Here is a 144179-nt window from a genome sequence, read left to right on the forward strand (position 1 = left end):
GTGGTGGAGATGGGTTGCCTCACATCTTTTAAAAAGTACCTGGATGAGCACTTGGCACGTCATAACATTCAAAGCTATGGGCCAAGTGCTGGTAAATGGGATTAGGTAGGTAGGTCAGGTGTTTCTCATGTGTCGGTGCAGACTCAATGGGCCTTTTCTGTACTGTGTGATTCTGTGAATATAATATTGTTGCTATCACAGAGACATGGTTGAGGGAAGGGCAGGACTGGCAGCTCAATATTCCAGGGTATAGAATCTTCAGGCGTGATGGCGGTGGGGGGGGGGTGTAAAAGAGGAGGTGGCATTGCACTATTGCCAAGGAGTCAATTACTGCAGTAAGGAGGGATGGTATCTTAGTAGGTTCCTCAAATGAGGCCATATGGGTAGAACTTAAAAACAAAAAAGGGGAAATCATTTTGCTGGGAGTGTACTTTAGACCTCCAAACAGTCAGAGGGAGATAGAGGAGCAGATATGTCGGCAAATTTCAGATAAGTGTAAAAATAATAGGGTAATAATAGTAGGTGATTTCAACTTCCCCAATATTAACTGGGATAGTCTTAGTGTGAAATGCTTAGAGGGGGCGGAATTCTTAAAGTGCATCTAGGAGAGTTTTTGGAGCCATCACATAGAAAGTCCTACAAGAGAAAGGGCAGTAGTGGACCTAATTTTAGGGAATGAAGCCGGGCAAGTGGTAGAAGTGTCAGTGGGGGAGCATTTCGGGGATAGTGACCATAACTCTGTAAGAATTAAGGTAGTTATGGGAAAGGGCAAAGACGGGCCGGAAATAAAGGTCCTGAATTGAGGGAAGGCCGATTTCAATATGATAAGACAGGATCTGGCCAAAGTGGACTGGGAGCAGCTACTTGTAGGAAAGTCTACATCAGACCAGTGGGGGTCATTCAAAAAGGAAATAGTGAGAGTTCAGGGCCAACATGTTCCCGTAAAGGTGAAGGGTAGGACCAACAAGTCCAGGGAATCCTGGATGTCAAGGGTAGAGGATTGGATAAGGGAAAGAAAGGAGGCTTATGGCAGATACAGGGGGCTGAAAGCAGCGGAAGTCCTAGAGGTGTATAGAAAGTGTAGGGGGCAACTTAAAAAAGTAATTAGGAGAGCAAAGAGGGGGCATGAAAATACACTGGCGGGCAAGATAAAGGAAAATCCCAAGGCATTTTATGAATATAGTAAGGGCAAGAAGATAACCAAGGAAAGAGTAGGGCCCATTAGGAACCAAACAGGCAATCTGTGTGTGGAGCCGGAGGATGTAGGTGAGGTTTTCAATGATTACTTTTCATCTGTGTTCACTATGGAGAAGGACGATGTAGGTATAGAAATCAGGGAGGGAGACTGTGATACACTTGAACAAATTAACACTGAAAGGGAGGAAGTATTAGCAGTTTTAGCAGGCTTAAAAGTGGATAAATCCCCAGGCCCAGATGAGATGTATCCCAGGCTGTTATGTGAGGCAAGGGAGGAGATTGCAGGGACTCTGACACTAATTTTCAAATCCTCTCTGGTCACAGGAGAGGTGCCAGAGGACTGGAGGACAGCGAATGTGATACCTTTATTCAAGAAGAGTAGTAGGGATAAACCAGGTAATTACAGGCCAGTGAGCCTAACATCAATGATAGGGAAACTATTGGAAAATATTCTGAGGGACTGAATTAATCCTCACTTGGAGAGGCAGGGATTAATCAGGGATAGTCAGCATGGCTTTGTCAGCTGGGGGGGAATCATGTCTAACAAATTTTATTGAATTTTTCGAGGAGGTGACCTGTTGTGTAGATGAGGGTAGTGAAGTTGGTGTAGTCTTCATGGACTTCAGTAAGGCTTTTGATAAGGTCCCACATGGGAGAATGGTCAAGGTGGTAAGAGCCCATGGGATCCAGGGCAATTTGGCAAATTGGATCCAAAATTGGCTTCGTGATAGGAAGCAGATGGTGATGGTCAAAAGTTGTTTTTGTGATTGGAAGCCTGTGACGAGTGGTGTACCACAGGGATCGGTGCTGGGACCCTTGCTGTTTGTAGTGTACATTAATGATTTAGACATGAATATAGGAGGTATGATCAGTAAGTTCGCAGATGACATGAAAATTGGCGGTGTCGTAAATAGTGAGGAGGAAAGTCCTGTAAGAGTGTGATATAGATGGGCTGGTAAGATGGGCAGAGCAGTGGCAAATGGAATTTAATCCTGAAGTGTGAGGTGATGCATTTTGGGAGGACTAACAAGGCAAGGGAATACACAATGAATGATAGGACCCTAGGAAGTACAGAGGATCAGAGGGACCTGATGTCCATAGCTCCTTGAAGGCAGCAGCACAGGTAGATAAGGTGGTTAAGAAGGCATATGGGATACTTGCCTTTATTCACCAAGGCATAGAATATAAGAGCAGGGAGGTTATGTTGGAGCTGTATAAAACGCTAGTTAGGCCACAGCTGGAGTACTGTGTGCAGTTCTGGTCACCACATTATAGGAAGGATTGATTGCACTGGAGAGGGTGCAGAGGAGATTCACCAGGATGTTGCCTGGGCTGGAGCGTTTCAGCTATGAAGAGAGACTGGATAGGCTAGGGTTGTTTTCCTGAAAGCAGAGCAGGCCAGGGGGGGATCTGATAGAGGTATACAAAATTATGAGGGGCATAGATAGAGTAGATAGGAAGAAACTTTTCCCCTTAGCGGAGGTGTCAATAACCAGGGGGCATAGATTTAAGGTAAGGGGCAGGAGATTTAAAGGGGATTTGAGGAAAAAAAATTTCACCCAGAGGTTGGTTGGAATCTGGAACTGAGGGAGTGGTAGAGGCAGGAAACGTCACAACATTTAAGAAGTATTTAGATGAGCACTTAAAACACCCTAGCATACAGGGCTACGGGCCAAGTGCTGGAAAATGGGATTAGAATAGGTAGGTGCTTGATGGCCGGCATGAACACGATGGGCCAAAGGGTCTGTTTCTGTGCTGTATGACTCTATGACTCTATAAATCTATCTATTTCCTTCTTAATCATATTTAGTGACGGCCTCCACAGCCCTCTGTGGTAGAGAATTCCACAGGTTCACCACCCTCTGAGTGAAGAAGTTTCTACTCATCTCAGTCCTAAATGGTCTACACCGTATCCTGAGACTGTGGCCCATTGTTCTCGACCCCCCCAGCCAGAGGAAATATTATTCCTGCATCCAGTCTGTCCAGCCCTGTCAGAATTTTATATGTTTCAACGAGATCCCCTCTCATTCTTCTAAACTCCAGTGAATACAGGCTTAGTCAGCCCAATCTCTCCTGATATGACATTCCTGCCATCCCAGGAATCAGTCTGGTGAACCTTCGCTGCACTCCCTCTATGGCAAGTATATCCTTTCTTAGGTAAGGAGACCAAAACTGCAGACAGTACTCCAGGTGTGGTCTCACCAAGGTCCTGTATAAAATCAATATTGGCAGAGGGAAAAATGTGATAATTTGAAGAGAGAGGACAAGGAATGAGAACAGAGTAGCCATCAGGGAAATATTAATCAGACTGTGGCAGAAAGGGACAGAGCATGCAAACTTTAGAGTGTGCCAGCACAGAAGGCTAAACATTGTGAAAATAGTAAAAAGAACTAAAGGCTCTGTAGCTGAGCTGAAGGAGGATCATACGGACTCGAAATGTTAACTTTATTAACAGATGCTGTCAGACCTGCTGAGTTTATCCAGCATTTTTTGTTTTTGTGTCAGATTTCCAGCATCCACAGTATTTTGCTTTTAGCTCTGTTGCTGAATTGTGCACAGCATTTGCAACAAAACGGATGAATTGATGGCTCAAATAGAGATAAATATGTATGATCTGATAGCCATGACTGAGACATGGCTGCAAGATGACAAAGAATATTCAAGGGTACATGACATTTCAGACAAGAAGCTAGGAAAAGGTGGTGGGGTAGCTCTGTTAATTAAGGATGACATCTGTACATTAGACAGAAATGCCCTTAGTTCTTAAGGTCAAGACGTAGAATCAGTTTGTGTAGAAATAAGCAACTATAAAGGTAGGAAGTCACTTGTGGGAGTAGTTTATTGGCCCTCTAACAGTAACCACACTGCAGGACAGGATATATAGGAAGAAATAATGGGGCCTTGTGAGAAATACGGAGGCAATCGTGGGTGATTTTAATCTATGTATAGATTGGACAAATCAGATTGGCAAAGGTAGCGTGGAGAATGAGCTCAGAGTTTTTCAGGACAATTTCTTAGAACAACATATCCCAGAGCCAACCAGAGAGCAGACTGTTGCAGATCTGGTAATGTGCGACAAGGCAGGATTAATTCAAGACCTCCGATATGAAAGGTGCCCCTAGGTAGCAGTGATCATAATGTGATTGAATTTCACATTTGGTTTTAGGGAGGGAAGAGTGGATCTAAGGCTAATGTTTTAACCTTAAATAAGGGCAATTCTGTGGATATGAAGACCAAGCTGGCTAAAGTGAACTTGGACATAAGGTTAAAGGATAGGTGAGCAGAGATGCAGTGGCAGACATTGAAGGAGATATTTCATAACACTCAGGAAAGATACATTCCAGTGAGAAAGAGTGGCTCTAAATGAAGGACACATCATCCGTGGCTAACTAAGGAAATCGAATCTAGTATCAAATTCAAAGAAAAAGCATACATTTCCACCAAGATTAGTGGCAGGTTAGAACATTGGACAGAATATAGAAAACAGCAAAGAATAACAAAAAGATTAATAAGGGGAGAGAAAGTGCGAGAGAAAGCTATCTAGAAATGTAAAAACAGAAACTAAGAGTTTCTAAACCGTGGGGAGGGGGTGGCATAGAGGTAATATCACTGGACCAGGAATCCAGAGGCCCAGGATAATACCATGGGGACATGGGTTCAAATCCCACCATGGCAGCTGGTGGAATTTGAATTCTATTAATAAAAATCTGGAATTTTTATAAAAAGCTGGTCTCAGTAATGGTGGCCATGAAACCATTGTCGATTGTAAAAACACATCTCGTTCACTAAGGAAGGAAATCTGTTGTTCTCAGCTGTCTGGCCTACAAATGTCTCCAGACCCACAGCAATGTGGTTGACTCTTAAATGCCCTCTGGAATGGCCTAGCAAGCCACTCAGTTGTTTCAAACCGCTATGAAGTCTAAAAGGAATGAAACCGGACGGATCACCCGGCATCAATCTAGGCACCAGAAACAATGACAAACCTAGCCCTGTCAACCCTGCAAAGTCCTTATTACCAACATCTGTGGGCTCATGGCAAAACTGAGACAGCTGTTTCACAGACCAGTCAAGCAACAGCCTGACATAGTCATACTCACGGAATTATACCTTACAATGTCCCATCAGACACCACCATCACCATCCCTGGATATGTCCTGTCCCACTGGCAAAGGTGGCGGCACAGTGGTATACAGTCGGGAGGGAGTTGCCCGGGGAGTCCTCAACATCGACTCCGGACCCCGTGAAGTCACATGGCATCAGGTCAAACACGGGCAAGCAAGCTTCCTGCTGATTACCACCTACCGCGCCCCCTTCAGTGGATGAATCAGTACTCCTCCACGTTAAGCACCACTTAGAAGAAGCACTGACAGTGCAAGGGTACAGAATGTATTCCGGGTGGGGGACTATAATATCCATTACCAACAGTGGCTCATAGCAGCATTACTGATTGAGCTGGCATGAATCCTCAAGGACATAGCTGCTGGACTGGGTCTGCGGCCGCTGGTGAGGGAACCAACAAGAGGAAAACATCTACTTGACCTCATCCTTACCAATGTACTGTTGCAGATGCATCTGTCCATGACAATATTGGTAGGAGTGACCACCGCACAGTCATTGAGGTCTTGAAGTCCTGTCTTCACATTGAAGATATCCTCCATCATGTTATGTGGCACTACCACCACTATGCTAAATGGGATAGATTTCAAACAGTTTGAGCAGCTCAAAATGGGGCATCCATGAGGCGATGTGGGCCATCAGCAGCAGCAGAATTGTATTCGACCACAATCTGTAACCTCATGACCCAGCATATCCCCCACTCTACCATTAGCATCAAGCCACGGGATCAACCCTGGTTCAATGGAGAGTGCAGGAGGGCATGCCAGGAGCAGCACCAGGCAGACCGAAAAATGAGGTGTTAACCTGGTGAAGCTACAACACAGGACTACTTGAATGCCAAACAGTGTAAGCAGCAAGTGATAGACGGAGCTAAGCAATCACACAACCAATGGATCAGATCTAAGCTCTGCATTCCTGCTGCATTCAGTTGTGAATGGTGCTGGACAATTAAACAACCCAACTGGAGAAGGAGGCTCCAGTAATATCCCCATCCTCAATGATGGAGGAGCCCAGCACATCGGTGCAAAAGACAAAGCTGAAGCATCCGCAACCATCTTCAGCCAGAAGTGCCAAGTGGATTATCTCAGCCTCCTCCGGTGGTCCCCAGAATCAAGCAATAGATGCCAGTCTTCAGCCAATTCAATTCACTCCATGTGATATCAAGAAATAGTTGAAGGCACTGAATACTGCAAAGGCTATCTGCTCTGACAATATTCCGAAAATAGTACTAAGGGCTTGTGCTCCAGAACTAACCATGCCCTGAGCCAAGCTGTTCCAGTACAGCTACAGCACTGGCATCTACCCGGCAATGTGGAAATTTGCCCAGGTATGTCTTGTACACAAAAAGCAGGATAGATCCAACCTGGCCATCAGTCTACTCTCGCTCATCAGCAAAGTGATGGAAGGGGTCATCGACAGTGCCTTCAAGCAGCACTTGCTTAACAATAACCTGCTCACTGACGCTCAGTTTGGGTTCTGCCAGGGCCACTCAGCTCCTGACCTCATTACAGCCTTGGTCCAAACATGGACAGTAGAGGTGAACTCCAGAGGTGACAGGAGAGTGACTTCCCTTGACATCAAGGCCACATTTGACCATCTCTGGCATCAAGGAGCCCTGAAAAACTGAAATCAATAGGAATCAGGGGAAAAACTCTCTGCTAGTTGGAGTCATACCTAGCACAAAGTCAGATGGTTGTGGTTGTTGGAGGTCAATCATCTCAGTTCCAGGACATGACTGCAGGAGTTCCTGAGGGTAGTGTCCTAGGATCAACCACTTCAGCTGCTTCATCAATGACCTTCTCTCCATTATAAGGTCAGAAGCGGGGACGCTCGCAGACGATTGCACAATGTTCAGTATTTGCAACTCCTCCGATACTGAAGCAGTCCCCATCCATATGTAGCAAGACCTGGACAATGTTCAAGCTTGGGCTGATAGTGGCAACTTACATTCACACCACACAATCTACCCATCTCCCATTGACATTCAATGGCATTACCATCGCTGACTCTCACACAATCAGCATCCTGGGGGTTAACATTGACCAGAAACTGAATGGACCAGCCATATAAATTCTGTGGCTGCAAGAGCAGGTTAGAGGATGGGAATTCTGCAGTGAGTAACTCACCTCCCAACTCCCCAAAGCCTGTCCACCATGTACAAGGCACAATTCAGGAGTGTGATGGATGAGTGCAGGTCCAAAAACACTCTAGAAGCTTGACACCATGCAGGACAAAGCAGTTGTTTCACTGGCACCCCATCCACCACCTTCAACATTCACTCCCTCCATCACTGATGCACATTGGCTGCAGAGTGTACAATCTCCAAGGTGCACTGTAGCAACTTCGACAGCACCTTACTAACCCATGGCCTCTACCACCTAGAAGGACAAGGGCAGCAGACAAGTGGGAACACCACCACCTGAAAGTTCCCCGCCAAGCCACACACCACCCTGACCTGGAAATATACCACTGTTCTTTCACTGTCGCTGGGTCAAAATCCTGGAACTCCCTCCCTAACAGCACTGTGCATGTACCTACACCCCATGGACTGCAGCGGTTCAAGAAGACAGCTCACCACCACCTTCTCAAGGGCAATAAGTGCTGGCCCACCAGTGATGCCCACATTCCATGAACTAATTTAATAAAATTGGTATTTAAAAAGTCAAAGAGTAAGTAAAGTGAGGGTTGGTCCTCTAGAGAGATAGTCTGGAGAATTTAATAATGGAAAATAAGGAAATAGCGGATGATTGAACTGGTATTTTGTCAGTCTTCACTGTGGAGGATATAAATAACATGCCAGAAATAATTGTGAATCCAGAGGTGAAAGGGAGGGAGGAACATGAAACGATTCTAATCACCAGGGAAAGGGTGCTGAGAAAACCATTAGAACTAAGTTCACAAGTCCCCAGTTGATGAGCGATCCATAGCATCTGTTTGCAGTGGCATCTGTCACTTGGTTTCAGAAAGTGGTGTGCCTGACTACAGGAATGTGTACTTACTGTGAACATTAGAGTATACGACAGCTTTTGTAACTTGTGTTATCCATACAAATCTTTATATATCTGTAAAGGTGTAGTTGTGGGTGACAGAGTATTGAAATATCATTCATCTTTTCTTGTTTCACAAATGTTTTATTCCTTTGTTAAGAGTTCATCAGCTCTCTCCTGTGGCTCTGTTCAGTAGCCACCCTCCACCTATCTAAACAAAAAATAAAAGTTAGGATCTATCAACCCGGGTTCCACCCTGGGATCAGGCTTGTCCAGCAGTAACGTCAGCTGGGATCATCACAGTATGCAGGCACAGCAAGTGATTTGGGAGACAAAGGGAATGTATATATAAAGTGCATGAGAAGAAGTTCAGAGGAGATTCATTTGACTGATTCCTTGGGGTGGGTGATTAGGGGGTTATCTTATGAGGAATGGTTGGGCCTGGAAACACTGGAGTTTAAAAAAAGTGATCTTATTGAAACATCTAAGATCCTGAGCAGGCTTGACAGAATGGGTGCTGAAAAGATAGTTTCCCTTGTGTGAGACACCAGAACTGGAGGACACGGTTTAATAAGGGGTCTTCCATTTAAGGCAGAGATTAGGAGAATTTTTTCTGAGTTGAGAGTCTGTGGAACTCTCCCCCAGAGAGCAGTGGAGGCAGGGTCATTGAATATTATAGTAACTGTCACTTGAAGGAATGTACTGCCTGTAGCTTTAAGACTTATTGTACAAACACGTGACAGCATGAACGAATCAGCACCAAGCGTGGGGAACCTTAGGGGTGGAGTTTGTGTCGAGTTGTGGTTCTTGATGGAAGCATGTAACTGCTGCTGAAGCCCTGTAAATAAAGTTCACTGTTTCTTATGAGAAACCTGTCTGGAAAATCAGGTCCAGAACAACTATATTTTTAAGGGAGAGGTAGATTGACACACTTGTTCGTTAAGGAGTATAGAAGGTAAACATGAAAGTGGAATTGCGGCCACAATCTGATCAGCCATGATCTGATCTTGCGGAGCAGGCTCCAGTGGTCAAATAGCCTGATCCTGCTCCTGCTCCTGATCCTGCTCATCCTGCTCCTGATCCTGATCCTGCTCATCCTGCTCCTGCTCCTGATCCTGATCCTGCTCATCCTGCTCCTGCTCCTGATCCTGCTCATCCTGCTCCTGCTCCTGATCCTGCTCATCCTGCTCCTGCTCCTGATCCTGATCCTGCTCCTGATCCTGCTCATCCTGCTCCTGCTCCTGATCCTGCTCCTAATGTCTGTTGTTCCCCTGCATGACTTCAGGAGAGTGCCTGATGCTGCCTGTGCGCATGCGCACAGCTGCTCCTCCTGGTGTTGCTGCACAAAATCTAACCGCAGCCGAATCGAATCACCACATTGAATTCAGGAACAAACATAGCTGGGAAAGCTCAGGAGGTCTGACAGCCCCTGCGGAGAGGGAGAGGGTTAACGGTTCCAGACCTGCTGAGCTTTTCCAGGTGTTTTTTGCTTTGGATTTCCAGCATCCGCAGTTTTTTTGCTTTCACCGCATTGAATTGTCTGGGAGAATGACTGTGGAAATAGAAGCTACATAAAGAAAGGGGGTTGAGAAAGGAATAATACATGAAGCTCAGTATAAAGAAAGGCACCCGCTTCCCTCCAGGGAGAAACTCTTAGACATTGAGACAGAGGGAAGATGCTCCACTTGCCTGGACCACACCACCAGGACCAAAGAGCCGATTCATCGGCAAACCCGCATCAGCTGCGATAAAAGGTCCGCTGGAACACTGCATTCTTCACCCCGGAGTCCCAAACCTCCCTCCCGCAAACCCGAGGCCGAGGCCTGACGAACGGCATCCAAGGGGCGGGGCCTGTGGCGCATGACGCAATCTAAGGGGCGGGACTTGGAGCGTGTGACGCAATCCAAGGAGCGGGACCTGGCGCGCGTGACGCTATCCAAGGAGGCGGGGCCGGTGGCGCGTGACGCAATCCAAGGGGCGGGACCTGGTTGGAGAGCGGAAGATGGCAGCGCGAACAGCAATGGCGGCCGGAGCCCGTGCGATGCAAACGGCCTGGCGGCTGACGGCTATTCGAGGTCCTGGTCCAGTTTTTCGTGTCAACCGTGTCCCCTGCAGGGCGCTGGCGTCTGGCGGTGAGTAAAGCGGGAGCAGGGACCGGGACCGGGTGAGTGCCCGACTGAAGCTGAAGGTCATGGAGCGGAAGCGAGGAGCATTTCACCCCGAGCTCCTGGTTACTGGGGCTGGACAGGAGATTTCAGGCCCTCGGCCTGGCCCTGGCCCTGGGGTGATTTCAGGCCCTGGGCCTGGGGTGGTTTCAGGCCCTGGGCCTGGGGTGGTTTCAGGCCCTGGTCCTGGGGTGGTTTCAGGCCCTGGTCCTGGGGTGATTTCAGGCCCTGGGGTGGTTTCAGGCCCTGGTCCTGGACAGGTGATTTCAGGCCCTGGTCCTGGACAGGTGATTTCAGGCCCTGGTCCTGGACAGGTGATTTCAGGCCCTGGTCCTGGACAGGTGATTTCAGGCCCTGGTCCTGGACAGGTGATTTCAGGCCCTGGTCCTGGACAGGTGATTTCAGGTCCTGGTCCTGGACAGGTGATTTCAGGTCCTGGTCCTGGACAGGTGATTTCAGGTCCTGGTCCTGGACAGGTGATTTCAGGTCCTGGTCCTGGACAGGTGATTTCAGGCCCTGGTCCTGGACAGGTGATTTCAGGCCCTGGTCCTGGACAGGTGATTTCAGGCCCTGGTCCTGGACAGGTGATTTCAGGTCCTGGTCCTGGACAGGTGATTTCAGGTCCTGGTCCTGGACAGGTGATTTCAGGTCCTGGTCCTGGACAGGTGATTTCAGGTCCTGGTCCTGGACAGGTGATTTCAGGTCCTGGTCCTGGACAGGTGATTTCAGGCCCTGGGCCGATTTCAGGCCCTGGGCCTTGTCCTGGTCCTGGGGATGTGGTTCAGATACAGCAGATGGAATTTAATACGAAATGATGTAATTTGGGAGACACATTGAGAAGATGCGGGGATCAGGGCAGACACATTTTTTAAAGTTAAATAGTATGAGAGACTTTGTTAAGAAACGTATTGAGTACAAAAACAAAGTCACCTTGAACTAGGACATCATGAGTTACGCCCCTGCCGACATGTGGCGTCAAACCTCAACTGGGTGCAGAGGGGATTTGAGAATCGTACCAGAGATACTTACCTTCAGATAAAATCCTGCGGATGCTGGAAACCTGAAACAAAAATAACTGGAGAAACTCAGCATGTCTGACAGCATCTGCGGAGAGAGGCACAGTTAACGTTTCTCTTCACTTCTGATGAGTCATTCGGACTCGAAATGTTAACTCTTGTCTTCCTCTCCACAGATGCTATCAGACATGCTGAGTTTTTCCAGATACTTACCTTCAGTATGTGCAGAGCCTGGAAAACTTGGCATTGTTCTCCTTGGAGCAGAGGAGAGTGATGATGCATAATTTCCACTGGCCGGAGGATTGGTAACCAGAGGAAACAGACTAAAAATAATTGGCACAAAAATCTTAGGCGACATATGACATTTTCTTACATCCCAAGTTGCTGTGATTTGGAATGTGCCGCCATCAATGGGGGAAGGTGAAATTGGAATTTTCAAATGGGAATTTGATAAATGCTTGAAACAGGGTGCCTGCCCTTAAATGGTTTATTTCTGTTGTCATTACATATAGTGGCATTTTTGGGGAGCCTGCCATAAAGTACACCAGTGCAGCCAACCCACTTCTACAATTGACAAGACGCTGGGTGCATTAATGAGTAATCTGTTGATGGGACATTGCACCAATGGACCTTTGGAGTTGAAACTGAATGAGAGGAATAAGGTCAGTGGGATCGAAGGCTTGGCATTGGCAGCTGATCTCACTACTTTAACCATCATGCTTGGCTGTAGACTCTGTTGATCAATGTTGTACCTCATTTTCTAACACAGATGGGCCGATGGCAAGCATGCAATTGTGTTTGAGAATAGTGTGGTGTGGTGTGCTTGGTTCTGCAGCTGACATGTGCCTGACTTGTCAACATCCTGGGGGTTACCACTAAACAGAAACTGAACTGGACCAGCCATATAAATATTGTGGCTACAAGAGCAGATCAGAGGCGAGGAATCCTGCGGCGAGTAACTCACCTCCTGACTCCCTAAAGCCCATCCACCATCTACAAGGCACAGGACAGGATAGGAGTGTGATGGAATACTCCCCACTTGCCTGGATGAGTGCAGCTCCCACAACACTCAAGAAGTTTGATGCTGCCCAGGACAAAGCAGCCCCACTTGATTGACAGCCCATCAATAAACATTCACTCCCTCCACCACCAACGCACAGTAGCAGCAGTGTGTATCAACTACAAGATACACTGCAGGAACTCACCAAGGTTCCTGAGACAGCACCTTCCAAATCCACAACTGCTACCATCTAGGAGGACAAGGGCAGAAGACACATAGAACACCACCACCTGGAAGTTCCCCTCCAAGTCACTCACCATCCTGTCTTGGAAATATATCGACGTTCCTTCACTGTTGTTGGGTCAAAATGAATGAATAAAAGAAAAACAAAGCTCCCTTGTGCCCAGGAGCCAAAAGCAGCTCCTGGCAGCTAGCAGGCACAGGTGAGGAAAGGCTGTGATCTTGCCCTCTGAACTGGTAGCTTGCTTCAATGTCCATTGTTAGGGGGAAAATTGATTAAGATCAATATTTGGACAAAAAGGAACTGAATGGAGCAGTGTGGGAAGCCAAAACCGAAGCAAGCCCAAGAAAAACCCATATGTTCACCCTGCCTGTCCATGTCTAATCAAAATTCTTTCCCCTTTGAACTGCAGGTATTCCGACTGATGAAGAGCAAGCAACTGGGATGGAAAAGATGGTCATGCAGGCTATGAAAACTGGGAAGGTACTTAAACTGTTTGCCAGTTCCCAATTTGAAGAGACTGGTAATCTCAAATGTTCAGGAGACATGAGGTGTCTCAGGGCTGTTTGAATGTGTATTCCTCTGCTTCAATGGAGGCCTGTCCTTTAAATGTCCCTCTCTAATCGGCAAGTTTGAGGTGGGTGGGGCAGATTGAACCCGAGAACCTACTCTAATCTCTTGCCCCTCACTGGTCAAATGTACTTAGAGGCCCTAATCCAAGCTGATTGTGTGAGGGTCATCTGATGTCAGAACTGTGGCCAGGCCATTTCTTTTAGCAGGTGTCTGGGCCTTTGCCCGGTGAAGCTTGGGTGTTTCATTGTGGCCAGACCTGCTCTGCTGTTTCCTAATAACAGCTTGTGCGTGACTGAGTATGAGGGTGCCCTGTCGAGAGCATATGTTGCCCTGCTTGAGGCTGAACCGAAGTTTTCACAACCTTGCCATCCTATTCCACGGAATGCTAAGTGGAAGATCGTAAAGCTGTGATATATTGTATAAATATTGAGCAGGGCTCCTTCGTTCAACTGGATCTGATATTTCCTTTAGGATCCCTTTAATATGCTGAAGCCTAAGGAGTATGCTGGGACCAAAGACGATCCTCACATTGTACCATCTGTCACCAACAAGAGACTTGTAGGCTGCGTTTGTAAGTAAAATATTCACTGCCTGTACACACAATGAAGGGCAAAGTATTGTTGTAATTTTCTTCAACTGAATGTCTGCTTTCACCTACTTCTGCCAGTTAGCTGTACAAATGGTGGCTGAAAACCAATGGCAAGTGAAAAGACCCTTCATCCAGATGTTGTTCTGTTTTATGGGAAGGATTTTTGACGAATTACAAAGCCCAGGATGAGTTAGTGAATGTGGCAAGTGGTGACCAAGAGTAGGTTGAGGTAACACATAGGTGGCAGTGCCTTGTTGCAGCCTGTAGCTGTGATCCCCATGTGCTGGGGAAAGGATTATATGTTACCATTAATGAGGCACTTTGCTTTGTAGGTGAAGAGGACAATACTGCAGTCATCTGGTTCTGGCTTCATGAGGGAGATGCACAGCGCTGCCCCTCCTGTGGGGCTCATTACCAGCTCGTACCCCACCATCATTGAATGTTGACAATACTGGGTACATTCCATTCACTCATCTGTATTTGATGGATCTTGCTTCGTGTTTGTGGTTCGGGACCCAACATGTAACACTCCAGGCTGTGTGCCACTGTATTCTTACAGAAGTATAAAATATTAAAAATGAAGTTTACATCTACCATTGTTGTTTCCTGGACTTTATTGTAAGTCAGAATTTTCAAAGGGTTTTTCTGAAGAATGCTATAGCTTGGGGTCTGTGACTGGTTAGCCAGTTATAAGAGATGCTGCTTCAATTGGCCTGGGTTCAACATAGATTCTGTCTTTGCACCCCCCCACCCCCACAACAATACTGGAGGGGGGAAATCTGACTTCTAGGCCATGAAGCAAGGAAGAAAAAAGTGGAGTAAATACCTCAAAAGCAAGACAATAATAGAATACAAGGAGCATTTACAAGAATCAAAACATTACAAAAGTAAACAACCACACCAAAATGGCACTGTACAAATTTCCCAGTGCCTCAAATTGAGCAATGAATACCCTCATAGAGGGGTTATTTGCCGTTTGGATTGAACTAGTAGCAGTGGGAGGGCAAGGAAGGGTGGGTTACTTTAGGTCAAGGGTCCTTGCTGTGCACTAGGTGACGGTGTACCTGTGGGGTGGGGAATCTCTGTGGTATGGATTATGGTGCTGCCTTGGTCCATCACAGAGGGCATCTTTCCCAGGGTCTCACTGCTGCTGGGCCTTGTGCCTGGGGTTTTGGAAATGGGTGAAGCAAGGCCAAATCTTTCCCCTGCTCCAGCAGGTTGTACTTCACTCTTAGTGGTGAGAATCACTGTCTTTGAAGAGCTCTGAAGAACAGGCCCCACTTTGGAAAGCATCACGGTGCAGGTAGAGCTGGTGATGGTAGGAGCCAGTACAGGACCAGCTGTGTTTGAGGGCGGGGTTCCTAGCAACTTAGGAGTGGAGGCTTCGAGTGGACTGACTATAGACTTTGTGAGAGCTGACATCTTCGCATCAGACATCACGTAAAGGGTTTTTGTTGGACTTGTAGTAACTGCAAAAGAATGAAAGAAGGGTTAGTGATCAAACTATCACTTTAGTAAAGTTCAATACAGCTGCAGCTCCTCACTAACACTCAACTGGCTGTGTAACAATTCCCCTGATGTGCTGCATCCCCCATATTCAGAGACACTTAATTATTTCAACCTTGGAATAAGCTGAATGCCTAAGAACTGAGTATTGGTGCTGTTTGCACTCAGCACCACCATTCTCCCACCCCTTCAAAAATAGTTGGGAGTAAATGCACTGCCTGGTCTGTTGGCTTTGTTGTTTCTCCCCCTCCTCTTCTACACGACTACTCAGAGAACACAGTGATTCTGGAGTTTGATGCTTGGTCTTTGCCATTATTGTACAGGAAGGTGGGGATCCTGGGAAAATGGTGGATGTCAGATTGTGACTCATTTTGCACATACTCAAGTGGTGAGGGCTTACTGGATCCCATTCCTGTCACATTCAGTAAACAGAGAGTCATAACTGATCAGAGAAACAGCTACCTGATTCAAAAAGCATCGAATATATAACATTTAAACAGGCCCTTCAGCCAAACATGTCTATACTCCACGGGCTTTCTCCCACCCCTCCCTCTCGTCCTGTCAACATATCCTTCTATTCCTTCCTCCCACATCTAATTATCTAGCTTTCTCTGAAATGTATCTATTCTCTTCACCTCAACCACTCCACGTAGGAGCAAATTACACATTCTCACTGCTCTCATAGTAAAAAGAAGTTTCTCCTAAATTCCCTGTGGGAATCAACAAAATAAAGTTCTTGAGGACCCAGCCCCCAGTAGAAACATTTTCTTCACGACTATCCTATCAAACCCCTTCATTGTTTTAAACACCTCAGCATTCTTTCCTGAGGAAAGAGCCCCAGCCTGTTTCTGATGGGTATAACCTCTGAGTGCGCTTCCTGCAGTGTTTCTTGGTCACTTCAGGGAATCTTAAATCTCTTTCTAAAAATCTAATATTATATAGAGTTAACATTTAACTGCAAGTGTTGTTTAAATTCTCATCCAAGGGACCGAAACAGGGAGATAGAAGTGATCCATTGGCAGCAGCTGAAATGTCAAACTGGTTTCTTCTGTACCTGGGCTCGGTCCCTCAGTTTCAGACATTCTCAGTGTGACTTTAACAGAGTGAGAGGGTTTGGTGAGGGGAAGGAGGTATCCCCTTTGTTTTTATCACCTTGCAGGAGCTGCTGTTTGGTAAGTATCTGGTAAGTGGATAAGTTTAATCTATTGATAAGGCTCAAAATAATACAGGAATTTGTGGTAAGATTTGTAAAATACATAAAAGAAAATAAATAATTGAAGCACATAAACATGGCACACCACCTGTCCTGCCATGGCTGCAGCCTGGGGGAGCTCCAGTGTGTCAGTGTGATCCAGGGCAAACATGTCTGCACCTTGAGGAGCTTCGGCTCAGTCATTGAGCTGGAGGCTAAGCTGCAGACACTGTATCACATCAGAGAGGGGGAGAGTTACCTGGACACTTTGCACCAGGTGATGGTCACACCCCTTAGGATCAGGTGTTCTGATTTGGAAGGTGGGCAGGGAAAGGAGGCAGTGACTGTGAGTGAGACACATAAGGGGACCCAGAGGCCAGGAGTTTGAGCCTGTGCTATTGTCCAACAGGTTTGAGGTTCTCTCACTTGTTTGGATGGGAGTGAAGGCTGCAAGGTGGATGAGCTGACTGACTATGGCAATGTGGTACAGGAAGCCATTCAAGTGAGAGAAGCAAAAAGGAATGTAGTGGTCGTCGGGGACAGTATAATGAGGGGGCTGACACTGTTCTCAGTACTAAAGAGCCAGAGTCTAGGTAGCTGTGCCAGGGTTTAGGACAATGAGGTGTGGAGAGGAACTTAAAATGGGAGGGGGAGGATCAAGTTGTCGTGGTCACACGTAGGTACCAACAACATAGGCAGGACAAGGAAGGAGGTTCTGCATAGGCAGTATGAGGAGCTAGGCACCAAATTAAACAGCTGAACCTCAAAGGTAACTCTCTGGATTATCACCTGAGCTACATGCAAATTGGCATAGGGCAAAAAAAATACATGGTGTCACAAAACTGCCATTTTTAAAATCATTTTCTTGGGTACTGTAAAGTAGGCTTACGTTTGTGTGTGTGTGTGTGTGGATGGTTCTGTGTGTGTGTGTGTGGATGGTTCTGTGTGTGTGTGGATGGTTTGTGTGTGTGTGTGGATGGTTCTGTGTGTGTGTGTGGATGGTTCTGTGTGTGTGTGTGTGGATGGTTCTGTGTGTGCGTGTGTGTGTGTGTGTGTGGATGGTTCTGTGTGTGTGTGTGTGGATGGTTCTGTGTGTGTGTGTGTGGATGGTTGTGTGTGTGTGTGTGTGTGTGTGTGTGTGGATGGTTCTGTGTGTGTGTGTGTGTGTGTGTGGATGGTTCTGTGTGTGTGTGTGTGTGTGGATGGTTCTGTGTGTGTGTGTGGATGGTTCTGTGTGTGTGTGTGGATGGTTCTGTGTGTGTGTGTGTGGATGGTTCTGTGTGTGTGTGTGTGGATGGTTCTGTGTGTGCGTGTGTGGATGGTTCTGTGTGTGTGTGTGGATGGTTCTGTGTGTGTGTGTGGATGGTTCTGTATGTGTGTGTGGATGGTTCTGTGTGTGTGTGTGGATGGTTCTGTGTGTGTGTGTGTGGATGGTTCTGTGTGTGTGTGTGGATGGTTCTGTGTGTGTGTGTGGATGGTTCTGTGTGTGTGTGTGGATGGTTCTGTGTGTGTGTGTGTGGATGGTTCTGTGTGTGTGTGTGTGTGTGGATGGTTCTGTGTGTGTGTGTGTGGATGGTTCTGTGTGTGTGTGTGTGGATGGTTGTGTGTGTGTGTGTGTGTGGATGGTTCTGTGTGTGTGTGTGTGTGTGTGGATGGTTCTGTGTGTGTGTGTGTGTGTGTGGATGGTTCTGTGTGTGTGTGTGTGGATGGTTCTGTCTGTGTGGTATTGTAAAGTAGGCTTACGTTTGTGTGTGTGTGTGGGGGGATGGTTCTGTCTGTGTGTGTGTGGATGGTTCTGTGTGTGTGGTATTGTAAAGTAGGCTTACGTTTGTGTGTGTGTGGGGGATGGTTCTGTCGGTGTGTGTGTGGTATTGTAAAGTAGGCTTACGTTTGTGTGTGTGTGGGGGGATGGTTCTGTCTGTGGCTGATTTCATTGAATTTGAGTCAGACAGACTGCAAGGTTGAAATTAGCAAAAGAGTTAGGTGTAAAAAGGGTATTTGAAATGCTAATGAGTGACTAGGGTAAAGTCCGTAGATGGCGTGCGAATGAAATTTGCATTTCAAGATGGGTGAAAAGTTGTTGGATTTTCAAAGAAACATGATAAAGTTTTACGACTGACGAGATAAATAGGGCAAGGTTATTACATTTATTTTTCCCAAAAGGAAAAGGCCGTATTGACAACATAAAAGATTTTATTATGGGATAAGTAAATTCCAAAGACATATGGGAACAATGGGATTTACAGATTAAAGAGGAAGAAATATATTTAAAGAAGGATGGAGGGTTGCATCAGGGGTGGCTGTGTAAGACCTCATTGACACACCATGGAAAACAGCCTCTAGCCACTTTGCAGAAGTCTGCTGGTCCAGTAAGCAAAGTTGTGTTAAAAACCTTTAAAATTCCAATGTCGAGTGGGTGCCTGTGGTAACCTTGCTGGATTGTCTTATCTACATTTAAAATCTATTTTGTCCTGTTGCCTTAAAGGATATGTGAAGTTAGGAGTCAGGTTAATTAGGAATTTTGGGATTTATTGTAATATCAAGTAATGGCGTAGCTGTAATCTTGTGTTTTATTCCTTTGTTTTGTTAATAAATGTTTTAATTTAATGCTCAAAAGTGTTAGTGGACTCTACTTCTAAATTCAGTGCGCAAACCTTCTCGTAATAAATACAAATTGCAAAAGCGCTGTGAATAACATGGCCAGGTTTCCCTTGAGGATTTGGTCAGCCTGGCAAATACCACCTGCCGTATCATGACAGTGGCTCAAAGACTTATTGTGGGAGAAGAGTGTTCTAGTTTGTGGGGCACTAGCACCAGTACTGGGCAAAGTTGGGACAGTCTACGCTGATCCGTGCTGGGACTGATGTTGCAGCAAGCCGCAAACTAGGGAAGTGGAAAGGGCTTTAAATTAAATAGTGCAGGCAAGGGATCAAATTTGGGAAGATGTCACAAACAATAGAATAGAGACAAGGCAAGAGAAAAAGGTACTAATATGGGAAATGATAAACAGACATGACAAAGTTAAAGACTCTGTAGCATTCGAAACAAAACAGATGAACTGATAACACAAACAGAAATAAATAAGTACGATCTGATGGCCATTACAGAGACATGGCTGCATGATGACATAGATTGGGACCGGAATGTTGAAGGGCATGTCACATTTAGGAAGGAGAGGAAAAGGTGGAGGGGTGGCTCTGTTAATTCGTGATGGTATTAGTGCATTAGAAGGGATGACCTAAGTTCAGGGAACCAGAACGTAGAAACAGTTTGAGATGAGATGAATAAAGGCAAAAATTCATTTGTGGGAGTGGTGTAAAGGTCCCCTAATGGTAACTACATGGTAGGTCAGAGTATAAAGGAAGAGATAATGGGAGCTTGTCAGAAAGGTACAGCAATAATCATGGCAATTTTAATCTAAAGATGACTGGAAAAATCAGATGGGTAAAGGTAACCTAGATGAAGAGTTCAAAGAAAGTTTTGGCAATAGTTTCTTGGAACAGCACGTTCTGGAGCCAACCAGAGAGCAGGCAATACTGGACCTGGAACTGTGCAACGAGATAGAATTAATTGATAACCTCATAGTGAAAGCACCCCAAGGTAGCAGCGATCATATGATGATTGAATTTTACATTCAATTTGAGGGACAGAAGACTGGGTCCAGGATTAGTATTTTAAACTTAAATAAGGACAATTATGACGACATGAAAGCAGAGCTAGCTCGAGTGAACTGGCAAATGAGGTTAAGGGATAGATAAATCGCGATGCAGTGGTAGACTTTTAAAGGGATATTTCAGAATACACAGAATAGATACATTCCAGTGAGAAAGAAGACTTCCCAAGGGAGAACCCACCATCCGTGGTGAATGAAAAAAGTTAAAGACAGTATCAAACTTAAAAAAGCATATAATTGTGCAAAGATGGGTGGCAGGTCAGAAGATTGGACAGAATATAAAGAACAGCAAAGAATGACAAAACAGATTAATGAGAGTATGAGAGAAAGCTAGCTGGAAATATAAAGATGGATAGTAAGAGTTTCTACAGATATTTAAATAAGAAAAGGGTTAACAAAGTGAGCGTTGGTCCTATAGAAAGTGAATCTGGGTAATTAATAATGGAAAATAAGGACATGGCAGATGAATTGAACAGGTATTTTGCAATGGTTTTCATTATAAAGGATACGAATACCATCCCAGAAATAGCTGTAAATCACAAATGGAAATGGGAGGAACTCAGTAAAATTATAACCACCAAAGAAGTGGGATTTAGCAAATTGTTGGAGCTGCGGGCTAACAAATCCCCAGATCTTGATGGAATTCATCCTCAAGTCTTGATGTATTGGTTTTAATTTTCCAAAATTCCTTATATTTGGGGAAGGTTCCATTAGATTGGCAAATAGCGAATTTAACTCCTTCAAAATAGGAGGGAGACAGAAAGCAGGAAACTGCAGGCCAGTTAGCCTAACATCTGTCATACGGAAAATGTGAGAAGCTAATATTAAAGATGTTATGACGGTGCATTTAGGAACGTTTAAGGCAATCAGGCAGAGTCAAGATGGTTTTGTGACAGGGAAATCATGTTTAACCAATTCATTGGAGCTCTTTGAAGGAGTCACATGTGCTGTGGATAAAGGGGAACCGGTGGATGTACTGTATTTAGATTCCAGAAGGTATTTGACAAAGTGCCACATCCAAGGTTATTGCAGAAAATAAAAGTTCACGGGTGTAGGGGGTAAGATGTTGGCATGGATAGAAGATTGGCTTGCTAACAGGCAACAGAGAACAAAGAAAAGTACAGCACAGGAACAGGCCCTTCGGCCCTCCAAGCCTGCACCGATCATGTTGCCCGTCAACTAAAACATTTTGCACTTCCGGGGTTCATATCCCTCTATTCCCATCCTATTCATGTATTTGTCAAGCTGCCTCTTAAACACCACTATCGTACCTGCTTCCACCACCACCTCTGGCAGTGAATTCCAGACACTCACTACCCTCTGCGTAAAAAAACTTGCACCGCACATCTCCTCTATAGTTTTCTCCTCTCACCTTAAATCTATGTCCCCTAGTAATTGACTCTTCCACCCTGGGAAAAAGCTTCTGACTATCTACTCTGTCCATGCCACTCATAATTTTGTAAACTTCTATCAAGTCGCCCCTCAATCTCCGTCGCTCTAGTGAGAACAATCCGAGTTTCTCCAACCTCTCCTCATAGCTAATAGACCAGGCAGCATCCTGGTAAACCTCCTCTGTACCCTCTCCAACGCCTCCATATCCTTCTGGTAATGTGGCGACCAGAATTGCACGCAATATTCCAAGTGTGGCCTAACCAAGGTTCTATACAGCTGCAGCATGACTTCCCAGCTTTTATACTCAATACCCCTGCCAATGAAGGCAAGCATGCCATATGCCTTCCTGACTACCTTATCCACCTGCGTTGCCACTTTCAGTGACCTGTGGACCTGTACACCCAGATCCCTCTGCCCGTCGATGCACTTAAGGGTTCTGCCATTTACTGTATAATTCCTGCCTGTATTAGACCTTCCAAAATGCATTACTTCGCATTTGTCCGGATTAAACTCCATCTGCCATTTCTCCGCCCAAGTCTCCAACCGATCTATATCCTGTTGTATCCTTTGACAATCCTCTTCACTATCTGCAACTCCTCCAACCTTAGTGTCGTCTGCAAACTTACTAATTAGCCCAGTTACGTTTTCCCCCAAATCATTTATGTATACTACAAACAGCAGAGGTCCCAGCACTGATCCCTGTGGAACTCCACTAGTCACAGCTCTCCATTCAGAAAAGCACCCTTTCACTGCTACCCTCTGTCTTCTATGACCAAGCCAATTCTGTATCCATCTTGCCAGCTCACCTCTGATCCCGTGCGACTTTACCTTCTAAGGGTAGCCATAAATGGGTCTTTTTCTGGTTGGCAAGATGTAACAAGTGGTGTGCCACAGAGATCAGTGCTGGGGCCCTCAACTGTTTGCAATTTATATAAATGACTTGGATGAAGGGACAGATGGTATGGTTGCTAAATTTGCTGATGACACAAAGACAGGTAGGAAAGTAAGTTGTGAGGAGGATGTAAGGAGGCTACAAAGTGACATTGATAGGTTAAGTGAATGGATAAAGACCTGGCAAATGTGAAATTGTCCATTTTGGCAGGAAGAATAAAAATGAAGCATATTATCTAAATGGTGAGAGATTGCAAAGCTCTCAGATTCAGAGGGATCTGGGTGTCCTAGTACATGAATCACTAAAGGCTCATGTGCAGGTACAGCAAGTAATTAGGAAAGCTAATGGAATGTTATCATTTATTTCAAGAGGAATTGAATACAAAAGTAGAGAGGTTATGCTTCAATTGTGCAGGACACTACGGAGACCACATCTGGAGTCCTGTGTACAGTACAGGTCTCCTTATTTAAGGAAAGATGTAAATGCGTTAGCAGTTCAGAGAAGGTTTACTAGACTAATATCAAGAATGGGCGGGTTGTCTTATGAGGAAAGATTGGACAGGTTAGGCTTGTATCCACTGGAGTTTAGGAGAATAAGAGGTGACTTGATCAAAACCTTTAAGATCCTGAGGGGTCTTGACAGAATGGATGTGGAGAAGATGTTTCCTCTTGTGAGAGAATCTAGAACTAAGGGTCACTGTTTAAAAATAAGGGGTCACTTATATAAGACAGAGATGAGGAGAAATTGTTTTCTCTCAGAGGGTTGTGAATCTTTGGGACTCTCTTCCTCAAAAGGCAGTGGAATCAGGGTCTTTGAATATTTTTAAGGCAGATCTAGATAGATTCTTGATTAACAACGGGGTGAAAGGTTATCGGGGGCAGGCAGGAGGCTAAAATCAGATCAGCTATGATCTTATTCAATGGCAGAGCAGGCTTGAAGGGCTGACTGGCCTACTCCTGTTCCTAGTCCATATGTTTTTATTATTTACCAAAGGTTCGAGATCATTTTACTCCAATGTGCATTAACATCCTTAACAATCTCCAAGACAATTTATAACCTCAACAGTTACTGTGGAATGAAGATCCATATTCACAACCGAAGTTCAATACCACGATCTACCAGCTCTTTTGATGTGGCCTCACCTACAACTGCAGATGAAGACTGGGGAGTTGGAACCTTTTCTCCGGAAGGTAGTTCCACAGGGGATTGGCCTTTGCTGATGTCTCCTGGTGCATTTGTCTGTTTGACTGTGGTGTTGCCTTGGGAGCTCAAGACTGACAGTAGAGAATCACAGCACTGCAGAGAGAGAGAGAGAGAGAGAGAAATATGAAAGGTCAAAGGCAATGTTTCCTTTAAAGTTCATCAGCTGTGTGTGGGGCTCTCTAAATTTCTATGTGCAGTCTCACACAGGTGTCATCCCAGAAGAAAGCTGTGCAGTTTAGCAGGACCATTGATTAGAGGTGGAGAAATACCACCAAAGGTGACAGGCGTGTTATTACTTGTACAACATGAGAGGCTATCTCATCTGATAACCCCAATAACACAGTTCCAGTAGATATAGGTAAGGAACCTTGCAACTCCATGGACTTGTTACATGAAGCTTTATTCTGTATCCAATCTAGGCTGTATCAGCCCTGGGTAGATGCAAAGCAATGCAACCTCAACAGAGTCCAATTAAATGTTCCCGGGGCAGGTACAGCACCAGGTTAGATTAAGAAATCTTAATTTTCTCTCTCTGGAAGTCAGGACCAACACCAGACTGTGAAGTCTCAATCCTCCTGAACTTGTTGCATTCAGCCCCTCTATCTGGTTCCACCATAGCATCAGATCATGGCTGTGCCATATCTTAACATCACCTACCCGATTTTGCTCCATAACCACGGGTACCCTTACTTAACAAGAATCTTATCATTCTCAACCTTAAACATTTCAATGGTCCAAGAGCATCCAAACCCTCTTAGAGCACGGGAAGATCCAGAATTCCACAAGCCTGTGTGTGAAAAGAGCGTTCTTAACATAACCTCTGAAGGGCTTTGCTCCCCTACCAGAGGAAAGAATTTCTCTCTATCGAGCCTATGAATTCCTTTAATTATCTTAAACACTTCAATTATATTCCCCTGAACACTATTTTTCTCATTTACGGCATATGGGCATCACTGGCTGGGCCTGCATCTATGGCCCATCCCAAAATGCCCTTGAGAAGGTGGTGGTGAGCTGCCTTCTTGAGCCGCTGCAGTCCCTGTGGTGTAGGTACATCCACAGTGCTGTTAGGGAGGGAGTTCCAGGATTTTGACCCAGCGACAGTGAAGGAACGGCCGATATATTTCCAAGTCAGGATGGTGTGGGGCTTGGAGGGGAACTTCCAGGTGATTGTGTTCCCATCTATCTGCTGCCCTTTTCCTTCTAGCCGGTACTGGTTGTGGGTTTGGAAGGTGCTGCCTAAGGAGCCTTGGTGAGTTTCTACATTGCATCTTGTAGATGGCACACACTGCTGCCACTGTTCGTCAGTGGTGGTGGGGGTTTGTGGATGGGGTGCCAGTCAAGCGGGCTGCTTTGTCCTGGATGGTGTCAAGCTTCTTGAGTGTTGTGGGAGCTGCACTCATCTAGGCAAATGGAGAGTACTCCATCACACTCCTGACTTGTGCCTTGTAGATGGTGGATAGTCTGTGGGGAGTCAGGAGGTGAATTACTCTCTGCAGGATTCCCAGCCTCTGACCTGCTCTTGTAGCCACAGTATTTAAATGACTAGTCCAGTTCAGTTTCTGGTCAATGGTAACCCCTAGGATGTTGATAGTGGGGGAGTCAGTGACGATGCCATTGAATGTCAATAGGCAATGGTTAGAGTCTCCCTTGTTGAAGATGGTCATTGCCTGGCACTTGTGTAGTGCGAATGATACTTGCCACTTGTCAGCCCAAGCCTGGATATTGCCCAGGTCTTGCTGCATTTAGCCATGGACTGCTTCAGTATCTGAGGAGTGATGAATGGTGCTGAACATTGTGCAATCATCAGCGAACATCCCCACTTCTGACCTTATGATGAAAGGAAGGTCATTGGTGAAGCAGCTGAAGATGGTTGGGCCTATGACACTACCCTGAGGAACTCCTGGGACTGAGATGACTGACCTCCAACAACCACAACCATCTTCCTTTGTGCTAGGTATGACTCCAACCAGCAGACAGCTTTCCCCTGATTCCCATTGACTCCAGTTTTGCTAGGGCTCCTTGATGCCACACTCAGTGAAATGCTGCCTTGATGTCAAGGGCAGTCACTCTCACCTCACCTCGGGAGTTCAGCTCTTTTGTCCATGTTTGAACCAAGGCTGTAATGAGGTCAGGAGCTGAGTGACCCTGGCGGATACCAAACTGAGCGTCAGTAAGCAGATTATTAATAAGCAAGTGCCGCTTGACAGCACTGTTGATGACCCCTTCCATCGCTTCACTGATGATGGAGAGTATACTGATGGGGCGGTAATAGGCCAGGTTGGATTTGTCCTGCTTTTTGTGTACAGGATATACCTGGGCAATTTTCCACATTGCCGGGTAGATGCCAGTGCTGTAGCAGTACTGGTACATCTTGGCTGGGTGCGTGCGAAGTTCTGGAGCACAAGCCTTCGGTACTGTTTCCGGAATATTGTCAGGGCCCATAGCCTTTGCAGTATCCAATGCCTTAAGCCGTTTCTTGATATCTCATTAAGTGAATCAAATTGGCTGAGGACTGGCATCTGTGATGCTGGGGTCCTCCGGAGGAGGCCAAGATGGATCATCCACTCAACACTTCTAGCTGAAGATTGTTGCAAATGCTTCAACCTTATCTTTTGCACTAATGTGCTGGGCTCCCCCATCACTGAGGATGGGGATATCTGTGGAGCCTCTTCCTCCAGTGAGTTGTTTAATTGTCCACCACCATTCACGACTGGATGTGGCAGGACTGCAGAGCTTAGATCTGATCTGTTGGTTGTGGGATCGCTTAGCTCTGATTTTCATTTGCTGCTTCAGCTGTTCGGCACGCAAGTCGTCCTGTTTAAAGAGTCATACGGGCTCAAAACGTTAACTGTGTTCCTCTCCGCAGATGCTGTCAGACCTGCTGAGTTTTTCCAGGTATTTTTATTTTTGTTTTGGATTTCCAGCATCCACAGTTTTTTGCTTTTGTTCTGTTTTATAGCTTCACCTGGTTAACACCTCATTTTTAGGTATGCCTGGTGCTGCTCCTGGCATGCCCTCCTGCACTCTTCCCTGAACCAGGGTTGATCCCCTGGCTTGGTGGTAATGGTAGCATGGGGGATATGCCAGGCCATGAGGTTACAGATTCTGGTTGAGACCTATTCTGCTGCTGCTGCTGATGGCCCACAGTGCCTCATGGTTGCCCAGTCTTGAATTGCTAGATCTTTTCAAAATCTATCCCATTTAGCACGGTGGTATTGCCACACCACACGATGGAGGGTATCCTCAATGCGAAGACAGGCCTTTGTCTCCATAAGGACTGTGTGGTGGTCACTCCTACCAACACTGTCATGAACAGATGCATCTGCAGCAGGCAGGTTGGTGAGGATGAGGTCAAGTACGTTTTTCCCTCTTGTTGGTTCCCTCACCACCTGCCGCAGAGCCAGTCTAGCAGCTATGTCCTTTAGGACTCAGCCAGCTCGGTCTGTGGTGGTGCTACCGAGCCACTCTTGGTGATGGACAACAAACATTCCATTGGCTTTTAAAATTATTTTCTGTACCTTTCCACAAGCCGTTAGTGAATTGTACTCCTCTCAGCCCCACCAAACAGGTGAATCATGAGCTTTCCTCATTTGTTAAAGGGTAACAGACATAGTACAAATCTCCAGTATCTCACTTGCTCTAAAAGCAAGCATTTGATGCACAGTAAAAATTTCACATTCCCACTTTGCCTTTTAAACCAGCTTGATGTTAAAAATGACATTTCTCAACTGTCTTTGGAAAACATGAGACTCACGGAGACTCACCTGCTGACTCTGGGACGCCTGCACTTTGACCTCTTGATCCATCTCCTCAAGGTTAAGACCCAGGCTACCCACCGTGCTACATAAGCTGGGCATAGCACTGACTGTACTAGGTTGGCTCAGGGTGGGCACTCGGCTGCCCTGGGTCCTCAGAGTCACAGTGATAGTGGTTGGAGGCTTCGCACCTGGAGAACATGAAGGATAAATGTACAAAGGTCAACAAATGGCCACAGAGCACAGACTGGAGGACAGAGTTAATTTTATAAAAGAATTCCAGGGAGGAGGTGTCACCTCTGGCTGAGTGTCTGGCATTCTCAATTTGGAATAAAAGGTCATGGATTCAAAGCCCCATCCCAGACGCTTTAGCCCATAATTCAGGCTGCAATTCCCGTGCAGTACCATGGGAGTGCTGCACTTTTGGAGGTCCAGTGCCTAGAGCATGCTGCACTGTTGAAGGGGAATTACTGAGGGTGTGTTGTGCTGCACGGCCAGAGGGGCATTACTGAGGGTGCGCTGCCAGAGGGGCATTACTGAGGGTGCGCTGCACTGCCAGAGGGGCATTACTGAGGGTGCGCTGCACTGCCAGAGGGGCATTACTGAGGGTGTGTTGTGCTGCACTGCCAGAGGGGCACTACTGAAGGTGCGCTGCACTGCCAGAGGGGCGTTACTGAAGGTGCGCTGCACTGCCAGAGGGACGTTACTGAAGGTGCGCTGCACTGCCAGAGGGGCACTACTGAAGGTGCGCTGCACTGCCAGAGGGGCGTTACTGAAGGTGCGCTGCACTGCCAGAGGGACACTACTGAGGGTGCGCTGCACTGCCAGAGGGACACTACTGAGGGTGCGCTGCACTGCCAGAGGGACACTACTGAGGGTGCGCTGCACTGCCAGAGGGACACTACTGAGGATGCGTTGCACTGCCAGAGGGGCATTACTGAAGGTGTGCTGCACTGCCAGGGGGGCATTACTGAGGGTGCGCTGCACTTCCAGGGGGGCATTACTGAGGGTGCGAGGCACTGCCAGGGGGGCATTACTGAGGGTGCGCTGCACTACCAGGGGAGCATTACATTTATCCCCCAGCCAGCATCAATAAAAATTGGAAGCTCATCAACCTGAAACATGAACACTGTTTCTCTGTCCATAAAGGCTGCCTGACCTACTGGGTATAACAGAATTTTATGTTTTTATTTCAATAAAAAACAGATTATCTGGTCACAATCACATTGTTGTCTCCTTCACCCTCATATTCAACAGTAAGTGTAAGGAGTTCATGGATTTCTTTGTCACTGAGATCAGCTGCCTCTATCATGTCCCTTCCTTCCACAGGCCCCCAGCCAAACTTACTCTAAATCTTCCCACTGCCTAGCCCTGAAATCGCACCTTTCTCAGCTTTCTCTCCTCCTTCCCCTGATGACCCCTCTGAATGCTTCTTGTCCACAAGATTCACCTCTAGTTCCCTTTGATCCTATTCTCACTAAACTGCTAACCACCCAATTTCCTGTCCTAACCCCCACGTTATCCCATCTGTCTCTCTTCCAGTGTTCTCCCTCCCGCCTTTAAACCTGCTATCAACACCCCTTCCTCTTCAAAAAACAAACCCTTGACCCCTTCATCCTTGCAAACTACCAGCCCATCCACAATCTCCCTTTCCTCTCCAAAGCCATTGTACATGTGGTCACTTCCCAAATTGATTCCCATTTTTCCTGGAACTCCATGTTTGAATCCCTCCAATCAAGTTTCCACTCCTGTCACAGTATTGCAACACCTCTTATCGATGTCACTGTGACAGAAGAAAACCTTTTCTCCTCATTCCTCTCACTGTGCCTGCAGTCTTGAATATGGTTGACCATACCATGTCACCCTTGTGCTTGCTGACCTACACTAGCTCCTGGTCAAGTAGCATCTTGATTTTAAAATTCTCGTCCTTGTTTTAAAATTCCTCCATGGCCTCCCCTCCCAATCTCTGTAATTTGCTCCAGCCTGCACAAACCTCCAAGATTTCTACAGTCCTTTAATTCTGGCCTCTTGTGCATCCCTGATTCCAATCGCTCCACCATTGGTGAATGTGTCTTCAGTTGGCTTGGCCTTAGCTCTGGAATTCCCTCCCTACAGCTTGCCATCTCACCATCTCACTTTCTTCCTTTAAGACACTCCTTAAAACATTAATCTTTGACTGAACTTTTGGTCATCTGTATGAATATTTTTTATATGGCTCGGTGTTTTAATTCTCCAGTGAAGCATTCCAGAATTGTGTTACTTTTAAGGCACCATCTAGGTTGTTGCTGTTTGTGGGATCGTGCAAATTGGCTGCCACGTTTCCTGCATTACAACAATGACATAGGTACCAGAGCAGTGAAAGGATCTGTAGAAACTCTTTACTTACTTGCAGTGGACAAGCTACTGGTCAGTTTGGACAGTCCTCCGTTGGTCAGCAGCTGGTGGATGGTGGTGGATTTGCTGCTCCCGTTACCGCCCAGGAACCCCGGTGCAGGCGACGCACTGACTGTGCGGACAACAGGATTTGCTGCCATGGTAACGTGGCCCAGCGTGGAGGCTGAACTCTTCACATTTGGAGTCTGTGGACGACATGGTTGCTGAAACATCAAGGTAAACACAGGGACCAAACACACCAGGCACGGCCATACAGGCCTGAAAACATGGCAGCACCAGAATGGGTAAGCCCAGGTTATTGAGGGGGCCAACTAGAGCCCATCTAATTTCTAGACCACCACTCGCTGCCCCACTCCACTTATTCCCCACCCCATTCCCAATTAGCTCCACGCTCCACCATCTCCACGCTCCTCCAGCTTCCCACCCCTAGGAGCAGAGGAATTGATAGACAAAGAAAATTCAAGATCCATCTTGTGTACCTTCTAACATCCTGGTAGCCGTATTAAATGAAAATGGAATTGTCGACTAATCAGAGCAATCAAACTCTATCAATTAGTCTACAACAGACCCTAACATGAATGGAAAAAAAAATGCCCAATGTTGGGCTGCTTTTGAAATGGTGGTTGAAAATCAAACTCACCGCCTCCCAAACTCACTGCCTCCCAAACCCACTGCCTCCCAAACTCTCTGCCTCCCAAACCCACTGCCTCCCAAACCCACTGCCTCCCAAACTCACTGCCTCCCAAACCCACTGCCTCCCAAACCCTCTGCCTCCAAAACTCTCTGCCTCCAAAACTCTCTGCCTCCAAAACTCTCTGCCTCCAAAACTCTCTGCCTCCCAAGCCCACTGCCTCCCAAGCCCACCGCCTCCCAAACCCACCGCCTCCCAAACCCACCGCCTCCCAAACCCACCGCCTCCCAAACCCACCGCCTCCCAAACCCACCGCCTCCCAAACCCACCGCCTCCCAAACCCACCGCCTCCCAAACCCACCGCCTCCCAAACCCACCGCCTCCCAAACCCACCGCCTCCCAAACCCACCGCCTCCCAAACCCACCGCCTCCCAAACCCACCGCCTCCCAAACCCACCACCTCCCAAACCCACCGCCTCCCAAACTCACCGCCTCCCAAACCCACCGCCTCCCAAACCCACTGCCTCCCAAACTCACCGCCTCCCAAACTCTCTGCATGCACACATGCCATGTCTCAAACTACTCATATCCTGGATTCAGAAAATTACATTTTTAAAAGATATCTATCTAATTTACATTTGAATAAATAAATACCAACTGTTCCCACCACACCTCCTGGGCAGTCTATTCCAGAGATTCATCACTCACTCAATGAGTTATTATTTCCACAGATCAGTTTTAAATTTACACCCTTTCAAGCACATGCCCTGTCCTTTGGTTTAACTCTTTTGACCAAGGTGAAATAGCTGGCCATGGTGGACATTGTCCAGTCCTTTAGAATGTGAAAAAGCAGCAATCTGTTGTCAACCTTCTCTCAATGCAATGGTCTAAAAGGTATGAGGTTCTGTGCAGGTGAATTGTACTGTACCTGGCCTGGGCTGGCAGATGTCAGGCTGGAGGCCTTCGTTCCAATCTCTTGCAGACTAAAGCTCAGTCCCTGGAGCAGGCTACTGGCAGATGGAGTCCCTAAACACAAACCAAGATGTCAGTAACCAGGATCCGCAACAACTGGGCGAGACCACTCATATTATTTCAAAGCTAAAACACAACCATGTTTACACAGCCCCGGGGTTCTTTCCTGACCGATGTGGGCTGAAATAGCAGCTTGGGAGCAGGAAGCAGCACTATTAACCTCACTATGTCAAGGTGGAAAAGGAGCCACAATTCTTCACCTGATTATTAAGTGCTGCCTCCCATCAAGATCCAACCATGATAACAAAGAACATGATCAGGCTCAGTGGCAATGCTGAATTGCCCAAAACTCATGAATCTAGCCTAATACCAGAATGGCCAACGTGAGCAAGAAAAGTGGGACAGAAAATTATGATGTTTTGACCATTTTATGAGCGCTTGGATCTTGAGTCAGAATAAGTGCCCAACGTATAAATTAAGATATGCTCTTAAGGGCGGTGTCAACTTCTTGGTACATTCAAACCATATTAAACTGTAGCCTTTTAAAAAATTATTTCCTGGGATGGGAGTGTCACTGGCAAGGCCAGTATTTGATGCTCATACCGAATTGCCCTTGAGAAGATGATGGTGAGTCACCTTAAACCACTTCTCAAAGATGATATAGTTCCAAGTAAGGATGGTGTGTGACTTAGAGAAAAACTTGCAGGTGGTGGTGTTCCCATGCATTAGCTGCCCTTGTTCTTCTCGGTGGTAGAGGTCGTGGGTTTGGAAGGTGCTGTCGAAGGAGCCTTGGTGAGTTGCTGCAGTGCATCTTGTAGATGGTACACACTGCTGCCTCTGAGCATCGATGGTAGAGGGAGTGAATGTTGGAGGTGATGGATCAGATGCCAATCAAGCGAGCTGCTTTGTCCTGGATGATGTTGAGCTTCTAGAGTGTTGTTGGAGCTGCACTCAGCCAGGCAAGTGAAGAGTATTCCATCACACTCCTGACTTGTGCCTTCTGGATGGTGGACAGGCTTTGGGGAGTCAGGGGGTGAGTTACTTGCTGTATAATTCCCTGCCTCTGGCCTGATCGTGTAGCCTCAATATTTATAGGGCTGGTCCAGTTAAATTCCAGTTCTCCAAGACAGCGATCTTGCAGAGTGCCCCTGTGCTTCAAGTCTCCTCTTACCCACAAATTAACAGCATCTCTGCAGCAGCAGTTCTCCACACATCCTGGACCCAATCTATACTGCTCATCAGCTAACACAGGGAAACAGATTAAAGGCAGATGATCATTTCTGTGGTTACATTCTTCAGGGTCGATCTTGCATACACAAGGAAATCTGCTCACTGACAAGCCCAGCACTTCTCACTGAACTCAGCGCTCAGAGTTTGGGGCAGGGGGAGAGTGGAGATCTTAACCAAACAGAATCATTCAGTTGTCCACACCAGAGGGTAGCGTTTCTTTCCGTTAACTAGGCCCAAGATGGTCCGCATTGCTGTGTTCAACAGCCCATACAAGAGGCCCCGATGGCTTGGCCACATTCAGGATTATGCTGGTCTGTAATATTCCCCGCATAGTAAAATAGCCAGCCAACATTCAGTGGGGAGTCGGGAGGTATGGGCTAGTGTCAAGCCCCAGTGGCACCGAATTCCAGAGAGAAGATAGTGTTAACAGGAAATCAAAATCTTACTGAAGCAGCCATTCAGCCTAATGTGCATGTGCAAGCTCTTTGAAAGAATTATCCATTTCCTGCGCTTTCCACAGAGACCCTGCAATTGAAAACATTTTTTTTTTGTACAACTTCCTTTTAAAAGTTGCTAATCAATATGTTTCTGATGCCTTTTCAGGAAGCACATTCCAGATCACTACATAAGCAGAATTCTCTCTTTTGCCAAATATCATTAATTTGCGTCTTCTAGTTACCAATCCTCCTGCCACTGGCAATAGTTTCTCCTGATTTACTCCAAGAGAAGGTAATGGATTAAGGAACATACAGAGCGTTAAGTACCTGAAGTTGTGATAGGAGCAGAATGAGGTTGCTGTGAAGCGCTGGAGCCCGGTGCAGCAACCAGTCTGGCCTGAATGGTATGGAAGGCACTGGCTGTTGTGCTCATGGCTGGAGCAGGTGAGGTTACTGGACTTGGGCAACTGGCGAATGTGTCCACAGAGACTGACCTGAGAGAAGCAGAGAGAATATGAGCAGATAAAGTCATCTTCATATTAAGAGAAGAACAATTGCATTTCACAAAGTTAAGACATGCCAAAGTGCTCTTGACTCAATGAAGTATTTCTGAAGTGTTATCATTGTTATAAAGTATGAAACGCAATACAAATTTGGAGACAGCAAGATCCCACAAATGGCAAGGAGATAATTGTTGTATTATTTGTTCATGGGGTGTAAGCATTGTTGGCTAGAACAGCTTTTTTATTGCCCATCCCTAATTGCCCTTGAGAAGGCGGTGGTAAGCTGCCTCCTTGACCCACTGCAGACCATGTGGTATAGGTACACCCACAGTGCTGTTAGGAAGGGAGTTCCAGCATTTTGACCCAGTGACAGTGGAGGAACGGCAATGTAGTTCCAAGTCAGGATGCTGTGTGGCTTGGAGGGGAATTTTTAGTTGGTGGTGTTTGCATGTGTCTGCTGCCCTTGTCCTTCTCGGTGGTAGCAGTCATGGGTTTGTAAGGTGCTGTCTCAGGAGACTTGGTGAATTCCTGCAGTGCATCTCGTTTATGGTACACACTGCGGCCACTGTGTGTCGGTGGTGGAGGGAGTGAATGTTGAAGGTGGTGGATGGGGTGCCATTCAAGCGGGGTTGCTTTGTGCTGGATGATGTCCAGCTTGAGTGTTGTTGGAGCTGCACTCATCCAGGCAAGTGGACAGTATTCCATCACACTCCTGACTTGTGCCTTGCAAATGGTGGACAGGCTTTGGGGTGTCGAGGTGAGCTACTTGCCGCAGAAATCCAAGCTTCTGACCTGCTGTTGCAGCCACAGTATTTATATGGCTAGTCCGGTTCAGTTTCTGGTCAATGGTAACCCCAGGAAGTCGATAGTGGGGGTTCAGCGACAGTAATGCCATCAAATGTCAAGGGGAGATGGTTAGATACTCTCTTGTTGGAGACGGGGATTGCCTGGCACTTGTGTGGCACGAATGTTACTCGCCATTTATCAGCCCAAGCCTGAATATTGTCCAGGTCTTCAATTATCAAACCATCTGCTTCAGTGATGTTGACTGTGACATATATATTGGCCTGGACACCAGAAAGAACCCTCCTGTTCTGCTGTGAAATAGTGGGATCTTTTACATCATCAAAGCTCTTGAACTTTTTTGGCTGAACAGCTCCTTTCTAAATGGATTAGTAATCATGGACACCCCAACCGAAATTATAATACTATACAATAGGAAAGTACTGCATGTTAAAAAAAAGTTTCAATGATGCTTTCAAGGTATTCACTTAGTTATCAGTGAGATGGGTGTGCTTGCTTGATCCTTACACAGTCCCCTGTTAGGTGAAACAGCCAGTTCACTGTGTGGCAGCTGCACATGACTCTTGGTACCTGGCTCACATTTCACATTATTTTGCAAACCTCCGAAAAGTCTCTGATCCCAATTTGAGAACAAGTGTTTTTATGTGACTTGAGAGACAAACGGAGACTCACAATTTAACACTGCCTCAGAAAAATGACACCTCAGGCAGTGCAGCACTCCCTCAGAACTGCATTGAGTGGCAGCCTGGATTATGGGGCCCAATTCTCTGCAACCTGAACTCATGATCTCCTGACTCAGAGACAACAGTACTGTCCCCTGAGCCATGGCATCATTTCTATATCTACTGCTTGGTTTTGTCTCTGTCCATGTCCTTGAGTTAGCTGAGTGACTGCTGCCCAGCTTGTCCTATTGGAAAGTGTATGTGGTGAAGGGACAACGCGGCGTGAGTCACTGCATTTAGTCCTTCACTATAAGGTTTGCAGCAGGGATGGCCATTAATGGAAACTTTGACCATGATATCCACTTATCAAAAACAAACCAAGCATCTAGCCTGGCGTAACTATAGCCCCTTTCACAGTGACCTCTGTTCTTCAGGCTCCCAGCTGAGGGTCACTAGGAACTGTAGTTTGTAGGACTGCCTGTTCCCTGCACAGAGCCCAACTCTTGTAAATTGATGCAGCCCTCAGACTTATGCAACTGAGCTAACCAATCTGAACTACCATCACCTGCAGTTCAACCTTTACCAGCACCAAGTGGCTCCTCAGTGAAGCGGGGTTGAAGGCCAGGTATTCAGCCTGGATTAACACCCTTCCTCTCCAGTTTCATCCAGCCCGAGCCTGTGTCAATGCTCCAGGGAGTAAATTTTGCAAATGAAATCGTTCATAAAATTTTGCTGCACAGGAGGCTGCCAATCGCTCTATCTTGTTTGTGCTGCTTTTTGAATGGGTTACTAATAAATCCCATTCACCTGTTCTTTCCCCATATTTCTGCATATTTCTTCCATCACGGGTGGATGCAGAATATAATCCCAGTCACAGGCCTTCAAACATCCTGATTCTTGGATTCATGGAAAATCTTATACTCTCTGTTCCAATTTTACAAGTAATTTACAGAGGCACCAGAGAGGGCTGATGAGATGTACATGGACTTCCAAAAGGGATTCAATAAAATGCAACATAACAGGCTTGGCAGCAAAGTTAGAGCCCATGGAATAAAAGGGAGACAGTAGCAATACGAGTACAAAATTGGCTGAGTGACAGGAAGGAGGGTAGAGGTGAATGGTTGTTCTTCGACTGGAGGAAGGTTCCCACGAGGTTGGTGTTAGGACCCCTGCTTTTCTTAATGTATATTAAAGGCCTAGACTTCAATGTACAGGGCACAATTTCAAAATTTGCAAATGACAGAAAATTTGGAAGTTTGTCAACTGCTAGGAGGATAGTATTCAATTTCTGAAGAACATTGGCAGGCTGATGGAATGCACAGACAAGTGGTAGATGAAATTTAATCCAGAAAGTGTGAAGCGACCATTTTGGTAAGAATAAAGAAAGGCACTAAAAACTAAATGGTATAACTCTAATGCAGGAACAGAAGAACGTGGGGTTATTTCTGCACAAATTATTGAATGCGGCAGAGCAGGTTGAGAAAGTGGTTAAGATGATATATGCGATCCTGGGCTTTATAAATAAGGACAGAGTATAGAACAAAGGAAGTTATGATAAACCTGTCTAAAACACCAGTTCAGACTCAACTACAGTATTATGTCTGGTTCTGGGCACCACACTTTAGGAAGGAAGTGATGGCATTAGAGAAGGGGAAAGAAAGATTCATAACAATGTCTCCAAGGGTGAGCGACGTCAATTATTGGATAGATTGGAGAAGCTGGGGATGTTCTCCTTGGAGAAGAATGAGAAGAGATTTGATGAAGGCTTTCAAAATCATGAGAGACCTGGACAGAGGAGATGGGGAGGAACCTTTCCCCTTTGTGGAAGCATTGAGAACCAGAGGACACTGATTTAAGATAACTGGCACAATAAGCAATAGCAACACGACGAAAATCTTTTTTACCTAGCAAGTGGTTAGGATCTGGAAGGCACTAGCTGAGAGCGTGCAAGAGGCAGATTCAATCTTGGCCATCAAAGAGGAATTAGATCATTATCTAAAGAGATTATTTTTAGAGCGATGGGGAAAAGGTAAGGGAGTGGGACTAGGTGAGCTGCACTCGTCAAAGTCAGCACAGACACAATAGACCGAATGGCCTCCTTCTGTGCTGTAACCATTTTATCGTTCTCTGATCCAGTCACGAGAGACAGTGCTTCTGAGCTCCAGGAGTGTGACTGGTGGACATGTATGAGCCAGATCAATGGGTACAGCCAGTGATGAGATTCAGGATCGATAGCCAGGCCACAGTGCATGGTAATTACTCAAGATTGGAACACAATCCACAGTACAAAGGGTGCCCTAGCACTGGGACACTAATCACATTGCAGCCAGTAACCAGGCACTGACCAAAGTGCAGCCAGTGTCCAGACACTGGGACACTGATTACACTGCAGCCAGTGCTTTAACACCAAAACATTGATCAAATACAATCAGTGATGAGCTGGTGTAGTTTTTTATCCATACTGCAGCACGTTGCTTTGTATTAACACAATTCAAGGAGAGGTGGAATTACAAAGTAACTGAATGTCGTGAAGCTATAAATGTATATATTATTGGAAAATATTTTTCTTTTAAAATAGAGGTTTAGTCTGTGGGTGTGTCTTGGATTAAAGCCAGCTAGTCTGGGTGCCTTGATGTGTACTAGTTTTGAGATGTAAGAGAGGTAGGGTGCATTTGCATTTTTTGAATAGAGCATTCAAGAAGGGGGGTGAATTCTGGCACCTAGCCAGCAGAGACCAAGCAATATGTTTACGTTACTAATAAAATTGGTGCTATGAAAAGGGGTTTTATTGTTTGAGATGGAGTTCAAAGTGGCTGGTGATACAATAAGAATTTACATTCAATAGGCTGTGCTAGGTATAACAAGACAACCGTGTTGTGTGTGTAGAGGAGAGATAATGTGAGATCAAAAGCAGCTGTAAACCTCCAACTGTCTCCACAGGAACCAAAGTGAAAAGAACCTCATTTGGAATTCTTAAAGTTAAAATACTTTGCCTGGTGTTTGGTTAAGTCTAAGGGTTGCTGTTGTCTTAATGGAGATTAGTTTGGGAATTTGTTAAAAGTTATGATCGTAGTAATTTGTAGCATGTGTATATATTTAATTTGTATAAATTAATAAAATGTTTCATTTAGCTCAATACAAAACTTCTGGAAAACTGATGGTCTGATTTCTGAATTTAGAGTTGCATCTCAAACATAACACTTAAAATTATAGGTTATGACAATTGTTTAAAGTTTCCCTCTGGGATTTTTTTAAATAACTCAGCTTTACCAAAAGACTGTCTCGTAACACTGAACAACAGCTCCTTACGAAGAAATCAAGACTGGAGGAAGCATTTTTGAATTCATTGACAGAACCAGTCCGAAGCCCAGAGGTCAATAAATATTAAAAGCTCACCTTCCAACAATTATTCAACAAGCTCACTCTTAAACCAGATGAAGTATTACAAGGCCAGCTTTCGAAGGGGCTTGAAGTACGGCCACTGTCACCCTCACTGCCCTCTCAGGAGAGGGGTATTGTATATCTCAGAACCCTGAGTGTCATGGCACTTTCTGTCCCTAGGCCCCAAATCTGGTTATGTCATGTTCCATGTGCAGCTTGACCCTACACCAGTGCAACGCCTTCGTCTCAGAAAGCTGGCACTATGGCTTTTTGCAGGTAAACATCTCTACAATTCCACACTATGAAAATTTCCTGGGATTTAGGCTGCTGCGTGAGACTGCACTCACCTTTGACCTGTGAGAGATCCAGTCAGTTCCTTGCTGCCAGATCCTGGTTGACTCACTGACAACGTTAAGGATTTCCCTGCCCCACCTGTCAAGTAGGAAAAATATATCAAGTTGTCTCCATCAGCCTGACTCAGAGTCAACACTCACCATGATCAGATGACATTTCTGCTTCAACTTGGTTAAAAACTCTTTACAATTTTACTAAAACATCTAACTGCAGCCTCCACTCCCCTTGGTCTGGCAGTTACCCCACTCTCTGGACCAGAGTCCTCTGGCCTTTCAGTGCCCAGCACAACATCCACAAATTTCTCAAGGGAACAGACAGGCTGACCCCAGGTACAAAAGTTAAATACTGCAGAAAGCTGGAGATTTGCAATTAAAACAGGAAATGTTGAGGATACTCAGCAGCTCTGGCAACAACTGTGGAAAGAGGAACAGAGTTAATGTTTCAGGTCAATGACCTTTCACCAGAAACCAGTCATCAACCTGAAACGTGAACTTTTGTGCCTCTCTCCAGAGATGCTGCCAGACCTGCTGAGTATTTCCAACATGATTTTTAGAACACCCAAACGCAACTACATTCAGAATTGCTTTGGAACTCCAGGCTGGGGCAACAAAGGACCTGCCTTCAGAAAGAGATGCCCAATTTACATTCAACTTTGCAACATCCCTTCTACCCCTAGACTGCTTTAAGGCATTTAGTTAGAGAATTTTTCCTTGGATTCAAAGCTATCCCCCCTACTGACCACAATCATCAACACTGAGCGCAAAAGAAGAGACAAGCAGCCAGATATTTAAGATGTGACCTGCTGCACAAATGGGAAGTGCACCAACAGCAGGTTAAAATTATTTGAGTGAGATACTGGTGGGTACAGCACCACTCCTACCTGAGCAGCTGTGTCAGCTGCCATCGGTTGCCATCTCAAGGCCATGTGCTTCACCAGAGCAATCATCCTTGAACTGCTCCTCATCTGGCTCAAGTCTAACTTACTTGTGCATCTTTAGGATTTACAGTTAGCTTTCTTATGCTCAGCCTCCCAGATCACTGTGTAATATGGACCTACAACCCAAAATGTGAGCCCTGCACTCAATCTGGTGAGGTTGCACGAAAAGGGCAAAGAGACATGCTAGGCACTATATTCAGCTTACCGCATACAACAACCCTGATTCCCTAGACCAAGGACAATGAAAAAAAATAATCTACAATCAGACTGTGATAAATATGCTACAAGCACTAGAACAGAGTAGCTTAGAGTAACAGGTGAGCAGGACAGGAGGCAGTGCAGCACTTGACATTCATTGTGACTACATTGCCTCTACAACTAGAAGATCCGACTTGCTTCTTCCCCAAGGTTCCCCCTCACAAATCCTGTTAATTTCATTTTGGGTTTCCCTCATGGCTGCCATAGCTGCTCGTAACGTCCAACACAAGTGCAGCATTGATGGTGCTTCAACCAAGTTTTCCAAATTTGGAACATGGTTTATGAACTCCCCAGCTATCTAAGCGCACGTGTGAGAGATATCCAGCAGAATATGTTAAACAGTTTCTACTTGTTTTGCAATTGGATTTATTTGCTCAGCTTGATGCTGATTGCCCATTCCCTACATCGGCACCCAACAGAGCTCTCACGTAACAATTTCTGGAACATCAGCTCCCAAAGCAATGGAGTGGCAGGGAATTGCAGTAGGAAGGAAATGGGACAACGACTGGTTCCCCTCTCCTTCAAGGGCCAGTTGCTTTTCTGCTCATAGAGGGCAATGAAGCCTAATGGTGTGATACCTGCTTACCCTCCTTGGCACCTGTGTAAGGCATGGTAGCAGCTGACGTCTCTCCTTGGGAGAGAATGGTTACTTTGATCTTGGCTCTTTTTGCGGGCTTGGAGACCACTTGAGTTGGGCTGGATGTTTGCCGTCTTTTCAGCTGGCTCTTCATGTCCTCCTTCTCCACCAGCTCTTGCTGCTCCGAGGACAGTGGAACTGAAATTCAGCAATGTACATTGTAACTGATGGGAGCAGTCCAGTAAAACAACAATAAAAGCTGCAGCATTCAAAACACTCCTCATTTAATTGCTGATGGACAATTAGCAATGGTTGAGAGTTAAGCTTCTGAACATAAATCAGAGACTCCAGTGCAGTACTGAAGTAGTAATGCACTGTCAGAGGTGCCATTTTTCACATGAGACATTGAATCAAGGCTCTGTCTGCCCGCTCAGGTGGATGTAAAAGATCCCGTTTCACTTATCAAATAAGAGGGAGGGTGTTCCCGCTCATGCTAGGGTTTGACAGGATAGATGCTGAGAGGCTATTTCCACTGGCTGAAAAGTCTATAATTACTGGTCATAGTCTCAGGAAAAGGGGTTGACCATTTTTAATCGAGGAGTAACTGCTTCACTCACTGGGTTCCAGATCTTTGGAATTCTTGAACCCAGAGAGGTGCGGCTGCTCAGTTATTGAGGATATTCAAGGCTATGATTGATAGATTTCTGGGTGCTAAGTGAATGAAGGGATATGGGATAGTGCAGGAATCTGCAGGTAAGGTTGATGATGAGTTGTGACCATACTGAATGGTGCAGCGAGCTCAAAGAGCCAAATGGTTTATTTCTGGTCCTATTTTTAATGATCTGATGGGAATTCAAATCCAACCATAATCCTTTGAGAATTGGAATTCATTTGGAAAAACAACCAGGAAACTGCCAGTTTTTAACCAGTAAAAGTGGCCATGAAGCTCTGGATTGCCATTAAATCCCAACTAATTCAATGGTGTCCTTGAAAGAAAGAAAGCTGCCCTCCTGTGCTTATACACCACCCCAGGCCCACATCAATAGCATGGATTTTTAACGGCCCTCTTGAGCATCCACACAGTTCTATCAACCGTGAGCTTTTTAAAATTGTGGAGGAGGCATGAGATGGCTTTTTTTTTTATGTTCTTATTCCTTGGCCAATATTTATCCCGCAACCAACTTGATTGAATCATTAGGCCAAGCTTCTTTTAGTAAGAAAGGAAGGTGACAGATTGGTGAGTATTAACACTGTAATTTTTTTTCACTCCAAGTTAGGACAGTGGGTTAAATTAAGTTAGTTAGTGGGTTTATAAATTAAGTAGATTTAAATGGTAGATTTGGATGACAAAAAATGGGAGGAGGCTCAAGTGGAACATAAACACCAGCATGGACTGCTTGTGCCCAATGGTCTGGTTCCTGTGCTGTATATTTTGTGTAAACATCAGAAACGTTGCACACAGATCGCATACAAATTGGCACCTTGAAATTGCCATGTGTATCCAGCCACAGAAAAAAAATTTTAATCGCCTACACACTTAAACAAATTGTCCGGGCGCTCGAAAAAAAATTACAGCCTATGTTGGTGGCAGGAACAGAAACCCTCATCTCATTTAAAAACGCTTGACCATCCACTTGAAATGCTGTGAGCTACAGGGCTACGGATCAAGAGCTAGGAGTGAGATAACTTTTTTTTTGAGTAGCACCGACATGATGGGATGAATGGCCGGCTTCCGTCTCATAAATTTTTCTGTACTTTTAAAACATGTTACTTTATCATGATCACATTGCCAGTTTGTGGGAGCTTGCTGTATACAAATTGGGTGCTGTATTCTCTACATTTCAGAAGTGAGCACATGTCAAAAAAAGTACTTGTGACTGTAAAGCACTTTGGCAGGTCCTGGGATTGTGAAAAGCACGAAAGGCTGGTTAGGGTTTAGAAGAATGAGAGATGATCTCACTCAAACATATAAGGTTCTCAGGTTGACAGAATGGATGCTGAGAGGCTGTTTCCCCTGTCTGGATGGAGGGTCTGGAATTCAGGGGTTCCATCTCAGGATAGGGAGTGGGCCATTTCGATTAAAATCAGGAGAAATTTCTTCACTCACAGTGGTGAATCTCTGGAGTTCTCGATATTGAGGACCCTGGTTGCTCAATATATTCAAGACTGGAAAGATTTTTGGTGAATGAGGAAACTGAGGGATATGGGAAATGGGGGTGGGGGAGTGGAATGATTCGTCATTTATATAAACGACATAGATGACTATGTAGGGGGGAGTTTGCAGATGATACAAAGATTGGCCGGGTGGTTAACAGTGAGGGTGAGTGTCCTGGGCTACAGGAAGATATAGACGGGATGGTCAAATGGGCAGATAAGTGGCAGATGGAATTTAACCCTGAAAAGTGTGAGGTGATACACTTTGGAAAGAGTAATTTGACAAGGAAGTATTCAATGAACGGCATGACACTAGGAAGTTCTGAGGAACAAAGGGTCCTTGGCGTGTGTGTCCATAGATCTCTGAAGGCAGAGGGGCATGTTAGTGGGGTGGTGAAAAAGGCATATGGGACACTTGCCTTTATCAATCGAGGCATAGATTACAAAAGTAGGGAAGTCATGTTGGAGTTGTACAGAACCTTGGTGAGGCCACAGCTGGAGTACTGTGTGCAGTTCTGGTCACCACATTATAGGAAAGATGTGATTGCACTGGAGGGGGTGCAGAGGAGATTCACCAGAATGTTGCCTGGGATGAAACATTTAAATTATGAAGAGAAGATGGATAGACTTGGGTTGTTTTCGTTGGAGCAGAGAAGACTGAGGGGCGACCTGATCGAGGTGTACAAGATTATGAGGGGCATGGACAGGGTGGATAGGGAGCAGCTGTTCCCCTTAGTTGAAGGGTCAGTCACAAGGGGGCATAAGTTCAAGGTGAGGGGCAGGAGATTTAGGGGGGATGTGAGGAAAAACTTTTTTACCCAGAGGGTGGTGACAGTCTGGAATGCGCTGCCTGGGAGGTTGGTGGAGGTGGGTTTCCTCACATCTTTTAAAAAGTACCTGGATGAGCACTTGGCACGTCATAACATTCAAGGCTATGGGCCAAGTGCTGGTAAATGGGATTAGGTAGGCAGGTCAGGTGTTTCTCACATGTTGGTGCAGACTCGATGGGCCGAAGGGCCTCTTCTGCACTGTATGATTCTGTGAAAGTGGGGCAGCTGTCGAAGTTCAGCCTTGATTTTATTGAATGGGGGAGTAGGTTCCAAGGGTTGTATGGCCTACTTGTGCTCATTTCTTTAGACGGTCACATTAAATTTAGCTCTTTCTTTCTCTATCTACAAGAATCAGTATCACGGGTCAAGATCTTCAGTTTTAATCATTAATATGCACCAAGTTCCTTGGTCTCAGCCTTAAAGCTCCGAGAGTTTTGGAAAGGAGGAAAAACAATATCAGGATGATGGGCACCAACAGAAGTTTAATTGTGGTCATTTCAATGGTCCAACAGTCTAAGCTTCAATGTTCCCTCTAATTTTTTTTGGTGTACTGTCTGTTCATTTAAGCACATAGACCCTTGAAATTATTTTGCACAGCCGCAGATACGCAGTAACTGAAAGGGACCAACTTATGCTTGGCCAGCACGGGAGCTCCAGATTCAATCAGATAACCTCTCATTCTTATAACCTCAATTTTACTCAATATCTCCTCATCTGACAACTCTCTCATCCCAGGAATCAATTTAGTGAACTGTTGTTGCACCCTGTCTAAGGAAAGTGCATCATTCCTTGTGTACGGAGACCAAAACTGTACACAGTACTCCAGCTGTGGTCTCACAAAAGCTCTGTATAACTGCAGCAAGACTTCCTAACTGTTATACCCCAAACCCATTGTAATAAAGGTCAACATACCATTTGCCTTCAAAATTGCTTGCTGTACCTGCAATTTAAGTTTGTGTTTTGTATACAACAGACGTCAATCCCTCAGAGAAGCAATATTTTGTCATTTCCCACCATTTAAAAAAAAAAATCAGGTTTTCTAATCTTCCTACCAAAGTGAATCTCTGCATATTGGCTGCTTGTACAAAGACTACGTGGTACAGATTTAAGGTTTTGGGCAAGAGATACAGGTAGCATGTGAGTAAGATCATTGCGGTCAGGATCTGGAACCTGCTCTCTGCGAGGGTGATGGAAGAGTGCAGACGATTGATGATTTCAAAAGAAAACTGGATGGGCAGGCAAGGGATATAAGCTTGCAAGGCTGGGGGATAGAGTAGGAGAATGGGATTGACTGCATTGCTCTACAGAGAGCTGGCATGGACCCAATTGGTCGATGGACCCTCTTCTGTGCCTTAAATGACTAGACATAATAATTCAGCTGTTACCTTCTTACCCATTTCATGCATTGAATTCAATCGCAATAAATCCCTAACTTCTATACTCCATTTAAAATGCACTCTGTGCATCAGCAGACACTGTTTACTTTAATAGCCCTTTTCCAATCACCAGTGCTCAGTCAGCTTCCTGGTCAGCCCTATTCAGGCAATCATTTACAGCTGATCAATTGTTAACTGCCACAGCCAGTTTCTGTCAAGTGTTCACTACCTTGTAGTTCCTTCTACAGTTTTTAAAGTTTAAGCTTAATTAAAAACGAAATTTAAGTTTGAGACTACTCAATCACTAAATATCAGAGACTTCTCACTGTCACCAAATTTCCAACTTCTATATTCTCTACGTGATGCACTCCATGTATCATCACTTTGTAACTACTCTCTTGACATTATACTCGAGTTACCTAGCTGATCCCTCCTTCTGTAAATAACAGGAATGTCATTTACAACTTTCCAATTCCCAAGGAACAATACCTGAATCCAGGGAACTTCAGAAAATTATGGGCAAAACATATGCAACTTTCTCACTTTTTTAATATCCCAGAGTGGAAGCCTCAGCTCCTAAACATTTGTTTGGCTTAAATCTTATTATTTTTTCCATGACATTTTTTCCAAATGGTAATAACTTAGATTTATATAGTGCCTTTAATGTAATAAAATGCCTCAAGGCACTACATGCAAGTGTTATAAAATAAAATTTGATACCGTACCACATTAAGAGATGCGAGGACAGATGAACAAAAGTTATGCTTTAAGGAACATCTTAGAGGTGGAAAGAGAAGTAGAGAGACAGATTGGTGTAGGGAGGGAATTACAGAGCTTGGGGCCCAGGCCACCAGCAAGGGAGTGTTAAAATTGGGGCTGCAGAAGAAGCTAGAATTAGAGGAGTGCAAATAGCTAGTAGGATTTTAAGGCTGGAGGAGATTATTGAGAGGGAGGAACCGAAAACAGGAATGAAGTTTTAAAACTAAGGCATTGCTTAACCAGGAGCCAATGTAGGTTGTCAGTTCGCACAGAGGTGATAGGTAAATGGGATTTGGTGTGAGCTTGGAGGTAGAACATGGTGCTCAATCAGCAATGAATTGGAATAGTCAAGCCTCAAACTAACAAAGGCATGGATGAGGGTTACGGTAGCAGATAAGCAGAGGCAGGGGCAGGGTCCAAGTCCGGCAATGTTATGGGGGTGGAAATATGCGGATACCTAGACAAATATGACACCGTGGTTGAGAACAATCTAGGTCAGCGTCAGATAGGTGCTTGGTGGGGTTGCCAACCCTCCAGGATTATCCTGCAATCTCCAAGCACTGAAGATCAACCTTCAGGACACTGCTGTGTGCAACCCTGGAGAAATATCACAGGGATATTAAAAAAGAATGTTTTTTCCTCATTTTCTTTGAGCATTTCTCTTTACCAGATATAAAAATATTGTAAATGGGAAAAAGGCTGTTTGGCTGACAGTCAAGCATCATCCAATTGGGTAACGCGTCTTTTTGCTTTCCAGCTGGTGAGGAAGGCAGTGTGCCACAGGGATTGATGTGGTGGCCGACTAGCGGCAGGAGCCTGGGGAAAGTCATGTGATTAAAAACGCCAAATTGCAGTTAGCAACCCCGGTGCTTGGGAGAGGGACAGGGTTGGTGGCTGGTGCGAGGATTTCGGATGGGGATCAAAGACAATGGCTTTGGTCTTCCAAAAACTTAGTTGAATGAAATTTCTGTTCATCCAGTACTGATCATCAGAGAAGTTGTCTGATAATTTAGAGAGAGTGCAGGGGTTGAGAGAGATGGTGGTAGGCTAAGAGCTGGGGGTTGTCAGCACGCATGCATCTGGAAACTGACGTAGTCAGTTAAATCCAGTAAGCTCCTCCTTGAACTTACTTTCGGTTTCTGCTGCACTGAAAATCAACGCTGCTGAAATCCAGCTCTAGTAACAAGCAACCAGTGTAGATGGAACCAAACGTGCACTCACACAACACGATACTGAAGCATGGGATTCAGCATCAGTGTGTCAAGTCCTGACTTGAGCTAGGATGCCCGAGAGGAGACAGACTTACCAAAGACACAGGATGAGCTGGCTGGATTCAAATTCTTCCTCACCAGCATGTTTTGTTTCAGAAAAGCAGCAAACTGAGCTGGAATCAATCATAGGACAATTAGCAAATCACAAGATCTCCAGTCCCATCTGTAAGATTCTCAGAAATGCACACTGATTCATTCAAAGTTAAACTTAGGATCCACAGACAGTGGACTGTCCAGATCTGGTGCAGCCTTGCTGCTCAGTGATTGGCGTGGAACTCAAAGAATCACAGAATACTACAGTAAAGTTAGATGAGGAAATAAGCAGTGAGGAGAATACAAAAGGCCTGCAAAGGGATATAGACAGCTTAAGTGAGTGGTCAACAACATGGCGGATGGAATATAATGTGGGAAATGTGAAGTTATCCACTTTGAGAACAAAAACAGAAAATCGCATTTTCTTTTACATGGTAAGCAACTGGGAAACTGATTTTCAGGAGGGTCGTTGTACGTGAATCTCACAAAATTAACATGCAGGTACAGCAAACAATTAGGAAAGCAAATCATAAGTTGCTCTTTATTCCTAAGAGATCGGAGATTAAGAGTGAAAAAGTCTTACTGAAATAGTATAGGGGTTTGATGAGACTACATCTGGAGTACCATACAGTATGGCCTCCCCTACCCAAAGAGGCATATACTTGCCTTGGAAGGGGTGCACAAAATTTTACTGTATCAATTCCTGGGATGAGGAAATCGCCCTATCAGGAGAGATTGAGTAGACTTTGTCTATATTCCCAAGAATTTAGGAGAATCGGAGATAATCTCATTGAAACAGACATATAAAATTCTTTAGGTGCTCAACAAAGTGGAGGCTAAGAAGCTGTTTCCCATGGCTGCTAAGTCTAGAACGAGGGGTCATATTCTCAGGATCAGGGGCTGGCCATTTAGGACAGAGATAGGGAGAAATATCTTCAATCAAAGGGTTGAGGCCCTTTGGAATTCTTGAACCCCAATGTGGATGCTCAGTAACTGAGCATTTTCAAGGCAGAAGCTGATAGATTTTTGGAAATGAAGGGAATTAAAGGGAATGGGGGTTGTGTGGGACAGCAGAGTTGAGGTCAAGGATCAGCCAAGTTCTTATTTAATAACAGAGCTGGTGCAAAGGGCCAAATGGTCTACTCCTGCTCCTATTTCTATACATTCTTATATCAGAAGGCCATTTGGACCATCATGCCTGTGTGAGCTCTTTGCTGGAGCTATCCAATTAATCACAATCCACTGCTCTTTCCTTATAGCCCTGTCAATTTTCCCCTTTCATGTATTTATCCAATTCCCTTTTGAAAGTTATCACACAAGCTACTTTCTCTGCCTTTTGAGAGTGTCTTTCAGTTCACAACAACTTGCTGCATGAAAAAATTCTCAGTACTAAATATGGGATTAAGAGTATCTCAACTAAGTTAACATATCATGATTCCAACCAAAGCCTAAGCAGATTCTGTCCATTCAAGATGAATCCTTGGATATTCAGCACTGGTGGAGCTCAAGACAAACAACTAACACTGTAAAGCACAAAAGTTACAAGAACAGAGCACATGGCGCAAGGATGGAGATGGGGGGGGTGCACACGGTGGGAGAGAGGTTGCGCCAGCGCCGGGGGTTGTGGAGAAGAGGTCAGAGGGATACAGCTCACAGTATGGAGGATTACACTGTGACACAGTTTGGATAGGCTTTGCTGAAACAACCTGCATGCAGAATTGGGAGATTTAGTTCTAGCTGTACCACACTGCGCACCCCTCCCTGGAACCTCCTCAGCATCTCACCAGCCAAGTGTTGGTATAATTTGTGCAACATGTGCCCTTAACTGCTCTGAGTTACCTTGAGCTTGTTTCTGGGTCAGCACCGTGCCAGTCCTCTGCATGTGCTGTTTGAGAATGTGGGTGAACTGAGCGGAGAGGCTGGGCGACTGGCTGGCAGCAGTGGCAGTGGCTGTGATCAGGCTGGCCTTCTGGGCAGGTGACAAGGTTGAACTCTTGGTCTTCGGGCTGGAATTGGGGCTGCTTGACACACTGGATGTGCCCTGTGAAGACAGATGGAACGTCAGAACATATGAAATAGAAGTAACAGTAGGCCATATGGTCTGTTGAGACTGCTCCAACATTCAATAAGATCACAGCTGATCCAATTTTCAACTCAACTCCATTTTCCTGCCTGTACACCTTAACCCTCGGCTCCCCTCTGGTCCAAAAATCTTTCTCAGCCTTGAATATATTCAATCACATCTCAACCGCCCAGCTCTCTGAGTAACATTTACCCAATCTTCTGGTCTACTACACATCTTCACAATATTATATGCCTTTCTTTCAATTTGATACCATCCTTAACTTCTTTAGTTTGCCAAAGATGACTGATACTTCTCGTTGAGTTTTAGGAACATAGGACTTAGGAGTAGGTTATTCAGTCCTTCTGGTTGTGCTCTCAACTCCACTTTCCTCTCTTCACCACCTAACCCCCCCCAACCCCCATTAACCCCTGACTCCCTTGTCTATCAAAAATCTGTCTAATTCTGCCTTGGATAAATTCAATGACCACTCTCCAATACTTTCTGGGGAAGAGTGTTCCACATTATCATGACCCTTGGGGAGAAACAATTTCTCCTCATCTCCGTGTTAAACGGGAGACCTCTTATTCTTAAACTGTGCCCCCTGGGATCTAGTCTCTCCCACAAGTGCTATCTACCCTATCAAATCCCCTCAAGATCTTATATGTTTTGATATAATCATCTCTCATTCTTCTAAACTCCAGTGTTAAACCTTTTTTCAGAGGATAAGCCCTTCATCCCAGTCATGAGTCAAGTGAACCTTCTCTGAACTCTTCTAATGCAATTATGTCTTTTTTTCAAATAAGACAACCAATACTGTACAGGGTATTCTAGGGGTGGTCTCACCAATGCCCTGTACAGCTGCAGTAAAACTTCTTGACTTTTATATTCCAATCCCCTTGTAATAAATGCCAACATTCCATTTTCCTTCGTAAGCACTTGCTGTACCTGCAAAATAACTTTTTGTGATTGATGTACCAGGACACCCAGATCCCTCTGTACTACCGAGTTCTGTAATCTCTCTCCGTTTAAATAGCTTACTGCTTTTCTATTCTTCCTGCCAAAGTGGACAAGTTCACAATTTCCCACATTCCACTCCATCTGACAATTTTTTTACCCACTCACTTAACCTATATCCTTTTGCAGACTCCTCTTCCTCCTCTTGACAACTTACGTTCCTACCTATTTTGATGTCATTGACAAATTTGGCTACAATACATTCGGTCCCTTCATCCAAATCACTGATGTAGATTGTAAATGGTTGAGGCCCCAGCACTGATCCCTATAGCACTCCACTTATTGCAGCTTGCCAACCCAAAAAGACCCATTTCTGATCGCGAACCAATCCTATATCCATGCTAATATGTTATCCCCTGCACCATGTTGTAACCTTTAATGTGACACCCTATCAAATGCCTTCTGGAAATTCAAGTACACCACATCTACAAGTTCCTCTTGATCCTCCTTGCCTGTTATTCCTCAGAAAACTCTTTAAAAAATATTAGTTAAACATGATTCCCTTTTACAAAGCCATGTTGACTCTGACTGATCATATTATGATTTTCTAAGTATCCTGCTATAACATCTGCAATAATGGATTCTAGCAATTTCCCTATAACAGATGTGAGGCTAACTGGCCTGTAGTTTCCTAATTTCTGAGCCATCCCCTCTTGAATAAAGGTGTTAGCTATTTTCCAATCCACTGGGACCCTTCCAGAACCTAAGGAGTTTTGAAAGATTGTAACCAATGCATCCATCTCTGCAACCGCTTCTTTTAAGACCTGAGGATGCAGGCTATCAGGTCCTGGGAGCTTAATCGTTTTCCCAGTACCTTTTCCCTGGTGTTGGTGATTGTTTTCAGTTCCTCCCTCCCTTTCACCTCTTGATTTTCAACTGTTTGGGAAGTTTTCCAAATCTTCTACAGAGAAGACAGACACAAAATACCTGTTCAACGCCTGTCATTTCCTTGTCTCCATTATCAATTCCCCAGACTCTCTCTCTAGAGGACCAACACTTACTTTAGTTACTCTTTCATTATTTAAATACTTGTAGAAACTTTTAGTATCTGTTTTTATATTACGAGCTAGCTTTCTCTCATATTCTTTTAATACTCTTTCTCAATGGAAGTTATCTTTGTTGAGAATTATAAAATATCCCCTTAAATACTTGCGACTTTTTATCTCCCATTTTACATTAAAATCTATTTTCCCAGTCCACTTGAGCAAATTCTGTCTTCGTACCTTTATTTAAACTCATAAAAAGTGGCCTTCATGAGGTTTTAATCTCCTCATTCTGACAGTGCAGAGCTCCCTCAGCACCATCCCTCCGACAGTGCTCAGCTCGCTCAGTACCACACCTTCTGGCAGTCTGGGACTCCATCGCTACTGAAATCAGAGTGTCGGCTGAATTATCCACTCAAGTCTCTTGAACGGTTTTTGAACCCGTGATCAGCTGTCCTCGAGGTGAGAGGGTTACGCAATGAGCCAGTGTTGGCACTGATGTGTCCATACACATGCGGCTAGAAGGCAGTGAATCCAGTGAATCTGTCTGAAAGGTAGTGCAGCAGACCAACACTGGGGCTAAGCTCAACCATCATAGCGCAGATCAGGAAATCAAACCTCAGATCTTCCTGTTCGGTATAGGACTATGAGGTAACCAGCAAATCTTCAGCTGTGGAAGTAACTTATTGCTTGTACTGAAGTCCCTGCACCACAATACTTGATATACAAAGTCTAATTCACAGGTTCTGCCTACCCCATGCACTGTGTACCACTTCCTCAACTCTCACCTCCTTTATCAAGTGCTGTTCCACACTGATAGGTTGCAGCAACACCAAGTTCCCGGAGTTAAAATGCTTGATTCCACAGAACAACAACAACTTGTCCTGAACGAGGTTCCTAAAACCTTCATCAAAGAGGTAGGTTTTAGGGATTGTCTTAAAGGAGAAGAGATTCTAGGAGAGGATTCCAGTGCCCAGGCAGCTGAAGGCAAGGCCACCTCTGGTGGAGTGATGAAATTTGAGAATGCACAAAAGGCCAGAACTGGAGGAGTGCAGAGATCTTGGAAGGTTGTTGGACTGCAGGATGTTGGAGATAGGGAGAAGCAATGCCATTGGGCTTTCAATTTTAAAATGGAGATGTTACCGGACCAGAAGCCAATTCAGGTAAGCAAATAGATGGGGGGGGCGCTAGTGAGATGAATCTTGTGCCTTGCAAAAGCCTGGATTTATGTTTTGACTTTTTATTTTCTTTATTCTTTCATGGGATGTGGACATTGCTGGCAAGGCCTGCATTTGTTGCCATCCCTAATTGCCCTTGAACTGACTGGCCTTCTAGGCCATTTCAGAGAGCAGTTAAGAGTCAACCACATAGCTGTGGATCTGAAGTCACATCAGCCAGACCAAGGAAGGACAGCAGATTTCCTTCCCTTAAGGCCATTAGTGCATCAGATAGGTTTTTACAAAAAATTATGACAGTTTCATGATCACCAGCTTTCAATTCCAGATCTTATTAATTCAATTCAAACTTCCACCAGCTGCCATGGCGGGATTTGAACCCATGTGCCCAGAGCATGAGCATGGACCTTGGGATTACTAGTCCAGTGACATTACCATGACAACACCCCTTTAAATCCAAAGTGAAGCCAAGCTAACTTTGGAAAAGGAGGGATTAATTTGATTTCTTGGGCATAACATCACTGCTGAGAAGTTCAACTCTGGCTGAGGTTGCTATAGGAATGCAAGGTAAGAATATCAAGTTACAGCCGGTCTGAGCTGGTGAAGAAGCAGGGAGAATTCTCTGAGAATAAGACAGGATTGTGAAACTGTGGCTGTGAGGCAGCTGGGGACGGAAGTTGTGACAGAGCAAGCAAAGGAGACCATAAAGGTCAATTCTGGGAATCAAGCAATCAAGCTTGGGAAGGACGTGCCTTTTGGGGATCTGTGGAAATCAGGTATGGTGAGGCTGCTGCCTGAAAGGGCTTCTGGCCTACCTCCTGTCTGAGTAAAAGAACTGAATCTCCACCTGGGAAATACAGGAGGCTGTGGGACTCAGTACCTGCCATGTATGCTGAGATGGGCGTGTTTGTAAATTCGTATGGCGTACCTTTCTTGTATTAAGTGTAAATTACTTCTCTGAATTACTTTGTGAAATCTTGTCCATGGTCCACAAAGTCATTTGGGAAACACTTATTTTACTAAGTTATTAGACTCTACTAGGATGAGAACAATAGAGTCATTCACCTCAGACCCAGAGGGAGAAGCCGGTACTCGGCTGAACGGAGATGTGGGGCGGCTACTTCGTTCCGGCAGCTCAAAGGCCAAGTCCCTGCGAGCATCCCGGCATCTCTTCTTCTTCTCCGCATCCACGTCTTTGGCCTCAGCCCCTGAGTGTGATTCAGTCTTGGTCAGGACACCAGTAAGGAAATCGCCAATTTCATCCTGAGGTTAAAAAAATCCAAAGGACTTGTCAACTTTTCATTACATCAAACTGGGAGGGAGATGAAAGATAAAACCTCTGGGGAGTGTCAGGGTGGGGGATGGAACCAGAATGGCTTTATTTTTCCATAATGTCATGGGCTGCACAAGAAACAAAGTTGTGTGGGGAGCAAGGGGATGTGAGTAAGGGTGTGTGTGATGAACATCAATGCACAGTGTGTGATTGTAATACAATAAGTGTCTGAGTCGACCTGTAAGTGAGTTTGTCAGAATTCACATGCGAGTGAGAGTGTCAAGAAATTACATGTGACAGCCCGAGTGTGTCAATCTACTTGTGAGTGAGAGTGAATGTGTGTTAAGAGTCTATGTGAGTGTGTCAACACTATATTAGTGACAGAAAACTTGTCAGTCTAAATGACTAACAGTGAGAGAGTGAGTGTTCCAAAATCCTTTGGTTAGTGAGAGTACCTGGATACACCTGTCCACCATGCTCTGCGTGAGACCCTCCACCTTCTTCTTTGCTTTGCTGATCCTGTAGTGAAACATGATGAGATTTATACACAGTCCAAATTCACCTTCCAGGCCCTTCATTCCTCTCCCATCAACCACCACCCTCGGGCACACCTTCCTCTTTGAAGGCTGCTCTTCACCTGGGTTCGTGATGGCAGGAACAGAGAATGGTCCGTTCGTGCTCAATGTGGGACTCATTGCGTCAGAGAATTCTGACGCCAAATTTAAATTGCTTGGCTCTTGAGGAGTGACAGGAGAATGTGAACATGAGTGATGTGCCACAGCTTGCAAAGGGAACACTCTGGCAATAGGCCCTCCCATAGTTCTGTACAAATTAGCATGAGTTACACAACAATTTATTTTAATGAGCAGTAGCCAGAATCCCTGCCACTCCATTTCAAGCCTAGCAGCACAAGAAATTGAGTTGTCCGTTCAGTAAAGCCCTGCAGCACCTGTGAAACCAGGCTACAGCAAGGAGAGGGGAAGGGAGAGTGACTTGAATATATACAGCACCTTTCCAATCTGAGGATGTCCCAAAGCACTTTACATCAAAATGAACTATGTTTAAGGTGTTGTCACTGATGTGATATAGGAAATATCACAAATTGTGACTGGCAAGCTGATAAATTACCGTCTGGGATCTTTTACAGCCACCTGAGAACAGATGGCATCTCGGTCTCACCCAAAAGATGGTACATGCTACAGTGTGGCGCTCCCTCAGTATTCAGCCTCTGACAGTGGTGTTCCCGCAGTACTGACCCTCCCACAACTAGGCACTCCCTCAGTGTTCACCTTCTGACAGTGCAGCACTCCCTCAGTACTGAACCTCCAGCAGTGCAGCACTCCCTCAGAAATAATCCTCCGACAGTGCAGCACTCCCAGTATTGACCCTCTAACACTGCAGCACTTTCACAGCACTAATACTCCAATAGGACAACGCTCCAACTGCTCTGGCCCTCCAATAGGGCAGTGCTCCATCAGTACTGACCCTCAGCAGCACAGCACTCCCTCAGTACCGACCAACCGACAAAGCAGCACTCCCTCAGTACTGACCTTCCGACAGTGTAGCACCCCCTCAGTACTGACCCTCTGACAGTGCAGCACTCCCTCAGTACTGACCCTCTGACAGTGCAGCACTCCCTCAGTACTGATCTTCCGACAGTGCAGCACTCCCTCAGTACTGAGCCTTTGGCAGTGCAGCACTCCCTCAGTACTGACCCTCCGACAGTGCAGCACTCCCTCAGTACTGACCCTCCGACAGTGCAGCACTCCCTCAGTATTGAGCCTCTGACAGTGCAGCACTCCCTCAGTACTGACCCTCCGATAGTGCAGCATTCCCTCAGTATTGACCCTCCGACAGTGCAGCACTCCCTCAGTACTGATCTTCCGACAGTGCAGCACACCCTCAGTACTGATCTTCCGACAGTGCAGCACTCCCTCAGTACTGACCCTCCGACAGTGCAGCACTCCCTCAGTATTGACCCTCCGACAGTGCAGCACTCCCTCAGTACTGACCCTCCGACAGTGCAGCACTCCCTCAGTATTGACCCTCCGATAGTGCAGCACTCCCTCAGTACTGATCTTCCGACAGTGCAGCACACCCTCAGTACTGATCTTCCGACAGTGCAGCACTCCCTCAGTACTGACCCTCCGACAGTGCAGCACTCCCTCAGTATTGACCCTCCGACAGTGCAGCACTCCCTCAGTACTGACCCTCCAACAGTGCAGCACTCCCTCGGTATTGACCCTCCGACAGTGCAGCACTCCCTCAGTACTGATCTTCCGACAGTGCAGCACACCCTCAGTACTGAGCCTCTGACAGTGCAGCACTCCCTCAGTATTGACCCTCCGACAGTGCAGCATTCCCTCAGTACTGATCTTCCGACAGTGCAGCACACCCTCAGTACTGAGCCTCTGACAGTGCAGCACTCCCTCAGTACTGACCCTCCGACAGTGCAGCACTCCCTCAGTATTGACCCTCCGACAGTGCAGCACTCCCTCAGTACTGATCTTCTGACAGTGCAGCACACCCTCAGCACTGAGCCTCTGACAGTGCAGCACTCCCTCAGTACTAAGCCTCTGACAGTGCAGCACTCCCTCAGTACTGAGCCTCCGACAGTGCAGCACTCCCTCAGTACTGACCCTCTGACAGTGCAGCACTCCCTCAGTACTGACCTTCTATGACAGTGCAACACCACACTGGGAACATCAATTTTAATGTGCTCAAATTTTTGGTGTGGGACTTCAACCCACAAACCTCTGACTCAGGGGACAAGTGCTACAACTGAGCTACAGAAGGAAAAAAGGGATGAGGGGTCAAGTTGCACAAATACCTCAGATTGTCGTCTGCGCCTCCAATGATCACCATACTGTTTTCAGCACGAAGTTTCTCCCGGAAATCCTCAATGGTGTCAGCGTTGCACTGTACTGAGTTCTGCCCGATCACAAATAAGACAGGGGTCTTCATATCCAGCAACGGGTCATCAACATCCTGAAGGGAAAAGTCCAGACATTTAACATCACAGTAACAAACTGGAGCATGGGCCTCAGACATTCCACGCATCATTAAGTATAGCTCCCCTTAGGCGAATTGTGGGACCAATGTGCCCACAGCCACCTAGTCCCCAATCTCTAGAATCCATAGGAACACAGGAACAGGGGTAAAATACTCAGCACCTGAAGTCTGTTCCACCAATGAGGTCATAATGTCATGAACACATTATTATGATATTACAGATTTTAAAGACAACTGTTTTCAAAGCACATTCCTGTTCTCAAACATTTACACTGAGTTCAAAAAGCTTTTTTCCAAACGGAATATGGGCAGACAACATGGCACCTTCTGATGTTTAAACACTATCAAACTCATAACTCTACATCTGGCTACAAAGAGTCACTAAAACATGCAAAGACTCCTCCAGGGATACCCAGTGATGTCCAAAGGTTTTAAAGAGCATTTTACTTCTGAGAGAACAGGAGACAGGAAGGACTTCTTCAAAAGACTGCAATTTAATCGACTTCTTTGCTCTGTGGAACAATGACTCACCGAAATTAACACAGCAGCCATTTTGTGTTTTTGAATGATAAAAAGGGCTGCAAGAAGCCATTTTAGTGTCGCAGTTTTGAGACACATGATCAGCAGACAGCTCTCAGCTAAAACACATATAAGAGCTGGGTTCCTTGCCACCTGGGCCTACAAAGGAAGGTACCCACAAGAAAAACATCACATTTCTGCTAAAAAAGGAAACCAGGCAATCTTCAAACGTCCGACTGGCAGGACCCATAAAGGAAAGGGACCTTCACTTGCTCCTCAAAGCTGCTGACCTGCTCAGTCCACCGGTACAGGCAACCTCTCAACAGTCGACTATTCAGGCCATCGCAGGCTACAGAATCTGACTTCAAGTTTCAAACCCTTCACTTCGGGAGGAAGGAATTCAAAGCAACAGGCCCACAATGATGGTTCACAGAGACTGATTTGAAATCTCATCTTTAAGTATTCTTTTTACTTCTTTTTGCATTTTAATCTTTGTATCTGTATTTCCGTTTCTAACTTTATTACTTTTTACCTAAGTAACTTTCAGCAGTCGTCTTGTAATAAACTAACCTTTATTTTGTTTAAGACTAAAGCTTGTCTGCTGGTTTATTTTTAATTGAGTCATAAATTAAAAGGGGCTATATACACACACACACAAATTCTGTTTAAGGAAATGCCTTTTACGTGATTGTGACAATAGTGATCTGTGACCTAACTCCAAGTACCAACCTTTGTCCCATAGCCCTAAATAGCTTGGCGTTCCAAAAATTCATCACTGATTGAAAAATTCACAATTGATCTAGCATTAATTGCCATTTTCAGAAGAGAGTTCCACATTACGACCGCCCTTTCTGTGTTACATGTTTTCTGTTTACACTTGTAAAAGATTTAACTCTAATAGTGCATGAGTGCACCCATGAATCTGACATTTCTCAACCAACAGAAAAAGTTTCTATCTAATCCATCTGTTCCCATTAATAGCTTCAAAAAGTTGATTAAATCATCCCCCATCCTTATGCATTCCAGATAACAGAACCATAGTTTGTGCAAACTCTCCTCCTCATGAAAGCCGTGGAGACCAGGTATCATTTTGATCAACCTACTCTGCACTCCTTTCAAGGCCAATATATCCATCCCACGGTGTGGTGCCCTGAGCTACTTATAGTGCTGCATGTTTGGTCTAACCAGGTGTTGGGCCTGGGGCATGAAAAGGAATCCAGAATTTTATTCTTATTGCTACTTTTTTCAAATGGACTTTCTGCTGAACCAAAAAAAATGGCTGCTACACGTCACATGACCACAGGGTTGTCCCTTTGTCCTGGGGGCTGCAACGAGTTACAAGAAAAACAGAATTCTTTTCTTGGCCGGTGGTGTCTCATACCTCATTGTACAGACCCCTTGTAATCACAAAAACCAAGAGAATCACACGTCGAAACTCGTTATGCCTGCAGAGCTGCTAAGACTCATATCACAACTGGGGCAGTCCAGGTCCATTTCAAAAGGGAACCAAAGGGATGTCATTTGCATCTGACAAGCTCACCTTGCTAGCGGAGTCAGTGAATCCGCCTAAACAATGCCTTTCCGACACCTCAATATGGATGGTAACTCTTCCAACAACTAATGGCTGGGACATTATCAGTCCTGAATTCAAAGCCACTTCCAGATACTGGATACACATCCCTTTTGGATGTCATTGTGGAAAAAGAAGTTCACATGACTTGAGTGACCACTTTGAAATCTCTATATGCCTTTGAGAACTGAGAAATCCTCAACCTGCTGTTTTAACATCAACCAGAAAGCAATTCAGCCGCCTGGTTGAGCAAGCAGTTGGTTACCGTCTCAGCTCCTCCAAGCCTGTCTCTGCTGGGAGTTTCCTACCATCGCCTGCAGAACCAACCCAGCCTCTGTGTACCGACTTCATCTACGGTATCCACACCAGCTGTAAACTCCTGCCTTTAGTCAGCTGAACTTGAATTCCTACGTGAAAGAATTCCTCACTGGACTCTGATTCATGAAATCAGGTGAACTACTATTCATTTCTACGGTCCTTGTACTAGTCATATCGATAGTTGTAAAACTCCTTTTCCTATCCCTTTGCCGAGTATGTGTGTGTCACTCAGCCAAGCTCTGAACCAGCTCAATAATTTACCTTTAATTTCGTGTGTTTCAACAAACAATCTCTCGAGAGGGATTTTATCAAATGCCTTCTGAGAGTCCATATAAAAAACATTCATTGACGTTCCCCTGTCCATTACTTAAGTCACTTCTTCAAAAAATTCAAACAAATTTGTCAGGCATGACCAACCGTTTTCAAATCCATGCTAGCTCTTTCAAAGTGTTGTCACCCCATCTTTAATTATAGACTGTAGTAATTTCCCAAAGACAGGTATTAGGCTAACTGGTCTACAACTCCCTGGTTTTATTTTCTCATCTTTCTTAAATAGTCGAGTGACATGAGTATCTTTCCAACTTAAAGGGATGGTTCATTGAATAAAGAGAACTTGGGAAATTTCTAGGGCTCTGAAGAAGAGTCATATGGCCTCGAAACATTAACTCTGTCTTTCTCTCCACAGATGCTGTCAGACATGCTGAGTTTTTCCAGCATTTTCTGTTTTTGTTTCAAATTTCCACCAACCACAGTATTTTGCTTTTATCTTGGGAAATTTCTAGTTCGGGCATCTGCAATATTCCCACCTACTTCCTTAAAACCCACAGATGGAAACTATTTGACCTTAGGGATTTGTCATTCTTTAATGCCATTTTTTTTCCTCACTACTATTATTTTTATGTTTCTAGTTGCTTGGTAGTACAGAATTTGAGTATTGCTGAAAAGAGCGACATGCTGTCAAAGCTTTTCATCTTGCACTCATCAGGACAGGTTCCTAGCTCCTTGCAACTCCATCCTGATGAGTGCGAGATGAAGCACTTGCACAGCATGTCTCTTTTTTCAGCAATACTTTGTTTTTGTGAATTTCAGTGAGTCTGTCCCTGATCCAATCTTCGTTTCCTTGGGAATTGCAGCATGCTGAACTCTTCCTCTTCTGTAAATACTGACGCAAAGTAATTACTCAACTCAGAATCATAGAATGGTTACAGCAGAGGCTGCTGCCATCTGGCCTATTGTGCGCGTGCCGGCTCTCTTCAAGAGCAACTCATCTCGTCCGACTTTTCCCCCATCCCTGTAACCCTGCAAATGGCCACCATTTCCTTATTCTCATTGACAATATCACCGTTATCAGCTTTGAAGGGGCCCACATTGCTCCTGGACACCCTCTTTTTCCCAATATTTACTTCATTTCACAGAATTTTTACAGTGCAGGAGGCAGCCATTCGGCCCATCATGTCTAGACCAGCTCTCCAAATGAGCACTTTTGCTTCATGCCACTCTCCTGCCTTCTCCCCATAACCTTGCACATTGTTCCTTTTCTAATTCCCTTTCAAATGCCTCAATTGAACATGCCTCCACCACACTCTCAGGCAGTGCATTCCAGACCTTAACCTCTCGCTGCGTGAATGTATTGTAAACATGTTTTGTGTTAATTTTAATACTGATTTTGATATCTCTTACAAGATTTTAATACTTCTTTTTTGTAGCTCATTATCTGTTTGGTCACCAGTTGTAGTTTCTTATATCTTCCCATTTGTCAGGATGGTGCTATTTTTTGCACTTTTGTACGCTCTTTTAGTTTTACATTGTCACCGGCCTCTTCAGGTGTCAATGCCTGTCTTTTTTGCTAAGTAGAGCTCTTGCCCCTAAGAAGTATAAACTGGTTCTGTATCACAAATTCTTCGTTGAGCACCTTCCACTGACCTTCTGTGGTTTTACCCATAAACAGATTTGTCCAGTTTCAGGTGGAGAGTGTGTGTATGATTGCACTGAAGGTGACCTTAACGAACTCTCGAATCTTAGTGTCTGTTTCATATTTCTTCCTCTCAAACACTATGTTGAATTCGATCATATGATGGCCATTAGATGATTGTTCACATACCATTTGGTTCTCAACTAGATCTGACTCATTGTTCATTACTAAATCTAATACAGTATTCAATAGTCTTTTGTGACATACTGCTGCAGAAAACACACTCAAGAAATCTGCTACCTTTCTGATCTGCTAGTCTGATTGTCCCAATCTATATTAAAGCTTAAATCCCCCATTAAAACTACTCTACCAGGGGCACAACTCTCAATCCAGTCTTAAATGCTTTTCAATTTCTTAATTCTACCTGTCAAATTCTCCACTCCTGCTTATCCCTCATTATCTTCTCTTTTATACTAAGATGACTTCATCTTTAATCACAAAAGCTACTCCTCACCCCCACCCTGCCCATTTTCCTATCTTTCCTTTAAAACCTGGTATATTTAGTTCCCAGTTCTGACCATCTTGCAGACATGTCTCAGTAATGGCTACAATGTTATGGCCTCCAAGATGAATTTACTCATACAATTCCTTCGATTTGTTCCTTGTACTTTGTGTTTGTAGAAAGAACACTTATTGGTCCATGCAGCCTAACCTGTCCTTATGCTCTTATGTTTTCTTAAACATTTATTCTTTCTCTCTCCCAGTTTAATTACTTTATATCTTGCAGTTCTTTCTTTCCCTAAAGCACAATTTCTGACTGTTGCTCTACTCTCATCCTTTTCCTTTGTTTTTGAACTATTATTTATTCCCCCTTTTCCACCTGAGCACCCCCCTCCATCTCCACTTACCAGTTTTAAGTGCTGGTGACTAGCCTATATAGCCTTCCCTGGTCTATTTGGGACCCTGGTCCCTGCCCAGATCAGTTGTAGCTCATACCAATGTTACAGGTTCTTCACATCCGAAAACAGGTGCCAGTGTTCCCCTCTTTCCCACACTTCAACTTCAGCAACATAATCAACTCTCTAATCCCTACACCAATATGTATGTGTCTCAGGTAATAATTCAGAGATAATAACCCTTGAGGCCCTGCGCTTCAATTCAGCTTCTAGTTCCTGGTATTCGCCAAACAGGATCTCTTGCCTACTCTTCCCCCAAGTTGGTGATCCCAACATGGATCACAATGATTGGATCCTTCCCCTTCCTTTCAACCTGATTCAAGGTGTCCATCGCCCAAGCACTGGGGAGGCAATATACCATGTAGGACTCTCAATCCTGCTTACAAAACATGCTATAAGTCCCCCTAATTAGTGAATCCCCAACAACTATCACATCACGTTTCCCCTCCTCCTCCTCCTTTTTTGTCAGCCTCCTGCTCAAAGATCTGCATTCTGGCTGTCCTTCCCAGATTCTTCTCCCCCAAGGCAGGGGATACACTGTACTCTTCAGATAGGATCAGTTTTTGCAGATCCTCATACTCCATCTCACCTGGGTTCCCCGGACACTGTACACTACTGGTCACACCAACCCTGTTCTGAACCTGCAGCTCGTGACGAGGTGAGACCGATGTCTGGAGCAAACTGCCCAAATATTGCTCCCCGCCACCATTTACAAGTTGGAGTCTCTCCAACTTTCACTCCAGCTCAATGACTCTCAACCAGAAAGTTTAGGAACGAAGACACCTACTGCAGCTAAGTTTACTTGGGACAGTTTCACTGCCTAGAAGCTCACATTTGGTACGTTCTCAAAACACAACCTGCTCTGCATATCTTAGTCTGATTTATTCATAGCTGCTTCTTACTTTGTTGAAAGATTCTTCTTTATACACTAACTTCCAGTAAGCACTGAAGCTCTGGAAAAATAATTTAAATACTTAGTGCTTCAAGCTGAGGCAAATCACTGTAAATTTTGAAGCAAAACACAGTACCTCCTGCACTCTCTTCACCAAATTCCCAACTTTTGTACTCTTCATGAGGCACAATTCTGTGATCACTCTGTGCTTACTCTCAATTCTCTCATTAAACCTCTCCGCTCTCTCTCTCTTCTTTAAAAGGCTCCTTTTTTCCCAAGTCACCTGTCCTAATAGCACTGTATAAGGTTTGGTGTTGATGCGTGTTTGCTAACACTCCTGTGAAACACCTTGACACGTTTTACTACTTTTCAATGGCAGTATAAGTTCATGTTGCAAAAGAATATGTGATCTAGGCTGTGACTGGAAACATGGGTTCAGAGTGGCAATGCCATCTGCAACACTGTGTGCCAAGCATACAGAACCCCAAAACAACAGCAGCACAGCAAATACTCATCACGCATTTCTCCCTCTGCAGTCACCAACACAAGGTAGGGTTCAGCATTACCCAGCCTCATCCATTTTTCTAAGTGCAGTGACTGCTGGAGACAAATTCAACAATTAAGTCTGTGGTTGTTTTTTTTCCAGGCTCAGGGACACAGATCCTAGTCAAATGCTCCCAGAATATTTGTTGGGGCCAAATGTTGACCTTTCACTTCAGACAACTCACTTCATATCAACCACAGATTGATGAAATAAAATCTACTGGTGGTCACGGTCCCACCTCAAAGACTGAAATCTTCTCAATTGCAACCCTGCCCAATAAGGACTCTCAGCACATAACAGTCTATACGTTCTACTAATGTGACAATCATATTCAGAGATGCACAGCGATGGCTGTTGTCACAAAGAGTATTCACACTGGTGTTGTAGGAAGTACTGTGTTCTGGCAGTATAAAGGGAACATTATTCTGTGTCTGACCAACATTGTACCTGCCCTGGGAATGTTTCATGGGACAGCATAAAGGGAGCTTTACTCTGCACATAACCCCATGTTGTGCCTGCCCAGAGAGTGTTGAATGGGATATATGAGACCCCTTATTTGTGCATCTAACCCAGTGCTGTACCTCTCCTGGGAGTGTTTGATGGGGACAGTGTAGAGGGAGCTTTACTCTGTATCTAACCCCGCGCTGTACCTGTCCTGGGAGTGTTTGATGGGGACAGTGTAGAGGGAGCTTTACTCTGTATCTAACCCCGTGCTGTACCTGCCCTGGGAGTGCTTGATGAGAGTGTAGAGAGCTTTACTCTGTATCTAACCTGTACTGTACCTTCAGTGGGGGTATTCCTTCAGATAAAAAAAATATTTTCCAACACCAGCATTTATAACAACATTTCACCATTTAAAAATAATTAAAATAATTTGACCCTTACTCCTCTTGGTCCTTCAACAGTGAGCAGAGGAAACCCGAGACAGACAACAGCTGAGACAAACTCCATCATCGAGACCTGTATAGAAACACATCAACCAGTCACTTCAGGCAGCATTTCCGACATTACAACAGTGACTACACTTCAAAAAAAGTACCTCACTGGCTGCTAAGTACTGCAAGACATTAGAGAAGAGCATTACATAAATGCAAAAACATCTCCTACAAATCCACTACTCTGGTGCACAGATTGTACTTTGCCAGTTTAAATGAGTGTTCCCTAACTGCAACATAGGTTTCATTTGATAGAAATAGCACTTCACAGAAAGAGGGCAAGTGTTTGAATCATCACTAGTGCTCGCGGGTGGCAGGAGGAAATGGGAAAGAGAGTCAGGCTATCATTCGATTCACATTGGAAAACATATGTTTGAAGATTAAGGAAGTAATGGACTCTCTCAGAAAGGCCCCAAAGCTGGTCCATACACTTCACAAGCTTAAACCAGGATGACCACCTGTTCTCCATACTGGAGATCTGAAAGCTCACACAGCCTGACTCCAGTGGACACAGTCAGTGGCAGAACCAACTTGAGCATTTTCTGGGTTCATGTTTAGAGTTAACCACAGGCTCTTAACTGTGCGCCTCCTTAATTTATAGAGTGGACCATGAGACAGTTCCTGCTACCCCAGACCCTGGATTACTTCCTGTTCCCAATCCCAGACTCTGCACTACTGCCTGTTCCCAATCCTGGACTCTCCTTTACTGTCTATTCCCAATCCTGGACTCTGCATTACTGCCTGTTGCTAATCCCAGACTCTATATTACTGCCTGTTCAGCCAATGCTGTCCTGGGACTCACTTCTTCCCACTTGTTTCAATAACTGCGATTTTGCTTGCTTGTCGGAAATCCTGCACTTGGCTCTCACTGCTGACTGCTCTGCTATGAATTTATGGGATGTTTCTCCTTGTGAGCTGTGCTGTATAATATGAGTTGCTGCTAATGTTTTATTTCTGACAGCAGTAGTGAGGGTCCAGGGATGGAGAACTCGCCTGGAGTCTATAATTGACTAAATGACTGAACCTCCCCCACCAGAACAGGTCTGACTCAGGCTCCTTACATGGCAAGCGACAAGGGCTCCGACATTCCAACCGATCAGCACAATTGGTCTGCTCGCAAAGTGAGTCTGCAGCTGAAAGAGAGAGACAAAGGTTAGAATCCACTCCTGCAACAGCATCCTTAGTGAGACCAAGATTCACCCCTACCTGGAGCCTGGAATTAGGGTGTCATGCAGGCAGATTCAATTGTAGATTTCAAAAATGAACAGGAAAAGCACCAGAAGGCAAAAACATTGCTGGGCTACTGGAAAATGATGGGGGGATGTGGGATAATCTGATTTGCTCTAGCAGAGAGCCAGCATGGTCACAACAGGCTCAATGGCCTCTTTCAGTGCTGTAACCATTCCATGATAACACTCCAAGATTCTGTCCACAGTTCCTTCCCCTATTCCAGGTTTATATCGCAGACCTTGTCCCCACAAATGCAAGTAACAAGTTGATTACGCCAGTGAGGGTATGTGAGAAAGAGCCAGCAAGGGAAAATTACACATTGGGGATGGATAGAGAGAGAGAGAGAGAGAGAGAGAGATAGACAAAAAAAGAGAGATAAGCAGGCAGCAGGCCCAAGAGAGATGAGCCTTTAAGTTCTCAGAAAAGAATGAAGAAACCTGATATAAAAAAAGCAAGTGGACAGCAGAGGGAGGGTGACAGGTGATGGGAGCAGTGTCTGCTGGATTGAAAACACCATGGCGAGGATAGATTGGAAGAAAATGGGAGGTTGCAAACACAGGTTCCCAGGGGCCAAGTGGCGGCCTCCTGTTCCAAAACTACACTCTCTAACTCCTGGTGTGTCAAATCACCTACCTCAAGGATCTTTGCTCGAATCGCTCCAATCATGTGCTCTAGACACTGCACCACACTCACTCCTGAACCTCCAGTTACAATGTGCATGGTGACTGGGATAACCTGTAGGACAAAAACCACCAATGAAACTTCCTTACTGTCCTCCACATCATTCCCCCACTGCATTCATGGCCACTGGGTTTCAAGTCGAGCACCAGAGTTACAGCAAATGCCAGTGCTTTTATTCATCATACCTGCTTCCAATATTCAACAGACATCTGGAGTTTGACTCCTCGAAACAACTGGCAACTGTCCTCAGCATTACACATAGCCACCTCCCCATCCGCACTTCATCCTCCCTCCACCTCTCACCAACAACCCACCCCCTCTCTTCCCAACCCATCCCTGCTCACGCTCTCCCCATTCCGTGCCACCTCTCACTAGTAGCTGACCACCCTCCCATCCCTACCCACTCTGACAGGCAACAGACATGTTACAAGTGCAGCGATGAAATATTCACCTATCTGAATGGAATTTATCAATAATTTCCCAATGAGAAGATTTGCTGATGACACAAAACTGGGCGGGGTTGTGAGGAGGATGCAAGGAGGCTTCAAGGCAATTTAGACAAGTTGTGTGTGTGGGCAAACACATGGTAGATGCAGTATAAGGTGAATAAATGTGAAGTTATATGCTTCGGGGTGAAAAACAGAAAGGCAGAGCATTATTTAAATGGTGATATTTTGGGAAATGTGGATGTACAAAGGGATCTGGGTGTCCTTGTACACCAGTCAATGAAAGTAAACAGGCAGGTGCAGCAAACAATTAGGAAGGCAAATGGTATGTTGGCCTTCATTGCAAGAGGATTTCAGTTCAGAAGTAAGGATGTCATACTGCAGTTATACAGGGTCTTGGTGAGACCACACCTGGAGTACCGCGTGCAGTTTTGGTCTCCCTGCCTAAGAAAGGATATACTTGCCATTGAGGAAATGCAACGAAGGTTCACTAGGCTGATACCGGGGATGCAGGACTGTCATATGAGGAGAGATTGGTTCAACTGGGTCTGTATTCACTAGAGTTTAGAAGAATGAGAGGGGATCTGATTGAAACGTATAAAATTCTAACAGGGCTAGACAGGCTAGATTCAGGGAGGATGTTTCCTCTGGTTAGGGAGTCTAGAACCAGGGGCCACAGTCTCTGGATACAGGGCAGGCCATTTAGGATTGAGATGAGGAAAAATTTCTTCACTCAAAGGGTGATCAACCTGTGGAATTCTCTCCCGCAGAAGGCTGTGGAGACCGGGTCACTCAGTATGTTCAAGAAAGAAATTGATCATTTTCTTGGATATTAGAGGCATCAAGGGAATGGAGAGAAAGTGGGAATATGGCGTTGAGATAGAGGATCAGCCATGATCATATTGAATGGGAGAGCAGGCTTGAAGGGCCGAATGGCCTACCACTGCTCCTAGTTTCTATGTTTCTATCCATATGCAGGCACCACTGGGACACGCAAGGATCAAGGTTGCAAAACAGTTCACTCAGAAATAAACAGAACAAATTTCTTCACAGTGTGATTAAAATACATTGTTAACACAACAAACCTTTCCCAAACAGGACAGCTGCGATAACCAGAAGCGATTCCTACGTGATGCAGATGTCATGTTATTCATAGGTCCACTGGGAGTGACAAGCAGCAATGGAGAACCTGGAATCTTGCTCTGCAGGTGAAAACATTGGCATTAAAAAAACTTCCAACAGCAATCATCAGACCTGAACACTCCCACAGGAGGCAACATCTGTGCATGCAGTACAGCCAGCACCAACTGTGGAGTTAGTAAAAGGAGCCATTAGTCCCAGTCATTCCAGCCCCTCCACACCCCCACCCAGCTTGGCCTCATCCGCATGTACATCTCTGCACCCACACCCTTACTGTCCTCCACACCTGTCCCCACCCTGTGCCTCCAGCCTCATTCCTCCCTGGCCCCAACGATCCCTGCATAGCCACACCCCACCCCGCTCACAATCTCTCCCCTGACCCTCATGCCAGCCCACCACCCGAGTCAACCCCCCCCCACCAGCCCTCTACCAACCTAATCAACTCCAACCACTCACCCCCGCCATGTCTCAGCCAGCTCACTCACTCAGCAAGTTATACCATCTCTCAAAACACATGAAGAACCAACATTCCATGCTGACTGCACTTATTTCAATTCAACAATAATGTGAATACAGCCCATCGGTAGCCCCCCCGCCCCGTGCAGTCAAGAAGTTTATACTCCAGGTAAGGAACTCACAGGTTTGTTGTGAGAAAGCACACCCACTGCAGGATCCCATGGTCGTTTCAACAGCAAGGACAAGGCTTCAGCTCCAGCAGCTCCTGACTTTGTGGTGGAAGAGATGATCATTTTATCAATCAGCGTTGGGACCTGAAAGGAAACAGATCAGAGAGGAGGGAAGCAGGCAAGTCCAACTGGATAAGCAGACACGATGAAATACAGTCAGGATGCTCAGGGAAACCTCAGCAAAGACAAACAGGTGACCTGGGTACAAAAACAAAAATACCTGGAAAAACTCAGCAGGTCTGACAACATCTGCGGAGAGGAACACAGTTGACATTTCGAGTCCGTATGACCCTTCATCAGAACTAAAAAATATAGAAATGAGATGAAATATAAGCTGGTAGAGGGGGGTGGGTGGGACAGGTAGAGCTCGACAGGGATAGGTGGAGGCCAAGAAGAGACTGCCAAAGATGTCATAGACAAAAGGACAAAGGGGTATTGATGGTGGTGATATTATCTAAGGAATGTGCTAATGGGGACATTAAGGGTAGCAAACAGGACAAGCTAGTGGCAGATGGCCCTATTGGGGGTGGGGTGGGGGGAAGGGATCGAAATGGGCTAAAAGGTGGAGATGAAACAATAGATTGAAATAAATTTAAAAATAGGTGGGAAAAGAAAAATATATTTGTTTAAAAATTATAAATTATTGGAAAAACAGGGATCGGAAAGGGGGTGGGGATGGAGGAAGAGAGGTCATGATCTGAAATTGTTGAACTCAATATTCAGTCCAGAAGACTGTAAAGTGCCTAGTCGGAAGATGAGGTGCTGTTCCTCCAGTTTGCGTTGAGCTTCACTGGAACATTGCAGCAGGCCAAGGACAGACATGTGGGCATGAGAGCAGGGTGGAGTGTTGAAATGGCAAGCGACAGGGAGGTCTGGATCATGCTTGCAGACAGACCGAAGGTGTTCCACAAAGCAGTCACCCAGTCTGCGTTTGGTCTCTCCAATGTAGAGGAAACCGCATTGGGAGCAGCGAATGCAGTAGACTAAATTAAGGGAAGTGCAAGTGAAATGCTGCTTCACTTGAAAAAGGAATGTTTGGGCCCTTGGACGGTGAGGAGGGGGGAAGTAAAGGGGCAGGTGTTGCACCTTCTGCGGTTGCATGGGAAGGTGCCGTGGGAGGGGGTTGAGGTGCAGGGGGTAATGGAGGAGTGGACCAGGGTGTCCCGGAGGGAACGATCCCTGCAGAAAGCTGCCAGGGGCGGGGTGATGGGAAGATGTGTAGCATGTGTCAGGAACATAGGAGCAGGCCATTTAACCTCATGGGCCTTTTCCACTTCTCAATGAGATCATGGCTGATCTGTGAGCTCACTCCATATGTCTGCATTTCCCCTTATTCCTTTACACCTTTGGTGAACAAAAATCCAGTGAACCAAAGAAAGCTTACAACACGGACAGGCGCCAATTGGCACATTATGTCTGTGCCGGCTGTAAATTGAGCCACCAGCCTAATCCCACTTTCCAGCCATTTGTCCTGTAGCCCTGGAGGTTACAGCATTTCAGGTGCATACCCAGGCGCCTTTTAAATGTGTTGAGAGTTTCCGCCTCTACGACCCCTTCAGGCATTGAGTTCCAGGCCTCCACCAACTCTGGGTGGAAACAATTTTCCTCATCTCTCTTCTAATCCTTCTTCCAATCGCTTTAAATCTATGCTCCCTAGTCACTGACCTCCCTGCTCAAGTATATAGGCCCTTCCCATCCAGTCTACCAAGGCTCCTCACAATTCTGTACACCTCAATCAAATCTCCCTTCAGCCTCTCTGTTGCAAGGAGAACACCACCTAGCCAATCCAATCTTCCCTCATTGCTGTAATTTTCCAGGCCAAGCAGCGTTCTCGTAACTCTCCTCTGTACCCTCTCCAGTGCAATGGCATCCTTGCTGTAATGAGGTGGCCAGAACTGCACACAGTACTCAAGTTGCAGTCTAATGTTTTATATAGTTCCAGCATAACCTCACTGCTCTTACATTCTATACCTTAGCTAATAAATGAAAGAATTCCACATGCCTGTCTAACCACTTTATTATCCTGTCAGGGATCTGTGGACATTCACTCCAAGGTCCCTCACTTCCTCTAAACCTCTCAGTAGCCTCCCATTTATTGTGTATTCCTTTGCCTTGCTTGACCTCCCTAAATGCATCACCTCACACTTCTCTGGGTTGAACTCCATTTTCCAGCCACAGATTTGAAATTAACAACTGATCCTGTACTAATTGCCATTTGTGGAAGTGAGCTCCAACTTGTACCACCTTGCCTGTGTAAAAGTGTTTACTAATTTCGCACCTCAAAAGTCTGTCACTAATTTTTAGACTCTGCCCCAGTCCTCAATTCCCAACTAATAGAAATAGTTTCTCTTGATTTATCCTATCTGTTCCCATTGCATAAAGCTATAGCTTAGACCTAACTCAACCAATACAAATATAAATTACTTGAAACAATCAATAGTTCCTAACAGTCGTAGTTAATGGACGTTTTTCGGGCAAAAGGAAGGTTTGTACTGGAGTTTTCCAGGAGTCAGTGTTGGGACCCTTCTTTTCCTGATGTATAATAATGACCTAGACTTGGTGTACAGGGCACAGCTTCAATTAACGGATTATATGAAACTTGGAAGCATTGTGAACTGAGGAAGATAATGTAGAACTTCAAAAGGACACAGACAAGTTAGTGAAACAGACGGACAAATGGCAGATGAAGTTCAATGTGGAGAAATGCGAAGTGATACATTTTGGTAGAAAGAACATGGAGAGACAATACAAAATAAAGGGTAAAACATTAAAGGGGGCAGAGGAGCAGAGGGATCTAAGTGTTTATGTGCATAAGTCATTGAAGGTGGCAGGACAAGTTGAGAGAGTGGTTAATAAAGCAGACAGTATCATAGGCTTTATTAATAGAGGCATAGAGTACAAGAGCAAGGAGGCTATGTTGAACTTGTATAAGACACTAGTTTGACCTCAGCCGGAGTCCGGCATTCAGGGCACTGCACTTTAGGAAAGATGTGAAGGCATTGGAGAGAGAGAGCGCAGAAAAGATTTACGAGCATGTTTACTGGGATGAGGAACTTCAGTTATGAAGATAGATTGGAGAAGTTAGGACTGTTTTCCTCGGAAAAAGGGCTGAGAAGAGTTTTGATAGAGTTATTCAAAATCATGAGGGGTCTGAACAGAGTAAACAGGGGGAAACTGTTCCCACTGGTAGAAAGATCGAGAATGAGTGGGCACAGGTTTAAAGTAATTTGCAAAAGAAGTGTAATCTAAAAGGATGGACAGACTGCAAGGTTGAAATTATCAAAACAGTTAGATGTAGAAGGGCACGTGAAATGCTACTAAGTGAACTAGAGTAAAGTCTAGGCAGATAGGGTGTGAATGAAACTTGCATTTTAAGATAATTGGAGAGGTGTTTGGCTTTCAATGAGACAGGGATGGTAGTTTGTTTACAACTAACAAGATAAATAAGGCAGGTTGATTTTTCCCAAAAGTGCTGACCATACTGACACCATAAAAGATTTTCATATTATGGGAAAAATAAATTCCAAAGGCATGTGGGAACAATGGGATTTACAAATCAATAAGGAAAAATATATTTAAAGAAGGATGGAAAGCTGTATGAGGTGTGGACTTGTAATATCTGAAAGGCACACCATGTGAAACAGACTTGGGGAAAAGCCTCTACCACTTTGCAGAAATGTGTTGTTCCAGTAGCCCAAGTTGTGTTAAAAGCCTTTGGAATTCCACTGTCAAGTGGGTGCTTGTGGTAACCTTGCTGGGTTGAATCTATAAATTTAAAATGTATTTTTGGATTGTTGCCTTAAAAGGGATGTGTAATTGTGAGTCTGGTTAACTAAGAGTTCTGGGAATTGTTATAATATTATAATATTAAGCAACCGTGTAACTGTAATCTTGATTTATGCTTTATTCTTTTCTTTCGTTCATAAATGTTTTAATTTAATTTGTAAAATCTCTAAAGGTGGTAGTGGACTCATAACTTCTGAATTGAGTGCACAAATATTCTTGTAACAAATGCAAACTGCAAAACCGCTGTGATTGCATGGCCAGGTTTCCCTTGTGGATTTGGTCAGCCTGGCAAATACCACCTGCTGTGTCATAACAGAAGTAAAAGTGACATGAGGAAAATGTTTTCATGCAGCGAATGGTTAAGGTCTGGAATACGCTGCCTGAGAGTGTGGTGGAGGCAGCTTCAGTTGAAGCATTAGTATTAGACTATTATTTGAAAAGGAACAATGTGCAGGGTCGTGGGGAGATGTCGGGAGTTTGATCATTCAGACCTGATGGGCCAAATGGCCACTTTCTGCACTGTAAAATTCAGTGATTCTGTAAGATCCTAAAAACAATCAAATCACACATTTACCTTCTAAAACCAAAGGAAAGTAATTCTATTTTGTGTAATCTCTCATGATTTAACCCTTGGTGTCCAGCTAAATCTACGATGCACTCCGTCCAAGTCCAAATATACCTTTCCAAAGGTGTGGTGTCCAGAACTGCTCACAATACTCCAGGGGTGGTTTAACCAGGGCTTTGTATAATTCAAGCACGAGCGAGTGTGGCGGGAGGGAAGGGGGGCGGTGAGCGAGCGTGGCGGGGCAGGCCAAGCGGGGCGGGCTGAGTGTGTGCACCAGGGGGGCCCAGTGCGCAGGTGGGGTACGGGGCCAAGAGAGAGGCCTAGAGAGCTCTCTCAGTACTGACAGTGCAGCACTCTGTGGACATCTCTCGGATGGTACAGCACTCCAGTGTCAGACTGAATCACAGGCTCACACTTAACCTTCTTCAACTCTTTTCCCGATTGGGCTTTGAAGTGTCTGTTGTAGCTCAGTGGGTAGCACCATCACTTTGCAGTTCCTGGAACATGCTCCAGTCACAAGATCACATGATCATATCCCACTGCATATGTGAGAGCACAAAATCTGCAATGATACTTTCCAGGGGTCAGTGCTGTCAGAGGGGCCAGTGCTGGGGGTCAGTGCTGTCAGAGGGGTCAGTGCTGGGGGTCAGTGCTGTCAGAGGGGTCAGTGCTGTCAGAGGGGTCAGTGCCGGGGGTCAGTGCTGTCGGAGGGGTCAGTGCTGTCGGAGGGGTCAGTGCTGTCGGAGGGGTCAGTGCTGTCGGAGGGGTCGGTGCTGGGGGTCAGTGCTGTCGGAGGGGTCAGTGCTGTCGGAGGGGTCAGTGCTGTCGGAGGGGTCAGTGCTGTCGGAGGGGTCAGTGCTGTCGGAGGGGTCAGTGCCGTCGGAGGGGTCAGTGCTGTCGGAGGGGTCAGTGCAGTCAGAGGGGTCGGTGCTGTCAGAGGGGTCAGTGCTGTCAGAGAGGTCAGTGCTGTCAGAGGGTTCGGTGCTGTCAGAGAGGTCAGTGCTGTCAGGGGGGTCAGTGCTGTCGGAGGGGTCGGTGCTGGGGGTCAGTGCTGTCGGAGGGGTCGGTGCTGGGGGTCAGTGCTGTCGGAGGGGTCGGTGCTGGGGGTCAGTGCTGTCGGAGGGGTCGGTGCTATCAGAGGGGTCGGTGCTGTCAGAGGGGTCGTTGCTGTCAGAGGGGTCAGTGCTGTCAGAGAGGTCAGTGCTGTCGGAGGGGTCGGTGCTGTCAGGGGGGTCAGTGCTGTCGGAGGGGTCGGTGCTGGGGGTCAGTGCTGTCGGAGGGGTCAGTGCTGTCGGAGGGGTCAGTGCTGTCAGAGGGGTCAGTGCTGTCAGAGGGGTCAGTGCTGTCAGAGGGGTCAGTGCTGTCAGAGGGGTCAGTGCTGGGGGTCGGTGCTGTCAGAGGGGTCAGTGCTGTCAGAGGGGTCAGTGCTGGGGGTCAGTGCTGTCAGAGGGGTCAGTGCTGTCAGAGGGGTCAGTGCTGGGGGTCAGTGCTGTCAGAGGGGTCAGTGCTGTCAGGGGGGTCGGTGCTGTCGGAGGGGTCGGTGCTGTCGGAGGGGTCGGTGCTGTCGGAGGGGTCGGTGCTGTCGGAGGGGTCGGTGCTGTCGGAGGGGTCGGTGCTGTCGGAGGGGTCGGTGCTGTCGGAGGGGTCGGTGCTGTCGGAGGGGTCGGTGCTGTCGGAGGGGTCGGTGCTGTCGGAGGGGTCGGTGCTGTCGGAGGGGTCGGTGCTGTCGGAGGGGTCGGTGCTGTCGGAGGGGTCGGTGCTGTCGGAGGGGTCGGTGCTGTCGGAGGGGTCGGTGCTGTCGGAGGGGTCGGTGCTGTCGGAGGGGTCGGTGCTGTCGGAGGGGTCGGTGCTGTCGGAGGGGTCGGTGCTGTCGGAGGGGTCGGTGCTGTCGGAGGGGTCGGTGCTGTCGGAGGGGTCGGTGCTGTCGGAGGGGTCGGTGCTGTCGGAGGGGTCGGTGCTGTCGGAGGGGTCGGTGCTGTCGGAGGGGTCGGTGCTGTCGGAGGGGTCGGTGCTGTCGGAGGGGTCGGTGCTGTCGGAGGGGTCGGTGCTGTCGGAGGGGTCGGTGCTGTCGGAGGGGTCGGTGCTGTCGGAGGGGTCAGTGCTGTCGGTGGGGTCAGTGCTGTCAGAGGGGTCAGTCCTGTCGGAGGGGTCAGTGCTGAAGTGTTGCTGCACTGTCTTAGGTTCTGTGTTTTGGAAGAAATGCTCCACCCAAGTCCCGTTTGTCTTCTCAGATGTTTATACAAAATTTCTATGAACTACTGGAAGAGCAGGGGTATTGCCTCTTGTCTCTTGGCCAATATTTATTCCTCAACCCACATCAATACAACAAGATTATGCAGTCATTGCCATTTTGCTGTTTGTTGGAGCTTGCTCTGTGCTAATTTGCTGCTGCATTTCCCTACAACCGGAAGGCAACTTTGGCTCGAAAGCAACTTTGTAATTTCCTGAGGCCACGAAAGGGACAAGATAAATGCATTTTTCTTTCACCAAGTGAATGCAGTTGAGTTTCTCATCGCCATACCTTGCATTTCAGGGTCTGGAGAACGTCTAAGTAGGCTGCCAGCATCGGCAGGCTCAGGGTTTCCACCAGAGTCGTGTGCAGCCATTGCGTTAACTTGGTGTCCCAGTTCACACTGGCAAGGGCCTGTCGAATGCGCCGAGCACACTTGTCCACTGCTATCCTCCGCAGCACCGGCTCATTGCTGGCCTGAACAAAAAAGCCTTGGTTTCACATTGGCCAATCGATTCATCACTAATCCTTCACAAACGAGAATTCCCTGCACTTGGACTTCCCCTCCCTCCCAAGCAGAAGACAGAGAGACTTAGTCCCCAATTATTTACATTTAAGTCCAAATCATTTATGTACACCACAAACAGCTAGGGCCCCAGCACCGAGCGCTGAGGAACCCCACTGGAAACAGACTTCCAGTCACAGAAACATCCCTCTACCATCACCCTCTGCTTCATGCCTCTCAGTCAATTTTGGATGCAATGTGCCACTTTGCCTTGGATCTCCTGGGCTCTTACTTTCTTGACCAGTCTGCCATGAGGGACCTTATCAAAAGCCTTGCTAAAGTCCACATAGACCACATCAAAGGAATTACCCTCATCAACACTCCTGGTTACCTCCTCAAAAGATTCGATCAAATTTGTCAAACACAACCTTCCCTTTCAAACACAACCTTCCCTTTCAAACACGACCTTCCCTTGACAAATCCATGCTGACTATCCGTGTTTAACCTGTGTCTCTCCAAGTGCAGATATATTCTGTCCCTCAGAATTCTTTCTAGTAACTTCCCCATCACCAAGGTTAGACTGACTGGCCTGTAATTTCCTGGCCTATCCCTTCCTCCCTTTTTTAGTAATGGGACATTAGCAGTCCACCAGTCCTCTGGCACCTCACCTGTGGCCAGAGAGGATTTGAAAATTACTGCCAGGGCCCCTGCTATCTCTTCCCTTGCCTCCCTCAACAGCCTGGGATACATCACATCCGAGCCTGTGGATTTATCCACTTTTAAGGCCGCTAAACCTGCTAGTACCTCCTCTCTCTCTATGTTAATTTTCGGTAATATTTCACAGTCCTCCACCCTGATGTTTAATCCTGCATCGTCCTTTTCCATTGTGAAGACCGACGCAAAGTATTCATTGAGGACTGTATCCACGTCTTCCGCCCCCCACCCCCCCTTGTCTTTACAGGAACATATTTGCCCTGTACTCTCGCTTTTCCTCCTTGAATTCCTCCCACTGCTCTGACACATTTTATACTCCTCTAGGGATTTTGCATAATTGAGCATTCTAACCTTTATGTCCTTTGACATCCAGGGTTCTCCTGACTTGTCACCCCACCTTTGTCTTTCCAGGAACATATTTGCTCTCGCTATTTCCTCCTTGAATTCCTCCCACTGCTCTGACACAGTTTTATCTGTAAGTAGCTGCTCCCAGTCTACTTGGGACAAATCGTATCTCATCTTAGTAAAATTTGCCTTTCCCCAGTTTAGAACTTTTATTCCCGGCCCAACCTTATCCTTTTCCATAACTATCCTAAATCTAACTGAGTTATGGTCACTATCTCCAAAATGCTCCCCTACCGATACGCCTTCCATCAGCCCGGGATCATTTCCCAATATTAGGTCCAGCCTTGTTGGGCTTTCTATGTACTGGCTAAAATAGTTCTCCTGGATGCAACTTAAGAATTTTGCTCCCTCCTTATCTTGCACACTAAAACTATCCCAGTTAATATTTGGGTGGTTAAAATCTCCTACAATTACTGCCTTTATTATTCTTACACTTCTCTGAAATTTGATGACATATTTGATCCTCTATCTCTCTCTGACTGTTTGGGGGCCTAGAGGACACACCCAACAGCGTGTTTTCCCCTTTTGTGTTTATTACTTCTACCCATATGGCCTCATTTGATGATCCTTCCAAGATACCATCCCTCCTCACTGCTAGAATTGATTCCTTGATCAATATTGAGACCCCCCTTCCTCTTCTATCCCCCTCTCTATCTCGTCTGAATACCCTATAACCAGGAATGTTGAGCTGCCAATCCTGTACTTATTTTAGCCACGTCTCGGCCATAGCTATGATATCATATTCCCGTGTGCCTGTCTGTGCCCTCGGCTCGTCTGTCTTACTCCTCAGGCTCCTTGCATTAAAATATATTCCATTTAGCCTTGCTAAACTCACTTTTTTCTTATCTAGCCTATGTTTCCTCTGCCTTCCAGACTCACTTACTAGTGTTTTAACTTCTAATTCCATCTCAGCTTCTCTCCCTCTGAACTACTTTTCAGGATCCCATCCCCCTGCCAATTTAGTTTAATTCCACCCCAACAGCATTAGCAAACCTCCCCGCGAGGATGTTTGTCCAGTTCCTGTTCAGATGTAACCCGTACAACTTGTACAGGTCCCACCTCCCCCAGAAACAGTCCCAATGCCCCAGGAATCTAAAGCCCTCCCTCCTGCACCATCTCTCCAGCAACGCATTCATCTGCTGTATCCTTCTGTTCCTATACTCACTACTGCGTGGCACTGGGAGTAATCCGAAGTTTACTATCTTTGAAGTCCTGCTTTTCAATTTCCTACCTCTCTAAAGTCTGCTTGCAGAATCTCATTTCTCTTTCTTTCCATGTCATTGGTCCCAACACGGACCACGACCTCTGGCTGTTCACCCTCCCCCTTCAGAATGTCCTGCAGCTGATCTGTGACATCCTTGACCCTGGCACCTGGGAGGCAACATACCAACCTGGAGTCACGTCTACGGCCACAGAAGCGCCTGTCTACTCCCCTCACTAACCCCTACCACTATTGCCCTTCCACATTTCTTCCTCCCTCCCCGAGCAGCTGGACCCCACAGTGCCATCGCCTTGGCTCTGGTTGGCCTCCACAAAGGAACCGTCACTCTCAACGTTTTCCAAGACCGATAAGTGGTTTGTGAGTGAGATGCACTCGGGGGATTCCCTCACTTCCTGCCTGGGCCCCTTCTTCTGTCTGGCGGTCCCCAATTCACTCTTTGCTTGCACTTCCTTAAGCTGCGGGGTGACCATGTGCTGAAATGTGTTATCCACGAACCTCTCAGCCTCGTGAATGACCGTAGTGACCCCGGCTGCTGCTCAAGCACCAAAACCGGGAGCTCGAGTTCCTCCTGCACACATGGTCATCCACCAGCCACCAGCAGCGTCTAGGATTTCCCACATAGTGCAGGATGTGCAAATCACGGGACTGAGCTCCCCAGACATATCTTAACTAAATAGAATATGGACCCTTGTTTTTATTTTACCCTTACTCCTACTTGAGTATAGACTAGATGCTCGATCCTCTAGATAGATTAGATGCTCTAGGTGCTGCTGACTGCCTGTCCCAGGATGGTCCTCTCACACTCTCGGGGAGATCAGAGATGGAATTTGGGGTTTCTCTGTGTGGCTATTTAAAGGCAGTCTTGTAAATGTATCCTGCTATTTCCCATCTTCAGAAGCATAATCAGATTGTTAAAAGTGTGATATCACCCTCACCCTGCCTTTGACTGACCACCAACGTGGGTGAGTCGCCATTGCCTCGCTGAGCAGATGAGCAACCAACATATTGCCTGGGTTTGGATCAAACAGTGCAGATTGGTGATGTGAGAGTGGGCAGGGGTAGGTAGGCAAGGGTGAGAAGATGCTCTTCCAAAACCACTTCTCTTACCATTAACCCCCCCACACCACTCCTCTGGGTGCCCCTATATTCCAAGGCATCTGTTCCTAAGTCAGACAGACTCTCCCAATTGTCAGGCTGTGCTCTAATTCAGCTGTTCAGTACCCACACCATAGGCCAGGATTCAATCAAACTCATCCATCACCTCACCATCCAGTTGTTGGCAACAGCTGCCATCCATCTTTGAGGGAGTTAGGACATTACATGCCAAACATGCACCAGGCTTAGTAATCGCATGGTACTCACCCCCTCGTTCGCCAGTCTCGCCAACCTGTCCGAATGCAACGCCTTCACAATCTTGTTGAACAGTTTGTTCTGAGCAGCAGTCCATCCTAACCTGGAGAGGAGATGCAGGAGATGGATCAGACCCACCAGGCAGCACAGGCACAACAGAAAAAACACTGAGGCCCATGAACTCATTAGCCAAAATCACCTAATTCACTCGAAATGGAAAGAAGTGCTATAAAGAAAGAAAGGTCGACAGCTTGTCAAGCCTATTCCACCCCCCATTGCATTAACTCATGGGAGGAGGGGAACAGGTGAGAGCACACCTCTGGGAAATGGAACAGACACAGTCAAGGGCCCTGTCAACCAATGTAAGGGAATCCTAGGGAGCTCTGGAATGAAGGTGGCTTTGTCAGAACAGATGTGACAGAGACAGGGAAACTGGGAAAATGGAACAGGGTTCTTACAGGAAGCCAGGAGGGAGGAAGTGTCGCTGTGGGCGTCAGTGGGTTTCTTGTGGATTTTGGTCAAAAGTCTATTCCCCAGAAATGGAGATAGGGGATTCAAGGAAGGAAAGAGTTGCAGATGAACCATGGAGCCAAGATGGAAACTGGAAGCAAAGCTGATGCAATTCTCCCGTGTGGAGCTAGAGAAGGAAATGGCAGTGATAGTCAAAAATATACCACACACATCTTCAACCCCCACCTTTCCTTCTGGCATGCTGAATGTGCCACTCTCTCCATGAGATGCTGGTCCACTCCTCTAATAATGGCAACACCCCTACACTTGGCATATAAATGCAGGGGATACTGACCTTTTCCTTTTACTTCCTCCCTTCTCAACATCCTAACATTCCTTCCAGGCGAAACAGGGATTTATTTGTACTTCTCTCAATTTAGTACACTGTGTTCACTGCTAATGATGCAGTCTCTCTAACATATGAGGATTGGGTGACCAATTTGTGGAACACCTCCGTCCATTCATTAGTTCATAAAAAATAGGAGCTGGAGCAAGCAATGTGGCCCCTGGAGCCTGCTCTGCTGCTCAACAAGATCATGGCTCATCTTCGACCTCAACTCCACTCTCACACATTATCTCCATATCCCTTCATACTTTTAAAGCTATTGACCTCAATCTTAAATATCCTCAACAACTGAGTATCCACAACCCTCTGGGTTTGAGAATTCCAAAGATTCACCACCCTTTGACTGAGGAAATTTATCATCTTAGTCCTAAATCCCTGATTCTTGGTCTATATTTTCCCAGCATCTACCCTGACAAGCCCCTGAAGAATTTTATTCAATGAGCTCACTTCTCATTCTTCTGAACTCTGGGGAATATAGGCTCACTGTATTCAATCTCTGCACATCCTAAGCAACAGTCCGGTGAACTTCCAGGCATCCCATTTGGGGCAACTATGACCTTCCTTAGGTAAGGAGCCCAAAACAGCACAAAATCCTCCAGGTGCAACCTCACCAATACTCTGTATAACTGCACTTATTCTTACACTTCCATCCCTTTGTTAAAAAAAAGCTAACATAGCATTTCCCTTATAATAAAAACAGAAAATGCTGGAAAAACTCAGCAGGTCTGAGAGAATCTGTGGAGAGAGAAACAGAGTTAACATTTCGAGTCTGTATGACCCTTCTTCAGAGCATATGATTTCCCTTCCTCACTGCTTGCTATACCTGCACATAAATGTTGGTGATTCATGTACATGGACGCCCAGGTCCCAGGAATGCAAACATTTTCCAATCTCTCACCATTACAGAAGTATTCTGTTTTTTTTTTAGTTTCCTTATCAAAGGGGATAACTTCACACTTGACATGGGATATTCCATTTGCCATGTTTTGCTCACTCACCCAACCTTGCCTATGAAGCTCTGCAGCTTCTTTGTGTGCTCCTCACCTCTGATATTCCCACCAAGCTTTGTATCATCAGTAAACTTGCCTACATTTCACTCAGTCCCTCATGTAAGTCATTGATGTAGTTTCTAAATAGCTGAACCAAGTACTGATCTCTGTGGTAACCTGCTAGTTCCAGCCTGCCAACCGGAAAAATCTCCGATTTATTGCTCCCTTATGTTTTCTGTCCATTAACCAATTCTCAACCCATGCTAATATAGTACCTCCTCCCATGGGTCCTATAGTTTTGTGGAACAACCTTGTGTGGCAGCTTAACGAATGCTTTCTGAAAATCCAAATACACAACATCCACTGGTGACACCCGCCGCCGCCATTCATCGCACGTTCCATTCTTAAAATACTCTTTAACAGATTTAACAAACATGGTTTCCCTTACACAAATTCTGATTTTCTATGTGCTTCTTAGCATGTCCCTGATAATAGACTCCAGTATTTCCCCAAGTACAGATGTTTGACTAACCAGCCAATACTTCTCCATTTTCTCCCTTACTCCTTTCTTAAACAGCAGGGTTATGTCTGCTACTTTCCGATCCTTGGGAATGTTCTAGAATCTAAGAAATTCTGTAAAATCAATGTGCTCACTGTCTTGGTAGTTACCTCTTTTAAAATTCTAGGATGCTGCAACTTAGTCTCAATCGTTTCGCCAATACTATTTCTTTACTCATCGCGCTTTAATTCTCTCTAGTTTCCCATTATTTCCCGAATGTTTTTTGTGTCTCCAAGCATGAAGACAGATAACAAAGTCTTTGTTTAGGCTGAGTTTAATGATGCAACAACCACAAAGGTGCACTTCCCACACCTTGCTTCACACTGCCTGCGATGTCAATGTCAGTGACTGACATGCTCTGATGATTAAAATAATACAGATTTGTAGAATGGTTTAAAGCAGAGTGAATTGCATAACTCTGCTTCAAGTGTCATGTTAGTCCCAGTGGAAACAATCCAAATGGTGGTCAGGAAACTCTACTTACAAGGTTACACCTTAATGTCCACTGTTTCCCAGACTGCAAATGTGCTCACACATGCTTACACTATACAATATCATGAACAGATTAATGTCTATAATGTTATTGGAAATTATTTTTTTAAAAAGAGTTTAGTGGTGTGTGTGTCTATATGTGTGCGTGTGCCTTAATTGGATTAAAGCCAGCGGATCTAGAGGCTTTGATGTACAGAAAGAAGTAGGTTTGAAATGGTAATTAGATAAACATGGGGAGGTTCAGAAGCAAAGGTGTCAAGGGGGCAATTTGCATTTTTAAATCAAGCATTCAAAAGAATGAGTGAAATCTTGCACCTAGCTAGAAAATGCCAAGCAATGTGTTTATTGTTTCAGCTTACTATCAAAATTGGTGGAATCAAAGGATGTTATTGTCAGAAGAGATAAAATGAAAAACTTGGCAATCCGATGGAAAATTTACATTCAAAGTATAAAGGAGAAGGGAGATTGTGTGTAAGGCAGAGGCATGTAAGATCCATCAAGTGTGAGAAGCCTCCAGTCTGTAAACCTCAAGTCTGTCTGCAAGGGCCCAGAGCTGAAAGAAACTCATTTTGAATGCGACTGTCCAGGGGGTGCTCTGCCAGAGGTCCTTTTATATCTATGAGTTTTACTGTTGCTTTAACGGGGGTATAACTGAGCGTCAGATTAATTAGGGGATTTTTGTAGTTACTATAGTAGTAAATTTGTAGCCATGTGTATGTGTTCACAATCTTGTATTAATAAACGTTTAATTTAGTTTCATAAAAAAACCTCTCGAGACTCAGTGGTCTGAATTCAAAGCCTGCATCTTGAAACATACAAATTGCAAAAATGGGTAATGACAGTTGTTTCAAGTTTCCCTCTGGGATTTGAAGTCAGCCTTTACCATCAGCTGTGTCATAATAATAAATTCCTGCATGTGAATTTTGCCAAAGCTGACTGGTGTGAAAGCTATTGACATTGCCTCGCATGTACTGAGATGCACAAATACTTTGGCACTCGCAAATAGCTGACCACCAGCAGGGCCAGATAGACCATGGCTCACAACTGCCAGAGATGGGAGCGCAGCACGGCAAGGGTTTGGCAGAAGGCTGCCGAGATCATAACCATGACCAGATCGAGGGCTCAAGGAAGGGCTGGAGGCAGTGGAAAGAGAGCCACTCAGTGCTCGGTGAGGTGGAGAGAGTGAGCCAGCAAGGCCTCAGGGTGATGGAGGGAGTGGGGACGACAGACAGAGAACTAGAGCAGGAGCTTGGGGTGGTGGAGAGAATACAACAGTCACAGCCAGCAAGGGCTTGGGGCAGCGGAGGGAGCGAGAGAGAAAGGGCTCAGGGCCCATACCCATTTCACCGGCAATGGGATAAACTGTGACGGTGGCGACAGATGCAGTGCGAGCTGAGTGTGCATGCGGAACTGTTCCTTGAACCTGGCCGATCAGCGTCAGGAGTTACAGTGACTTGTTTAATTTTCTGTAATTTTGTTATTCACCTTTATAATTTTCCAGTCTTTGCCTCTCATGTACTCATGTTTATTTTCACTGAGGTCTTCCTATTTACATACCCATAGTCTACTCTCAATCTCATTTCTTAGCAATTTCTTGGTCCTCCTTTGCTGAATTCTAATTCTCCCAATCCTCAGGCTGACTACTCTTTTTCGTAACATGATAAGCCTCTTCCTTTGAAGTGAATACTTGACTATCTTTTAACTCCTTATTGTCCACGGTTGAACCACTTTCTCAGTGGGGTTTTTGTGCTTAAAACGAAGGTGTATATGTTGGCAACGATACCTTAACTAGCAGAGACCTACAAAACGATGGCGGTGAAATTAGTATCTTTATTGCAACAGAGGTTCTTTAAATACAGGACTGAGGGTTATGCTTTCACAAAAAACTTGAACAAAATTGAAACTGCTCAGTCTTCTCAAGTTGTCCATGTGTAAAAATGGAATAGAAATTAAAACCATATCGAATTTTGGCATGTGACTTTTTCAGAATCATAGAATATAAAAGTCTAATTGAGAGCTGTTTTCTCCAGAGTTGAAAAGGCAGGTTTATACTTCATGGACTCAATCTTATTCGAGAATTAAAATCTCTTACTTCGTTCAAATCTATCTGCTATAAAAGCTATGTAAAGCTGTAAATGTTTTTTTATTCATTTAAGGGTTGTGGGCATCACTGGCTAGGGGAGCATTTATTGCGCATACCAAATTGCCCTTGAGAAGGTGGTGGTGAGCTGCCTTCTTGAGCCGCTGCAGTCCATGTGGTGTAGGTACACCCACAGTGCTGTTAGGGAGGGAGTTCCAGGATTGCAACCCAGTGACAGTGAAGGAACGGCGATATATTTCCAAGTCAGGATGGTGAGTGACTTGGAGGGGAACTTTCAAGTGATGGTGTTCCCAGCTATCTGCTGCCCTTGTCCTTCTAGATGGTAGTGGTTGAGGGTTTGGAAGGTGCTGCCTACAGAGCCCTGGTGAGTTTCTGCAGTACTTCTTGTAAATGGTGCACACAGCTGCCACTGTTCATCAGTGGTGGAGGAAGTGAATGTTTGTGGGAAGGGTGTAAATCAAGTGGGCTGCTTTGTCCTGGACATGTCAAGCTTCTTGAGTGTTGTGGGGAGCTGCACTCATCCAGGCAAGTGGAGAGTATTCCATCATACTCCTGACTTGTGTCTTGCAGGTGGTGGACAGGCTTTGGGGAGTCAGGAGGTGAGTTACTCGTCACAGGATTCCTAGCCTCTGATCTGCTCTTGTAGCCAAAGTATATATATGGCTAGTCCAGTCCCCTTTCTGGTCAATGATAACCACCAGGATGTTGATTGTAGAGGATTCAGTGATGGTGATGCCACTGAACATCAAGGGGCAATGGTTAGATTCGCTCTTGTTGGAAATGGTCACTGCCTGGCATGAATGTTACTTGCCACTTGTCAGCCCAAGCCTGGATATTGCCCAGGTCTTGCTGCATTTGGACATGGACTGCTTCACTATCTGAGGAGTCGTGAGTGGTGCTGAACAATGTGCAATCATCAGTGAACATCCCGGCTTCTGGCCTTATGATGGAAGGAAGGTCATTGATGAAGCAGCTGTAGATGGTTGGGCTGAGGATACTACCCTGAGGAACTCCTGCAGTGGCATCCTGGAACTCAGATGACTGACCAACAACCACAACAATCTTCCTTTGTGCTAGGTATGACTCCAAATGTGTAAAAACAGGGATCAGAAAAAAAGTGCAAATTTTGCCAACAGTCTGGCCTTGCTGTGTGCTGATTGTTGGTTTATTTCTACACCATCAGCAACCTCCACAGCCCGCCATCGCAGCCAGCAACCATCTGTACTATGTGCGCAGTATGAAGTTTATTGGTGGTATTTCCATCTGCGAAGCAAAACCCCGCCCCCTCCCCTTGCCATGCCAAAACTTTCTGCCCACTTTCAAGAAACAACCTTTATAGCTGTAATCCACATGCAGCACACTCAGTTATAATCAAGTTTTTAAATATCTTATCATCCAACCATCATCCCATAGGTGCAGGTATGTTTATGCCCTCTTACCTTTGTTACTGATCCGCACTGCTTATTTTTACCCAAAGTGATGCTTTTAAATTTCCCCTTTCCTGAATCCTCTCATCCCATCTTTATTCTTTTAATGCTCTGTGTACTGGCCGAATTACTTGATACACAAGGACACTGATCTCACTCAGTTTAAGTGGAGCCTGTCCCAACAGAACAGCTCCCTTTATCTCCAGTTGGTGCCAGGCTGGAAGCATGGCCCCCTACCTTCCGGTTTCCTGTCATTTTAATTTTCCGTTTCACTCTGACCTCTCTTTCCTTGGCCTCCAACACGGTTCCAATGAAAAGCCCAGCTTTCGATTAGGCATTTTACAGCTTTCTGGGCTCAACAATGAATTCACTAAACTCAGATCATAAACTCTGCCCCCGGTTTTTCCTGCATCAGCTGTTGATGATGCCACCATTCCCCTTTACAGCTCCTCTGGACACACAGTTTGTTCCTTTAATAAAAAGAGAAAACGCTGGAAATACTCAGCAGGTCAGATAGGTTTCTCTCCACAGATGGTAGCATTTCAGATCAAAGACCCTTCATCAGAACTGAGGAAAGATAGAAATGTATTCGGTTTTAAGCATGAAAGGGAGGATGCAAGAGGATAAACGAAAGGGAAGATCTGTGATAGGCTGGTGGGCAGGAGAGATTAAAAAGCAAAAGGTTTTGTGGTAACGGGTGCAGTAAAAAAGGTTTGTCCAAATGAGGTGTGAATGGCTCACAAGCAGCTGTCCAGATGAACAAATAAAGAACCAGCCAAAAAAAAGAAATGAAGGCATCTATTATGATCTAAAACCATTGAACTCAATGTTGAGCCCAGAGGCTGTCCAAAGATGAGGTGCTGTTCCGAGAGTTTGCATTGGAACAATGAAGGAGGCCAAGGACAGAAAGGTCAGAGTGGGAGGGAGGTGGAGAATTGAAATGACAAGGGACATGAAGCTCGGGGTCATGCTTGCGAACTGGACGGAGGTGTTCTGCAAAGTGGTCCCTGCGTCTGCGTTTGGTCTCCCTAATGTATAGGAAACCACATTGTGAGCAGCGAATACCACATATTAAATTGGAGCAGTAGATAGAAGCAAAATATGCAGATTCTGGCAAACTGAAACAAAAATAGAAAGCGCTGCAAATACTCAACAGGTCTGGCAGCATCCATGGAGAGAGAAACAGAGCCCTTCCCCTCACGATACAGTTCCTCCAGTCTTCACTTTCCACCCCACCAAACTCCACATTCAAAGGATCATCTGATGCCATTTAGGGGGAGGTGATGGCATAGTGGTATTGTCACTGGACTAGTATTCCCGAGACCCGGGGTAATGCTTTGGGGACCTGGGATCGAATCTCATCACGGCAGATGGTGAAATTCGAATTGAATAAGAATCTGGAATTAAAAGTCTGATGATGACCATGAAACCATTGTCAATTGTTGTAAAAACCCATCTGGTTCACTAATGTCATTTAGGGAAGGAAATCTATCATCCTTACCTGGTCTAGCCTACATGTGACTCCAGACCCACAGCAATGTGGTTGACTCTTAAATGCCCTTTGAAATAGCCGGGCAAGCCACACAATTGTAGCAAACTGCTACAAAGTCACAAAAAAGGAATGAAACCGGACAGACCACCCGGCATCAACCTAGGCACCAGAAACGACAACAGCAAACTCAACCCTGTCAATCCTGCAAAGTCGCCCTTACTAACATCTGGGGGCTAGTGCCAAAATTGGGAGAGCTGTCTCACAGACCAGTTAAGCAACAGCCTGACACAGTCATCCTCACGGGATCATACCCTACAGATAATGTCCCAGACACCACCATCACTATCCCTGGGTACATGTCCTGTCCCAGCAGCAGGACAGACCCAGCAGAGGTGGCGGCACAGCAGTATAAAGTTGCCCTGGGAGTCCTCAACATTGACTCCGGACCCCATGAAGTCACATGGCATCAGGTCAAACATGGGCATGGAAACCTCCTGTTGATTACCACGTGCCGCCCTCCCTCAGCTGATGAACCAGTGCTCCTCCATGTTGAACACCACTTTGGGGTAGCACTGAGGGTGGTAAGGGCACAGAATGTACTCTGGGTGGGGGACTTCAATGTCCATCACCAAGAGTGGCTTGGTAGCACCAATACTGACCGAGCTGGCCGAGTCCTAAATGACATAGCTGCTAGACTGGGTCTGCGGCAGGCGGTGAGGGAACCAACAAGAGGGAAAAACATACTTGACCTCATCCTCACCAACCCGCCTGCTGCAGATGCATCTGTCCATGACAGTATTGGTAGGAGTGACCACCGCACAGTGTTGAGGATATGAAGTCCCGCCTTCACATTGAGGATACCCTCCATCGTGTTCTGTGGCACTACCACTGTGCTAAATGGGATAGATTTCGAACAGATCTAGCAACTCAAGATTGGGCATCCATAAGGCGATGTGGGCCATCAGCAGCAGCAGAATTATACTCGAGCACAATCTGTAACCTCATGGCCCGGCATATCCCCCACTCTACCATTAGCATCAAGCCAGGGTATTAACCCTGGTTCAATGGAGAGTGCAGGAGGGCATGCCAGGAGCAGCACCGGGCATACCTAAAAATGAGGTGTTAACCTGGTGAAGATACAACACAGGACTACTTGTGTGCCAAACAGCAAAAGCAGCAAGTGATAGGCAGAGCTAAGCAATCCAACAACCAACGGGTCAGATCTAAGCTCTGCAGACCTGCCACACCCAGTCGTGAACGGTGGTGGACAATTAAACAACTCACTGGAGGAGGAGGTGGCTCCACAAATAGCCCCATCCTCAATGAGGGAGGAGCCCAGTACATCAGTGCAAAAGATAAGGCTGAAGCATTTGCTACAATTTTCAGCCAGAAGTGCCGAGTGGATGATCCATCTTGGCCTCCTCCTGAGGTCCCCAGCATCACAGATGCCAGTCTTCAGCCATTTCAATTCATTCCACATGATATCAAGAAACAGCTGAGGGCACTGGATAATGCAAAGGCTATGGGCCTGACAATATCCAGCAATAGTACTGAAGGCTTGTGCTCCAGGACTTGCCGCACCCCTACCAAGCTGTTCCAGTACAGCTACAGCACTTGCATCTACCCTACAATGTGGAAAATTGCCCAGGTATGTCCTGTACACAAAAAGCAGGACAAATCCAATCTGGCCAATTACTGCCCCATCAGTCTACTCTCGATCATCAGTAAAGTGATGGAAGGGGTCATTAGCAGCGCTATCAAGCAGCACTTACTTAGCAATAACCTGCTCAATGACGTCTAGTTTGGGTTCCTCCAGGGCCACTCAGCTCCTGACCTCATTGCAGCCTTAGTTCAAACATGGACAAAAGAGCTGAACTCCCGAGGTGAAATGAGAGTGACTGACCTTGACATCAAAGCCGCATCTGACCGAGTGTGGCACAAAGGAGCCCTAGCAAAACTGAAATCAATGGGAAGCAGGGAGAAAACTCTCCACTGGTTGGAGTCATACTGAGCACAAACGAAGATGGTTGTGGTTGTTGGAGTTCAGTCATCTCAGCTCCAGGACATCACCGCAGGAGTTCCTCAGGTTAGTGTCCTCAGCCCAACTATCTTCAGCTGTTTCATCAGTGACTTTGCTTCCATTGTAAGGTCAGAAGTGGGGATGTTCGCTGATGATTGCACAATGTTCAGCACCATTCACGACTCCTCAGATACTGAAGCAGTCCATGTCCAAATGCAGCAAGACCTGGATAATATCCAAGCTTGGGCTGACAAATAGCAAGTAACATTCACTCCACACAAGTGTCAGACAATGACCATCTCCAATGAGAGAGAATCCAACTATCACCCCTTGATGCTCAATGGCATTACCCTCACTGAATCCCCCACTTTCAACATCCTGGGGGTTACCATTAACCAGCGACTGAATTGGGCTCGCCATATAAACACTGTGGCTACAAGAGTAGGTCAGGAGCTAGGAATCATGCAACGGGTAACTCACCTCCTGACTCCCCAAAGCCTGTCCACCATCTACAAGGCACAAGTCAGGAGTGTGATGGAATACTCCCCACTTGCCTGGATGTGTGCAGCTCCAACAACATTCAAGAAGCTTGACACCATCAAGGACAAGGCAGCCTGCTTGACTGGCACACATCCACAAACATTCACTCCCTCCACCACCAACACACAGTAGCAGCAGTGTGTACAATCTACAAGATACACTGCAGGAATTCACCAAGGTTCCTTAAACAGCACCTTCCAAACCCACGACCACTACCATCTAAAAGGACAAGGGCAGCAGACACATGGGAACACGTCCATCTGGAAGTTCCCTCCAAGTCACTCACCATCTTGACTTGGAAATATATTGCCATTCCTTTACTGTCTCTATTCAAGAAGGGAGGAAGGCAGAAAACAGGAAACTATAGGCCAGTTAACTTGGCGTCTGTCGTGGGGAAGGTGTTATAGTCGATCATTAAAAAGAAGTTATAGCTGGGCACTTAGAAAAGCTCACAGTAATCAGGAAGAGTCAGTATGGTTTTATAAAAGGTAAATTATGTTTCAACAATTTATTGGAGTTCTTAGAAGGAGTAACCTGTGCAGTGGATAGTAGGGAGCCTATAGACATCCCATACTTGGATTTTCAGATAGCATTTGTTAAGGTGCCACATCAAGGGTTACTGCAGAAAATAAAAGCTCATAGTGTATGGGGTTACATACAAATCAGGACAGAAGATTGACTGGCTGGCAGAAAACAGAGATATATGCATAAATGGGTCTTTTTCTGATTGGCACGCTGCAATGAGTGGAGTCCCACAGAGGTCCATGCTGGGGCCTCGACATTTTACAATTTACATCAATGACTTAGATGCGGGGGGGGCGAAGGCATGGTAGCTAAATTTGGAGACGACAGAAAGATAGATAGAGGGAAGTATGTTGTGACGAATACATACGGAGTTTCCAGGTAGATATAGATAATGTTATGATCCCAGATGATGTTACTTCTGGGCACGCCAGATCCCAGGGTGGAACCCGGCTTGTTAGATTCTAACTTTTATTTTTTGTTTAGATAGGTGGTGAGTGGCTACTGAACAGAGTCACAGGAGTCAGCTGAAGAACTTTAACAAATTTAACAGAAGCAGCAAGATGAGCTATATTACAATACTCTTTCACCCACAGCTGTACCTTTACAGATATATACAGATTTGCAAGGAGAACATGTGTTACAAAAGCGATCTTATGCTCTAATATTGGCAGTAAATATACAGTCCATGTAAACCAATAGATGGCCTGTGGTCAGACAAACCACACTCTGAAACCAAGTGACAGATACCATCCGAAACAGATGCTATGGATTGCTCATGAACTCCCCCCAGCTGCTTGTCACCCTGTGAGCCAACCAGTCTCACTGAACTCCGTCTTTCACACGAGGGTTTCAAAACTCCACTCTCGAAGAACCTGCTTCGGAATCTTCTCCCAAATGGCCCTTTCACAAGGGTCCATCTCCAGGGTTTCAAACTCTCCTTCCAATGTTCCTTTCCCCTGGATCGCCACACGCAATCAATCTTTCTTCCACGCTCTCTCTCTCTGACTCAGCTATGCTAACAGAACACCACTGCTTCACAAGCCCACAGTAAAGAGTTACAGACTTTCAGCTGTCTCCTTGGAACTTCTGGCTTCTCGCAAGCCTATTTTTGCTTTAATTTCCTGTAGCTTTCCCTCTTTAAGCTTGGAGTCTTTCTCTGCTCCTCACTCTTAACTTCACTTAAAAGAACCTTATCCTGATTCCTGTTCGTTCTCTTTGCCCATTGATTAGAAGGTCTTCTTGGGACTCTTTCTTCTTCTGTTCTTTGGGGAAACCTGCTTCCTCTGCAGTTCCCTCTGTGTCCAACCTCCCCTGGCATCTGCTTCCAACCGAACTGAAACATGTGTGTGTGTGGCCTCCCTTCTGCACCCCTGTTGCTAGGCAGTTTTTTTCTACTTTGCTTTAACTTCCCTTCAAGAGTCATAAAATCTCATTGGGATGCAGGCATCTTTTCAAGTGAAAGTAAAACTTAAGTTTCTCCTTTTCTTAACACATAAATACAGAAACACAAGTCAAACTTCATTCCTAACACCCAGAAGTATGGATTGGGAAAATGCGAATTTGTTCAATTTGGCAGGAAGAATAAAAAAGCAGAGTATTACTTAAACGGAGAACAACTACAGAATTCCATGGTGCAGAGGGATCAGAGTGTTATGGTGCAAGAGTCACAAAAAGTTAGTATGCAGGCACAGCAAGTAATCAAGGTTAATACAATACTATCCGTCATGACAAGAGGAATTGAACTTAAAAGTACAGATTTTATACAGGGCATTGGTGAGACTGCATCTCGAATACTGTGTGCAGTTTTGGTCTCCTTATTTCAGAAAGGATGTAAGTGCATTGAAGACAGTTCAGGGGAGGTTTACTAGATTGATATCTGGAATGAGTAGGTTGTCTTATGAGGATAGGTTGGACAGGCTGAGCTTATCTCTACTGGAGTTTATAAGATGAGGGGTGACTTGATTGAAGTATCTAAGATCCTGAATGGTCTTGACAAGGTGGATGTGGAAAGGATGTTTCCTCCTGTGGGTGAGTCCAGAACTAGGGGGCACTGTTTTAATATTAGGGGTTGTCCTCATAGGACAGAGATGAGGAGAATTTTTTTTCTCTCTCAGAGGGTTGTGCGACTTTAGAACTCTCTGCCTCAGAAGGTGGAGGAGGCGGGGTCATTGAATATTTTTAAGACAGAGGTAGATAGATTTATGTTAGGCAAGGGAATCAAAGGTTATCGGGGGTAGATGGGAATGGGGAATTTAAAATACAAACAGATCAGCCACGATCTTATTGAACAGCAGAGCAGGCTCGAGGGGCCAAATGGCCTACTTCTGCTCCTATTTCATATGTTCATCCTAACTAACAATGTCACCCCACTCCCTTTTACTTTTTGCCTGTCCTTCCTAAAGTTCCCAGCATTAGTCACCCTGCAGCCAAGTCTCCGTAATCGCAAGCATATCATACCCGTTTACATCTATTTGTGCTGTTAATTCATCTATCTTATTGCGAATGCTCCATGCCTGCATTTACAGTAGCTTTAGGCTTGTCTTATTAACATTTTTACACATTTGTTTTGTACTAGGGCCCTGTTTGCTGCCAGCCCTTGTTTCCACTTTTACTTTTTTACTTTTCAGTCTTTCATTCCTATCTTTGTCTCCCTCTCTTCTGTCTCCCCACTCAGGTTCCCCCGTAAAAACATCGACCCCAGCAGAATCCAAAATGGGAAATCTGTTTGAGAGGAAGATGGACCTAGGGGACTCCTGCATTACCTGCCTAGTGCTTTGACTCTGTCTGGCACTCACTCATTCCCTTTCTGCCTGTGCGCTCTTTATCTGCAGTGTGTCCACCTCACTGTACGTGCTTTCCACGAAGATCTCACCCTGCAGATGCTCCACACTGATTCCATCCACAGCTCCAGCTCCGAAACGTAGATTTCATCTAGGTGCATCTGCAGACATGTCCTGCACACATGGTCGCCCTGGACATGACCCTGACTTCCCACGTCACACAGGAGCACAGGCCAAGCTGCCCTGTCATGACTTACCCTTGAACTACTCCCTTTACTTTTACTTGCTCTAGTTTAGAGAAAATCAAGGACAGCAGAAATACTCACCAGGTCCTTCTTACCAAAGCCACTACTCTTCTTTTTGAGGAAAGGTAGCAAATGAAAGGATCACCTCCTTCCCTCTTCACTGAACTCCCGCACTCACCAAACTCCAATTTAAGCATTCTAATGCAGCCCAAAGCAGCACTCCAATGCACGCATACTCCATCCCTCGCCCTGCTAACAAGCTGAGATTAAAGCAGTCTGTTTGAATCCTGGGTGAACTATATTTGACCCAGAGGTGTATTTCTAAGCACACATTCACGCCATTTCCAGTTCTGTAACATTGCCCGACTTCGCCCTGTCTCAGCTCATCTGCTGCTGAAACCCTCATCAATGCCTTCATTACCTCTAGACCTCTCCAGTCCAAAGCAGGCCTGGCTGGTGTCCCACATTCTACTCTCATTATATATGAGGTTATCCAAAACACTTGGTGCCCATGTCTTAACTTGCACCAAGTCCATCCCCCATCACCCCAGTGTCACTGACCTGCGCTGGCTCTAAAATCATCATGCTCGTGCAAACCCCTCCATGGCCTCACCCTTCCCAATCTCTAATCTCCTCCAGCTCACATGCCTCCAAGTTACCTGCTCTCATCTTATGCTGGCCTCTTGACAATCTCTATTTTTATTGCACCACCGCTGGTGGCTTCGCCTTCAGCTACTTCAGCTCCAATTCCCTCCCTTCACCTCGCGACCACGTTTTCCTCCTTTCAGATACTTCTTAAAGCCGACTCCTTCGACCAAGCTTCAAGTCATCTGATGTACTATCTTCTTATTGGTTTGGTGTCATACCTGGCTCTATAATACTAGTGTCAAGGGCCTTAGGTTTGGGTATAGTGCCTAAATGCCCCAAGTTGTTCGCATTGTTGATTATGTACCCCTGCACCCCTTTCAAGGTGAAGGTATTTTGGCTAAGTTGCGGTTCCAGAACCGAATGCAGTTATTCCAGTTGGGGATCTAACAGAACTCTGTACAGCTAGCACAAAAACTGCCAACCATTTGTATTGCAGCTGTCTTGAGATCAAAGCCAACATTCCATTTACCTTTTCAGTTATGTTTTACACCAATGATTGGACTAACTCATGTTGAAAGTACTTGCATTACAACAGGCCCTGCTGTAATACAAGACAATCGCTAAGTAGACCTGACTGACAACACATGCAAAACAGCGAAGTAGAGATTCGATCAGCTTGTTGAAATGCCTGGGTGTGCACGCAAGGCTCATTGCACTAACAGATGGTGTTGTTGTAATAAGAATGCTATCTATTGATGATGATCCCCACATGCGGCACCAGCCCAGGAGCCACTGACATCAAGGGTGCTCATTGTGGAAGGTACCCACCTGTTAATGTGATCCTCCCAGTCATCAGGAGGCAGAGGAGCATCTGTGTCTGTTCTTGCAAAGATGACATGGCGCTCACACTCATTCATCACACTCCGAGCCTTCTGGTTATCATACAAGGGTGTTGGGGTTGGAACCACTGTTTCCACATCTACAGTTACTTCACAATCACTGCAAAACATAGAACCCATCATTATTTGCGGCAAGGGTGGCAATCCAAAAAAAAGGTGAAAAATTCTGGAACTGCCATGGGACAGCATTTGGGTGGAGATTCAACCACTTTTCCATTAAGGTTACACATAATTACATAAAATTCACAGCACAGGAACAGGCCATTTGGCCCAACAGCTTTGTGATATTAATGCGCCACTCTAACCTCACCAAATCAGCATAACCTCCTATTCATCTCCCATGTGCTCATCTAGCTTCCCCCAGAATTGCATGGGTGCTATTTGCCTCAACCACTCTCTGCGGTATTGAGTTCCACATTCTCAGCACTCTCTGGATAAGGAATTCCCAATTAGGTTAATTAAGGGATAAGGTGGAGAAGTGGAGTTGAGGGGGAAGGTCAGCTATGATGTTAATGAATTGCAGAACATGCTGAAAGGACCAACTGGACTTTGACTGCACACAGTTCTTTGTTTCTTTTCTTATTAGGCATTGCCATCTTCTTTCCTTCTACACAAGATGATGGGTGTGCAGCGAATCAAGTTCATTGGTGATGAGGTAGATTAATTTGGTGCACTTTTCCTGATGGCTGGAGACCAATCCATGGGTAACAGGTTTTGCCACAAGTGCCACGTATGAAGTGATTTATCAGGTGTCCTTTTGGGTAATTGTTTTTATGTTGCCACTTGTTGCCAAGCCACTGTGGCCACTGATCGTCACAGTGGCTCATGCTGGCCCACTGGTGTTGTTGTAATTTTCCTCTGTCATCAGCTAGTGTCTTCCAGGTGTGAGAATCAACCTTTAAGGCCTTCATGTCACGCTTGAAAAATTCCTTGAAAAGGAGCTCAGCATGTCCGCTGGTCATCCAGCTCCAGCTACCTCGCCATATAGAAAATCTTCAGGTAAGCGTCCGTCTTCCATCCTGTGAACATGCCCAAGCCAGCAAAGTCCCCTCTGCTTGATCAGCGCCAACATACTTGGGAGCTTGGAGATGAAGACTGCCGCATTCATAATTTTGCCCTCCCGTAAGATGTCCAGAATGTGCCACAGTTGTTGAGGTTTGTTTCTTGATCGCTCTAAGCCCTCCACGTTTCACAGTCATACAACAAGGTGCTGAGAAAACAGGCCTCAGAAATAAGTACCTTGGCCCTAAGAGTCAGCTGGATGTGATTCCAGGCAAGTTGAGAGTCGAACAAAGGAGGCAGCCACTTTCCCTTTGCGAGTATCAAGTTCTGCATCAAGAGACAGATGTCTGTCACCGTGGACCCAAGGTTGCAGAATATGCAAACTACTTCATGTTTTCTTGATGCTTACAATAAGGGAGAACAAGTTACAGACATGGGAGAGACAATCCTTGACTTTTGTAGTTGAGTTTCCATATAAGCAATTAGTACGGCATCAGCGCAGAGGAGTTTCTGATTATGAGGTGCTGCATTTGCCTTTGCTTTCAGTCTGTACAGCTTGCCATCCGATCTAATATGCAGGTCAGGGTCATGGAGAAGATGATATTATTGCTAATAGCAAAATCTTATACTTCTTGGCAACAAGTTCTGGTCTCCACCTCAAGCACAAATCATAGGAGTTGCAGGGTTTTGACTCAATGACAGTGAAGGAACAGCGAGGATGGTCAGGTGAGGACAGTGCATGGCTGGGAGAGAGACTTGCAGGTGGTCATGCTCCTATGCCCTTATCCTTCTAGATGGTAGAGGTCAGAGGTTTGGAAGGTGCTGTCGAAGGCACCTTGGTTAGTGGCTGGTCCATACTGTAGCCATCGGCATGTCGGTGGTGGAGTGAATGAATATTTAAGTGGTGCCTGGGGTGCCAAACAAGCAGGCTGCTTTGTCCTGGATTGGGTTGAGCTTCTTGAGTGTTGTTGGCACCACACTCAGCCGGACAAGTGCAGAGTTTTCCATCATACTCCTGGCTAGTGCCTTGCACTAGGTGGACAGACAACTGTGCACAATACCCCAGGCGTAGTCTCAGCAAGATTTAATCGAACTTTTCTAGAAAGAAACCCGCAGTCTGAGAGTTCTCATGACCTTATCTACTTGGAGTGATTGGTGGACGTGCCCCTCGGCCCCTGTCCGTGCCCCCTCGGCCCCTGTCCGTGCCCCCTCGGCCCCCCCGGCCCCTGTCCGTGCCCCCTCGGCCCCTGTCCGTGCCCCCCGGCCCCTGTCCCTCTCCCTCGGCCCCTGTCCGTGCCCCCTCGGCCCCCGTCCGTGCCCCCTCGGCCCCCGTCCGTGCCCCCTCGGCCCCCGTCCGTGCCCCCCAGCCCCTGTCCGTGCCCCCCAGCCCCTGTCCGTGCCCCCTCGGCCCCCTCGGCCCCTGTCCGTGCCCCCTCGGCCCCTGTCCGTGCCCCCTCGGCCCCTGTCCGTGCCCCCTCGGCCCCCTCGGCCCCTGTCCGTGCCCCCTCGGCCCCTGTCCGTGCCCCCTCGGCCCCCGTCCGTGCCCCCCAGCCCCTGTCCGTGCCCCCCCGGCCCCTGTCCGTGCCCCCTCGGCCCCCTCGGCCCCTGTCCGTGCCCCCTCGGCCCCTGTCCGTGCCCCCCCGGCCCCTGTCCGTGCCCCCTCGGCCCTTGTCCGTGCCCCCTCGGCCCTTGTCCGTGCCCCTGTCCGTGCCCCCTCGGCCCCCTCGGCCCCTGTCCGTGCCCCCCGGCCCCTGTCCCTCTCCCTCGGCCCCTGTCCGTGCCCCCTCGGCCCCCGTCCGTGCCCCCCAGCCCCTGTCCGTGCCCCCCCGGCCCCTGTCCGTGCCCCCTCGGCCCCCTCGGCCCCTGTCCGTGCCCCCTCGGCCCCTGTCCGTGCCCCCCCGGCCCCTGTCCGTGCCCCCTCGGCCCTTGTCCGTGCCCCCTCGGCCCTTGTCCGTGCCCCTGTCCGTGCCCCCTCGGCCCCCTCGGCCCCTGTCCGTGCCCCCTCGTCCCCTGTCCCTCTCCCTCAATGCTGACCCTTCGGCCCCTCACCTGCTGCTGTCCTGGTGCCTCCTGGGGGTGACGAAGAGCAGGCGGGCCGGCCTGGAGCTGCTGGCCTCCGGGTGGGCGCTCCAGGGTTTGGCGTAGCTGTGATCCAGGAAGACCAGGTCCAGCTCCCGCTCGTGGGCCGAGAGCTGCAGCAGGAGGGAGGCGCCCATCCGCCGGGCCGAGCTCTGCAGGTCCCGCTCGCTCCCCCGGCAGCACATCGAGCCGGAGAGAGGGCCCCTCGGCCTCGGGAGGGACACAATTCACCGCCTCTCCTCAGCGACACTGCCGGGGCCTCCGGTCTCTCGCCGCGGCCAAACCCTCAACTCAGGCCTCGGCGACAGAAAGTCAAGCAAGCGCCCGGCGACCTCCACAGACAGCGCCGCCCGCCGGCCTCCACATACAGCGCCGGCCTCCATAGACAGCGCCGCCCGGCGGCCTCCGCGGACAACGCCGGCCTCCGCAGACAGCGCCGCCCGCCGGCCTCCGCGGACAGCGCCGCCCGCGGCTGCTCGGGGAGCTGCTTGCGCTGGAGTCAGAGAGGCTCCAGGAGACATCTGGACCTGGCAATCCCATTGCGCCCTAGGGAGCGAGGGGAATATAAACCCTGGGAGTGAGCACAAAGGCGGCCCTTCATGCCCGTACCCTTTAGCTGAACTATCCAACGTAGCTAATGGGGGCTGGGAATTGTATAGACCCCTCGGGCTGTACGACTCTCAATAAATTTATGCCGCGAATACTAAATGTATCATAATTGTATTGAGCACCTCAAGAGTGTAACCTGATGTATGTCGATAACTCCAATCCCATTGCACTGACCGTCTGTAATATTCATGGGGAGGGATAGAAACATAGGAAATAGGAGCAGAAGGAGGCCATTCGGCCCTTCGAGCCTGCTGCGCCATTCATTATGATTATGGCTGATCATCCAACTCAATAGCCTGCTCCCGCTTTCTCCCCATATCCTTTGATCCCTTTCGCCCCAAGAGCTATATCTAACTCCTTCTTCAACACATACAAGGCTTTGGCCTCAACTATTTTCTGTGGTAGCGAATTCCACAGGCTCACCACTCCCTGGGTGAAGAAATTTCTCCTCATCTCAGTCCTAAATGGTCTACCCCATATCCTCAGACTGTGACCCCTGGTTCTGGACTCCCCCACCATCGGGAACATCCTTCCTGCATCTACCCTGTCTAGTCCTGTTAGAATTTTATAGGTTTCTATGAGATCCCCCCTCATTCTTCTGAACTCCAGCGAATATAATCCTGATCGACTCAATCTCTCATGTGTCAGTCCTGCCATCCCAGGAATCTGTCGGGTAAACCTTCGCTGCACTCCCTCTATAGCAAGTACATCCTTCCTCAAATAAGGAGCAAAAACTGCACACAATATCCCAGGTGTGGTCTCACCAAGGCCCTGTATAATTGCAGTAAGACATTCCTGTTCCTGTATTCGAATCCTCTGGCTATGAAGGCCGACATACCATTTGCCCCCCCCCCACCCCCCCACCCCTTAAACCAGCTTATGTTTCACCCCTTTCCTATTTCCACTTAGTTCTGTAGAAGGATTATGAGGACTCGAAACGTCAACTTTGCTCTTCTCCGCCGATGCTGCCACACCTGCTGAGTTTTTCCAGGTATTTCTGTTTTTGTTTTACCATTTGCCTTCTTTACCGCCTGCTGCACCTGGATGCTTACCTTCAGCGACTGGACACCTGGGTCTTGTTGCACATTTCCCTCTCTCAATTTATAGCCATTCAGATAATAATCTGCCTTCCTGTTTTTGCTACCAAAGTGGATAACCTCACATTTATCCACATTATACTGCATCTGCCATGCATTTGCCCACTCACTCAGCTTGTCCAAATCACACTGAAGCATCTCTGCATCCTCCTCACAGCTCACCCTCCCACCCAGCTTTGTGTCATCTGCAAATTTGGAAATATTACATTTAATTCCCTCATTTAAATTACTAATATTTGAATTAATGAGTGAATAACTGGGGTCCCAGCACCGATCCCTGCGATACCCCACTAGTCACTGCCTGCCATTCGGAAAAAGACCCGTTTATTCCTACTCTTTGTTTCCTGTCTGCCAACCAGTTTTCTATCCATCTCGATACACTGCCTTTAATTTTACACGCCAATCTCTTATGTGGGACTTTGTCGAAAGCCTTCTGAAAGTCCAAATAAACCACATCTACTGGCTCCCCCTCATCAACTCTACTAGTTACATCCTCAAAAAATTCCAGTAGATTTGTCAAGCATGATTTCCCTTTCATAAATCCATGCTGACTGTCCAATTCTGCCACTGTTTTCCACGTGCTCAGCTATTAAATCTTTTATAATGGACTCCAGAATTTTCCCCACTGACATCAGGCGGACTGGTCTATAATTCCCTGTTTTCTCTCTGCCTCCCTTTTTAAATTAGAATATAGTGGCATGAATTGAGAACTGGTTAACGGACTGAAAACAGAGAATAGGAATAAATGGGTCATTTTCAGGTGGGCAGGCTATAACAAATGGAGTACTGCGAAGATCAGTGCTTGGGCCCGAGCTCGTCACAATCTACATCAATGATTTGGATGTGGGGATTCAAGGTAATGTTTCTGAGTTTGCAGATGACACAAAACTAGGTGGAAGGGTGAGTTGTGAGGATGCAGCAAAGGTGCTTCAAGGGGATTTGGGGGCTAAGAAAGTGGGCAAAAATTTGGCAGATGGAATACAATGTGGTGGAAAAACAGAAATGCATACTATTAAAGGATGAGAACTGGAAAGTGTTCAATTTCAAAGCAGCTGGGTGTCCTAGTTCATGAGTCACCGAAAGCTAACATGCAGGTACAGCACGCAGTTAAGGCAGCAAATAGTATGTTGACCTTAATTGCAAGAGGATTTGTATAGGAGTAAAGATGTTCATGCAATTCTACAGAGCCTTGGTGAGACCGCACCTGTGTGCGGTTTTGATCTTGTTACCCAAGCAAGGATATACTTGTCATAGAGGCAGTGCAACAAAAGTTCACAATTAATTCCTGGCATGGAAGGATTGTCCTATAAGGAACAATTAAATAGGCTTGGCCTTTACTCTCTGGAGTTTAGAAGAATGAGAGGTGATCTCAATCAAACATACAAAATTCTTAGGGCTTGACAAAGTAGATGCAGGAAGGGTGTTTAGAACCGGGGGACAAAGCCTCGGAATAAGGGGCAGGCCATTTAGGACTAAGCTGAGGAATTTCTCTCAGAGGGTTGTGAATCTTTGGAATTCTCTGCCCCAGACGGCTGTGAATGTTCAGTCATTATGTTCAAGACTAAGACTGATAAATTCCTACATATTAAAAATATCAAGGGATATGGGGACAGTGCATGAAAATGGTGTTGAAGTAGAATATCAACCATAATCTCATTGAATGGTGGAATGGGCTCAAAGGCCTACTCCTGCTCCTATTTCTTATGTTCTTAAATTTGATGAAAATTGCGGTTTCAGCTGATTCAATAATGGGACTGAACACAGGATGCAGAAATACCACGGGATCGAAAAGTTTTGGGTTGGGAAGATGATCTTCCATATTCAAAAGGGTACCATGCACACAATGAAATGGGCTGTGAAGACTCCAGCCTGAGGCTTGAGGAGGAAAAAGGGGGAAATTGTAACTCCCCAGAGACTGACTGTGGGATCAGCTAAGGAAGAGCTGATGTTGGGGAAGGAGCAGCAGTGCAGGCCGTGCAGAAGGACCTGGGACCTTCCTTGCGATGTTTGATGGCCGCACAGTCACCAAAGGTAAACCAATTACATGGTCCTTCGCTGGAACAAGTCAGTCTCTGCCCTTCAGGACATGACATGGCACCAGTCATGTTAAGTGTATCCTATCCTTTAAATCACACTTTAGGTCTTTGATCTGCTAATTTTTGCTTCCCTTCCCAGCACCTGCACCAAACAACCATCCATTCCATGAATCTTCCTACAGCCCTTTGCTGTGGAAATTGTGTTATTCTCGTGTTCTTCAATGCAATTGGGAGGGTAGACAAAGTGAAAGAGAAACTATTTCCTTTGGTGACAGTAGTCCAGAACAAAGTGGCATAACCTTAAAATTAGAACTGGGACATTCAGGGGTGATGTCAGGAAGCACTGTTTCACACAAAGGGTAGCAGAAATCCATTACTCTTTCCAAAAATTCTAGTGAGGCTGAGTCAATTGAAAATTTCAAAACAGCTTCATGAATTGTTGTTCCGCCAGGACATTTTGGAACCAAATCAGGTAAAATGAAGAGTTCAAGAACAGATCACTTATGATCTGACTGAATGGAGAGCAGGCTTGAGGGACTATATTACCTACCATTTATGTATATATAGCATTCATGCAAATGCGGAGTCTGTTGGAGTTTGGAATTGAATGGGAGCAAAAGGTAACTCAGGCCCTGGACGTGGAACAAATGCTTGAAGGGGAAGATGGATGACAGAACATTCGTAAGGGCTCCCCCAGGACATCTCTGCTTTAAAATTTCCCTTGGTGGTGACACATTGCTTCCCCTTCATTCCCCTCATTAGAATCTTCAGTCCATGCCCCTTGTTGCTGAGTGGGAACAACCCTCCGTGAACCTTTCAAAAATTTGGTAACTTCTTCGAACCTGACTTAACCACCTATGTCCCTAAGAGGAAAGCACATTTTTTATTGCTAAGTGGCAATGGGAGGTTTTGGGGGCGGGGGGGGGGGGGGGGGGCGGCGCGGGGGGGCAGCGGTGGTGACATGAGTAAGGGTTTGAGGCATTGTTTTTAACTCTAAACTCTCATGTTTGCTCTAATTCTGCTGAATTTTCCCTTTCCATGATTCTAATTCTCTCCACACGATAGGGTGCCCAGAATGTACAAATTCACCACCACTTTCTCATCTTCGTATTTGATAGCTCCAAGATTCGAACCCAGAATCCTACCATGCTTTTTTTAAAATATGCCCGCCATTAAAGTTACAAGGGTCTGCACCCAAACTCCATTCTGATGTGAAGAGTTCAATTCAGGCATGCCTTCCATTGCATTTGTCACCTGCCTACTCACACCACTTACCTCCACTAGTATTCTGTGATGAACTTGTGTCCTCGGCCACACAGGTTGCTTAGATTTTTTTTCTTTTGATGATTTCTCTGCAGTGCAAAGGTGTGGATGACACACAGGCACCCACAGGCCATACATCAAATTAATGTTTGGTAGGTGCCATTACTGAATGATGCGAATAACATCTTTCTATTGCTTTTTTCATGACCTCAGTATGTTCCAAAGCACTTTTTAACCAGTGAAGTACTTTCTGAAATGCAGTCACAGTTGCAAAGTAGGAAACACAGCAGTCAACTTGGACTCAGCAAAATTCCACAAACAGCAATGACATAATTGCCAGATGATCTGTGTGAGTCCTTGATGATTTAGGGATAAATATCGGCCAGAACAATGTGGAGAACTTTGCTCTTCTTCCAACAATGACATGGGGTCTTTTAAGTCTACTTGAAAGAGCAGACAGACCCTCGGTTTCACATCTCAACTGAAAGATGGGTTTTCTGACTGTGCAGCAGTCCTTCGGTACTGAGAGCCTCAATACTGCACTGGGTATGTCAACCAGGATTATGTGCTCAAGTCACTGGAGTGGGATGAGAACCCACAACCTTTCGACTCTGAGGCGAATGTATTTTTCCTTAAAATGAAGCAGAGCTGAAACACACAAATTTCACTCAATGATGATTCCATATTTTTGAGAAATATATATGGTTGTACGAGTGATTCTGTCCAGCTTCTGTGCATCTTGCAGCTCAAACAAAAATCAATGGGAAGTTCAAACACTGTCAAGTTGCCCTCTCAAGTCAAAGCCTCTGAAGATTTGAGCAGAAAGTAACCACCTACCAGAGTGCAGCACAAAAGATCCCAGAATATGGAGAGCTTCAAAAAAAAACAAGTGAAGCTTAGGACAAGAGACCAGAAACATACCAAAGCAACTGAGTAGATCGAAGTGTAACCGAGACTAAAATGACGAATTTGCCAGATTTTGTCATCAGTGCGTAAGGAAGCAGGTAAGGTTTTGCTGGGAACAACGGTGAAGCAATAGCCGGGGGATACGGTGTTCGTCATTCCCTTACACAGCTGACCAACGTTCAGGGCAGCGCTTTTACGACCTGTCCCCACAAATCTGACCGAAGAAATCAATGTCACATATACATTAGAGTCTGGCAGATCAATGGGGTGTTAAAGATGTTTAAAGGAATTGATAGGGTCGACAGAGAAAATTGCATTCCACCCAGAGCAAAGTAATTTAGGCAACATGACAGGAAACTTCTTCAAAAGGGTAGTGGAAATTTGTAATTCTCTCCCGGAAAAAGCTGTCAGAGCCGGGGAATCAACTGTAAATTTCAAATTTGAGATTTGAAATTTGATGAGGGATGGTATGAGGAGTTACAGATACACGGCAGGTTGATGGAATGAGGGCACAGATCAGCCACGATCAGGCTCAACATGTTCCTAGCCCAGATGGCCCATATTTCACTTCAACAGAGACAATAAGCAACTAAAGTTACAGCAGAAACCAGCCACCAATTTATTCACATAGCATAGGAAAGGACTTTGCATATTCAAACAAACCGTTAAAAAAGACAAAACACTACATGGTACCAACAGAAGAGGCTAGATCATTAAGTGAAAGCTGAGTTAAACCCCATCATTTTTTTAAACTTAAAAACCATGTATATTTGTTCTTTTCTATTCTCAATCCTCGTTTTCGTTCATTTTGAAATAATACATTTCGCAAAGGAGTGTACAAACTGCCTCGAATCCTATATCAGATCGAGCAAGTGTGACTGTGCACCGGGTAAAGTGCAGCAGGCACAGATTCCATTCAGTGCCATTCATTTACATGCTTCGAATTCTCTGCATTTGGAATGGAATTCTCTGAGTGTATCTCTGATATTTAAGCCAGGACACGGCAAGGATTACTGACCTTCCAGGGCTAGACTCCAGCCAGTTCACAGCCACTGGCACCTAAGCACCCTGGGGTAAACTCCACTCGGGCTCATGGCCAAGGACAGCAAGAGCACCCATGTTCTTCGAAACAGTGGGTATGACACAAGGTCCTTAAATGAAATTACTGCAGAATCAAGTACTGTCCAAGTAATCATTGTTCTCTCAACTGCCCTGAAATCTGAACCTCCAAAGTCAGTTTAACCAATAGGGAGCAATCGCAAGCCCCTTTTACCTAGAGGCAGGTTTACAGAGGCGTTTGCACGCCCCACAGAAAGGCCCCAGGGTGCATTGGATGAATGGCATGACATTGAAACACACAGACCAGGAAGATTCCAGTACAGAAGCAGTGTTTTTTGCCTCTTGATCTCTTCTCTGTCGAGTTAAGCCTTAGCTAGGGTGACAATATCTGGGTTCTAATCAGCCTCAGTGCTCCTGAACTTAGGCAAGGGAAAGCTCAGACTTTGATTACACTCCTGCCTGCTGCCCAATAGCTGTTGCTGGTCAGTTAGCCTGTTATCAATGAGCCTGCCAGCATTCACTAATCTAATATCGGGGATCTCAGTTTACAATCTGACCCAGTGTACTGGAATCAAAATCTACTCTGCCGATGACTGTAAGAGCCCTATTTCGAACATACCAAGGACACCCTCGATCCAGTCACAAGGAAGCAAGGGCCTACAGTACTGGTCGGAAATCTCACTCTTGGGCCGCAGAATATCTGGTGCACTTCTCAATTGTGCAGTAGGACCTCCCTGCCATTCATAGCAGTCATTTGGAGAGGTGGGGGGTCGGGGGGGGGGCGGAATCATTAAAAACATACCGTGGGTCCCCAATGATTCTGTGGGCAGTGCGGCAAAGGCTAACAAGATAAGGGAGACCCTGGTTCCAGTTCTGGCACCTACACTGGGTCTCAGCCTAGCCAGCCCTCCAAGGACTAAAAGTAACCTGATCTTGGGGGATGAAGGGGAATCCCCAGCCTGTGACGAGCAAGCAGGAGGGAATGGGATGAGGCAAATGAATGAACCACCAGAGTGGCTGCTTGGGGCACCTGCACCAGCAGGAGCCCATACACCTCAGGACAAGGGAGTAGCATCCAAAGGATGTAGGGGTAGGGATTCAAAGCAAACTGCTTCCTAAGTAAATAGCAGCCATACACCAGTTGATATCTGCAAAGGAGCATTCATTCCCAGCAAAGTTCAGCAGGTGCGTTGCAACCGTGTCGACACACGGATATGAATTGCACTATTCACTAAAACTGTGCTGAAGAGGCTCTGTGATTTCTGTGTATGTACAGACACACTTATATAATCTATATATAAAAAAAAAACACGCACTCGACAGGATGCAGTGCAGACAGCATAAATAGAGCAGGAAAACAAGCTTCACATTTCCAAAAAATAAACACTTACTGAGTTGCTATTCCCTCCCTCCTATCTGTGACTGGTAAAATGCTGGGGGACCAGCGAACAATTGACTGTGGTCACAGAAACTGGCGATAAAAAAGGAAATATGTATATGTATATTTCAAAATACACATCCATATATGGCAGGCCGACTGCTTGAACCAGGCCAGAATGCCTCAGCACTCAGACACAGAGCTCCTCACCCTTCACCAAGTATAAAATTCATTGTGAATGGCACATGGGATTCCATAAAACTGCAGCCAGCTTTTATTTTTGCATTCCAGATTATGTAAAGGAGTTATTATTTCTTGTCTGTCACTGTTACATTGCATATTTGTTTGTCCAATCTCTGGCCAGTTTGTTGTACCTAGAGCAAGAGAGAGAGAGAGAGAGATTATTATTGCCAGCTTTAAGTTTGCAAACTTTCTCTTTGTGCATCCATCCAATCAACTTACAACAGCATTCTGACCCTCCTCATAAGACCAGGTCAAGGAGCACAGCTCCCTGCACCTGCCCCCCACCTCACACAGATCCTGGCCATTTCCAACCCCACCCTCCACCTCACACAGACCCTGACCATGTCCAACACCACCCTCCACCTCACACAGATCCTGGCCGTGTCCAATGCCACCCCCCACCCCACACAGATCCTGGCCATGTCCAATGCCACCCTCCACCTCTCTCAGGTCCTGGCCATGGACCCCTTATTCCCCAACCTCACACAGATCCTTTGCTGTGCTCTCCATCTCAGACCGATCCTGGCATATCCAACTCCACTCTCTACCTCAGACAGATCTGCACTGTGACACCATTACCTTGAAAGTGTGTTTGGGATCAACCTTATCTTATTTAACATGCAAGGTGCCCTCTCATCTCCTTCCATTCAACATCAGAGTCCCTCCTGAAGACCTGACCTGAATGCAGTATTCAAGGCGCAACTTTTGCATTTCACGATTGAAACATTTGGGGCTTTTGTTCAAAAAATGCAGATTGAGGAGTGATGTAAGACAATTGTTTAAAATATAGAATATAAAATAAAGAATAGGATAGGGTTGATTGGGACAGACTGTTCTGAACAAGGGATCCGAGCTACAAGGATAAATATAAAAGCATGGAGCAGGAGAAGCTGAAATAGCATTTGCGTCACTCATTTGAGAAATCCCAATGTTAGCTTCATCTGCACTCTATATGCTTTGATGCAAGCTCCAAAGTGCTCATTAAACAGGAAAATTGTTCCATCCCAGGAGGAGGCGCTGTCCTGAACACTTACTTCTCTCTGTCAGATTTGTAGGTGTGTGCAATCTCTGGTACCAAAGGATCATCAGGGTTTGGATCACACAACAGCGAACAGATAGACAGAAGAACTGAAGGAGAGAGAAAGACATGGCAACAGGTTACTTAACAATACATTGCCTTCTATAGATTCAACGTTCAGCAGTTCAAACTTAACCTTGTTGCCTGACATTCTCAACAGGTCATTAGGACAAATGTCAGTCTGTGATTCTACACAGGATGATGGGACAAGAGTTAGTCTGTGATTCCCCACAGGATAATGGGATGAGAGTCAGTCTGTGATTCCCCACAGGGTCATGGGACAAGATTGAGTCTGTGATTCCCCACAGGATGATGGGACGAGAGTTAGTCTGTGATTCCCCACAGGATGATGGGACGAGAGTCAGTCTGTGATTCCCCACAGGATGATGGGACGAGAGTTAGTCTGTGATTCCCCACAGGATGATGGGACAAGATTGGGTCTGTGATTCCCCACAGGATGATGGGACGAGAGTTAGTCTGTGATTCCCCACAGGATGATGGGACAAGATTGAGTCTGTGATTCCCCACAGGATGATGGGACGAGAGTTAGTCTGTGATTCCCCATAGGATGATGGGATGAGAGTCAGTCTGTGATTCCCCACAGGATGATGGGACAAGATTGGGTCTGTGATTCCCCACAGGATGATGGGACGAGAGTTAGTCTGTGATTCCCCACAGGATGATGGGACAAGATTGAGTCTGTGATTCCCCACAGGATGATGGGACGAGAGTTAGTCTGTGATTCCCCATACGATGATGGGATGAGAGTCAGTCTGTGATTCCCCACAGGATGATGGGACAAGATTGGGTCTGTGATTCCCCACAGGGTCATGGGACAAGATTGAGTCTGTGATTCCTCACAGAATGTTGCGATGAGAGTCAGTCTACGATTCCCCAGAAGACGATGGGATGAGAGTCAGTCTGTGCACCCCACAGAATTATGGGAGGAGAGTCAGTCTGATTCCCCGCAGGACACAGATGTTGGGACAAGAATCAGTCTTTGGCTCCCCACAGACTGATGGGATAGAATCAGTCTGTGACTTACTTCTCAATCCTCCTTCTGGGGACTAGCACCTGCTATTGGATCAGCAAGGAAACTTACAGGCACCATTATCTCTATTGAGAGGTTACAATTGTACTAGCCCCTTTCACCTATGGTGTGGGAGGGGAGAGAAAATAGCACTGTTTCCAACTAAATGTACATCATATTGAGTACAGAAGAATCCTGGTTTAGGGCCTGTAATTACACATGGGGTGCAAACTGAAGTACAAATCAAGGATGCCATTCTGCCCATCGACTTATAACTCCAAAGAGAACTCGGGTCCCACTCTAGTTTTAGAATAATATTTTTGCTTTAAGAACAGCATGCCATGAGAAAGGCCAAATTTGCTTTTTTCCCTCAGTTTGAAACTGGTCGGTATTACCCTTTCCTCATCAACTTTACATCACATTTTGACAGCCCCATTTTCATTTGCTTTCTTTTCCTTGTAACTCAGTTGCTCTAACCAAAGCAATTAGCTTCACCATCCCCCTCGCACTGCATATGCTATAACAACTGTGGATATACAGACCACACTGTTCAAAATTACACATACTGGCATGCGCAGCAATACATTTTTCATACTCAGTTCTGTCAAACCTTAAGATCTCAGAGCGACAAAAACAAGACATGAACGAATACCCCATTACCCCGCCCCCCCGTACCTTACGTGTGTGGCTAATTGAGATTCAATCTCTGGTCTACACTCCATTTCTGGATACAAGCTGGGTCGCTGTGATTTGTCACTTGCACTGAATAAGGTGATTATGGGGTGGGGAGAAGAGAGGTCAAAGTCTGCTGTGGACGCGACTTCAGATTACTGCCCTTGCGAGAATTATGGCATTAACATGTATCTATATACAGCGACTATAAAAAAAATTCCAAAGTGCTTCATAGGTGTGAGACTGAGACACATGAAATACTAGGACAAGTGACCAAAGGTTTGGTCAGAGACGTAGGTTTTGATGAGCATGTTACAGGCGTTGAGAGAGGAAGAAAGGTGGAAAGGTTTAGGTGGCAAATTCCATAGCTTAGGGCCTAGGCAGCTGAAGGTATGGCCAGCAATAGTACCATGCGTCAGTTAGAGAATCTTTATGGCACAGGAGGTGGTCATTGAAGTCAGCCCATGAGTCCACGCTGGCTCTCTGTGGAGCAATCCAGTCTCTATAATCCCTTTGCCCTGCAAGTTTATTTCACCCAAGTGTCCATCCAAATTCCTTTGGAAATTATCATCTCTGCTTCCACCACTCTCATAGGCAGCGAGTTCCAAGTCTTCACCACTCACTGTGTAAAGATCTTGCTCACATTTCCACCGTATCTCTTGCCCAAAGCCTTAAATCTGTGTCCCCTAGCCCTTATACCAACAGCTACTGGGCAAAACGATTAAAATGAGAGGGGAGCAAGAGGCCAGAATTTTAGGAACTTAGAGATCTTGCACGGTTTTAGAGCTGGAGAAGATTACCAAGGTAGAGAGGGGAAGGCAAGGCGACAGGTCTGAGAATGTTCAAGTTGAGGTGTTGCCAGGTCGGGAGACCTGGCAGGCAGTTGAGTACAGGGGTGATAGATAGATGGGACTTGACTCCAGTTAGAATGCACATAGAAGTTAACAACAGTTCGGCTAGCTATTTGACCATGGAGGACACTGGCAGCAAACCCAATGCTACTCTTGGCTCACAGGCACACAGAAATCAGTAAGCGGAGATCCGGAGCAGGACAGCTGACAATGTTCCCCTGGCCTTGTCCCATGGCCAAGTGTCCCATCCCAAATGTCACCTGGTCACGATGAGCTAACTCGAGTCAGAGTCCTTACAGCATAGAAAGAAGCCATTCAACCCACTGACTTAATGCCTGCGCTCTGGAGAGCAATCCAGTCAATCCCATTCCTCTGCTCTGTTGCCGTAACCCTGCAAGTTTATTTCCCTCAAATGCCATCCAATTTCCATTTGAAATCACTGACTGTCTCTGCTTCCACCACCCTCATAGACAGTGTTTTCCAGATCATTACAACTCACAATGTAACAAAGTTCTTCCTGACAACTCCCTACATCTCTTGCCCAAAACCTTAAATCTGTGTCTTATGCTCCTTGTACCATCAGCCAACGGGGACAGATTTTCTTTGTCAATCTTGCCCAAACCTACATAACCTTCTACACCTCTATCAAAACTCAGCTCAATCTCTTTTGCTCCAAGAAGAACCACCCCAACTTTCCAACCCAATTTTTTAGCCAGTATCTCTCATCCCTGGATCCGTTCTGGGTAAATCTCCTCTGCACCCTCTCGAGGACTCACATCCTTCCTCAAGTGCGTTGTCGAGAACTGGGCACAATATTCTAGTCGTGGCCTATCCAGAGCTTTTTAGAAGCTCAGCATAACGTCCCTGCTTTTGCAAGCAAAATCTCTATTTATTAAGCTCAACATCTCATATACTTTGCTAACCACTCTCCCATTATGTCCTGCCACTTTCAAAGACCTTTCAGATGCAACCCAGGTCCCCCTGTCCATGCACACTCTTGACAATTGTGCCATTAAATCTGTACTGCCTCTTTCTATTACTTCTGCCAAAATGTATCAGCTCTCACTTCTCTGTATTAAAGTGATTCTGCCACTTGTCTGCCCATTCTGCTGGCCCAGCACTGACCTCGATTGGTTATCAGCCTCATTTCCCAATATACGAGTCACATAAAAAACAAAATAAGCAGTGGTCTTTTCACTGAACCTTGGAGAATACCACTGTCTACCCTCCTCCAGTCTGAAAAACAACCATTTACCACGATTCACTGTTTTCTGTCTTTAAACCAATTTTTTTAATCCAAGTCACACTGACCCTCCTATTCCACGAGCCTCAATTTTGCTAACCAGCCTTTTATGTGGTACCTTGTCAAAGGCTTTCTTAAAATCCACACAGAAAACATTCATTGCGCTCCCTTTATCAACCTTCTGTGTTACTTTATCAAAAAAACCAATTAGATTAGTCAAGCTTAGATTAGTCAAGCATGATCTTTCTTTTACAAGTCCATGCTGGCTCTCTTTAATTAAATGGAACCTCAACACAGAGATTGAGGAACCTTTCTGGTCAGCAGGATGAGTCTGGTCACGAGGCCATGTGCTTATCCACTGAGCTCCTGCTCCACTGGGACAAGCAGGATGGGTTGCCCTTACCTTTTGACAATGTTAAAGCTGGAGACCATTGTGAGCGGAGAATATCAAGGCAAATGCTGCCATTACTGTTAATGTTTGGATGATAGATCTTTGTTGTGAATGAAACCTGTGGAAAGAGAGGTGGGGAAAAGAGAGCATTACTCCCCCTGTAGTAGGCACATTGACAAAAGCAACAATGGTTAGAATACCAAGCTGTGGCTCTTACCTTAGGTGGCTTGAAAGGATAATCTGAGGGAAAGTGGATATTCAAGAAGAAGACACCACCTTGGTAAGGGCTATCACTCTACAATAAAACAGCAGAGAGAAGAATCAGCAAAAACAATGGCACAGACAGTGAAAGGCACTTTGTACAAAGACAGGATACTTACTGGCCCCATGATAGTCGCTTGCCAGTGAAAATCTGTGAAAGAAAGAGGAGTGTAAGTTGGCTTTTCTCTTCAAGTCAGCAATTACTTCATTCCTATTCTCTATTTCTCGCTCTCTAAACCTAGAGGTTTCACCTTTCCCTAAACACTGTGTAACTCTGGGGCACAAAAGTTGTGGGAACAGGTTTGTCACAGATTAAAACCAGGGGACAGTACCGGTGGGTACAGCTCTGTCAATGTCTAACACTGGATATAGATGAGTCACTGTATAACACTGGGATACAGTACTAGCGGGGACAGGTCTGTCACTGTATAATACTGAGGTACAGATCTGTCACTATCAAACACTGGACACAGGTCAGTTACTGTATAACACTACAATACAGTACTGTTGGGTACAGGTCTGTAACTATATAACACTCGGTATAGTACCACTGGTGGGTGGGTAGAGGTTAATGGTGGCAGCCTTCAGTCTCTAAGATGGTGGTTTGCACTTGGCGGTGAACTTTGTGTTAGGCGTCGCCTGGTGTGGCTCAGAAGCCCCACTCTAGTATGGGGGTCTCTGCCACATTTGCTGCACAGGAAAATAGTGGGCAGAGAAAACGCATGATTCACTGGCCTCTGTTATCTCTGATCCTAGCCTCAGCCAGCTGCTTCTGCTCATCTCTTCCAATTCCCTTCCAGTCAACCTCCAGAAGTCACAGCCATCAGCAACCGTCTCCCAGTTGCTTGTTTCAATGTCCACCATCTTCATATCTCTCTTATAGGTGTGCTTTAATGGGCATATGGGTGCCCAGCTGGTAGTGACCCACTGGCCAGTTCACCGTAGAGAAGGTCATTGGGGATGTGGCCGTCATCCATTCAATTATTGTGACTGAACCAGCGTTGACGTCGTTGGCTTAGTAATGAGTGCCTGCAGGTGGAATTAGCACACTCCAGGACCTCGGAGTCGGTGACCTTGTCCTGCCAAGAGATTATCAAGGATAAGTCTAAGACCGTGAATGTGGAAACTGTTCAGCCTTTTCTCCTGCCTAGTATACGTAGTCCAGGTCTCTCCACTGTAGAAAAGTGCACTGAGGACTTAGACTTAGTAGGCTCACGGTTTGGTGTTCTCAGTCAGGTTGCTGTTGTTCCACTTTCTTAGTCAGCCCATGTTGCCCTTGTCAGATTGCAGATCCTGGCTGAACACATCTACCCTGAAACCTAGTGTGTTTTCATAACTGTAAGATCTATAATTGACATGATCTTCTCAATCCACAGCTGTAAGAAAATGCTGTGAACAAAGGAGACCACTATATATTGCCTTCATCAATCTCATTAAGGCATTCGACCATGTGAGCAGAGGCGCTCTATGTAAGCTGGAGAAAACTAGCTGCCTCCCAAAGCTGCTCAATGTGATCTCTTCTTTCCATGATAACACGATGGGTAAGGTCAGCTATGAGAGGGCAACATCGGAACCCTTTGAGATCCGCAGTGGGGTCAAACAGGATGTTTTGTTTCAGCGACACATTGGTGTATTCTTCTCTTGGTTGTTGTGATGTGCCTTCATGCCTACAGAGGGTGTCTACTTACATAGCAGAACTGACGGAAAGCTATTCAGCCTTGTTCGCCAGAAATCCAAGACAAGGGTGGGCCAATCCTTCATCAGAGAGTTGCTCTACGCTGACAATGCCACACTAGCATTCCATCCAGAGGAACACCTTTGGCAGCAAACAAACAGACTCTATCACACCTGTAAAGAGTGACCATCAGCATCAGGAAGACAAATATCATGGTCCAGGACGTTGTCATGCCATCTATCAGCATTGACAATGCGACAGTAAAGGTTGTGACAGCTTCACTTATCTAGGCTTCACAATCACCACTTGATAGTGTAATCAACACACGCATCGCAAAAGCTGCAGCTACTACATCCAAACGGAATATGTGAGTGCGCGTACAGGTCTCTCACTGTCTAATATTGGGGTACAGTACTGGTGGGAACGGGCCTGACACGGTTTCATACTGGGCTGATTATAAATTGTGCTCACATCTGCTAAACAAAATAGCCAAGTGTTGTTACCCAGTCTCACCTTGGTGGATAGAGTATAACTGACTAGTTCACATCGGCATATCCATTTGAAATGTGTGTATTGGAATCGGAATGGAGAAAGATGGCAGGAAATATGTGCCCAAGAGATACTTTGGATGTATTAGGCACATGAGAACATTATTTCACAAAACTAAAACAAGTCAACATTTTGGTGACTTGGACGTGACCGTGTTTAAGCTCAACACACCTGAGGTGGGAGTGACCTATTCACAGTACAGCTGTACATAACCTCCACTAAGGTAACTGGCATTTATTAGAACATCCTGCTTTCAGGCACATGCAGAAAACACTTCTTGCCTTTCATTCAAATACCAGAGGCTTATGTAAGTGGCACCTGAAATGCAACAAATATGTCAACAGGTGAGGTGAGAGTGAAGATTTGACCAAGTGTGGCATCAAGGAGCCCTTGTAAAACTGGAGTCAAAGGGAATCAGGGAGAAAACTTTCCGCTGGTTGGAGTCATACCTAGCACATAGGAAGATGGTTGTGGTTAATGGAGGTCAATAGGGAAAGCATTGACATAGTGGTATTGTTGCTGGATTAGCAATCCAGATACCCAGAGTAATGCTCTGGGCACCATGGCAGATGGTGAAATTTGAATTCAGTAAAAATCTGGAATTGGAAGTCTGATGATGACCATGAAACCATTGCCGATTATTGTAAAAAAAAACATCTGGTTCACTAATGTCCTTTGGGGAAGGAAATCTGCTGTCCTTACCTGGTCTGGCCTACATGTGACTCCAGACCCGCAGCAATGTGGCTGACTCGTAAATGCCCTCGAGCAAGGGCAATTAGGGATGGGCAACAAATGCTGGCCTAGCCAGCGACGCCCACAAACCATAAACAAATTTTTAAAAATCATCTCAGTCCCAGGAGTTCCTCAGGGTAGTGTCCTCGGCCCAACCATCTTCAGCTGCTTCACCAATGACCTTCCTTCCATCATAAGGTCAGAAGTGGGGATGTTTACTGATGATTGCACAATGTTCAGCACCATTCATGACTCCTCAGACACTGAAGCAGTCCATGTCCAAATGCAGCAAGACCTGGACAATATCCAGGCTTGGGCTGACAAGTGGCAAGTAACATTCGTGCCACACAAGTGCCAGACAATGACCATCTCCAACAAGAGGGAATCTAACCATCTCCCCATGACATTTAATGGCATGATCATTACTGAAGGCCCCACTATCAAATCTTGGGGGGTTACTATTGACCAGAAGCTGAACTCGACAAGCCACATAAATACTGTGGCTTCATGAGGTCAGAAGCTAGGAATCCTGCAGCGAGTAACTCACCTCCTGATTCCCCAAAGCCTGTCCACCATCTACAAGGCACAAGTCAGGAGTGTGATGTAATACTCCCCACTTGCCTGGATGAGTGCAGCTCCCACAACAGTCAAGAAGCTCGACACCGTCCAGGACAAAACAGCCCCGCTTGTTTGGTACCCCATCCACAAACATTCACTCCCTCCACCACTGACGCACAGTGGCCGCAGTGTGCACCATCTACAAGATGCACTGAAGCAACTCACCAAGGCTCCTCAGACAGCACCTTCCAAACCCACGGCCGTGACCATCTAGAAGGACAAGGGCAGCAGCTACATGGGAACACCATCATCTGGAAGTTCCCCTCCAAGTCACTCACCATCCTGACTTGGAAATATATCGCCGTTCCTTCACTGACACTGGGTCAAAATCCTGGAACTCCCTCCCTAACAGCACTGTGGGTGTACCTACACCACATGGACTGCAGCGGTTCCAGAAGGCAGCTCACCACCACCTTCTTGAGGGCAATTGGGGATGGGCAATAGATGCTGGCCTGGTCAGCAACACCCACATCTCATGAATGAATAAAAAAATACTTTTAGACACTCAAATAATGCCTCTTGCCATAACAATTTTCATGAAGTCAGTAATGAAGCTACTGTTTCTGAAGGAATGGAGCTGCTGGAGTAATGGAGTGGGGCCATGACTGGAGTCCTCTTTACCTTTCCTTCTGGACCAATGATCTTTGTGCCAATACTTACTGTTAAATTCAGGACTTCAATTTGATCCTTCCCCTGGTGTTAGACAGTGTTAGACCTATTCCTACCAGTACTGTACCTGAGTGATATAAAGCGACAGGTCTGCATGCACCTGTGCTGTATTTCAGAGTTCAGCATAGGACCCTACTTAGTATAGATTATAAAACTCATTTCTAATCAAAAACACACCACAAAAAGGAAAATGACAAATAACGCAAAATTATTTTTCAGGGCTACAAAGAAGCTGGTCCTTCCTTTCTCTGCCTGCTTGAGATTGATTCTTTGTTTGCATTTGTCCTCAATGGATAATATTTGCATTGGAAGCAGTTCAGAGAAGGTTCACTCCGCTGACTTCTGGGATGAAGGGTTTGCCTTATGAGGAAAAGTTGGGCCAAAACTCATGACACTTTAGAAAAATGAGTGTTGATGTAACTAAACCATAAAAGATCCCGAGGGGGCTTGACCAGGTAGATGCTAGAGGATCTTGTCCCTCATGTGGAAATGTAAAACTAAGCAGTTTAAGACAGAGATGAGAAGGAATTTCTTCTCTCAGAGCCATTTGTGATTCCTGCACAGAGCAGCAAATCCTTTGGAATATTAATATTTACTTCATTGTTGCCAATATGCATTGATACGCAGGTGACTGGGGGAGTGACTGACAAAGGGCAACAGGCCTTGTTCCGATTGGTCTGTCTCCTGCAGTTTGCAGAGTCAATCACGATCCAAAAACAGGATTCAGAGAAAACTGGATCAGAGAAAATCAAACCCAGTTTCTCCCCATTTCGCAGTCATAAACTTGGCCTTTGATTTCAATGTTAACACCTATCGTGCCAGCAAGTGATGGCGTTGTGGAGCTTTCATTGACAACAGGGTATGTTTACAGTGTGACAAGTTTACATAGGCAATGATAAATAAATATCAACAAAGGAAGTTACTATGGAAAGGCTGATGAGTAGAATGCACAGACATTGGATTCGCAATTAAAATAATAGATGGTGCTGCACTTCCGTGCACTGCAAAGATCCTGCAGCAAACCCACTGAATATACACCATAGATATCATTGACCCCTTAAGTGCTAATTCGGCATTATTCATATTCATATAAATGCACACCATCCTGACTTGAAATTATGACACTCTGTCTCAGAGGGTAGTGAATCTGTGGAATTCTTTACCAGAGGGCTGTAGAGACTGGGTCATTAAGTATATTCATGGCTGAGATAGACAGACAGATTTTTAATCAGTAAGGGAGTCAAGGGTTATGGGGAAAAGGCAGGAAAGTGGAGTTGAGGATTATCAGATCAGCCATGATCTCATTGAATGGCAGCGCAGACTTGATGGGCCGAATAGTCTACTTCTGTTCCCATGTCTTATGGTCTTATGATATGTTATATCATGTTCACCTACTTAGGTAATTCTGCCATCCTGCTTTTGTCACATTTCACCAGTCAACCTAATCCCGCCATAACTCCAAAAAAATCCCTGTAATCTGAACATGTCCTCTCCACCTAATTTCCTAAAATGCATCTGAATTTCTGTCATCAGCATTGATGCAATATTTTTCTACAGCTTCTGGCACTCGCTGCACAGTTTTTCTTCAAATCATTTGAAAAAGCTGCAGGACAAATTTCAAAAGCTTCACTCTCAACTGCACATGTTGCAGCATCTCTCTTGTCCCCCTCAACAAACGCTGCCTCATGTCTATTCCATCCCTTAAAGAAAGAGAAATATATTGAACACGTATGCAATATGAGATACCATGAGACACGAGAGAAGAAACAAGCGAGTAAGCCAGAAATGTGATAAGGATTAACAGGAAAGTGTGCAATAGCTAGAGCAAGAGAAAAAGGTCAGAGTGCAAATAGAAATAAAGATTTAGCATGTGAATGAAGGTTAAAGGCAGATGGAAGTGATTTGCTTATCAAGCTAATTCTAGTTTTGTGTCCATGTTTGTCATGAAACCATGTATCCTCCAATTGACAATAGAAGGCCATTCAACATCACGGCGGCATCAAGGTTTAAAGAAAAACTTATTTAGAAAACTTTATGTCAAAGTTTCTTTGAACTTTGCCTTTCGTCATAATCCCTTTGAGACCAATTAGTATCCAATGAAAACAACCTTTCACCATTTAGCCTTTCACTAAAATCCTCCATTGAACCACTATCATTTTCTATTCGGGAAGACAGGAAAATAAACGCCCATCTTTTGAACTTTTCTTCACAATGCTAACTCATCGTTCCAGCTTTCAGTGTCTTTTTCTGAATATAGACATTTGAATGGAAGTCTTGCCCTCAAGTGAACACCACACAAGAAACCCATTCCTTAAGTTCTGCACACTTACAGTCATCTCCTACTGGACCTGCTGAACAGAGTGCTGGAGGGTCACGCTCCAAGTCCTGGTATTCCTGGTGAAGAATAAATAACAAACTTAAGACATGCAGGTTTCATTTGGGCGCAACTCTCAACATACAGGTTCAGCAATACTTTATGGATTCACACTGATAGCAGCAGTTGGTCTACAGACCAAGAATTGACAGGGCAATAGTTAGGTGACAGACTGAGGATTGACAATAAGATACACAGTAAAGGTTACGTTCTCACTATCTCTTTTTTTTGCACACAATCAACCTATTACCAATACAATTTGAATAATATTCAAAAACAGCATGTTCAGCTTGTGCAGGCAGACCAATGTCTAAAATTCAAAATTAGACCTTAACCCTGCTGTCAACAGGAGTAGCGTGCCATGGGATTAACAATGACTGTAGCCAAGACACTCTTTGCACCACTCACTTGTTTTTTCAAAAATCTCCCATCAGCCCTGACCACAGAATGAAGCCATTCAGCATACCTGTCCTCACTTATCTGTCACAGGTGAATCTGTCCGTATCAGTATTGGTTGGAGTGACCACTGCACAGTTCTTGCGGGGATGAAGTTCTGCCTTCACTCCGAGGTACTCTCATAATTGTGCAGCACTACTAACGTGCTAAATGGGATAGATTCAAAAAGGATCTAGCAGGTCAAAACTAGGCATCCAGAAAGTGCTGTGGGTTATCAGCTGCAGAATTGTGTTCAACCACAATATGCAACTTCATGGTCTGACATATCCCTGTCACCCCCCACCCACACCACCCCCCAATTACCAGCAAGTCAGGGGATCAAGTCTGGATCAATGAGGTGTAGGAGAGCACAACAGCAAGAGGATCAAGCATATATGGAAATGAGATGTCAAGCTGATGAAGCTACAACACACCACATGCATACTGAGCAGTCGAAGCAGCATGCGATAGACAGAGCTCAGGGACCCCCCAACCAACAGGCCAGACCAAAGCTCTACAGCTCTGTCCCGTGCAGTTATGAATGTTGTCGGACATCCAACAACTAACAGAAGGAAGGTATTCCATGAACATTCTCAAAGACAGCAGTCTGACACCTAAGTGCAAAAGACTAGGCTAAAACATTTGCAACTATTTTCAGCCAGTGTCATACAAGTGAGTCTTCAGCAAATTTGATTCATTCCACGTAATATCAAAAAGCAGTTGGGTGCACTGGACACAGCCAAGGCTATGGGCCCTGACAACATTCCAGCAGAAGTACTGAAAACTTGTGCTCCAGAACTTGCCATACCACTAGCCAAGTTGTTTCAGTTCAGCAATAACACTGGCTATGTGGAAAACTGCAAAGCCATGTTATGTCCACAAAAAGCAGTCCAAATTCAATCCAACTAATGACCACCCAATCAGTCCACTTTCAATCATCAGCAAAGTGAGGGACTGCATCATTGGCAGCACTATCAAGTGGCACTTACTCACCAATACTCAGTTCAGGGTCTGCCAGGGCAAGTCAACTCCAGACCTCATTTGTAGTCTTGGTACAAACATGGACAAAAGAACGGAGTTCAAGAGGCGAGGTGAGAGTGACTTATCCTTTTTACTATTTATATACATCACTTGGATGAAGGGACAGATGGTATGGTGGCTAAATTTGCTGGCGACACAAAGATAAGTAGGAAAGTAAGTTATGAAGAGGACGTACGGAGGCTACAAAGGGATATAAATAGGTTAAGTGAATGGGCAAAGACCTGGCAAATGGAGTATAATGTGAGCAAATGTAAATTTGTCCATTTTGGCAGCAAGAATAAAAAAGCATACTATCTAAATGGTGAGAGATCGCAGAGCTCTCAGAGGGACCTAGGTGTCCTAGTGCATGAATCACAAAAGGAAGCTAGAGCAAGCAATTAGGAAAGCTAATAGAATATTATTGTTTATTGCAAGGGGAATTGAATACAAAAGTAGACAGCTTATGCTTCAATTATACAGGGCACTGTTGAGACCACACCTGGAGTACTGTGTACAATACTGGTCTCCTTATTTAAGGAAAGATGTAAATGCGTTAGAAGCATTCAGAGATTTACTCGGTTAATACAAGGAATGGGCGGGTTGTCTTATGAGGAAAGGTTGGACAGGTTAGGCTTGTATCTACTGGAATTCTAGAGTAAGAGGTGACTTCATCCAAACCTTTACGATCCTGCAGGACCCTGACAGAATGGATGTGGAGAGGATGTTTCCTCTTGTGGGAAAACCTAGAGTTAGGGGTCACAGTTTAAGAATAAGGGGTCGACTCATTTACAACAGAGATGAGGAGAATTTTTTTCCCTCAGAGGGTCGTGAGTCTCAGATACCCTCTTCCTCAAAAGGCAATGGAGGCAGGGTCTTTGAATATTTTTACGGAAGAGCTGGATAGGTTCTTCATCAAAAGAGGTGAAAGGTTATCGAGGGTAGGTGGGAAGTTAAAATCAGATCAGCCGTCATCTTATTGAATGGTGGAGCAGGCTTGAAGGGCCGAGTGGCCTACTCCTGCTCCTAATTCGTATGTTCGACATCAATGCTGAGCATGGAATCAACGAGCCCCACGTTGTACTGAAATCAATGGGAATCAGGGGAAAAACGCTCCACAGGCTGGAGTCATAGCTGGCACAAAGGAAGATGGTTGGGATAGTCAAAGGCCAATCATTTCAGCATCAGGACAGCACTACAGGAGCTCCTCGGAGCAATGTCAGAGGCCCAACTATATTAAGTTGCATCATCAATGACCTTTCTTCCATCATAAGGTCAGAAGTAGGAATATCTGATGATTACAGTGTGCACTTTCATTTACAATTCCTCAGGTAATGAAAGAAACACTGCCCACATGCAGCAAGGCCTGGACAACATTCAAACGTGCTCATAGGTGACAACTAAGACTCTCACCACACACCAAGTGCCAGCCAGCTTAAACACACACTCCTCCCAGCACCAGTGCAAAATGCACTGCAGCAACTTGTCAGGGATCCTTCGATAGCATAATCCTAACCCCTGACAAGGACAAACCCCCTAGAAGGACAAAGGAAGCATCACCAGCAGCAAGTTGCCCTCCATCCATACCATCCTGTGTAGGAAATATATCGCCAGTCCTTAGGTCGTCACTGGATCCAAATTCTGGAACTCCCTCCCCAATAGCCCACCCCTACACTGACTGCAATGGTTCAGGCTGCAGCTCACCTCCACCTTCTCAGGGCTGCCTGGTTAATGCTGCCTTGCCAGCGATGTTCACGTTCCATGAATAACAAATGACTGCGCTGGTCCTTTGAAAGAGTTATCACATTACCCCATTCCTTTGCTTTTGCCCAACAGTTCCGTAAATTTTTTCCCTTCGAGTATTTGTCTAATTTCTTTTTAAAAGTTATTATGCAAACAGCTTCCACGACCCCTTATGGCACTGCATTCCAGATCACTTGAAAAAAGTTTCCTTATGATGCCTCTGGCTCTTTTGCCAATCACTGTAAATCTTTGTCCTCTGATTAACAATCCTCCTGCACTGGAAACAATATCTGCTTATTTAGTCTTTGCAGAACAGATCTTCATTTTCAACAACTCTAGGTTCTCCAATTTCCCTCCAACACTGAAGTCCCTCACCTGCATTTCTTCAGCATGCTCTGTAAGACATTGGCATCCTTCCTAAAGGCCAGCTGAGGCCTAATAGCGTTTCATAAACTGTAGCATAACTTGATGGCTTTTGTAAAGAACACTGCAGCAGGCCGAGGACAGAAATGTGGGCCTGAGAGCAAGATTGTAAAGTAAAATGGCAAGCAACAGGAAGGTGGGGGTCATGCTTGCAGACAAAGCAAAGGTTACCTGCAAAGTGGTCACCCAGTCTGTGTTCAGTCTCCCCAGTGTAGAGGAGACCGCCTTGGGAGCAGCTCCCACAGTGAATTTAAATTCCAAGCTCTGCAGAATCATATGGGCTCAAAATGTCTCTCTCCACAGATGCTGCCAGACCTGCTGAGTTTTTTCCAGCATCTGCAGTATTTTGCCTTTATTTTATGATATTATTGCTTGCTTTTGTATTGTCTCTATGAGTAAAGCCAAGAATCACGTATGCTCCACTTCTAAAAAGTCGTCTTAACTTTGTCCTCTGATCCTCAAATAATTGTGTAAGCACATGCCCAGATCTCTCTGTTCCTGTATCCGCTTTAAAATTGTACCAGTTTATGTTGCCTCCCTTCATTCTTTCTACCAAATGTATCATTTCATACTGCTGCATGTTAAATTTCAGCTGACACACATCTGCCCATTTCACCAGTCCATGTCGCCCTGCAGTCTGTTACTGACATCCTCATTGCTTCAGTCACAACCTCCTGGGGAGCAGCACTAAAGTCTGAAAAACAACTGTTCACCACTCCACTCTGCCTTCTGTCCCTTAGTCAATTTCATACTCAATCTCACTGTCCCTTCAGTCCTAATTATTATTGAATGACAGTCGTTTGCACTTTGAATGAAAGTTAACTTACATACAAAATTCATTATTACACAAAAGAAAACAGACGTAGCCAATAAGCTCTGGACTTGCACAACTGAGAAGTGTCTGTCCAAAATCTAAAAGGACTTTGCAAAATTTTTTACACCAAATTTTGGGTGGTGCTGACAAAGGAGAGCCTCTGGCAGAGCTTACCATCTCTGCCCCAGGAAACCCTGTGTAACCAGGGAAATGGAAACAATTGGACCAAGAATTGATGGAATAGGGAGAACACCATTGATGCCATTTGCCTGGGTGTCCCAAGGCACTGTGCACAAAAAAACAATTGAATTATTTCCCACTGGACAGGCAATAGTCTTTTTAATTTTGACGTTCAAATCGTCGTCTGAATTTTGACGTTCAGATTGCTGAGCTTAATTCCACTGATGACCAGCTGTTTTTAGCACCCAAACTACATATTAGATAAAAGTAAAATACTGCTGATGCTGGAAATCTGAAATAAAAACACAAAGTGCTGGAAAACTCAGCAGGTCTGACAGCATCTGTTGGGAGATAAACAGAGTTAACGTTTTGAGTCTGTATGACTGACTAGTATGAGTATGAGATGAGCTTTTCCACCATTTTCTGTTTTTATTACATATTAGATAACATGGATCAAATATAAGCTGCAGATTTGGATTGCATGAACATCTCACAACCTCAAGATAACAACTGATGTCATTCAATTAAAAGCATTATCAACAGCTCCATGGGAAACTGGATACCAGCAGCTATCTTTGGACAGATATGATCTGACTTTGTTTCCAGAGACAAGATAATATTTTTTAGAAAGTATTTTGTTTTAAACTCACAATATCACAGCCTAACTAAAAAGAGCTATATTACAATTTAAAACAAACTGGGTTTCCATCCTACACTACAGTGTGCATATAAATTAGTCCTTACTGCTCACCTGTATTGGAATCCACAAGAAATGTGTGGTTCTGACAAAGGGTCATCACCCCGAAATGTAAACTCTGTATCTGTCTCCACAGATGCTGCCTGATCTGCTAAGCAGTCACAGCATTTACTGGTTTTATTACATATTTGTGGGGGGGGCTGTCTGTCTGAGCCGGGTAGGTCTTTTCCAGTCGTTCCTCTTATCTTAAGTGTAAAGATAACGCATGTGCCCAAGAGCTTATTGTGGATGATTGCATCAACATCATAGCCTTGAATGAAACCTGCCTGAGGGGGAGTTGACAACTTCCCCTAAATGAAGTCGCTTCATCTGGCTTTATTTTCCAACACTTGCCCCATCAAGACCATTGCTGTGGCATGTGACTCTTATCACTTGCACACACCTTATCTGACATGTGCCCCTATTCCTCTGGCACTTGCACCTCCTCGAGCATCTCACCTTGCTGCAGGCCTGATTTGGTTAAACCATTCACCACTATATCTTCCTGGACCATATGAATCGTTATCAGGTCCTCTTTCACCCGCCAAAACTGATCATTTATCTAGAAACACAAAGATAATCCTCAGCTTCTTCACCTCACCCCTTTCTCTCATCTCCTTCATCCTCACCACAAATGACAAGTGCAAGGAGCTCTTGGACTTACTTTGTCATTGGGAGCAGTCGATCAGCTGCCTCTGCCATCTCCCTCCTTTCCCTGTGCCCAGCAGACCAAACTTCCTCTGAAGCTCCCCCATTCCCTTGCCCTGAATTTCTGTGACCCCGAAACTCCTGTTCACAAGATCCAGCTCCTGCTCCCTCAATCCTATTCCCACTAAATTAATAGCCACCCAACTTCCCTTCCAGGTTCCATGTTAGCCGATATTGTTAATGTTGCTCTCCTTTCAGGTATTGTCCCTCTCTCTTTCTAAACAGCCATCATCACCCTTCTCCTCAAGAAGCTTACACTCGACTGGACCATTCTTGCAAAGCACTGGTCTATCGCAAATCTCCCTTACCTCTCCAAGGTTCTTGAATGCACTGTCACCTCCCAAATCTGTCCCCATCATTCCCAGAACTCAATGGACAAAATGTTCCAAAACAGCTTTCTGTCCCTGCCCAAGTACCAAAATGGTTCCTACCTTGACGTTGTCGACAACACCACCCTCCTCCAACACCTTTGTATCATTGTCCAGCTGAATGGAACTGCACTTGCCTGGTTCCATTCTTAGTTATCTCAGTGAAGCCAGAGTTATCACTTGCAATGGCTTCTCTACCTACTTATGCACCGTTAAGGATTTATCCTTGGCCCCCACCTATGATTCATCTACATGCTGCCCCTTGGCAACATCATGCGAAAAGTCAGTTATCACATCTATGCTGATGACCCAGCTCTACTTCACCACTGCCTCTCTTGCCTCTTCCCACCTCAAAATCAGACTGGATGAGTAGGCCATTCAGCCTATTGATACAATCATGGCTGATCATCCACTTCAATGCCAGTTTCCCCACACTGTCCCTGTGTCCCTTTATTTGATTTCAAAATTCTCATCCTTGCTTTCAAATCCCTCCATACCCCTTCCCTGTCACTGTCATCTCCTTCAGCCCCACAACCCTCTGTGCTCTTTAATTCTGGCAGCCTCTTGAGCATCCCTGATTTTAACTGCTCTGCCACTGGGCCCTAAAGTCTGGAATTCCCTCCCCAAAGCTCTCTAGTTTTTTCCTCCTTCAAAATGCTCCTTAAAACCCACCTCTTCCACCAAGCTTTTGGTTATCTGCCCGAATATCACAAGAGGTTTGGCGTCAAATTTTGCTTCATTACACTCATGAAAGGTGCTATATAAATACAATTTGCTGTGGTAATAAAAGCATTCTTTTTAGATATGTGTTAACTTGGCCCAGCTGCTGTAACACTTATTTGAGTTTGAACCTTGTGTTTCAGGCCTCTTTTCAGTCATGTCCATGTAATGCAGGGTGACACTTTAGTGCAGTAGAGAAGGGAGCACTCGAGTATCACCGAGGAACAGGTAGACCAACCATTCCACCCCTTGACTGTTTCGCTTTTCAAAAACATCAGAGCTGATCTTATAATAAAAACAAAGTCCTGCGGATGCTGGAAATCTGAAACAAAAACAAAAATTGCTGGAAAAACTCAGGTCTGACAGAATCCGCGGTGAGAAAGACAGCCAACGTTTCGAGTCCGTGTGATTCCTCTTGGATCTTATCTTGACTTAATTCACCTGCCTTACTAGCCCGAGCTAATAACTCAAATCCACAGCCCCATCATGAGAAGGTGATCCCCCAACATTGAACCAATTCCACTAAAGGTCATCCAGCTCAACTGTCCACTCTCCCTCTCTGGCACTGAAGCTTCTTTTTAAACAGGCTACTGGAAGCATTTGCTGTTTTTATTTCAAATTTCCAGCATCTGCATTATTTAGCTTTTGTTTCATTGACCAGCCTTTATTTGTGTGATTTTGTGATCCACAAAATGGGATCTTTTCTGTTCAGTTCCATCAGGCTGGAGAGAGAGAGAGGGGGGTCTCCATGTCAGACAGAGGCAGACCCCTCACCTCTGGCTCTGGGAGGGGGGGTCCTGGCTGGGCTGGGGGGTCCTGGCTGGGCTGGGCTGGGGGGTCCTGGCCAGGCTGGGCTGGGAGGTCCTGGCTGGGCTGGGAGGTCCTGGCTGGGCTGGGCTGGGGGGTCCTGGCCGGGCTGTGCTGGGCTGGGGGGTCCTGACTGGGCTGGGGGGTCCTGGCTGGGCTGGGCTGGGGGGTCCTGGCTGGGCTGGGCTGGGGGGTCCTGGCCGGGCTGGGCTGGGCTGGGGGGTCCTGACTGGGCTGGGGGGTCCTGGCTGGGCTGGGCTGGGGGGTCCTGGCTGGGCTGGGGGGTTCTGGCTGGGCTGGGCTGGGGGGGGTCCTGGCCGGGCTGGGCTGGGGGGTCCTGGCCGGGCTGGGCTGGGTGGCCAGGCTGGGCTGGGGGGTCCTGGCCTGGCCGGGCTGGGCTGGGTGGCTGGGGTGGGGCCTCAGCTCAGGGTCATAGAGAACAAGCAGCCGCAAAGCTCCTGGGCCGGACTCTGCCAACTCCCACAGGGAGCTCCAGGCTTGAGGCCTCGGTCTATCCACCGGCCTCCCGACCCTCCCCAGCTCCGGCTGCTGAGAGCTCGACCCCCCGCCCACACGGTGCCGCCGGGACCCGGCCTCAAATAGCTCCCCAAATGCCGCAAGTGGGTGGGGCCTAACCCAGGACGGCTCCCTCCCTCAGCCCACCGGCCTCGCTTACCTTCTGGATCCGCCTGAGCGCCATCCCCCGCCGGCCGGCCTCGCCGCACAATCCCCTCCGCACTGGCGTCACTCAGACCGCGGGGGCCGCACCCTGGGCGCAGGCGCAGCAGCGGGCAGCCCCGGGCCGGCAGCGCATGCGCGGGGAAACTGCCCGGCAGCCCCAGCGCGGAGAAGCGAACCGGTCCCAGCGCGGAGCTCCGAGAACAGAGCGAGGGTTCCCAGCGCGGAGCTCCGAGAACAGAGCGAGGGTTCCCAGCGCGGAGCTCCGAGAACAGAGCGAGGGTTCCCAGCGCGGAGCTCCGAGAACAGAGCGAGGGTTCCCAGCGCGGAGCTCCGAGAACAGAGCGAGGGGTCCCAGCGCGGAGCTCCGAGAACAGAGCGAGGGGTCCCAGCGCGGAGCTCCGAGAACAGAGCGAGGGTTCCCAGCGCGGAGCTCCGAGAACAGAGCGAGGGTTCCCAGCGCGGAGCTCCGAGAACAGAGCGAGGGTTCCCAGCGCGGAGCTCCGAGAACAGAGCGAGGGGTCCCAGCGCGGAGCTCCGAGAACAGAGCGAGGGGTCCCAGCGCGGAGCTCCGAGAACAGAGCGAGGGGTCCCAGCGCGGAGCTCCGAGAACAGAGCGAGGGGTCCCAGCGCGGAGCTCCGAGAACAGAGCGAGGGGTCCCAGCGCGGAGCTCCGAGAACAGAGCGAGGGGTCCCAGCGCGGAGCTCCGAGAACAGAGCGAGGGGTCCCAGCGCGGAGCTCCGAGAACAGAGCGAGGGGTCCCAGCGCGGAGCTCCGAGAACAGAGCGAGGGGTCCCAGCGCGGAGCTCCGAGAACAGAGCGAGGGGTCCCAGCGCGGAGCTCCGAGAACAGAGCGAGGGGTCCCAGCGCGGAGCTCCGAGAACAGAGCGAGGGGTCCCAGCGCGGAGCTCCGAGAACAGAGCGAGGGGTCCCAGCGCGGAGCTCCGAGAACAGAGCGAGGGGTCCCAGCGCGGAGCTCCGAGAACAGAGCGAGGGGTCCCAGCGCGGAGCTCCGAGAACAGAGCGAGGGGTCCCAGCGCGGAGCTCCGAGAACAGAGCGAGGGGTCCCAGCGCGGAGCTCCGAGAACAGAGCGAGGGGTCCCAGCGCGGAGCTCCGAGAACAGAGCGAGGGGTCCCAGCGCGGAGCTCTGAGAACAAGAGCGAGTCCCCAGCCCGGAGCTCCGAGCGCAGAGCCGGGGTCCCAGCGCGGAGCTCCGAGAACAGAGCGAGGGGTCCCAGCGCGGAGCTCCGAGAACAGGGACGGGGTCCCCAGCCCGGAGCTCTGTACCTGACCCAACATGGAGCTCCGAGCCCCCTGCCCCATCTCAGAAAATCAGCCATAGGCCGGAGTCCAAAAATTCCCACCACCACCACCTCTGCCCGGAAATCTCCTCCCTGAACCTTTCTCTGTCCTGCTCGAGTCCTATCTATTAGTCCCCATTAAAACTGTGAATGCTAGAAATACAGAAAAAGGTAATCGACCTGGAAAATCTCCTTCCAGGTGCTGACTGGCTGCTGGCTTTTAGAGTTGTTCCAACATTTTCTGCTTTCATTTCCAATTTCCAGCAAGTTCCACAATCTAACCACTCTCGAGGTAAAGTTTCAGCTGAATTCCTGATTTGATTTTTGATAACTATCATAGACTCAGTAATTGTGGCTTTTCAGCCCATCGACTCCTTGCTGGCTCTCCATGAAGAATCCAGTCTGCCGTCCCATTCCCCTACTCTATCCCAATGGCCCTGCAAGTTTATTTCCCTATCGGAAATTGATGGCCTCTAATTTCCCACAAATGCAAATGTTTGTGTTTGTTCTATCAAAACCTTGCCTAATTTTAATGACCTACATTAGGCCACACCTCAACTACCTTCTTTCCTGATTTTACACAGCCACTGTTTTCCTCGTCTACATTTTGTTGCTGCTTCAAAGAATTCAAAAGGTTGGTCAGGCAAGACCCTCCCTTTTGAAATTGATGCTAACTATTGTATTTTTGCTTCCTTGATGTTTTTCTTTTATATTTGAGGAACGATTCCATTATTTCTCTGGTCAACGACCTGCTAATTGGTCTATCATTCCCTGGATATGTTCTACTCTTTTTTTTAAATAAAGAAATAACAGGAGCTGTCCACCAGTCCTCTGGTACAATCCCTTTTTCTCATGTATTTTTATATCCAACCATCTCCACAATCTCTTCCTTAACCTATTTTCATGTGCATGGACCCAACTGACTGACCAGGGTTGTATCCTGCGTCAGTATGATTAGTATATCCATTATCTCTCCTGTTTCTATATTGAATGTCATATCTTTTTTTGAGTCCAGTTATGTCATGTCCAACTCCTTTCCTTCCCTCATAAATACAAATAGGAGGCAGCAAACCAATATTTCTGCTGTTTCGCTGTCATTGCCAGTTTAGTTTGTGCATTTGTTAATGGCCCTAACTTTATTTTCCTTTATTCATGTCTGTCGAATACTTTACTAGTTCTTTATGCATTTCTCCATAATTTAAGTTTTTAGTCCTGCTTTGCTACTTTATTGACTTTCAACTGAACCTTTTCCTATACCCTTTCGTTATCCTATTCTTTAATGCCAGTGTACTTTGGCATGCCTTTTGATTTAGTTTCAATTTACCCTTATCATTTTATTCATCATTTCTTGTGAGGGGAATTGATTACAAAAGTAGGGAGGTTATGCTTCAGTTGTACATGCATTGGTGAGACCACATCTGAAGTATTGTGTACAGTACTAGTGGTCTCATTTAAAGAAAGATGTAAATGTGTTAGCAGTTCAGAGGTTTACCGGACTGATACAAGGAATGGGCAGGTTGTCTTATGAGGAAAGGCTGGACAGACTAGGCTTGTACCCACTGGAATTTAGAAGAGTCAGAGGTCTGTTAATTGAAACCTTTACGATCCTAAGAGGTCTTGACAGGGTGGATGTGGAGAGGATGTTTCCTCTTGTGGGAGGATCTAGAACTAGGGGTCACTATTTAAAACTAAGGAGTCGCTCATTTAAGACAAGAGAGGAGGAGAAATTTTCTCTCTCATAGGGTTGAGTGTCTTTGAAACACTCTACCTCAAAAGGCAGTTGAAACAGAGTCTTTGAATATTTTTAAGGCAAAGCTAAATAGATTCTGATGAAGTCATAAGGACTCGAAACGTTAACTGTATTCCTCTCCACAGATGCTGTCAGACCTGCTGAGTTTTTCCAGCTATTTTTGTTTTAGATTTCCAGCATCCGTAGTATTTTGCTTTTATCTAAATAGATTCTTGATTTACAAGGGGGTGACAGGTTATCAGGGGGAGGCAGGAATGTGTGGTTGAGGTTACATTCAGATCAGCCATGATCTCATTGAATGGCAGAGCAGGCTCAAGGGACCGAGTGACAAACTCCTGCTCCTATTTCATGTTCGTGTCCATAGCATGTCACAACTGGCCTGTGTGGTTTTTTTTTTTAAAAGAATTTATTTTCTCTATTTAATCCTTTATGAAGTCTATTGATCAGTGATTTAAATATTTATGCTGCTTTTCTCTGCCTTTTTTCATTTCCTCTTCCCAAGTTCCATTCACTCAAAATTAGCTTTTTTATACTCTGTTTTCTGATATTAGCTTTACTTCTTTGTCAATAACGATTTTGATCCTCAGGTCTTCACTATTGCTGAAATGTTCTCCCCACAGTTACTTCTCCTATCTGCTCTGGTTCTTTCCCCACTACTGGATCCTACAGTCATCTCTCTTGTTGGGTTTTTTACATGCTACGTAATAATTCACAAGCAAACCCTTCCCACAATTAGCACCTGTGAGGTATCACTAACCTCTACAGCTGTCACCCTTTCAACCCTGACAGCCAGTACCCATTGTTTAATTTTTTTTTACTAATTAAAGCCCTTTGATTTCCTTTTACAGTATCTTCTATACGTTGCTAATGTTCGATTTTAATTATTCCAATTTCCCTTGTCCTTTCTGCACTACAACAAATTACCTTTAATGTAGTTAAACACCCCAAGGTACTTAACTGAAGCGTAATCAGACCAAATGTGACACTGCGCTAAAGCAGCAAACATTACGCAGGTAAGCAAAAGCTTGATGTATAGCCCTATGATGAGCTTTACTTATTGGTCCTCAGTGTATCACGTGACTTCCATTAAAATTTCCGTTTTATTTATATTCATTTGTTTATTTATCAAGGAGAGCAGGAGGAGAGTTCGCCTGGGGTCCAAGTCAACATTTATTCCTCAACCCAATACCAAAAATTAGATTCTCTGGTCACAATGACATTGTCATATTACTTTACTGTGCACAAATTATACAACATGGCCACACTTAAAACGTATTTTGTTGACTATAAAGGCCTTGGGGACACTCTGAAGTGCTGACAGACACAAGATAAATGCTGGTCTTGCTTTCTGCCACCCCTCTGGGTCCCAAGACTCAAAACTCAAAAGAGGCATAAGGAGTTGGACACTAAATTGAAAATCTCTGCCCTGTTGTGTCTGCATTGCTAAATGGCCAAAGAAAAGGAGTCATGGAAATTCATGGGCAGCTCCAGGTCTGGTACAGGATTGAAGGATTCACATTCTTGGGCATTGCATTGATTTGCGAAACAAGGGACATCTGTGCGTTCATCTCAATGCTCACAAGCACTCAAGTCTCCAAAATCAAATTCATGCCCAAGTTTTGACTGCCACTAGAGGCTGAAGCCCCATCTCTCCCTCCATACCAACCACCGCCTCTACCCACTACCCCCCCTCACAAGATTGCTCAATCCCCACTAAACATCTATCCCACCCGTCCACCGCATGTCGCTGCCACTCGTCCAGCAACCAATCTCTTTCTCCTAAGCCACCCATACTAGCTGCCTCCACTTATCCCTGGGGGGTGGGGACAAATGGGGAGGGCCGGGGGTAAAGAGGAGGGGGGAAGGAGATTGTGGGGGGGGGAAGGAGATTGTGGGGGGGGGAAGGAGATTGTGGGGGGGGGAAGGAGATTGTGGGGGGGGGAAGGAGATTGTGGGGGGGGGAAGGAGATTGTGGGGGGGGGAAGGAGATTGTGGGGGGGGGAAGGAGATTGTGGGGGGGGGAAGGAGATTGTGGGGGGGGGAAGGAGATTGTGGGGGGGGGAAGGAGATTGTGGGGGGGGGAAGGAGATTGTGGGGGGGGGAAGGAGATTGTGGGGGGGGGAAGGAGATTGTGGGGGGGGAAGGAGATTGTGGGGGGGGGAAGGAGATTGTGGGGGGGGGAAGGAGATTGTGGGGGGGGGAAGGAGATTGTGGGGGGGGGAAGGAGATTGTGGGGGGGGGAAGGAGATTGTGGGGGGGGGAAGGAGATTGTGGGGGGGGGAAGGAGATTGTGGGGGGGGGAAGGAGATTGTGGGGGGGGGAAGGAGATTGTGGGGGGGGGAAGGAGATTGTGGGGGGGGGAAGGAGATTGTGGGGGGGGGAAGGAGATTGTGGGGGGGGGAAGGAGATTGTGGGGGGGGGAAGGAGATTGTGGGGGGGGGAAGGAGATTGTGGGGGGGGGAAGGAGATTGTGGGGGGGGGAAGGAGATTGTGGGGGGGGGAAGGAGATTGTGGGGGGGGGAAGGAGATTGTGGGGGGGGGAAGGAGATTGTGGGGGGGGGAAGGAGATTGTGGGGGGGGGAAGGAGATTGTGGGGGGGGAAGGAGATTGTGGGGGGGGGAAGGAGATTGTGGGGGGGGGAAGGAGATTGTGGGGGGGGGGAAGGAGATTGTGGGGGGGGGAAGGAGATTGTGGGGGGGGAAGGAGATTGTGGGGGGGGGAAGGAGATTGTGGGGGGGGGAAGGAGATTGTGGGGGGGGGAAGGAGATTGTGGGGGGGGGGAAGGAGATTGTGGGGGGGGGAAGGAGATTGTGGGGGGGGGAAGGAGATTGTGGGGGGGGGAAGGAGATTGTGGGGGGGGGAAGGAGATTGTGGGGGGGGGGAAGGAGATTGTGGGGGGGGGAAGGAGATTGTGGGGGGGGGAAGGAGATTGTGGGGGGGGGAAGGAGATTGTGGGGGGGGGGAAGGAGATTGTGGGGGGGGGGGAAGGAGATTGTGGGGGGGGGAAGGAGATTGTGGGGGGGGAAGGAGATTGTGGGGGGGGAAGGAGATTGTGGGGGGGGAAGGAGATTGTGGGGATGGGGGGTGAGTGGGGGAGGGGATGGGGATGAGGGGATGGGGATGAGGGGATGGGGATGAGGGGATGGGGATGAGGGCGTGGGGGGGAGGGCGTGGGGGGGAGGGCGTGGGGGGGAGGGCGTGGGGGGGAGGGCGTGGGGGGGAGGGCGTGGGGGGGAGGGCGTGGGGGGAGGGCGTGGGGGGGAGGGCGTGGGGGGGAGGGCGTGGGGGGGAGGGCGTGGGGGGGAGGGCGTGGGGGGGAGGGCGTGGGGGGAGGGCGTGGGGGGGAGGGCGTGGGGGGGAGGGCGTGGGGGGGAGGGCGTGGGGGGGAGGGCGTGGGGGGGAGGGCGTGGGGGGGAGGGCGTGGGGGGGAGGGCGTGGGGGGGAGGGCGTGGGGGGGAGGGCGTGGGGGGGAGGGCGTGGGGGGAGGGCGTGGGGGGGAGGGCGTGGGGGGAGGGCGTGGGGGGAGGGCGTGGGGGGAGGGCGTGGGGGGGAGGGCGTGGGGGGGAGGGCGTGGGGGGGAGGGCGTGGGGGGGAGGGCGTGGGGGGGAGGGCGTGGGGGGAGGGCGTGGGGGGGAGGGCGTGGGGGGGAGGGCGTGGGGGGGAGGGCGTGGGGGGGAGGGCGTGGGGGGGAGGGCGTGGGGGGAGGGCGTGGGGGGAGGGCGTGGGGGGAGGGCGTGGGGGGAGGGCGTGGGGGGAGGCGTGGGGGGGGGAGGGCGTGGGGGGAGGCTTGGGGGGAGGGCTTGGGGGGAGGGCTTGGGGGGAGGGCATGGGGGAGTGGGCATGGGGGAGTGGGCATGGGGGAGTGGGCATGGGGAGTGGGGATGGGGGTGAGTGGGGGAGGGGATGGGGGTGAGTGGGGGAGGGGATGGGGGTGAGTGGGGGAGGGGATGGGGGTGAGTGGGGGAGGGGATGGGGGTGAGTGGGGGAGGGGATGGGGGTGAGTGGGGGAGGGGATGGGGGTGAGGGGGAGGGGATGGGGGTGAGGGGGAGAGGATGGGGGTGAGGGGGAGAGGATGGGGGTGAGGGGGAGAGGATGGGGGTGAGGGGATGGGGGTGAGGGGATATGGGTGAGTGAGGGAGGGGATGGGGGTGAGTGAGGGAGGGGATGGGGGTGAGTGGATGGGGGTGAGTGATGGTGAGTGGGGGAGGGGATGGGGGTGAGTGGGGGAGGGGATGGGGTGAGTGGGGGAGGGGATGGGGGTGAGTGGGGGAGGGGATGGGGGTGAGGGGGGAGGGATGGGGGTGAGGGGATGGGGGGAGGGGATGGGGGTGAGGGAGGATGGGGTGAGGGGAGGGATGGGGGTGAGGGGATAGGGGTGAGTGAGGGAGGGGATGGGGGTGAGTGAGGGAGGGGATGGGGGTGAGTGAGGGAGGGGATGGGGGGTGAGAGGGGGGAGGGGATGGGGGTGAGTGGGGGAGGGGATGGAGGTGAGTGGGGGAGGGGATGGGGGTGAGGGAGGGTGGGGTGAGGGATGGGGGTGAGGGGAGGGGGGTGGGGGTGAGGGGTGGGGGTGAGGGGGAGGGTGGTGAGGGGATGGGGGTGAGTGAGGGAGGGGATGGGGTGAGTGAGGGAGGGGATGGGGGTGAGGAGGGAGGGGATGGGGTGAGGGGATGGGGGTGAGTGAGGGAGGGGATGGGGGTGAGGGGATGGGGGTGAGTGGGGGAGGGGATGGGGTGAGGGATGGGGGTGAGTGAGGGAGGGATGGGGGTGAGTGAGGGAGGGGATGGGGGTGAGTGAGGGAGGGGGATGGGGGTGAGTGAGGGAGGGGATGGGGGTGAGTGAGGGAGGGGATGGGGGTGAGTGAGGGAGGGGATGGGGGTGAGTGAGGGAGGGGATGGGGGTGAGTGAGGGAGGGGATGGGGGTGAGGGGATGGGGGTGAGGTGAGGAGGGGATGGGGTGAGGGATGGGGTGAGGGGGGAGGGGATGGGGGTGAGGGGATGGGGGTGAGGGGGTGGGGATGGGGGTGAGGGGGTGGGGGTGGGGGTGTGAGGGGATGGGGGTCTCTACCCCCCCCCCCCCGGTCTATCCTCCCCTTCCTTCCCCGTCCACCTCAACCCCCCCTCCTGCCGCCTGGCTCGGGCTCGAAGGCATCATCTGGGATTCTCAGTCAAGGAGCCGTGAGGCCTGGAATGGAGGGAGGAGGCGGAGAGTTGGAGTTCAGGCCCAGTCCTGGGCTGGGCCCGGCCTAAGCCTAGGCCTAGGCCTGGGCCTGGCTACTTTGCACCCGCTCCCCCCGCCGCGCTTACCTTGAGGATCCGCCTCTTCGCCATCCCCGCCTGGCCGAGTGTCCAGCCCGACCGCACTACGGGGTTTACGTCACAATAGGCGCACGACGCGATGAGGTCACCAAAGGATCGTGAAACGTCACCGCACAGCCAACGCATGCGCAAATACCATCACTTAGAATGGAGGGGAAAGCTGAAGAAGTCACTTTCCCCATGGAGAGAGTATCAGTGACATTCCCATCAGACAGAGGGCGAGAGGGGCGGAGCTCAGGGCGAGAGGGGCGGAGCTCTGGGGGAGAGGGGCGGAGCTCGGGGGGAGAGGGGTGGAGCTCGGGGGGAGAGGGGCGGAGCTCGGGGCCAAAGGGGCGGAGCTCGGGGCCAGAGGGGCGGAGCTCAGGGCGAGAGGGCGGAGCTCAGGGCGAGAGGGGCGGAGCTCAGGGCGAGAGGGGCGGAGCTCAGGGGCGAGAGGGGCGGAGCTCAGGGCGAGAGGGGCGGAGCTCAGGGCGAGAGGGGCGGAGCTCAGGGCGAGAGGGGCGGAGCTCTGGGCGAGAGGGGCGGAGCTCTGGGCGAGAGGGGCGGACCACAGGGCGAGAGGGGCGGAGCTCAGGAAGCAATGCCCCCCAACCCACCCACCCACCCACCACCAATCTGTTTGCCGGAGCCGATTCCAGGACTGGGCCACCAGAGTGAACTCATTCACCAGTGTGGCCTTGGGGAAGCTCCACCCCGCACCCCCAGCTCCCCCAACCCCGAGCCCCAGCTCCCCCCCACCCCCTGCCGCACCCCCACCCCCTCCCGCACCCCCTCCCCCAGCTCCACCCCCCCCCCCCCAGCTCTGTCCCTTGCTTGTCCTGCTTTCTACCCTTAATTAGCACATTCCTTAGCTAATATCACCACCTTCAACACCTCTTTGTCCTTTTGTCTGTGATATCTTTTGGCAAACTCCACCTATCACTGGCCCTCTATCCAGCTCTACTTGTCCCACCCCCCCTTAAACTAGCTTATATTTCACCTTTTCTATTTTTACTTAGTTCTGTTGAAGGGTCATACGGACTTGAAACGTTAACGGTGCTCCTCTCCGCCGATGCTGCCAGACCTGCTGAGTTTTTCCAGCTATTTTTGTTTTGATCACTATTCTGTAGTTTGAACAGATCTGAGATTTCCCAGGACATTTGCTACTCGGTCTCTCGCAATTTGGAGGCCTATGGAATACCCCAAGTTGCAAGATAATACTCTTGTTCCTCAACTTTAATCAAATGGATTGTGTCCTTGTCCCTTCAAAGACACCCTCTGTTTCCAACATTACAATGTCTTTCTTGATCGGTACTGCCACCCTACCTCCCTTTTCCTTCCCTATCTTTGCTGAGCACATCAGCCATATTTGTGTGATTGCTGCTACATCATATTCTCCCACTGATATTTGTGCTTGCAGCTCACAGACTTATTCACCACACTTTGTGCGTTTACGTACATGCATTGTTATCCTGCCTTTGTATTCCTCGTAGTTCTTCGTCATCTCTTATCCAAAATGGAACTACATCCTTCTTTGGTACTGCCCAACACCCTGACTTTATGCGCCTCTTTTCCACATTTCTACTTCCATATGTTCATGCCAACCCTCTGCCAATTTAGTTTGAAACCCTCCCCACCCACACTCGTGAATCTCCCCATTCCAACTGGGGTGCAACCCATCCCTCCTGGCCCACAACTGGTTCCACTAATCTGAAGCCGTCTCTCCTGCACCATGCCTCAAGCCACACATTGATCCTTCTTGTTTTATTCCTATTTCTCCTCTCACCAGCATGTGACAGTGCATATAATCCAGACATTCGCATCTTTGAGCTCCTCATTTTTAACTTCCTTCCTTGCTCCTGAAAATCTGAGCATAGGGCCTCAATGCATGCCTTTGATATGCTGCTGGTGCCAACGTGTACCACAACTTCTGGCTCACTCCCTTCTGCAAAATATTCTGCACCCTCTCCATCTTGTCTTTTACCCTGGCACCAGAGAGGCAACACCCCAAGCAGGACTCACAAAGCTGGTTACAGAAATGCCCGTCTGTCTCCCTGGCAATGGAACCTCTTATACTTTGATGACTGCATTCCTACGCTTAGCAATTGGAGGAGGTAGTGGAGTAGTGATAATGTTACTCAGGCCCAAGCCAATACTCTGGGGACATGAGTTCGAATCCAACCACACCAGCTGGTAGAACTTAAATTCAGTTAATAAATCTGGAATTAAAAGCTGCTCCCAGTTATGTTGACCATGAAACCATTGTCAATTGGCAGACAAAACCATCTGTTTCACTGCCCTTTAGGGAAGCAAATCTGCTGTTCTTGCCAGGCCTGGCCAACATGTGACTCCAGGCCCACAGCAATGTGATTGACTCATATGCTCTCTGAAATGGCCTAGCAAGCCACTAATTTGTAACAAACCATTCCAAAGTCTGAAAGGAATGAAAGCAGCCAGACCACCCAGCATCAACCTAGGCACCAGAACGGACAATAGCAAATCCAGCCCTGTCCACCCTGTCCTTCGTACGAACATCTGGGGGATTGTGCCAAAATTGGCAGTCAAGCAACAGCCTGACATAGTCATTCTCACAGAATCATATCTTAAGATCATGTTCCAGACACTAGCGTCACCTTTCCTGGCTATGTCCTGTCCCACCGGCTGGACAGACCCATCAGAGGTGGCGGCACAGTGGTATACAGTCAGGAGGGAGTTGCCTGGGAGTCCTCAACATCAACTCCGGTCCCCATGAAGTCTCATGGCATCAGGTCAAACATGGGCAAGGAAACCTCCTGCTGATTACCACCTACCACACCCTCTCAGCTGATGAATCAGTGCTCCTCCATGTTCAGCACCACTTGGAGGAAGCATTGTAGGTGGCAAGGGCACAGAATATACTCTGGGTGGGGGACTTCAATGTCCACCACCAACAGTAGCTCAATAGCACCACCACTGACTGAGCTGGCTGAGTCCTAAAGGACATAGCTGCTAGACTGGGTCTGCAGCAGGTGATAAGGAACCAACAGGAGGGAAAAAGTTACTTGATATCATCATCACCAACCTGCCTGTCACAGATGCACCTGTCCATGACAGTATTGGTAGGAGTGACCACCGCACAGTCCTTGTGGAGACGAAGACCCGTCTTCACATTGAGGATACCCTCCATCGTGTTGTGTGGCACTACCACCGTGCTAAATGGGATAGATTTTGAACAGATCTAGCAACTCAAGAGTGGAAATCCATGAGGTGCTGTGGGCCATCAGCAGCAGCAGAATTGTATTCCAACACAATATGTAACCTCATGGCCCGGCATTTCCCCCACTCTACCATTACCATCAAAACGGGGAATCAACCCTGGTTCAATAAAGAGTGCAGGAGTGCATGCCAGGAGCAGCACCAGGCATACCTAAGAATGAGGAATCAGCCTGGTCAAGCTACAACACAGGGTTTACCTGCATACCAAACAGTGGAAGCAGCATATGATAGACAGGGCTAAGTGATCCCACAACTAATCGATCAGATCTAAGCTCTGCAGTCCTGCCACATCCAGTCATGAATGGTGGTGGATAATTAAACAACTCAATGGAGCAGGAGGCTCAACAAATAGCCCCATCCTACACAGCAGTGCAAAAGATAAAGCTGAAGTATTTGCAACTATCTTCAGCCGGAAGTGCCGAATGGATGACCCATCATGTTGAATGGATGATCCATCATGTCCTCTTCCAGAGGTGCCTGGCGTCACAGATGCCAGTCTTCAGCAAATTCAATTCACTTCACACGATAGCAGGAAACGGCTGGAGGCACTGGACACTGCAAAGGTTCTTGGCCCTGACAACTGTCCGGAACTGGTACTGAAGACTTATGCTCCGGAACCAGCTGCGACCCTAACCAAGCTGTTCCAGTACAGAGACAAGACTGGCATATACCCACCAATATATAGGTATGTCCTATACACAAGAAGCAGGACAAATCCAACTGGCCAATGATTGCCCCATCAGTCTACACTCAATCATCAGTCACGTGATGGAAGGGGGTCATCAACAGTGCTATCAAGCGGCACTTACTTAGCAATAACCTGCTCACTGACGCTCAGTTTGGGTTCCGCCAGGGCCACTCAGCTCCCGACCTCATTCCTTAAGGCTGTCACAAAATCTATTGATCTGTGTCCCCCAGGGTGTTAAATTCGCAATCTGTGGAGATTATAACATTTAAGGTACAGTATGTTCAATGCTTGTTACATTGGTTCCTGCCCAGCAACAAAGGTGGGATGCTCTAGGAGTCTTTTGATAAGTCAACAGATCAGTTCAAGGGTAAGTGGACATCACTTTGTGAGGCAGTCAGTTTGACAGAGTCTGCTGGCCTGGAAGTGTCACAGAGATAATAAGGAACAGAAGCAGGTCCGAGTTAAGTTAAAGAAAGAGGAGTTGGGTACACACTTTACCTAAAGAAGGCCGTTGGGGCAAAGGTACCCCTTTGGACCAGTTGTGTTCTGCTTGGCACGGCCATTGGTCTTAAAGTGTGTCTGAAAGCAAGTGTTTGAATTACTCGGGAATCCAGGGAGAAATCATTCCGGAAGGCGAGATTGAAACCCTGAAACTTGGGCCATTGTTAAAGCCATCCCAGTGGGAGCGGCGTTTGGAGAGAATTCCAAGGCAGAATCTTCAAAGCTGGAAGCCCTAGAGAGAAAGACAAAGTTTGAGTGGTATTGGTTGACTCACAGTGAGACAAACGGCCTTGAGAACTCTACAGATTCTGTTTTTGGTTGCACCTATCATTTCGTCTGCAGTGTGGTGTGTTCGACCACAGTTTGTCTGTTAATTCAGATTTACCTCATATTTACCCTGAACCATAGGTTATAATTTACATATTGTACATTGCTTTATCTCTCTGAACTTGCATCGTAAAGTTTGTTTCCCGTTTTTGTTCATTCGAAACCCGTGGAATCTTGTCGCTTTATTCCAAAAGCAGGTGTCTTGAATCTCAATCTTTGTCTACTTTAAACAAAACGTTTTTGGTCCTGGGGTCATGACAAGAACATAAATAGACGTAGTAGGCCATTCAACCCTTGAAGCCACTCCGTCAATGAGATCGTGGCTGATCTTCTACTTCAACACCAAGTAGCTGCACTATTCCCGTATCCCTCGATGTTTTTAGCACATGGAAATCAATCAATCTCAGTCTTGATCATACTCAATGACTGAGCCCCTCAGCCCTCTGGGACAGAGAATCCCAAAGATTCACCACCCTCTGGTTAAAGACATTCCTCCTCATCTCAATCCTAAGTTACGGTCTTGATTCAAACATGGGCAAAATAGCTGAACTTCAGAGGTGAGGTGAGAGTCACTGCCCTTGACATCAAGGCTGCAGTTGATCAAGTGTGGCATCAAGGAGCCCTAGCAAAACTGGAGTCAATGGGAATCAGGGGAAACGTCTCCACTGGTTGGAGTCATACCTAGCACAAAGGGGGTTGGTTGTGGTTGTTGGAGGTCAGTCATCTCAGTCCCAGGACATCACTGCAGGAGTTCCTCAGGGTAGTGTCCTCGGTCCTACCATCTTCAGTGACTTCATCAATGACCTTCCCTCCGTCATAAGGTCAGAAGTGGGGATGTTCGCTGATGATTGCATTATGTTCAGCACCATTCGCGACTCCTCAGACACTGAAGCAGTTCATGTCCAAATGCAGCAAGACCTGGACAATATCCAGGCTTGGGCTGACAAGTGGCAACTAACATATGCACCACACAAGTACCAGACAATGACCATCTCCAACAAGACAGAATCTAACCATCTCCCTTAACATTCAATGGCATTATCATCACTTAATCAACCTCCTGGGGGGTTACCATTGACCAGAAATTGAACTGGACTAGCCATATAAATACTGTGGCCACAAGAGCAGGTCAGAGGCTGGGAATCTTGAAGTAACAAACTCGTCTCCTGACTCCCCAAAGCCTGTCCACCATCTACAAGGCACAAGTCAGGAGTGTGATGGAATACTCCCCACTTGCCTGGATGAGTGCAGTTCCAACAACACTCAAGAAGCTCGACACCGTCCAGGGCAAAGCAGCTTGTTAATCAGCACCCTATCCATCACCTTCAACATTCAGTCTCTTCACATTGATGGACAGTGCCAGCAGTGTACACCACCTGCAAGATGGACAGTGCCAGCAATGTGCACCACCTGCAAGATGGACAGTGCCAGCAATGTGCACCACCTGCAAGATGGACAGTGCCAGCAGTGTGCACCACCTGCAAGATGGACAGTGCCAGCAGTGTACACCACCTGCAAGATGGACAATGCCAGCAATGTGCACCACCTGCAAGATGGACAGTGCCAGCAATGTGCACCACCTGCAAGATGGACAGTGCCAGCAGTGTGCACCACCTGCAAGATGGACAGTGCCAGCAGTGTACACCACCTGCAAGATGGACAGTGCCAGCAGTGTGCACCACCTGCAAGATGGACAGTGCCAGCAGTGTGCACAACCTGCAAGATGGACAGTGCCAGCAGTGTACACCACCTGCAAGATGGACAGTGCCAGCAGTGTGCACCACCTGTAAGATGGACAGTGCCAGCAGTGTGCACCACCTGTAAGAAGGACAGTGCCAGCAGTGTGCACCACCTGCAAGATGGACAGTGCCAGCAGTGTGCACCACCTGTAAGAAGGACAGTGCCAGCAGTGTGCACCACCTGCAAGATGGACAGTGCCAGCAGTGTGCACCACCTGTAAGATGGACAGTGCCAGCAGTGTGCACCACCTGTAAGAAGGACAGTGCCAGCAGTGTGCACCACCTGCAAGATGGACAGTGCCAGCAGTGTGCACCACCTGTAAGAAGGACAGTGCCAGCAGTGTGCACCACCTGCAAGATGGACAGTGCCAGCAGTGTGCACCACCTGTAAGAAGGACAGTGCCAGCAGTGTGCACAACCTGCAAGATGGACAGTGCCAGCAGTGTGCACCACCTGTAAGATGGACAGTGCCAGCAGTGTGCACCACCTGCAAGATGGACAGTGCCAGCAGTGTGCACCACCTGGAGGATGGACAGTGCCAGCAGTGTGCACCACCTGTAAGATGAACAGTGCCAGCAGTGTGCACCACCTGTAAGATGAACAGTGCCAGCAGTGTGCACCACCTGTAAGATGGACAGTGCCAGCAGTGTGCACCACCTGCAAGATGGACAGTGCCAGCAGTGTGCACCACCTGGAGGATGCAATGCAGAAACTCACCAAAGTTCGTACAGCAGCACCTTTCAAACCTAAGACCTCTACCACCTAGAACAGGCTTGTCCAATCTTTGTGTGTGAGGGGTCACACATGATCCTGACTTGGAAAACCCGGGTCACGTGACCAGGCGCAGCGCACCATTGCAGACAAGTGTCCCGGGCAAGGGATCGAGAGAGGTCTGAAAGGGAGCACGGGCAGGCAGAGGGCTATAAAGAGGAGTCCCAGATAGGGGCAGAGACAGGTTTCAGTTAAGTTAAGGAACAAAAGAGAGGAGCAGAGAAAGAAGCTCCAACCGGAGAAAGGTTGTCAGGCTTTAAGTGGGGAGGGCTCAGGAGAAGCACTGATGACCTAAGGTGGCAGCGAAAGGTTTCTGACTCCATGCTGGGGACCATTAGGGCATAGGTTACCCTGTGGAGCAATAATATTCTACTCAGCGTGGCCAAAAAACACAAGTTGTGCTTGTGATTTGGGGCTCGAGTGCATACTCAGGAACCTAGGGGAATGGAATCCCAGGAGACGAGATTGAAACTCTGTGAAGTGGGCCATCGTTGATGTGGTTCGAGTTGGAATTGACTCCAAAAGTCAATCCAAGGTTAGATCTTTGGAGGCAAAGAATCCTTCATAAGAGAAACAGAGTTTCAGTGAGATTGGTTGAATCATGGTGTTTATTAACATCTGGGTGTCTTGCTGAGAAATCTATGGAAGCTGTCTTGATCGCAGTTTATCATGCAGCGTTCAACCATGGTTTGTCTGTGGATTCACATGTACCTCATATTTACCCTGAATGTTAGATTAGAAGATAGCTACTGTAAATTGTTTTATATTTCGGACCTTGTATAGTGAAGTTTAATTTTGTTTGTCCAAAACGCATATTGTTATTCTCTTCGCAGTCGTCTTGAATCTCAAATTGGGGGTCTGGTCCAGGATCATAACAAAATGGAGAAATGGAAGCTCGGAGCCACGTCAGCAGCGTATTGGATGGGCATCTACAAAGACATTGGAAGAATGCTGTGCACGTGCAGGGTATGCCAGAAGTATAGTATGTACCACCCATACCATGGCAGATTGTAACAGCCGACCACTTCACACACAACCAAGAATGGTATCTTACCATAGCAGGCTATTACTCAACATTCCCATTCATGAGAAGGATGAAAGATTGGAGAACCATAACAAGCACCACTGCAGTACGAGTCCTGTTTGCTGTGATAATGGAACCCAATTTACCTCCAAAGAGTTTGAAGAGATTGTTGAACACTACGGTTTCAACATCGTTAACTCAGCCCCACATTGCCCAAGAGGACACAAAAAAAAACACCTCCGCACAGTCAAGAGGACCCAAAAGTGCTAAAAAGAAACAAGGCAAGAGCCAAGGCTCCCCTTATTGTCACTCCGACCTTCACCTCTCAAGACTTACAGAAAGAAAAGGCAGAATATAGGAGGGTCCGTATCCAGCCA

At 46.9% G+C, this 144179-nt stretch overlaps 3 protein-coding genes across 5 annotated transcripts; 1 reads left to right on the forward strand and 2 right to left on the reverse strand.

Moving 5' to 3' along the window:
• Positions 1-9651: 9651 nt before the first annotated feature.
• Positions 9652-14477, forward strand: LOC144694777 (cytochrome c oxidase subunit 5B, mitochondrial-like). Its single transcript, XM_078565359.1, has 4 exons — positions 9652-10432; positions 13135-13205; positions 13767-13866; positions 14217-14477. Exons 1-4 carry the CDS (start codon positions 10303-10305, stop codon positions 14321-14323), a joined length of 408 nt encoding a protein of 135 aa, XP_078421485.1. The 5' UTR covers positions 9652-10302; the 3' UTR covers positions 14324-14477.
• Positions 14478-14480: 3 nt separating this feature from the next.
• kansl3 (KAT8 regulatory NSL complex subunit 3) lies at positions 14481-98085 on the reverse strand. 2 transcript variants are annotated; one of them, XM_078565356.1, is made up of 22 exons: positions 97753-98085; positions 94631-94801; positions 79201-79291; positions 75284-75469; positions 68364-68495; positions 67671-67787; positions 66092-66193; positions 65290-65361; positions 64179-64253; positions 56401-56558; positions 54026-54089; positions 53363-53560; positions 48900-49101; positions 47063-47140; positions 40647-40835; positions 38859-38943; positions 33489-33655; positions 31451-31548; positions 29884-30076; positions 27507-27688; positions 23682-23835; positions 14481-15353 (listed from the first exon to the last, which is right to left on the reverse strand). In XM_078565356.1, exons 1-22 carry the CDS (start codon positions 97965-97967, stop codon positions 14908-14910), a joined length of 3375 nt encoding a protein of 1124 aa, XP_078421482.1. In that variant the 5' UTR covers positions 97968-98085; the 3' UTR covers positions 14481-14907. The 2 variants fall into 2 exon arrangements, with proteins under 2 accessions (XP_078421482.1, XP_078421483.1); XM_078565357.1 differs by lacking the exon at positions 47063-47140 and having other exon boundaries at positions 97753-98043.
• Positions 98086-104288: 6203 nt separating this feature from the next.
• LOC144694770 (ubiquitin-conjugating enzyme E2 D4-like) lies at positions 104289-135719 on the reverse strand. 2 transcript variants are annotated; one of them, XM_078565344.1, is made up of 7 exons: positions 135507-135719; positions 118473-118536; positions 112019-112050; positions 111856-111933; positions 111651-111756; positions 107408-107501; positions 104289-106504 (listed from the first exon to the last, which is right to left on the reverse strand). In XM_078565344.1, the coding sequence occupies exons 1-7, from the start codon at positions 135642-135644 to the stop codon at positions 106459-106461; spliced, it is 558 nt and encodes a 185-aa protein (XP_078421470.1). In that variant the 5' UTR covers positions 135645-135719; the 3' UTR covers positions 104289-106458. The 2 variants fall into 2 exon arrangements, with proteins under 2 accessions (XP_078421470.1, XP_078421471.1); XM_078565345.1 differs by lacking the exon at positions 135507-135719 and adding an exon at positions 127144-127269.
• Positions 135720-144179: the final 8460 nt, after the last annotated feature.

Source organism: Cetorhinus maximus, chromosome 20 (assembly GCF_964194155.1).
Source record: "Cetorhinus maximus chromosome 20, sCetMax3.hap1.1, whole genome shotgun sequence".
NCBI lineage: Eukaryota > Metazoa > Chordata > Chondrichthyes > Lamniformes > Cetorhinidae > Cetorhinus > Cetorhinus maximus.

Bases quoted from the DNA above. Each gene is read 5' to 3' on its own strand.
- LOC144694770 (XM_078565344.1), bottom strand. From the start codon at position 135,644: ATGCGTTGGCTGTGCGGTGACGTTTCACGATCCTTTGGTGACCTCATC. The intron at 112,051-118,472 runs GTAAGTGTGCAG...TTTCTTTCACAG, and splicing joins AGGTCCAGTAGGAGATGACT to ATTTTCACTGGCAAGCGACT. The intron at 111,934-112,018 runs GTAAGTATCCTG...GTTTTATTGTAG, and splicing joins AAGCGACTATCATGGGGCCA to AGTGATAGCCCTTACCAAGG.
- LOC144694777 (XM_078565359.1), top strand. From the start codon at position 10,303: ATGGCAGCGCGAACAGCAATGGCGGCCGGAGCCCGTGCGATGCAAACG. The intron at 13,206-13,766 runs GTACTTAAACTG...TATTTCCTTTAG, and splicing joins AGGCTATGAAAACTGGGAAG to GATCCCTTTAATATGCTGAA. The intron at 13,867-14,216 runs GTAAGTAAAATA...TTTGCTTTGTAG, and splicing joins GAGACTTGTAGGCTGCGTTT to GTGAAGAGGACAATACTGCA.
- kansl3 (XM_078565356.1), bottom strand. From the start codon at position 97,967: ATGTGCTGCCGGGGGAGCGAGCGGGACCTGCAGAGCTCGGCCCGGCGG. The intron at 54,090-56,400 runs GTATTTGTGCAA...GTTTCACTACAG, and splicing joins GGCGCAGACGACAATCTGAG to GATCAGCAAAGCAAAGAAGA. The intron at 23,836-27,506 runs GTGAGTCTCCGT...CTCTCTCTGCAG, and splicing joins AGGCGTCCCAGAGTCAGCAG to TGCTGTGATTCTCTACTGTC.